This window comes from Elephas maximus, chromosome 16 (genome assembly GCF_024166365.1).
Source record: "Elephas maximus indicus isolate mEleMax1 chromosome 16, mEleMax1 primary haplotype, whole genome shotgun sequence".
Lineage (NCBI taxonomy): Eukaryota > Metazoa > Chordata > Mammalia > Proboscidea > Elephantidae > Elephas > Elephas maximus.
This window is the reverse complement of record NC_064834.1, coordinates 81,566,019-81,687,914: the sequence shown is the minus strand read 5'-3', so window position 1 is coordinate 81,687,914 and position 121,896 is coordinate 81,566,019. Positions and strand designations below refer to the sequence as shown.

The following is a 121,896-nucleotide window of genomic DNA, read 5'->3' as shown; positions in this document are numbered from 1 at the left end:
GGCATTAACTGAACTAGTTGACAGCAAGCCGGCCTCTCTTCTAAAAATGCACTGATGTTCACGAGTCCAAGCTTACTCATCTATCAAGGCGCCAACCCAGTGCCCAGGAAAGCTTCCTGTAACACAGGGCACAGAACACTGCGTAAGAAAAACAGGACAGAATTCACTTTCAGAAGCGGACAAATGCAAATTCTCCAGCTTTGAACAGGAGCAAAGCAGAAAGTTTTAGAACAAGAAAAGTGACAAGTATTTCATAAATGTGCTTACATGCAAAATGGGAAGCCATACAAGCTGAAAACCACAGGCTTTTACTTCTCATTGGGTGGGAAAAAGGCTTACATGGAATCAGAAACAAAAGAGAAAAAGAACAAGATGGCAAGTGTCTACCAAGACCAAACCCAGGGCCGCTTAGTTGATTCCAACTCATAGGACCCTACAGAACAGAGTAGAACTGCCTCATAGAGCTTCCAAGCAGCGCCTGGCGGATTCAAACTGCCGACCCTTTGGTTAGCAGTGGTAGCACTTAACCACTACGCCACCAGAGTTTCCGAAAATGTCTAAATGCCTGTTAAAAGCACATATTCCTTGGAAACGAGTCCTGCAGTCTCGCCAACAACTGGAACACCTCCGAGCCCCTAAGGAAACGTGGGCTCCGAGATGCACACACACAAGCCGTGCGGTGCTGCCTGGAGCCTTCGACCCCCGGGCCTTGCCCCGCAGGGACTCCAGATCAGTTGAGGCCCCAGGGCATGTGTGCACCCTGACCCGCAAAGGAGGGGACCTGGAGCCACCTGTTTTTTTTACTGAGAAATACGTCCTAAAAGAAAGGCAGAAAAAGCTGTCCAAATACACAGTGCACATCCAGTTAAACATTTAAAATTTATTCAACTTTCTGGCCAAAATAGTTGAACAAATATATACAATCCCATTTTACTAGAACTATTTTTTGTTATTTTGTGAAGGACCAGGGCTGATGCTTAAATAATTCCATTCCATACCCCAAAACCTGTAACCTGTGTCACAACTGATACATAATAGAATGCCTTTTAAATGAAAATAAATGTCCTTTTCGAGTCTCAATTTTCTAGCTTCATGTGGGTCTTCTATCAACATTAGTCAGGGCAGTGGGGAGCGTTTTGTCCTGGCCCTGCAATGTGCAAGCCCCTCCCCCTCCCTGGAGGCCCACCAGCGTGACGGGGATGCCATCACTCAGCACCATGACACTGCTGTAATTTTGGGTATCAGAGATTTCACTTTTAAAATCAACCACCAAGGTACTGGTGGCACCCCACAGCTCTAACTGCTGGACTTGGCTGGTAGCTACGCAATACGGAATTCTGCGTGCATGTAATTTTAGCAACACTTAAAAAGTCTAGTTTCCCTCCAAAGTACTTTTTAAAAAGAAAGCATGAGAGCACTCCGTTGCAGTGAACCTGCGCACACTGCAGACCGGGTGTTAACTCAGAGCAGCAGTTCTGTTTTCATCTCTCGCAACTTTCTTGTTCAGAGGCGGCCCCTGTGAAGGCTTTACCTTCCCTGGTGTATCAAATATACTACTTCTGCAGAGATGAAGTCACGGCAGTTTTGGGGCAGAGGCATTTAAAATTTGAAATACTCCACATATTTCACCATTTTGCCAATTAAGAATGAAGTTTTCCAAATTGTCCCAGAGAATAACTCTGCATAATTTCATCATATGCAGTGGAAGCAAACAGAGGCGTTACTTGTGTTTGGATTTAAAAATGCTCTCTGCAGTTGGCTGTTTTTATTAAGTGGCCACTCAGGGTGTGACAGCAGGTACAGCATGTGAGCAGGTGTGTGACCGCCGCTGTCACCCACCCAGGCCTGAACCTCAGGTCAGGGTAAACCCGTGTGAACTCAGAGGCCGGAAGACACAGCCTGTGGACAGACGGCACACCATGTGTGCTCGAAGGCCTGAATGTGATGGCGGAGAGAGGGAGGAGGAGGAGAGAAAAAGAAATATTTGACAACTTTTCTCCTGAACGTTAGCTTTTGGGTCTATAAACTGGAAAGACAGGCACGGACGTAAATAAATACGTTTATTTTGAACGATGGCCTTTATTGAGCACTGTCCCTTAGTTCTGCCTCGAGTGGGTTTCCTCTGGGCAACACTGCGTCACCTCACTGAAGACAGAACTGTGGGCGGAGCCCCGGGCCCTGCTCTCCTCGCCCACAGAGGGAAGAGTAGGTGCATCACTGTCCCGTCCGGAACGGAGGGGAAACAGCGCCTTTTCTCTGGCAGAAAGCAGCGGCTGACTAGGAAGATGGGCCATGGTCCTCCAACGAGGCTCGCTAGTTGATTTTGTCCTGGAATATGTACAAGTTATTGGTGGCGGCTACAGCAATAACGTTCTCCACGGGGTGCCAAGCGGTGTGAAGAATCTTCTTGTTGAAGTCCAGACTGTCAACACTAATCTCATCTTTCTTTCTCTTGCCACCTGTACACACCTTCCGAGGCTTTAGGACAGCTCGAGGTTTGCTGTTCTCTCGTGACGCTTCCAGTGTAATATCCCTCCGTGTGTTCCTATCAAACATCCTAAAGAAGTTGTTGTAGGATCCAGTCATAATAGCACTGTTCAAAACAAGAGAAAAGAGTGACATTTCTCTAAGTGACGAAGAATTCAAGCCACAAGTATTCAAATCCTACACTTCCCATGGTGCTGTACCCAGAGTATCGAACTCCCAGAGCGGGTCGTTTTTCATCCCTCCGCCACTGGTGGCGCAGTGGTTAAGAGCTCAGGCTGCTAACCAAAAGGTCGGCAGTTTGAACCCACCAGATGGTTCCTGGAAACCCTATGGGCAGTTCTACTCTCTCCTATAGTGTCACTATGAGTCGGAATCGACTCGACGGCAATGGGTTTTGTTTTATTCACTGTACAGCAAAAGTATTTTTGGCAATGACGAATGAAAACAAATAACGTGTCAGAAGAAAAACGCTTTGAAAATCTTGTCTTGAATCCACACACACAAAATCATGTCGGTAAAAGGAAGTACCACAGCACAGGAAGGGGAAAGACAAGGCATTCATCCTTTTAACAACATCAGTGCACTTCTGAAAAAAGGAACCTACATGACACTGTCACCTGACTGGCTGCCGCCAGCCGCACCCCACGCCCTCCCAACATTGTCACCATGCTGACAGGTATGGGATAGCATCCTTGTGGCTTTAATTTGCTGATTACTAATAAGGACGAGCACTGTTGAAATCTGTTTGTTTTTCTATTTCTATTCATTCATGTTCATGGTGTTTGCTATTTTTTAGTGGTTTTCTGCCATTTTCTTAGTTGTTTGTAATTCTTTACAGATGCTGGAAACTTACCCCTTTTTAAATTACGTTTACTTATGTGGGTTTGACTTTCATGCTTTATTTCAATATAAATAAGTAAAAAATTCTTAACGTGGTTGAACTCAACATTTCTCTTCATTCTTGGGGATTTTTATGCCCTGTTTAGCCAACCCTTCACTTTCATAAAGATGCTCTCCCATCAGGTCTTCTGGTCTTTAAACACCAGTTTAAGTATGGTGTGAGAGATGGCCAATTTCTGCCCCACGCCCCTCCCCCAGATGACTCAACATGGGTTTGCAGCCGACATCTCCTCAGCTCTAACCACATCTTCACTCACTGTTCTGTCTTGTCTCAGGCCCTTTCTCCAGTTGCTTTCCTTCTCCTGGAAATATATCCCTCAGCGGTTCCTTTCAGGAGCTTCCTGTTCATGGCACATTCTGTTTTTGGCCTTAAAAGACTTTTATCACACCCCCATTCTCAAATTTGAGGCCGAAAGCCACTTTCTCTTAGCAAGATGAAGACACCATTATACTGTGTCTGGCTTCCCTGTTGCTGCCAAGAAGCCTACACTCGGTCTACATGCACGTTCTCCGGAGACCACTTGTCTTCTCTCCTCTGGCTACCTGAAGACCTTCCCATTGCCTGTGGCGCCTGCAGTGTCAGTACGGTGTGCATGGTGGGTCTTGCTTCCTGACCCCATGTCTCAGTCTTCCATCAGATGTGGGCATTCCCAGGCATTGCTGTTGTTAGGTGCCGTCGAGTTGGTTCCGACTCATAGTGACACCATGCACGACAGAATGAAACACTGCCTGGTCCTGCACCACCCTTACAATCATTGTTATGCTTGAGCCCACTGTGTCAGTACATACGTCTCGTTGAGGGTCTTCTTTTCCACTGACCCTGGACTTTACCAAGCATGATGTCCTTTAGGGACTGATCCCTTCTGCCAACATGTCCAAAGTATGTGAGACTTAGTCTCGCATCCTTGCTTCTAAGGAGCATTCTGGTTGTACTTCTTTCAAGACAGATTTGTTTGTTCTTTTGACAGTCTATGATATATTCAATATTCTTCACCAACACCAGAACTCAAAGGCATCAATTCTCCTTCGGTCTTTTTTATTCACTGTCCAGCTTTCACATGCATATGAACTGACTTAAACACCATGGCTTGGGTTAGGCCCACCTTAGTCCTCAAAGTGACATCTTTGCTTTTTAACACTTAGAGGTCTTTCGCAGAAGATTTGCCAAACACGATGCATCGTTTGATTTCTTGGCTGGTGTTTCCATGGTATTGACTGTAGATCCAAGTAAAATGAAATCCTTGACATCTTCAAATTTTTCTCTATTTATCACAATGTTGGTTACTGGCTCAGTTGTGAGGATTTTTATGTTGAGGTGTAATCCATACTGAAGGCTATAGTCTTTGATCTTCATCACTAACTGCTTCAAGTCCTCTTCACTTTCATCAAGCAAGGTTGTGTCATCTGCATAACTCAGGTCATTAAGGAGTCTTCCTCCAGTCCTGATGCCCTGTTCTTCTTCATATAGTCCAGCTTCTCAGATTATTTGTTCAGCATACAGATTGAATAGGCATGGTGAAAGGATACAACTCTGACGCACACCTTTCCTGCCTTTAAACCATGAAGTATCCCCTTGTTCTGTTCAAACGACTGCCTCTTGATCCCAGGCATTACCACTGTTGGAGCTGCTGTCTAGTCAGCCCCCAACTCATGACGACCCCACGTACAATGGGATCGATCATACTGTTGTGATTCGTACGGTTTTCATCAGCTGATTTTCAGAAGTAGGTCTCCAGGCCTTTCTTCCAGGTCTTAGTCTGGAAGTTCCACTAAAAACTGCTCAGCATCACAGCAACAAGCCTCCAGTGAGATGGGTGGTGGGTATGCATGAGGTGCACTGACCTGGAATGGAACCTTGGTCTCTCGCGTGGAAGGTGAGAATTCTACCCCTGTCCCCATACTTTAAATACTACTTTTTTCCCCACAATTCTCTACTTCTGGATTATTTCTCTCCACGGGGATGCACATTATATCCCACCCCATCCTCCATGTTCCTTGACCTTTTCTCTTTCCCATCTCTGGCTTCCTGGGCTGCATTCTGATAATTTCTTCTGCTCTCTCTTCCACCTCAGTATTTCAGGATCTCTTCAGCTACACTAGGCTCCCCTGCTAAAGCCACACTGTAATGTTAAACTGTTGTACTTTCAGTTCTCTCAGTTCTGTGGCTTTTCCACATCTCTGAGGTCATTTTTAATGGTCTGTGGTTCCCTGCTCAGGTTTTTGGTTCCTTCACTTAACCTGTAAAAATTTCACGCATTCCTACTTCATATACCGTAACTTATGATCTTGATATCTAATATTCTTGCTAGTCTGCTCATGGCAGCTTTTTCTACACATGCTTGGTAATGGGCAACTGAGCCCATCTGGAAGTCCTGGTGCCAGGTGTGCTGTGAGAAAAAATCCCCACGGCCAAACGCCAAGTGTGTTCTGGCTGGTGTGGCAGGAACCCAGGCCGGAGGTTGCTCTTTGCCTGTGTTTGCAGTGAGTGACGAGGAGAGAGATGTCTCCCTGTGGACAGAGGGTGGGCGGGTCTGCTCTCACTATGACCAAGTGCCATATGAGTCAGCTGCTACACAAACCCTACTGCCTACAGAGCACCTACCTGGGCCGCTCCATGACACCCCGTGTGGCTTGGGAAGCAGAGGCCAGCGTCTTGCTGTACCATGGTTACAGGAAGTAAAGTCCTCTGTCTCTACCCAGGCCTGGGGACACCTTTGTTCTTCCAGCTGCTCACAGCACTGCCCACCTGGAGGTGCCTCTTGTCCCAGCAAACACAAGCACAGGCTCCTGCTTAGAACCTCAGGGGCTGCATCTCCCCAATCCAAGGCCTCGGACAGACACATTTTCCTCTGTGTGCTTTCTCAGAAGCCAGAGTCCCAGGGACGATGCCTCCTGCCCCATCATGCAAGGCAGCAGGTGCCTGGTGTGTGCCACTGCCCTGGGTGGCCCAGGGCTCCCAGGCTCGTGTACCACTCCGTCCTTGTGGCCTCTCCACTTGTGGCCACTGTGAACTCCCCTCACTTACTGGTGAGCTCAGCTCTGCCCAGAGGAGACGTGCATGTATCTGCCAGCAGCAGGTGTCCTCTGTCCACGTGAACTCTGGACGAGGGCACCGCTGCCACATGGCTCCAAGTTCTAGTTAACCACGGTGCAAGATAATCTCCCTTCCACAGTCTCTAACTCTCAGCAGCACTAGCAGTCTTACCACCTTTAAAAAATGCCCACAAGATAAAGCACCACGGCATCAAGAACTATCATGCCAGAAACTAAGCCTAGCACCCGAGGCCGGCCCCACCCCGTCTCCATGGCTGGCAGCCAGAAAACTGAGGACCTTCTTCTCTTTCCTTCCAAACCAGAGAAACACTGAAATATGGCCACTCCAAATAAACAGTAACTTCCCTGTTTCTCCCTTCTCCCTTATGCTGGGCATAATAAAAAATAATAATAAAATCACTTGGCAAGCATTTTACAAACAGCCAACACATCCCTCATAGCATGCTCCTGTCTAAACGCAGGACGTACAGGTAAGGAGAGACGTTTCTTCAGACACCTCAACGCTGTCATCGCACACACACACATACAAACACGAGGCTTGGAAATGACCATCTATCAGTATCGGTCCCTGCATCTCTGGACCATCCAGCCTCCTCCCTCTTGCCCTGCCCCTCTGACACGACATGGAGGTCTCTGCGGATCCCTGCAGGAGACAGGCAAGCTACTCTGGGTGACAGCTCCTGACTGGGCGCACCTCACCTGTCAGTGCAGAAACAGGCAGACCCTGGGTGACTGGTCCTGACTGTGCGCACCTCACCTGTCAGTGCAGGAAACAGGCAGACCCTGGGTGACTGCACCTGAGTGCGTGCACCTCACCTGTCAGTGCAGGAAAAAGGCAAACTCTGGGTGACTGCTCCTGACTGCGTGCACCTCATCTGTCAGTGCAAGGAACAGGCAGACGCTGGGTGACTGCTCCTGACTGCACGCACCTCACCTGTCAGTGCAGGGAACAGGCAGACGCTGGGTGACTGCTCCTGACTGCGCGCACCTCACCTGTCAGAGCCGTTCCAGCAGCATTCAAACTTGTCAAAGATGCAGTCATTCTCATACAGAGAACAAAGCTTGCTTCGGAGATATTCGTGAACCTTTAAAAAATTACATGCAAGGTTAGAAAAGACTAAACACAAGACGCCACGCAGCCCCCAGCGTCCAGCCTTACCTGGTACGTCTCCACAGGCCTGTTCTCCATGTTGAGGTCCCACACCTTCACGGACAAGTAGTCTCTGGTCATCATGTAGCGGCCGCTGTGACTGAAGTTCACGTCCGAGATGGAGGAGATGATTTCTGAGAAGAAGGACCGACTGCTGGGGTCTTCGGGCTCTTCAAAAACTGAAAAACAAAATGAGACATTTTCAGCTTCTGTAACAGTCATAGAACTCATTTAATATCCAAGGAGGATCTGGACTTTCACAGAGACCCTGGGACACTGGTAAACTACCTGTACCAAAGAGGGAACACTGGTGACTTAAAAAACCGTTTGCTGACAGTCTTCTATTTCCATAGTTTGGAGTTTTAGACAAGACGTTCTAGCTCCGTGGCTATTGACAAAGGGCAGGCAGCAGAAACACAGATCCCCAAAGCTCACTGATTCTGCATCGGTGTCTCCACAGGGGGGCCTGACAGGTTCCCCACGGTGTTCTGAGGAGGCCCCTGGTCAAGATCCTCAGCTCTAACCAGACACGGTCACCACGCTCATGTCTCATGTCCTAAGCGCACCTAGGCCCAGATCAGCGGGGTCCTGCCCCAGCCATGGGTCTAATCAGACACGGCTACCACACATATGCTGCATGTCCTAGGAGCGCCCAGGTCAGCCGTTAAGACGGTAGTGGCAACGTGATGATGCAGGCTGGGCGCTCTTGGGCCCCAGGAAACGGGCAGGGGTTAGTGGGTCAATAGGAAAGACTGCCAGCTCCACCTGGGAAAGCTGTGATCCTGACTCAACACCTGGATGGTCCCACCTGTCAAGCCAGTCAGGAAAAAGGAGTTCTGTCTGTCTTACCAATAGTAATGATCTTCTGTAACACAACCCAAGTGCTGTTAAGAAAAATTCTAGATGCCTCCTGGGCAGAGAAGGCCTCTTCCTCCCTTGCCTTCTCAACAGTAACTGGCCCAGGCTGTGCCTGCACCCATTACGGAGGTGCCCCATGGGCCACTGGGTCCCTGACACCATGACACATCTGCCGCCTAGGGATCTTCAGCTGAGGAGACGTGCACTTCCTTTCAAGCAGCCTTAGCTTTCTTTAAATGCAAGAACCTGTATGTTTGTTTGCCTCTGTGTTTGAAGCTATTTTTGAAGCAAGCCATTACAAGCACTCACTCAAATCAAGTACTTTGCTGACAATGAAGCTACTCTGCTACCTGAAGTTTATTCAAGGGTGTTGAATGACATAGGCCAGAGAAAGACTTATTCTTCACTGCACGGACTATACAAGGAGTACAGAATTTTTAAAAACACACTTCAATCTCAAAAAAAAAAAAAGACAAGGCACAAGCTTGAGCGCTGGCTACACGCTCCTGTCCGTGAGCTCCGGACACACCCTGGGACACTGACCACACCGCGTGGCGTCCACCCCATTGGCACTCATGCGTCTGCTCTCTCAGGCAGGACAGCTGTGCCTGGGGTGCTGCAGGGACATCTCCAGGCTCAGGCTACAGAGGCCACCACAGACAGACTAGAGGCTTCTATGAAGTCGTGCCAGTCTCGTCCGTCTTTGAAAAAAAAAAAAGGAAGCCTTTCCTCACCTGGAAGGGCTGACCGAACCCAGGGCTCCATGGATTGAAAGCCCAATCTCTCACCTCAGGGCACAGCTCACTGCACAGAGCTCACTGCTCTGAAAGCTGGGCACTCACAGGTGGGCCGTGTCCTGGCAGCCTCAGCCCAGGGCCCAATGCACAAAGGCAGAGGTCACCAAGGCTCTTCGTCAGAACCTGATGAAGGTGGAAGGACCCACCCACTACAACCTGAGTCTACAGAGGTGGACACACAGGAGCCAGGACAGCTGCTCTCCTTGTGAGCAAGGGCCATACCTGGTCACAGATCAATGCAGGCCCTCTCACAGGAAGAAGACTGCAGTCTCCGGAGCAGCTCAGGGCCTAGAAAGCCGGGACTCCACGAGCTACAGGGGCACCACCAGCACTTACACTTGGAGTGTCTGTCACACAGGGCTGAGGAGCGCATGTCACACAAGCGGATGGTGCCTTTGCTGCTGCTGTAAACAAAGACGTTGCACTGGTGCGGGTGGAACCCGGCTGCCGTGATCACCTCCGTCAGCTCCTCCATGTTAGCAGGCTTGATGTCCACGATGTCTGGGTGTGTCGTTAAGGCAAAAAGGACTGGCTTTGTAATCAGTGCACATTCAATCAAGAAGCAGACGTGAGATAATCCACGCACGTGAGGTTTAAGAGGCAAGAGGTCAAGCTTTAAATCTCTCCGATGCGGATTACACATACCGTATTCCAGACGAGTATCCAGTACGGGATTTACAATGAAGCATTAATGAGATCGCAGTAACTGGCTGACTGGGGCGCCAGAACCAGAGAGAACACACACCGCTCTGATCTTACTGCTACGACTACGCTCTACGAGAACCTCACTCACTGACTCCAATGCTGCTAATGTGTGAGAAAAGCAAGCACTCGCCGCCAAAAGCCCCTACTCCAATCCATGAATAATTACAAACACAAGAATACCTCAAGTTCCAAACGACTCTGCTTTCTCAGTTCTCTGACATCAAGAGCCTGTCTCAGTGGTCAGGACAGTGTCAGCCCAGCAGGTTGCCTCACAAAACGCTGGGTACTAACCTTAGATCTTTACTTCTAAGACAGGCTATTTTCAACCACTGCTCACACAAACCACCCCCAGCCTCTCCCCCAAAACAAAACAATAAACAATGCCCCTAAAGCCCAAGAGAAAACTACATAAAGAAACTACTCACTAGAGAAACAAGAATGGGCAGAAGCCCACTTTGGCCAAGTTGGAAGTGTAGGGACCAGATGCCTCCCCCCTGAAACAACTAAAAACCAGACACACTCTACAGGACTAGGGCGCAGGCCACTGGACACCAGACGGTGAGTGACCCTGAGGAGACAGGACATATGAGGTGAGCCCTACAACTGCCCCAGCGTGGGCGCTGTGCAGACTCAGGGAGCCCAGAGCCCGGAGGTCTCCCTGAGTTGAGGGATGGGTAGAGCTGGGAGGGAACAGTGAGGCTGCCACCCATGGGGCAGGGACCCCCCCAGGGAGAGCCAGCAGAGCACTCAATGGCGATGGCTCATGAGGAAACGGCAAGGCTGAGACTGGAAATCACAGACATCAGTGCTCTCAGAGGAGACCACCACCAGCACAGCTGGTGTGACTGCCATCTGAGCCGCACACTCACCTGGTAAGACCAGGGGTCTGCACCCGGATGGCTGGTGTGAAGAGGGCTGTGAATGTCTGGTGGAGCGCCCTGGAAGGACATGCTGCCCAGCATGGTATGAGGAAGTCAAGCTGAGTGAGACTGCCAGGGCTTGTACAGCACTGACCCGCACCAAGAGAATAATGGGTCAAGGGGCCTTCATCATCCAGGGCTGACTGCCTCACCCAAAGGGACCCCTTGGACAGCGACATCCATTTTCTCTCCATTCCTTGGCCACTGATGTATATAGTTGAAGAGCTCGTAATCTCTCACTAGACTAACAAACCCGAACCAAACCCGTTGCTGTCCATCACGACTCATAGTGACTCTACGGGACAGAGCAGAACTGCCCCATAAGGTTTCCCAGGAGCGGCTGGTGGATTTGAACTGCCGACCTTTCGGTTAGCAGCTAAGCTCTTAACCACTGCACCACCAGGGCTCCTCACTAGACTACAGTCATCCCACAAGGTTCCTTCCTCTAATCCCAGTGTTGCCTTCCTTTCCACCCTTCCCTGAATATGCACTTCACAGCACCGGGAGGGTAGCACCTATGAAAAGACACTCAACTGCACCAGAAATACGAGAAATGGAAAGGCAGCCCTGAGACCCCACCTCACAACCAGCGGACTGTCCGAATCACGTCTGACAACGTCATGCTGACAAGGCAGATGTCCCACTGTCCTCACAGCAGTCAGCGGATGGGAGAAGGGAAGTGGCGGGGCAGAGGTTATGGTCATGTTTCTTCAACTGGCTGACGAGAAGGGCATCCTACATGTTGCTAAAGATTCTTTTCTATCTACTGTGTTGAAATAATTAAAGACACTACATTATTCAAAAGGGCGGGCCTGCCTTTCTACGTGTGGCCAGTGGTGCCGAGAGGCTGACCCAGAACGCCTCGCCCACGATGGGGATGGAGGACGGACTCAAGCAGCATTATCATCTACAGAGCAGGGAGTGGCCACAGGACAAGAGGCCCTGACAGGAGGGGCTGTGCAGAGGGCAACCAGGTCCCATCTCCACATGTAAATGGACAAAAGGTATTTAAAAGTTTTGATACATCAAAGTGTGTTTCATAATCCAGGTTATAGGAAGGTCACTTGAGGCATGATCACAGGGGCAAAAGATTAAAACAAAAAAGGCAACAAAAGATACAACTGCATGAGAAAACCCTTGATGTATCAGAGTTCTCACCAGTCATTAGGCAAAAAAAGAGCATCCCAGCAGGGAAAAGAAAATGACTATGGACGGTAAAAAGCAACTCACAAAAATGGACATTAATGAAAAGATATTCTAATTCTGCAATAATCAAAAAAATGAAAAATGGTCTCATTTTTAGCCTCATAAATCTGGGAAGTTTTTCTGAGAGACGCAGTGCTCTGCTGAAAACAAGCACTCACAGCCTGCCTGAGAGATCAGTGGCCCACCAGACAGAAGCCACCAACCCCAGAATACGGATCAAAACGTTAACTGTACACCCTTCAATCCAACCCGAGTTCTTGGGGTTTATTCCAACATGTGTGCACAAAGACTTGTATGCATGTCCTTCACTGGAGCTGTGCTTACCCACAGGGATAAACTGGCAACAAAGTAACTCCATATAGTAGTAATTAAAATAACAAAACCTGTGTGAAATAGCTTATGTGGTTACAAAGTGAACAACTGATAGGAGGATGCCACTATACACTAATGAAAACCAGACTGATAATCGGGGCTCCTTCCACCTAGCAGGCCTTGTGCAAAGAGGTCTGCATCCAGCGCCTCACTGAATCTTTACAGTGCCTCCCGGGCCCATTACAATGAATGAGGAAAAAGGCTCAGAGACCTAGGATCCTGCCAAGGTCACGGGGCTCAGGTCCCACGAGTGCCACACACTCTGCTGCCACTGTGCAGACGGTGAGCCTGCTTACATAACCAGGGCAGAAGAGGACGCATCATACTGGTAGTAAGGGTTTCCTTCGGGGTGGAATTAAGGAGGGGAAGTTTTCCTTTCTCTGTATTATCTGAGTTTTGCTTAAAATGGTTACATATTATCAGAAAGGATAACTACAAAACAGAGGCCTAGGAGATTACAGAGAAAACGGGTCATGGGTATAAACCACTTCAATTGGGAAGCTTTTCAAAGTCAAGGGAAAAAGAGAACTGTCACAGCCAGAAGCAGGTCAGCCCAGCAGCACAGATTCTCCCAAAAGCAATCACAGCCTAGAACTCACCAAGACTGGACTTCTTTCAGCTATCAACAGCTACACAGAGGATGGAAATAAATAAATGAAGTGACCAAATCAAGTAAAGGGACTCCAAATAATCAAAATTTAGTGTGAAATGCTAGAATTTGAAGAAGCCATACACACTTCATTTCCTGAGATTTTATGTGACTAATGGAAAGGAAAAGTACCTGCCCAGTCCTCACCAGATCTCACCACATGGTTAATTCATCTAATTCCAAAATATGGGAAAATCTGGCTGAAGCTACTTGATATGCACATATCATAGGGCTCTTTTATTTTCTGGACAAGTCAATTAAAAAAAAAAAATCTGTGATCAGCCAGTCATATTCAGATTCCTATCTTAAAAATGATACCACTATCTTAAAACGTTAAAAATGATGAAATTTTCCTTGACCGTTCCTTAAATGTATCATCTTCTAAAACACGGTTTCCCCAACATCAGTCACTTTCCAGGTTGGGAAATAATGCTCCATTCTAATCTAAGCCAGTATTTTCTGTTAGGTATTAACAAATCAAGAAACAAACACACAAACATGCCCATGCTGAATTTTCAAATATATACTATTTCAATGGCCCAAGCGGCCAATGGAGGCTCTGGACTTCAGAGTGTCCCATTACACAGAGACCTTTTCCAAAGGCATAAAGAAGTTTGTGTTTCTAGTGATCGACACTTTAAATTGCAGAGAACTTATATCACCAGCCGTCATGTAGCAGACAGGAGCCCTGGTGGCACAGTGGTTAAACGCTCGGCTGCTAACCAAAACGACAGCACTTTGAACCTACTAGCTGCTCCACAGGAGAAACATGTGGCAGGCTGCATCCATAAAGATTACAGCCTTGGAAACCCCATGGAGTTGTACTCTGTCCCACAGGGTTGCTGAAGTCGGAATCAACTTGACAGCAGTGGGTTTAGTTTGGTTATCATGTAGTAAAACCACATTTAAAAGAAGAGAATCTGACATGCAGGAGTGTAATGCAAAGGAAAATTAACCATCAGAAAAACAACCCTAAGAAAAACGCCAAGATACCCATCTGACGAAGGATACTAAAACTTCTATCAGTGATTTCTAAATGCCACAGATTAATTCTCAGGTCATCTGCAGAAAGATACGTTTCATGATCACTATTTACTGAAATGGAATTTATATGATATGTGTGAGCATTTGCAAAAATTCGTCGAGGACTTGCTTCTACCATAAGGTCCATGGGCTTCAATATGGGGACCTAGAAATGGAAGGAAATAGGAATTCAAAACAAAGACCAGAACAGCATAAAAAGAGAACACTCACAGTAGATAACAAAAAGGAACACATCTGTTTTCACAGTTCAGTGACAGCTCTCTATAGGCAATACCCATAGTAACCAGGTGGCAGGGTTGTGAAAAGGCTACAAAGGGTGATACTCTCTCTGGGCTGGGTGCCTCCCCCAGCTCCCATGGCTGAAGCTGACACTATCTTGTTGAGGACAGATGAGCTGGCACCCAGACCACCTGCTCCCCGTGGGCCACACTCAGGCCCGAGACAGCAAAGTCTTTCAGGGCTTCGGCCCAGCCTCCTCCCTTTCTCCTCTCAGCCTGACGGCCTCAAAGAGTGAGGGCCAGGCAAGTTCCAGGGACCACCAACATCCTAGCTTCCATCACGGGTGGGCTGCTTCTCAACAGGACACAATGGAACCTTGGGGAGGGCAGTGACAGGAAGAGTGCACAGGAGGGACCCCGTATGCTGACACTGCTCCATGAACTGCTCTGGGTGCTGGCTGTGTGGGTGTGTTCAGTCAGAAAATTCAGAGCTGTTCACTTACCTGGCACACGCACGTTTTTGCCTGTGTATTACACTTCAATAAAAGGGTATGCAAAGTAAAAGGCAAAAGCCCCACATCTTCGTACAAGTGCGTGGTCAGGGACCGCGCCATCTAGCCTGGAATGTACAAGCCAGAGAGGAGCCAGGGGGACAGGGGAGGGCAAGGAAGGCACACTGGCCAGAGAGTACCCCAGGACCAGAGAATACAGCATAAGGTTGAAAAAGAAAACAAATAATTAATGATATGTGCTTTTCAAGTCATTTTTGTAACTGGAAACCAAAGGGGATCCCTAAGGAGGCCAGGAGGAAATCTCTCTCCTTCTCTGGTCAAAATTCTGTAAAAATGAACTTGAAAAATATATATAAAAACACTTGCCTCACTTTAAAGCCAGGTACATGCTGACGGTGGAGGCCTGCCCTCTCTACGGAAGATACGTCAGTGTTATCGTGTATCATGTACAGGGCTGAAAACACAGACACCGTAACCCTCTAACAAGCCCAGTTAACCAGAAAATATGACAAAGGTATTGCTTAGGATAAAAAGATTCTTTTAATGAAATTCCCTTTCTGGCATTAAAGTAATTTCAAAGAAACACAGAACAATTAAAAAAAAAAAAAAAAATTCTGACTCCTACCCAGTTAAATGCAGACAAATCACAGAACGTCAAACTTTCTGAGAGGTAAGAACCCCAAACAGACCTGAACACACACTGAGAAGCCAACAGTGCAGAGCCCCGGTCTGTGACCGCTCGTCCCACTAGTCACAAAAACAGCAGATGATGGTAACTACCCTTCCCCTACATGTCACTGTGGCCACCGACAAGACTGGTCTTGCTGAAGCTCAATCTCTAAAAGTAGCCTTGAGTCAAAGTCAAGGTCAGGCCTAATGGGACCTATCATTTTCCCAGAACAGACGCCTAAGGGCTGTGATGTGTGAAGTGGGTCTGGTGAGGAGAAATTTGGGTTCTGTTTCCACTGAAGCCCAGAGGAGAGCTGGGAGAGAGGGGTACACCCGGATGGGGAGGCGGTGGTGAGAGTGGAGGGGAGGGGGCGGGCTGGAGCAGGACAGGGTGCACCCAGGGTCTTGGCCACTCCAACACTCCTCTGTGGTCAAGTTAGTTCACCTGTGGTAACCAGCAAGCTGATGTCATTGTCACAGCAACTGATCTCAAAACTTTATCACTAATGCAAGGATACTAACACAGCAGCACGTAGCCTGTTAGGATTCACCAGGGATTTGGGTCAAAACTTCTCGATTCAAAAATGATGGTTCTGTAAGCTGATCTGAGCACACGACATGGCCTCTCAGCATTAATCAGCCCACCAGGGGAACAGTGGCGGTGTCTATCTGAGAGGTCTTGTGAGGACCCAGGGCCGTCCTGCAGGTGATGGTGTCTACCTGAGAGGTCTCACGAGGACCCAGTCCATCCTGCACCTCTCCTCTGGAACAAGAACCCTGTGATGACCCACTGTTTATGTAATTCCTGTAAGGCTGCCTTGGCTGCCAGGCGGGTGGCTCCATCTTGTGTACCAATATCCCAGCACCTGGCACACTGCCCAACATGGAAAGTGCCCAAGAAATGCTATTCAAACAGCCCAGTGCTCTCCAAGCCCAGTGAGTTCCTAGTATTCGCTGTTGTAGGGGCATGTGTTAGCAAAGAGTTAAAACACAGCCCCTTCTCTGTAGGACCCCTAACTACTCATTCAGAGTATGTTCACTAACCAGGTCTTCACTTGATAAACAATATTTCAAGAGGGCTTTTTAACCTCATAAAAAAATGAATGAACCTACAATTTTCAAACATACTAGCAACATTCCTTTGGGATAAGGCACTTTGTTGGAGGGACTGCCTCCCAACAGAGACATGGTGCTTTGCGGCTGCAGTGTGTACCTCCTGGGGTCCCTGGTGTCCATGGTGTGACTCCATGTGTACCTCCCGGGGTCCCCAGTGCCCGTGGGTGTGACTCCATGTGCACCTCTTGGGGTCCCTGGTGCCTGTGGTGTGACTCACGTGTCTCTGGCCTCCTCACACTTGATCTAACTCAAGAATCCATCAACTGTGGACACCACTAAGACAGGACACCAAGGTTTTAAGCTGTACCCAATTTTAACATAAAGCTTCAACTTAAAACATTAAAAAGCCTAGGTATTAGAACTGACGGAATGTGTTCACTTCCTACTGCACTCGGGAGAACTAAAACGGGAGTGGAGAATTGAACAATGAAAGAAAGTGGGAAGACAGGCGCAGAGAAGAACACGCCCAAGAACCCTGAGCATCAGAGCTTCTCCTAGCTAACGCAGTGGGAATGAATTCGAAACCATCACGAGTGTACTGTGGTAGTCCGTGGCTATGTCACCCAGGGATATGTTCTGAATTCCTTTTGGACTAAAACTGTGCCCATGTAGTACTCTGAACCTTCAGAGTGGAAGGTAGCCGATACACTGAGAAATATTTCTGTGGTGGAATTAAATCTGAGTTTTTTCCTTATTACCACTATTTTCTGAGGGGGATGTGTGGCTTTCAGCTTCTGTGAAAATATGAGGAGTCCCAGTTTTTAACAAAGGTACATAAAAGCGATCACTATTACTGCAAATGACTTCCATCAGTGAAGAAAGCAGATCTCACAGGGCTGCCACGTAACAATATTCTCTACACAGCTGCTTACGCGTTACTTGTTCTGATTAATCTGTGAAAAGTACTGGACATTTGAAAGAAAAGGCAACGTATACCCGTAGTGCTGTAATTCTAAATGGGTCTCGGAGTCGTCCATCTTCGTCTTTCAAGTTATAACCTTCTGCTCTTTTATCCCGTTCACTTATTTTCCATAATTTAATAGTTTTATCTGAAAATAAAAACCCCATTCTCCATATTAAAAGAAAAACCATAACACGACTACTATTAATTGAGTATTATATTAGAAAGCCTCATGGCTCTATTGATTTATAAGCTAGGGGTCTGTGAGCATTCACGTTTGCAGTCACGGACAAACACTGTATCCTGTGCAACAGAAAGAGGCAGAGCTGAGCGACACGGTGGGGTGCTTTGCTTCCGTGCACTCTCTGAAATTTCAACCCAACTATCACTTGCTACCAAGCTGATAATTTACCCTCCCCCCAAAGTTTAAGGCCAAAATAACTTCTAGAATGAGTTAAAATGAAAAGGAATCCATACACAGAAAATTAAAAACAAAACCCTCGTCAAAGAGACACTTAAAAATGTTCTTACCATTCGTAGAGAGTAGAAAATGAGCAGCATTCTGTTGTGGCAACCACCTAATTTTGTTAATTTTTTCCTCAATTTCTAGACTTTTCAAATAGTCAAACTCTGGTTCATGACTCTGAAAGGTGCTGTAAACATTGTACTCGCCCCTAGAGTGAGGGCGGCTCTTACTCTGCAAGGAAACAGGACAACTGTCTTAGTGAACAACGCAGCGAGAGAATTTTACTACCACCTATCTGAATATCAAATGACCACAGGCATTTTTAAAAGTTAACAAAATTCTGGACCAAAAAACCTTCAAGCACCTGAAACTCAGAATTAATTCACTTGGAAAGAGGAGATGAAGACCGTCCCCCAAGCCTCCCCTTCCTCTTCGAGGCAACCATCTGAGCAGGCTGTGTGTGGGCTGCTCGTGAGTGAAGCCCTGAGAGGCTGGGAAGCAGCACTCATGGCGCAGATGCTCCTTGGCAGAGAAACTGAATGAACTAGAGCTCCACACGTGAGCACGGACATGCCCGACAACGCTGTGGAGGAAGGCAAGCTGTACAAAGATGCCCTAATGTAATACCTCTCACATAAGTTTTCAATACACACAAAACAATTCCATATATTACAAGTAGAACAACATGCCTGGGAAGACATACACCCTCTTCAAAACAATGATCGACTTTGGGAAGACAGATAGGAAGATAAGATGGGGGGCAGTGGAAGGATAGGAGTGGGAGGGCACAAAGGTGCTTCCTCTGGCTCCCCTGGGTCTCATTTCCTTTTGTAACGGAAGGAAACCTGGTGGTGGGTTCGGGGGTATATTTATATTAATCCTGGAATCTTCCGTAGGCCCGAAATTCAATTTTATATGAAATATTCAATATTTCATAGTCAAAAAGGACACGGGTATTTTGCTTAATTCTTCCTCTGTAACCAAGATCTAAAATCTTACATTTTTTACACTTTAGCGTATGTACCAAAGAAATAAATCCTCTTATCTAGATAGGTACTTTTTATATTTCTGAGATGAGATCATATAATATTCCAAAAAACGACATTAGTTTCCCCACTTTATTGAATATTTATGTATTCTATGTTCCTCGAAAGCACGCATTTATCAGCAAGAGCTTGGCAATCTTTCCATTACATGGGTTTTCAGGAGGGTGTGTGGTAGGTGGTTCATGCTATTTACACTGTCCACGAGAAAGCATAACTCATCCATACATACTTCTAACTCAGACGAAGTGAGAAAAAAGTGAATATTTTGAATAGAGTCTGTAGAATCAAGCAGTCACATGTCTAAAGAGGCTCATTGACAGAGAAGGTGACATCGATCCACACAGAAGAGCAGGGCACAGAGACAAACGGCCCAGGCTGAGGTCAGACAGCTGCCTGCACCTCCCAGGAAGGAGGGCGGATGGTGTGACACCACCCATGGAGGAGGCTGGCTACAGCTGTACGGGCTCTGAGAGGAGCTAGGGGCCAACACACAGCGGGCGGTGGGGGAGAGTGGACAGCACCTGGGAGACAGTGGTTTTGCTTCCAGACACGTTGATTTTCGCTGTAACGAGGTGAAATATTCAAATGAAAGTGATTCTGCAAAGGGGCTGGAGCTGCAGATGGCGAGGCCCAGCACACAGATGACTCACAGGGCTCTGTGACCCCAGTTCTGAGGGTGGGACGCACAAGGGCCATCCAGAAACCCCACTTCATCAGCTTTACACATGGAGCTCCCCTGCAGGACTGAATGTGGACAGAGAATTCTGCAGCTAACTTGAGAGTTGCACAGATGGCTAACCACTCTTCCCACCTCATCACCTCGGAGGTTCCCTTGACCTAACGCTGTACATCCTGTGCCGTCAATCTCATGGGGCCTCCCTGCTCCACCGAATCCAAGACGCACTTGTTCCCCACTCCGGACATGGCCCAGATCTTGGCACAGCTTCACATCCAACACTGCTGTACCGTAGCTGGCAGCGGTTTTCCCCTCTTGCTGGCACTGCCATAGCACCAAGGGCATCTTCAAGCTGATGACACAGTTGTCACCCAGCTCTGTCTTCTCTGCCGCCACCGCCATCTTTGCTCAAGCTACTTCAACAGCTGACAGTCACTGCTCACCTTACTAGTAATTTAGTGGCTATAAGCTGTATGCCCTGATCCACCCTAAAATAAAACTGACCAAACTCTAAGCTAAATGAACTCAAAGCATAAGATACTGCTTCAAAACCCCAAAACCAAACCCAGTGTCATCGAGTCGATTTCGACTCACAGCGACCCTACAGGACAGAGTAGAACTGCCCCATAGAGTGTCCAAGGAGCGCCTGGTGGATTCAAACTGCCGAACTCTTGGTTAGCAGCCGTAGCTCTTAACCACCATGCCACCAGGGTTTCCAGATACTGCTCAGAAGCTAGATATTCTGCATGAGAAGCAGGTGGAACATTAAAGTCCCTCTGTGTTACCCAAAATGTGGAGAAAAAGATGAAAAAAAAAATAAGTTGCTGGGAGTTTATGAAGTTGCAGTTACCCAGGCTCATCAAACATGAACACCTTCAAGGACTTCTCCTATACAATTCTGTCACTTGATATTCAGCAAGGTGAACGTTCAGTGTGACGGGCCCTACAGCTCTAAAATACCTAATCATTTCCTAACAGGATGCTTGACTTTTATCATAGGCAATTTCACAATTGAAGCTAGTATTTTTTACAACCCACTAAAATGAAGAAAAATTGCATTTTCTTCCCTAACAACCATGAGGAAGTATGACAGGTATCTTCCACAAGGGTATCTTTAAGACAGCTGTGACTCTACTCGGTTAAACCATCTTCCTGCTAAAGTAACATTTAAACGCTTCTGTTGAAAAGGTAAAGTCACACAGTTCTCAAATGGCACTGTGTGATAGTCTACATCTGTGATAGTCTACATCTGAAATAAGAATGCAAAATTATAAACTTGTCATATTACTGGTGAGGATTTTAAATGATTAATGATAATATACAATATTCACAAAAGAATTTCCATCTCAAATCAGAGAAATCACAATTTTAAAAAATCTTTAATTTACATGGACACAATTAAAATGAGGGCCGCACAGGTACACTCTGATAATGGGATCTGTTAGCGCCCATAAATCTCCTCCCGTTTGGCCAAGCAACCTGCCCCTGGCACAGGCGACCCAAGAATCGCCTCCCACAGACTCTCCCAGGGGGCAGCAGTGACTATAGCACAGAAGAGCTTGAATCCTGGATGGACGGGAACAAAGGCCCTGGAGCCTCCACAGCCAAGTTCTACCACACAAATCTGCACAAGAATTTGGGGATAAAAGTAACTGTCCACTCCTCTGCTGGGGAGCAGAGAGACAGGAAGGACCAGTGGCCTTCCTTATGAATGTGCAAGGGAAAAGGCAAGACAAGTGCTTTCCAGAAAGCCCAGGCCTGGGCACAGTGTGTTCTGGCAGGAATACTGCATAACAGAAAATTACCTCACTTCCTTCCTCACCCTCATTCAGAATGCTGGTGAGGGCCGCCAGGCACAAAAAGGCAGTTGGCAAAGCCTGGTTCTTTTCCCACTCTCCTCTCCCCCTCAAAACCCAGAAATGACCCCAAAGCCAGTGCTTATGAGCAAAGCCCATCTGTGAGCACCAGCAAGGCCTCTGGTCTGCAGACCCCTACCCATCACTGCCCTCAGAAGAGAGCGGAGCTAGTGTGCTCACCCCTTAGGAGAAAGGGAGAGGACTTCCCCCTGACCTTGCCCTTTCCTGCTTCAGTCTTTAAGCTGCAGACCTTCTCCCCTGCTGAGGGACCAGGCGCAGAAAGCTACCACCAGACAACCCACCCGCAGAGGCAGCAAGGCCCCCAGAGGCCAGCCAGGAGACACCCTGGTAGGCCCTTGGCCATCTCCGAAGCACCTGGGATAAAACTGTCCTGACAGGCTGACCAGGACAAGTTTTTTTTTTTTTTTTAATAATTTTTATTGAGCTTTAAGTGAACGTTTACAAACCAAGTCAGTCTGTCACGTATAAGCTTATATACGCCTTACTCCATACTCCCACTTACTCCCCCTCAATGAGTCAGCCCTTCTGGTCTCTCCTTTCATAACAATTTTGCCAGTTTCTAACCCTCTCTACCCTCCCATCTCCCCTCCAGACAGGAGATGCCAAAACAGTCTCAAGTGTCCACCTGATACAGGTAGCTCACTCTTCATCAACATCTCTCTCCAACCCGTTGTCCAGTCCCTTCCATGTCTGATGAGTTGTCTTCGGGAATGGTTCCTGTCCTGGGCCAACAGAAAGTTTGGGGACCATGACCGCCAGGATTCCTCTAGTCTCAGTTAGACCATTAAGTCTGGTCTTTTTATGAGAATTTGGGGTCTACATCCCACTGATGTCCTGCTCCCTCAGGGGTTCTCTGTTGTGCTCCCTGTCAGGGCAGTCATCAGTTGTGGCCGGACACCATCTAGTTCTTCTGGCCTCAGGATGATGTAAGTCTCTGGTTGATGTGGCTCTTTCTGTCTCTTGGGCTCATAGTTGTTGTGTGACCTTGGTGTTCTTCATTCTCCTTTGATCCAGGTGGGTTGAGACCAATTGATGCATCTTAGATGGCCACTTGTTAGCATTTAAGACCCCAGATGCCACATTTCAAAGTAGGATGCAGAATGTTTTCATAATAGTATTATTTTGCCAATTGACTTAGAAGTCCCCTTAAGCCATAGTCCCCAAACCCCCGCCCTTGCTTCGCTGACCTTTGAAGCATTCAATTTATCCCAGAAACTTCTTTGCTTTTGGTCCAGTCCATTTGAGCTGACCTTCTGTGTATTGGTATTGTCCTTCCCTTCACCTAAAGTAGTTCTTATCTACTAACTAATCAGTAAAAAACCCTCATCCACCCTCCCTTCCTCCCCTCTCATAACCACAAAAGTATGTGTTCTTCTCAGTTTATACTATTTCTCAAGATCTTATAATAGTGGTCTTATACAATATTTGTCCTTTTGCCTCTAATTTCGCTCAGCATAATGCCTTCCAGGTTCCTCCATGTTATGAAATGTTTCACACATTCGTCACTGTTCTTTATCGATGCGTAGTATTCCATTGTGTGAATATACCACAATTTACTTAACCATTCATCTGTTGATGGACACCTTGGTTGCTTCCAGCTTTTTGCTATTGTAAACAGAGCTGCAGTAAACATGGGTGTGCATATACGTTTGTGTGAAGGCTCTTATTTCTCTAGGGTATATTCCGAGGAGTGGGATTTCTGTGTTGTATGGTAGTTCTATTTCTAACTGTTTACGATAACGCCAGATAGATTTCCAAAGTGGTTGTACCATTTTACATTCCCACCAGCAGCATATAAGAGTTCCAATCTCTCCACAGCCTCTCCAACATTTATTATTTTGTGTTTTTTGGATTAATGCCAGCCTTGCCGGAGTGAGATGGAATCTCATCGTGGTTTTAATTTGCATTTCTCTAATGGCTAATGATCGAGAGCATTTTCTCATGTATCTGTTAGCTGCCTGAATATCTTCTTTAGTGAAGTGTGTGTTCATATCCTTTGCTCACTTCTTGATTGGGTTGTTTGTCTTTTTGTGGTTGAGTTTTGACAGAATCATATAGATTTTAGAGATCAGGCGCTGGTCGGGGATGCCGTAGCTGAAATTCTTTCCCAGCCAGGACAAGCTTTTGTTGGAACAGTTATTAGAAGAGAAATGCAAACATTTCCCCACGTATTCCCTGCCTAACAGACCCAATCAAATTCAGTTTAACAAGGGAGAGATGGGGCCCATCACAGACTGCTACAACCTAAAAAAGCTAAATGTGGTGAATTATTCTAAAATTTGCTTTGGGACACTAACTTGATAAGAGAAATATCTCTTAAATACTAATGTTTTAGATAGGTTTTCACATTTTTCATTAATATTATGGCTGTGTCACACATGTACAGAGGAAAGGCCCAGACGGCCAAGGGCCTTCTGAAGCACGTCTGTTCTCCAGCTGAGGACCCAAGATGCCTGTCATTCTAAGATCAGGAAAAAGTATCACAGGATAGGTTTCCTCTGTCCGATTTTACACTTATACAATCATACCCCCAGTGGCTAAGTCACGGAATGAACACAGGTGGTGATCAATGGTTTAGTGACAACAATTTATGGAAATTTAGGTCCAAGTATTTTTCTTTCAACATTTATTTAAAACTTCAATAATATTCACTAGTCCTTGAAGTTATGAAGTAAAAAATTCTTATTAAAAAGATCTGGGCTTGTAACGTGATTTCCACAATCACTTTAAATAATCTCAGGATGAAAGCAAATAAATTCTTAACACCACCGCCTGGTATTCACTCGGCCCTGCGGAGATTCTCAGCCCTGCTCTGAAGATGAAGGCACTACAAGTGACAGACGGGGGGGCTCAAGAGCAAGACCGCCAGTGAGCGGGAGACACAGATCTTTCTGCTCACTCCTAGAAGGATTTCTGGAAGAAGATTCTATATGGTTAATGTCATATAACTAAATCTAAATGAAATTCAACACTGAGAAAGTGATCTTGCTTCCCTTCTTCTAAGTCACACGAGAAGGGTTAAACTGCCACCTGGTCTGGGGACTGTGAATTACTGACCTCTTGTTCTCGCTGAAAAATAACAACTCGGCCGCCCTTGTCTCCTGTTGCAAGAAGATCTCCAGAGTAGTTAAATTCGACAGTTGAAATGATGTCAGCTGTCAATAAAACAGAAGCAATTTAGAAGATGAAGATTTTGGGAGGAGTCATGATTATCAAAAATCAGTAAAAAAGTATCCAAAGAAAGACAAACACACACAAAACAGTCTCCGTAAGTAAAGCAACGTTTTCATGGCAAACTTGTAATTACCAAGCAGCCACTTCTTGGCTGTGGCGCCCAGAGCCCGCCAGCACATGTGGATTTGGAAGTTTTGCTTATATTGACCCAATGTCTGGTCCCCTGCTGCACCATGATTTATCTAGGCTGGGCTGTAATGATATAAGAATATTGGATAGAAATACAGAAAATTAATTTTCAAAAGGACACAAACAAAAACAAAAACTCTGGGCCCAGGAGAGTGATGCCTAACTTTAAAATGCATGCCTAATGCTAATTTTTAAAAATATATCTGATTGTTCCACCAACAGACCACCACTTGACCGTAGTTTGTTGTACTGTGGTGGTTTGTGTGTTGCCACGATGCTGGTGCTACCAGTATTTTAAGGACCAGGAGGGTCACCCATGGTGGACAGGTTTTAGCAGAGACTGGAGACTAAGACTGAGAAGAAGTACCTGGCAATCTATTTCTGAAAAAACTGGCCAGGGAAAACTTTACGAATAGCAGCAGTTATAAACAGCAGAACCCTGCCTGATACAGTGTTGAAGATGAGCCCCCCAGGTTGGAAGGCACTTAACACACAACTGGGGAAGAGCTGCCTCCTCAAGGTAGTATTGATCTTAATGACATGGATGGATTCAAGCTTTTGCTACTTTTATTTGCTGATGTGGCACCATTCAAAACGAGAAGAAACAGCTGCGAACATCTGTTAATAATTGGAACGTGGAATGTACGATGTATGAGTCAAAGAAGCTTGGAAGTTGTCAAAAATGAAACAGAACGCTTGAATATTGATACCCTATTTTTTTTAGGTGCTAGTGAGCTGAAATGGACTGGTATTGGCCATTTTGAATCAGACAATCACATGGTCTACTGTGCCGGGAATGACAAATCGAAGAGGAATTGGTGTCGCATTCATAATCAAAAAGAGCATGTTGAGATCATTCCTGAAGAACGACGCTATCAGTGATAGGATAATATCTATACATCCACAAGGAAGACCAGCTAATATGACTATTATTCAAATTTATGCACCAAACATTAACGTCAAAGATGAAGAAATTGAAGATTTTTACCAACTTCTGCAGTCTGAAATTGATCTAACACGCAATCAGGATGCACTGATAACTACTGGTGATTGGAACGTGCAAGTTGGAAACAGACAAGAAGGATCAGTAGTTTGGAAAATACGCCTTAGTGATAGAAATGACCCTGGTGGGCAAATGGTAGAATTTTCCAAGACCAAGGACTTCTTCCTTGCAGGTACCTTTTTTCAACAACATAAAAGGCGACCTCACCAGATGGAATACACTGTATCTGTGGAAAGTTATGACAGAGAAGCACAATCAGAACAAGGCCAGGGGAGGGTGGCAGAACAGACCATCAACTGCTCATATGCAAGTTCAAGTTGAAGCTGAAGAAAATTAAAAGAAGTCCATGAGAGCCAAAGTACAACCGTGAGTACACATCCTACCTGAATTTAGAGACCATCTCAAGAATAGATTTACCACACTGAGCACTAATGACTGAAGACCAGATGAGTTGGGGGATGACCTCAAGGACATTATACCTGAAGAATGCAAAAGGTCATTAAAAAGACAGGAAAGAAAAAAAAGCAAAATGGATGTCAGACACTCCGAAACTTGCTCTTGAACACAGAGTAGCTAAAGTGGAAGGAAGAAATGATGAAGTAAAAGAGCTGAATAGAAGATTTCAAAGTGAAGCTCGAGAAAACAAAGCATTACAACGAAATGTTCAAAAACCTGGAGACAGAAAACCAAAAGGGAAGAACACGTTTGACATTTCTCAAGCTGAAAGAACTGAAGAAAAAAATTCAAGCTTCAAGTGGCAACACCAAAGGATTCTATGGGCAAAAAATTGAACGAGGCAGGGAGCATCAAAAGAAGATAGAATGAGTACAGTCACTATACCAAAAAGAGTTGGTCAACATACAAGCATTTCAGGAGGTAGCAGACGATCAAGAACTGATGGTATTGAAGGAGAAGTCCAAGCTGTACTGAAGGCAGTGGCGAAAAACAAGGATCCAGGGAATGATGGAATACCAATTGAGATGTTTCCATAAATGGATGCAGTGCTGAAGTACTCACTCGTCTATACCAAGCAACTTGGAAGACAGCTACCTGGCCAACCAAGTTGAAGAGATTCATATACATGCCTATTTCAAAGAAAGGTGATCCAACAGAAGGGGGAAATTATCTAACAATATCATTAATTACAAGTAATTAATTATGCTAAGTACTTAACATAAGTAAAATTATGCTAAAGACAATTAAAAAATGGTTCCAGCAGTACATCGACAAGTATCTGACAGAAATTTAAGCCAGATTCAGAAGAGGACGTGGAACAAGGGATATCACTGCTGATATCAATGGATCTTGGCTAAAAGCAGAGAGTAACAGAAAGATATTTACTTGTGTTTACTGACTATGCAAATGCTTTCAACTGTGTGGATCAAAACAAATTATGACTACCACTGCAAAGAATGGGAATTCCAGGACACTGAACTGTGCTCATGAGGAACCTGTACATAGACCAAGAGGCAGTGGTGCAAAGAGAACAAGGGGATACTGCATGGTTTAAAATAGGAAAAGTGTGCATCAGGGTTGTATCCTTTCACCATACTCATTCAAACTGTATGCTGAGCAAATAATCTGAAAAGCTGGACTATATGAAGAAGAATGTGGCATCAGGATTGGAAGACGACTCACTGACAATCTGTGATATGCAGATGACACAATCTTGCTTGCTGAATGTGAAGAAGACTTGAAGCACTTACTGACGAAGGTCAAATACTACAGCCTTCAGTGTGGATTACACCTCGAAACAAAGAGAACAAAAATTCTCACAACTGGCCAATAAGCAACATCATGATGAATGGAGAAAATATTGAAGATGTCAAGGATTTCATTCTACTTGGATCTACAATCCAATCAATGCCCACGGAAGCAGCAGTCAAGAAATTAAACAACATATTGCACTGGACAAACCTGTTGCAATAAGACATCTTTAAAGTGTTAAAAAGCAAAGATATCACTTTGAGGACTAAGGTGTGCCTGACCCAAGCCATGGTATTTTCAATCACCTCAAATGCATGGGAAAGCTGGACAACGAATAAGGAAGACCGAAGAACTGATGCCTGTGAATTATGGTGCTGGCAAATACAGAATATACCATGGACTGCCAGAAGAACAAACAAATCTGTCTTACAAGTACAGTGACAATGCTCCTTAGAAACGAGGATAGCAAGACAGATCAGTCCCCGGAGAATAACATCATACTGAATGAAGTATAGAGTCAGCGAAAGAGAGGAAGACCTTCAATGAGATCAACTGTCACAGTGGCTACAACAATGGGCTCAAACACAGCAATGACTGTGAGGATGGCACAGGACCAGCAGTGTTTCATTCTATTGTACAAAGGGTCGCTATGAGTCAGAACTCACTGGACTGTACCTAACATCAACGTACCAACAGAAAATTTCAATATTCTATGTAATAATCTTTGCTGGCGTCTGTATAAAATAACATCTGGACAGTACAAGTTCTGTGTCACTGTCAGGATGAAGTTACTTCCACAGAGAATGATGACGGCTCATGAGATTTCTGACACTATTGACACAACAATCTTGGACATCCGCTAACTAGAGGAAAAGGGATAAAAAGAACAACAAAACTAAGTGCTGGAGGTGTCCTACGTGCTGTGAGGTAAGCCCTCTGTTTTGGAGCAAATGGATCTGGACTTATGACACAGACTGTTTGAATCTGTAACATGAAAAGGTACAGTGATGAATTCCAGAGGAGAACGGCCAACTTTGTATCTTAGAGCACTGACGAATGAGAGCAAGTGTCAGCCGTAGCTGGCTCTGTGACCACAGACTGGCCTCAACGTTGGCCTGCTGTCCCAGCTGGCTGTGTGTGGCGTGAGTAGATCACGACTGCTGCTATGAGTGGCCCCACTGCTTGGGCCATTCAACGGGTGCCTTCTACTGACAGATGATAGCTTTGTACAGGCAGCGCCCACGGTGTCATTAAAAGGCAAAGTCTTAAAGACCAAAAGTGCTCAACTGCTACTGTAAACTTACCTACCACTACGAAATGGACCCAAAAATGGGTACAATTTGAAGAGCTCCCAAAAATGTGGCCATAATACAATGCAATTCTTAAAGGTCTGCACAAAACATTTTAATCAAATAACTGTTATATATGATTTCATGCTAACATCTATAAAACAAGTTCTACATGCAATGCATTGGCACCATCTGCTGACTTTCAGCACACTGGATTCTACTGCCTGAGATTTTTTTTTTTAATTTTCAGGAAAACTTGGGAAAGAGATTAGGCTTCCTCGTTAGAAGAGTCACTTTTACGTAAAATTACTCAAAAACAAAACAAAACAAAACAAGAAAAACCCTAATATTCCTATAGGAAACTGAAGTTATCTTTATTGGATGAGAAAGGACTACATCTATGTCATTTATACACAGAAGGCATACAATATTATACAATTAATGATATTCTAGCTATGTCAGTGACTTTCAAACTTAATTAAAATGTACTGGATCTTTTAAGAGAGCAACTCACACTGACTGCCAGTGCTGAGAAATTATTTTCATTATGCTGCATAAATATGCACAAACCTTAAAATCAGACAGAGCCTCTGTAGTGTTTATAAGAGCTTTAAATCCAAAATAAAGGCACAGATACCAACAAAATTATAAAACCAATAAAATTTAAGTTACCAACATCAATTTATCAGATGGGTACTGTTTTACAAAACTAGACTGATGGTAAAAGCGTCAGTATGGTAGTGGCTTGGGGCTCGGTTTGAGCTGGGTTTTAAAGCTCCCATCCCACTACTGGGTGATGACTCAATGCTCCTGTTTCCCTCTGAGCAGACAGGTGACCAGAGCACCACGTAGTCTGGTATTGTGGGGCCTGGGCCTCTCCTCAGGGCCACAGCAAGGCTGGACCACAAAGGCAGACATCACCAGTGCGTCTTGTTGTAGGGTGGTCCCCGAGCTGATGCAGAACACACTCAGTAGAATGTCACATCATCATCAAATAAGAGTCGTGAAGCATCTTCCACAGTCCCTAAGAATCCATCTGTAGACTTTAGTTAAAAGATAATGGGTCATCTGCATGTGTTGTTCTCCTTCCCCTCCCCAGCTCCCATTAAAATGTCAGAAGGAAATACAAAGGAATCTGTCTACAATGCAAAAGAAGTGACAACAATTTTAAGAAGCTTCTGCAAACGTTTTGGATGATGGCAAGTGGGCAAGGAGTGGTACCTGACCAGTTATAGTCTAAGTGCGTGCAGGGAGAGACTCCCACAGCCCCTTCCCAGGTGCTACATCCCCAAGCCCTGCCCAGCCCCAGGACCCATCCTATTTGGAAGGAGCGTACAATAACTGACTCCAATGTCTTGTTCCTCAAATGCTGGCAGCCAAGGGTGTATCTTCCCACCATCCCCAGCATTCTTCTGTGAAATGCCGTATTCAAACATTCGGGAGTCCTCAGAAGTGGCCAGTCACAGCGAAGCCCTCCAGCTAAAAAGCCCAGCCTACTTACAGAGCTGCCGATCAGCTTCCAAGTGCCTCATCTCTTAAATATGAACAAACAGCTGAGGATCATTAGACAAGAGGGAGAAGACTCCTAAGCAAAGGAGGAGAGACATGGAAGAAAGAGAGACAATACATCAAACAAACTGACAAGGAAACCACATTTGATGTCCCCAAGGAGCTAATACCAAATAGCAAGAACTGCAGGGCCGATGTTTGCTCAGTGCTTCCCAGGGGCCGGGTGCAATTTCGAGCTCTGCTCCTGTCTCAGTGGAGGCTCACAGCAGGCCTTCGATGCAGGGACTACTGTTATCCTGTCTCCTAGACATGATGGACGTAGCGTCAGCTGCTAGGTGGCTGGCAGGGTGTGAGCTCAGGCAGCCTGCCCCCATGCCTGTCTGTTCACCATGGCACCCAGTAGGCCCCCAGAGAGGAGGAGATGCTATGAAAAAAAGGATGAGGAGGCGCACCTTGAAATTTAAATAGTAATAACAACAGTAGTAATGAAAAACTCAAGGCCTCTTTCAAAAGGTAAGGCAAAAAAGAAAACAACTTAGGAAAGAAAAGACAGAGGATGATTTAAGTGACCCATCATCCAGTTAACAAATTCCAGAAAGACAACAGAAAAAACAAAGGCAAAACAACATCAAAGGGGGTAAGACTCCTTAGAGCTGAAGGACAAGACAGTCCAGGCTGAAAGGGCCCAATGAGCACCCAGCATAATTAATGAACAGACCAAGCCTAAAGTGCATTATTTGAAATTTAAAACACCAAGGATGAAAAGAAAATTCTAAAACCTTCCAGAAAAATCAAGCAGGTCACATTCAAAAGGAACGGAATGGCATCAGACAGGGTGCAAGAAAATGGCGGAATACCAACCACCCTAAAAATTCTGAGAAAAAATAATGTTCAACCTAGAATTCCACACCCAGCCAAACTTTCAACCAAGTTTGAGGGAGAAGTAAAGATGTTTTCAAACATGCGAAGAGGAGGAAAAAAAAATAAAACTTGTCTCCCGTACACTCTTTCTCAGAAACTACTTGGGTTAGTCATCTACTGCTGCTGTAACAGAAATACCACAATTGGATGGCTTTAACAAAGAGAAATTTATTTTCTCACAGTCTAGTAGGCTAGAAGTCCAAATTTAGGGCATTAGCCCCAGGGCAAGGCTCTGCTGGCTCTGGAGGAAGGTCCTTGTCATCCGTCTTCCCCTGGACTAGGAGCTTCTCCATGCAGGAACCCTGGTCCAAAGGATGCACTCTGCTCCCGGCACTGCTTTCTTGGTGGTATGAGGTCCCCCCTCCCTGCTTGCTTCCCTTTCCTTTTCTCTCTTTTATGATAAAAGGCAGTGCGGGCCACACCCCAAGAAAACTCAGTTTACATTGGATCAGGGATGTGTCCTTAGTAAGGGTATTACAATTCCACCATAATCCTCTTGAACATAATATTATAATCACAAAATGGAGGACAACCACACAACACTGGGAATCATGGCCTAACCAAGTTGTCATATATTGTGGAGGACACAATTCAATCCATGACACTACAGAAAGATGTAATTTTGAGACAGATAGGGTTAACTGTGCTGGTGGAACAAAAAGAGCTGTTAAAAGATTATCATCTAGAAGTTGGGTAAACAGGAACTCACCCTGTCAACCTAAGACTGAAAAGCCCATGAATTCTATCTCCTTCTTAGTGTTTTTCTAATCCCCTCCTCCTTTACAGGCTCTGCATGCGCAGAAGAACAAAGCGTTGTTTAACTTTCTTTAGCCCTTCGAAGATGGTGATGTAGTGTCGAAGATCAACTGCGCTTGTGCTATATCCCACAGTAAGTGATGCCAAGGGCTGCCAAGAGGACTCCATCTTGAATATCAGCGGGTTCCATCTTAGATTCCAGATGCATGCGCAACGTAATTAACATACACCACCATTCTGAGAAGTACCCGCCCCTTGAAAGAACAAAAAAAAAACCAAACCCAGTGCCGCTGAGTCGATTCCGACTCATACCGACCCTATAGGACAGAGTAAAACTGCCCCATAGAGTTTCCGAGGAGCGCCTGGTAGATTCGAACTGCCGACCCTTTGGTTAGCAGCCATAGCACTTTACCACTACGCCACCAGGGTTTCCCCTTGAAAGAAGCCCACTAAATATTCATTACTCTATTGTCTCCACGGAACCCATCTAAGGCCTAGCCTTGCTTCCCTTTTCGAGTCAGTCTTTTGGCGTGGCTTAGATCCTCGCTGACTCCTTTTTGCTTGACTCAAGCAAAATAAAGTTTGTTGAAGTTTGTCTTTTGTGTGTTTTCTTACTCAGGAAAAGACCAGGACCCTTTGTGTCAGGTTGGCAATTGGTAACACTTTGGCAACATGAAAGAATAAACCAAGAGAAAGGAAGATCAGGGATCTGACATCCAAAAAATGGAGACAGGCCAGGAGAGAAGCCACACAGCCACAGGCCTCGGGGACAGCCGCCAGCTCAGACGGAGGCTGCTGCTATGAGTGGCGTCTCCAGGGAAAGACAAGCTGAGGATACCTGATGTGCTTGGGAAAAATACTCTTAGGTACCCGACAGATCAGTGGAAGTGTTTAAAAAAAAAAAAAGGCATTAAAGACACAGAGAGTTGGGTATATGAAAAAATCAGGAAATCATTACCTCTAGTAAAAATTAAAATGCGTATGAAAAAGAAAACGTACAATATTTACATGGTCAACATAATACCAATGCAACCAAAACTCAGAATTCTCTCAACTTTTTTTATGGGGGAGTATGTGCATCTTCACTGCTCATGGAGTCAATTCTGACTCATAGCGACCCTACAGGACAGAGCAGAACTGCCCGATAGAGTTTCCAAGGAGCGCCTGGTGGATTCAAACTGCCGACCTCTTGGTTAGCAGCTGTAGCACTTAACCACTGACCTTGGTGGTGTAGTGGTTAAGTGCTACGGCTGCTAACCAAAAGGCTGGCAGTTCAAATCCGCCAGGCGCTCCTTGGAAACTCTACGGGGTAGTTCTACTCTGTCCTATAGGGTCGCTATGAGTCGGAATCGACTTGATGGCAATGGGTTTGGTTTTTTTTTTGGTTATGTATGCCTTGGGGTCGATGTTAGCAATAAAAAAAAAAAAAAAAAAGCTAAATCATCATTATTATAGCAGGAAGTCAACACTTACTGTCCAAAATGAAGAAATAAAAAATCAGTGTATTATTTAAAAATAAGGAGGTAAATTCCAAAACAGTTAACCAAGTGCAAAGGGGCCAAGAAGCAGAGCCAAGGATGTGAAAAGCTGAGGCGGCAAGGCCGTTTGATGTAAAATTTCATTAGTATCTGATTTTTAAGCTACACGCATGCATTACTGATTAAAAAAAAAAAAAGGCATGCACCTGGCAAGCTGCACAGGACCAGTCTTATTCATCTGGCCCTTGGAAAGAAAACACCACACAGGCGAACGGGAGCAACTGCCACGCTGACGGCAGAGGATTCCCGAGCCATTGCTGTGTGGAACCACCAATACCAACTGCTCTGCTTCGGGTCAGGCTGTCTCAAACGGCATTTCAGAACACTGCCACAGCATTCTTTCTAATTCAACCAAAGTGACTTAAATTGCCCTCAATGCACTGAGTCTCAGGAGTTAACATGCATCGGACTGCGGCCATCCGAGCCGTCTATGGGCTTGTATCGGAGATCTGAGGATGACAAGTGTCATGGACTGAACTGTGTTCCCCAAAAATATGTGGCAACCTAGCTGGGCAATGATACCCAGTATTGTATGACTGTCCACCATTTTGTCATCTAATGTGATTTTCTTATGTGTTATAAATCCTAACTTCACGTGTTAATGGAGTGCTGGTGGTGTAGTGGCTAAGAGTTGGGCTGCTAACCAAATGGTCTGCGGTTCGAATCCACCAGCTGCTCCGTAGAAGCCCCATGGGGCAGTTCTACTTTGTCCTTTAGGGTTGCTATGAATCACAATCAACTTGACAGCAACAGGTGTGGTTTGGTATGATGTTAATAAGGTGGGATTAGTGGCAGTCATGTTAATGAGGCAAGGCTCGATCTATGAGATTAGGTTGTGTCTTAAGCCAATTTCTTTTGAGATATGAGAGAGAAGCGAGCAGAGAGACATGGAGACATCATACCACCAAGAAACAAGAGCCAGGAGAGTAGTGTGTCCTTTCCACCCGGGGTCACTGCGCTGAGAAGTTCCTCAACCAGGGAAGACTGATGACAAGGACCTTTCCCCAGAGCCAACAGAGATAGAAAGCCTTCCCCTGAAGCTGGCACCCTGAATTCTAGCCTCCCAGACTGTGAGAGAATAAACTTCTGCTTGTTAAAGCCATCCACTTGTGGTATTTCCGTTACAGCAGCACTAGATGACCAAGACAACAGGTACATGCAGCAGCTTTTGGTGGCGAGAAACCCCAAAGGGGCACTTGTGTTCTTTCTGAATAACATGAAGTACTAATATACCACATTTTCACAGGAACTAGGCACACTTTATTAGAAAACATAGCCAGTTATAGCTATGAATTATAAAACCATTGAGAACGCACCAGTTCTCAAAGTAACATGCCCTTTAACGCTGCATGGTCCTGAGAGTTTGTCTGAGATCTGTTGTGGTTCTTTCTCCCATACACCAAGAACTGAGGAACATTTTATGAAGCAATGTCTTAGAACAAGAAACCGGTCTGCTATCATGCATGTTCGTGCAGGGTGCGCTGTAAACGAGAAACTGGTCCTCCTGACATGCCTGTTTGTGGAAGGTGCACTGTAAACAAGAAACAGGTCCCCTGATGTGACCGTTCATGGAAGGTGCGCTGCAAAGAAGTCCCGTGACCTGCCTGTTCATGGAAGGTGCACTGTAAATGGATTTGGCAGTGGCAGACCTCGGTGCAGCTGTCCACATTCACTCTGTACTTTCAGTTTACGGAGCTCTTCCCAGATGAGGTGCCAGCCTCTAAGGATGACGTGGGTGTGAAAGGTAAGCAAGCCAAGGCACAGGAGCTCCACATCACACAGGTGCCACCAGTGAGACTGGCTCTGACCCAGGGCCAGGTCGAAGACTGAGTATCTTTGTAAGCACAGTAGCCTGGACAGAATGTGGACAGCCATTTCTGTTTAGAACGGGTAATCTAATTTCTCCTTCTCCTCTTCCACCCGCAGATCTTACCTGATAATCTGACAAGGCCCCACTGAAGCAAAGCTTCCCCAGTGCCCTCCTTACGCGAACGCACACCTTGCTGAGACAGCGTGACCACAGCTACGTCTGTGCCTTCCGCCAGTGAGAGACACTCCTGGTCTGTGTCCCAGTGTTCACGCCTCAGCGTCTACTTCTCACCATAGCTCCCACGCTCTCTGGTGTCAGCCACCCAGCTTTCTTCCTGAACTCTGCCATGCCTCTCTGCCCCTAACTGCCACCCCTCCTTGGCCTCACTCGTTAAGATCTTAGCTCAAATGTCACTTTGTCAAGGTGCCTTCCCCAGCCCCAAGGCACCTGTTAAATGAGTACTGCCAACACCTTGTATTTCTTCATAGCACGTATGCCATCTAAATGTAAAAAAATGTGTATTTTCTTAAGCCCCATCTCCTTCAGAAATGTGCCTCCACCCTGTCTTGTCCAGAGTACCATGAAGCTACCATCAAACAGAAGAAAGGTGGCAATTATACAATAACTGCAGCTACTGTTATCATAAAATCAGCAACCAAATTGAGACTTTTTTAAAACGAGGAATGTAATTCATCTTTATTATAAAGACAGGTCCTCAGGTTTTACTTCCAAACCACACAGGATATTCTGTATTATTTCCCTCGACCCATGTTGAAATGAGAATGTTTTTATCCAAAAGACTGTCTAAAGATTATACACACATACATATACATACACACACACAGAGACATACACATATGCACATATATAATGTTATTAGGTTTTCACTAATTCTTTTCATAATAAGAGCCTTGTGAGCCATGGCAGAAATCTGACTTATCAGCAAGTCAAAGCACCTTATAACTATTAACAACAGGTCACTGTCGTAACATAACCATCAACACCTTACAGGCTCACTATAAAATTAAAAATACATCCCTCAAACTGAGTACTCTGCCCCACAGCAATTCCAACCCATTCTCCACGCTGCAGCCAAAGTGGTCTCATCTTCTAAACACAGCTTGAAAGGTGTTATTTTCCTCCTTACATGCGACAGGTGACTTCCCGCCACCCTCAGGATAAAGATCCGAACCCTGACCCTCGTGTCCCTTTGCTGTCCGGCCTTTTTCCTGGGCTGCTGGTTGGTATGCCCTCCTTTTCCTGGTCTGCTCACGTTCTCTGCCCTCTGCTGGGCAGCCTCTCTCCAGGCCCCTCAGTGCCTCCTGTTTAAGCTCAACCATCCCTGGACCAGGGAAGCTCCCGACCCCACCCAGAGCTCAACACAATGGCAGTAATTCATTAGCGAATTATTTAAGTCTTAGGACCATGCCAACTACATTCTCAAACCCTTGCAGAATGAGTGAGCTAATGAAGAAGGGAGGACTGAGGAGTGAAGGCTCGCTCACTGCCGGTCACTCACTACTGTCAGCGACATCTCCATCGCTCCTCTCCAGCTGCACGACCAGACGCTCAACAACATACACAACTTACTCTTCCAGTATCTGAAACTCAGTCAAACTAGCAAGGAGACAGTAACAGTGGCAAATATTACATAACTACATAAAAAGACTTACTTTGAGAGGTGGGAACCCTGGTGGCCCAGTACTTAAGTGCTGTGGCTGCTCACCTAGGTCAGCAGTTCGAATCCACCAGCCGCTCCTTGGAAACCCTAAGGGGCAGCTCTACTCTGTCCTACAGAGTCGTTATGAGTCCAAATCCACTCGACGGCAAAGGGTTTGTTTGAGAGACAGGTACTAAAAAGGGAAGGATGTATTTGAAACTTTGGGAAATGGTCTTTTAATATGCTATCCGTCAGTCCGTCGTACTGTGGGGGCTTGTGTGTTGCTGTGATGCTGGAAGCTATGCCACTGGTATTCAGACACCAGCAGGGTCACCCATGGAGGACAGGTTTCAGCTGAGCTTCCAGAATAAGAGACTAGGAAGAAGGACCCCACCGTCTACTTCTGAAAAGCATTAGTCAGTGAAAACCTTACGAACAGCAGCAGATCATTGTCTGACATAGCGCTGGAAGATGAGCTCCCCAGGTTGGAAGGCACTCAAAACACGACTGGGGAAGGGCTGCCTCCTCAAAGTAGAGTTGACCTTAATGACATAGATGGAGTAAAGCTTTCTGGACCTCCATTTGCTGATGTGGCACAACTCAAAATGAGAAGAAACAGCTGCAAACATCCATTAATAATCGGAACCTGGAATGTATGAGGTATGAATCTAGGAAAATTAGAAATCGTCAAAAATGACATAGACTGCGTAAACATCAATACTCTAGGCATTAGTGAACTGAAATGGACTGGTATTGGCCATTTTGAATTGGACAATCATATAGTCTACTATGCTGGGAATGACAACTTGAAGAGGAATGGTGTTGCATTCATCGTCAAAAAGAACATTTCAAGGTATATCCTGAAGTACAGTGCTGTCAGTGATAGGATAATATCCATACGCCCACAAGGAAAACCAGTCAATACGGCTATTATTCAAATTTACGCACCAACCACTGGGGCCAAAAATGAAGAAATAGAAGATTTTTATCAGCTGCTGCTGCCTGAAATTGATTGAACACGCAATCAAGATGCATTGATAGTTACTGGTGATTGGAAACAAAGAAGAAGGATCAGTAGTTGGAAACTTGGTGATACAAACAGTGCTGGAGATCAAATGACAGAATTTTGCAAGACCAACAACTTCTTCATTGCAAATACCTTCTTTCGCGAACATAAACGGCGACTATATACATGGACCTCGCCAGATGGAACACGAAGAAATCAAATTGACTACATCTGTGGAAAGAAACGATGGAAGAGCTCAGTATCATCAGTCAGAACAAGGCCAGGGGCGGACTGTGGAACAGGCCATCAATTGCTCATATGCAAGTTCAAGCTGAAACTGAAGAAAATCAGAGCAAGTTCACAAGAGCCAAAATATGACCTTGAATATATCCCACCTGAATTTAGAGACCATCTGAAGAAAAGATTTGATGCATTAACACTGGCGACCGAAGACTGGACGAGTTGGGAAGTCAAACTGACTACATCTGTGGAAAGGGACGATGGAAAAGCTCAATATCATCAGTCAGAACAAGGCCAGGGGCGGACTGTGGAACAGGCCATCAATTGCTCATATGCAAGTTCAAGCTGAAACTGAAGAAAATCAGAGCAAGTTCACAAGAGCCAAAATATGACCTTGAATATATTCCACCTGAATTTAGAGACCATCTGAAGAAAAGATTTGATGCATTAACACTGGCGACCAAAGACTGGACGAGTTGTGGAATGACATCAAGGACATCATCCATGAAGAAAGCAAGAGGACACCGAAAAGAGGAAAGAAAAGACAAAGATGGATGTCGGAAGAGACTCTGGAACTTGCTCTCGAATGTCTAGCAGCTAAAGCAAAAGGAAGAATTGATGAAGAAAAAGAACTGAACAGAAGATTTCAAAGGGCGGCTGGAGAAGACAAAGTATTATAATGACATGTGCGGAGAGCTGGAAATGGAAAACCAAAAGGGAAGAACACACTCAGTGTTTCTGAAGCTGAAAGAACTGAAGAAAAAATTCAAGCCTCGAGTTGCAATAGTGAAAGATTCTATGGGGAAAATATTAAATGACACAGGAAGCACCAAAAGAAGATGGAAGGAATACACAGAGTCATTATACCAAAAAGAATTAGTCGATGTTCAACCATTTCAAGAGGCAGCATATGATCAGGGACCGATGGTACTAAAGGAAGAAGTCCCAGCTGCTCTGAAGGCACTGGCGAAAAACAAGGCTCCAGGAATTGATGGAATATCAATTGAGACGTTTCAACAAATGGATGTAGCACTGGAGGTGCTCACTCGTCTATGCCAAGAAATATGGAAGACAGCTTCCCGGCCAACTGACTGGAAGAGATCCATATTTATGCCTATTCCCAAGAAAGGTGATCCAACCAAATGTGGAAATTATAGAACAACATCATTAATACTACACCCAAGCAAAATTTTGCTGAAGATCATTCAAAAACGGCTGCGGCAATATATCGACAGGCAACTGCCAGAATTCAGACCGGTTTCAGAAGAGGACGTGGAACCAGGGATATCATTGCTAATGTCTGGCGGATCCTGGCTGAAAGCAGAGAATAACAGAAGGGTGTTTACCTGTGTTTTATTGACTACGCAAAGGCATTCGACTGTGTGGATCATAACAAATTATGGATAACATTGTGAAGAATGGGAATTCCAGAACACTTAATTGTGCTCATGAGGAACCTTTACATAGATCGAGAGGCAGCTGTTCAGACAGAACAAGGGGATACTGATTGGTTTAAAGTCAGGAAGGGTGTACAGCAGGCTTGTATTCTTTCACCGTATCTATTCAATCTATATGCTGACCAAATAATCTGAGAAGCTGGACTATATGAAGAACAGGGCATCAAGATTGGAGGAAGACTCATTAACAACCTGTGTTATGCAAATGACATAATCTTGCTTGCTAATAGTGAAGACGACTTGAAGCACTTACTAATAAAGATCAAAGACCACAGCCTTCAGTATGGATTGCACCTCAACATAAAGAAAACAAAAATCCTCACAACTGGACCAATGAGTAACGTCATAATAAACTGAGAAAAGACTGAAGTTGTCAAGAATTTCATTTTACTTGGATCCACAATCAAGAGCCAGGGAAGCAGCAGTCAAGAAATCAAAAGACTCAGTGCACTCGGTAAATTTGCTGCAAAGGACCTCTAAGATGTCACCGTGAAGACTAAGGTGCACCTGACCCAAGCCATGGTATTTTCAATTGCATCATATGCATGTGAAAGCTGGACAATGAATAAGGAAGGCCGAAGAAAAACTGATGCTTTTTTTGAACTGTGGTTTTGGCAAAGAATATTAAATATGCCACGGACTGCTAGAAGAACAAACAAATCTGTTTTGGAAGAAGTACAACCAGAATGCTCCTTAGAGGCAAGGATGGCAAGACTACGTCTTACATACTTTGGACATGTTGTCAGCAGGAATCAGCCTCTAGAGAAGGACATCACGCTTGGGAAAGAACAGGGTCAGCAGAAAAGAGGAAGACCCTCAAGGAGGTGGATTGACACAGTGGCTGCAACAATGGGCTCAAGCATAAAAATGATGGTAAGGATGGCTCAGGACCAGGCAGTGTTTCGTTCTGTTGTGCACAGGGTCGCAATGAGTCGGAACCGACTAGACGGCATCTAACAACAACAGTGTCTATCAAATTAGCAAAACTTATACTGAATAAACACCGTAAGTACTCACATAAGAACTCACGGGTTTTCCTAAGTTACAGAAAGCTTAAAATAGGTAAGATCATCAAGTAAATGATGAAACAAGTTATCAAACTTTCAGCAAACAATAATTATCCCCCAACTTGTGATTATGGACTTAAAAAAAAAATTTTAATAGCTGCTTCTGACTATCAATTTCACTCACTGCATGAAAATAATTCAATTTCCAAGTAGCCTTTTAGGAATACATTTATTGAGAGTAAAAATTTTAAAAGTACATGCAATGACTAAAAGCAATATAAACAAGAAAAGGAGATCAGAACGTGTGGTATCCGACCTGAGGAGCTCCTCATCTGCGTCTGCCTGGGTACTGTGTTCTTCTCTGCAGGCCAGCTGAGACCCAGCAAAGGCAAGAACAGTTACTGAAACAAGAGGCTGCCAATGTCAGGACTCCAGTGCTCCAGGCAGCGAGCTGGCCGGGAGAGACAGGCAGTGGGCTTCTTCATAGGCCCAACAGGGACTTTAGGGCGAGGACTACATGATTGTACGACTGTTTTACCTAGTGACACATTTCATTCTGAACAGTACTCGATAGAGTACGCAGACAGTCTTAAACGGATAATTTCATAATTCAAATCCACTACTCCACTACTTGAATTTTACTGTTCTTTAATGAAAACTAAAGTAAGCTGAGAGTGGTTAAAACAAACTTTTCTCATTGTCTAAGTTTCAAAGTAAGACCATGTTACACAACTAAACTGAAACCAGAGTTGACGGCAGAGGATATAAACAACTGATAAAAGACATCCTCTCTGGTATCAGGAACAAATGAGAAGACGAAGTCAAAACCTAAGAAAGAAAGGTGACCTCTGATATTCAGCAGTGGTAAAGCAGATACCACGTTAATATTTGTTTGATGAAAAAAATTTAAAAGGCTACCTGTACATCTTTTTTGACAAAAAATTAAAAAATGGGGACAGGCTATATTACAAATTCATAGTAGAAGTTGCTGCTGGTGAGGAAAGGAAATGCAAGGAATGGAATTGGAGTTTAAGAGGCTTCCCTTTTAAACGTAACCCTTAACTTCTCAAAATGAATAAATAAAAAAGCAAGTAAGACGAAATGTCAAGAGCTATTGGGTGGTTATCATTATTCTTTGCGATTTCCTATGATATCTGCATCACCAGTAGCTGTCAAGTTGATTCTGACTCAAGGTAAACCCAAGCAAAGCAGAACTGTGCTGCACAGGGTTTGCAATAGAAATTTTTTGAGAGGAAATTTCCAAGCCTTTCTTCCAAGACACCTCTGGGTGGACTCGAACCATCAATCTTTTGGTTAGCCGCCGAGTGAGTTAACTGCACCACCGAGGGACTCTTACGATGAAAAAAATGTAAATATGCATACAATAAAGGAAAAGGCAAAGAACAATGTTACTGTTGGTAATAATACGTATATATTTTTCAATATGTATGTATACTGAAGGAAAGCAGGAAGCATCAAAAGAAGATGGAAGCAATACACAGAGTCACTGTACCAAAAAGAACTGGACAATATTCAACCATTTCAGAAGGCGCCTATGATCAAGAACCAACGGTACTGAAGGAGTAAGTCCAAGCTACACTGAAGACACTGGTGAAAAACAAGGCTCTGGGAATTGATGGAATACCAAGTGAGATGTTTCGACAAATGGATACAATGCCGGAAGCACTCACTCGCCTATGTCAAGAAATCTGGAAGACAGCTACCTGGCTAGCCATACGAAAGAGATCCGTATTTGTGCCCATTCCAAAGAAAAGTGATCCAAGAGAATGCATATATTATACAATGATATCATTAATATCACATGCAAGTAAAATTCTACTGAAGATAATTAAAAAACAGTTGCAGCAGGACATCGACATGGAACTGCCAAAAAAAAGTCAAGCTGGATTAAGAGGGCATGGAAGGAAGGATATCATTGGTGATATCAGACGGATCTTGGCTGAAAGCAAAGAATAACAGGAAGATGTCTACCTGTATTTCATTGACTATGCAAAGGCATTCAACTGCATGGATCATAAGAAATTGTGGGTAACACTGTGAAGAGTAGGAATTCCAGAACACTTAATTGTGCTCACAAGAACCTGTACACAAAGAGGCAGTCATTCAAACAGAACAAGGGGGTACTGCATGGTTTAACATCTGGAAAGGTGTGCATCAAGGTTGTATCCTTTCACCATACCTATTCAATTTGTATGCTGAGCAAATAATCTGAGGGGGGCTGTATGAAGAAGAATGTGGCATAAGGACTGGAAGAAGGCTCATTAACAACCTGCATTATGCAGATGTCACAACCTTGCTTGCTGAAAATGAAGAGGACTTAAAGCACTTATTAATGAAGATCAAAGACCGCAGCCTTCAGTATGGATTTGCACCTCAACAGAAAGAGAACAAAAATCTTCACAACTAGACCAATAAGCAACACCATGACAAACGGGCAAAGACTGAATTTGCCAAGGATTTCCTTTTACTTGGATCCACAATCAATACCCATAGAAGCAGATGTCAAGAAATCAAATACACTGCATTGGGAAAATCTGCTACAAAAGAATTCTTTGAAGTGTTAAAAAGCAAAGAGGTCACTTTGAGAACTAAGGTGCACCTGACCCCAAGCCATTGCGTTTTCAATCATCTCAAATGCATGTGAAAGCTGGACCACGAATAAGGAAGACGACAAAGAACTGATGCCTTTGAATCATGGTGTTGGCAAAGAATACTGAATATACCATGGACTGCCAGGAGAAAGAACAAATCTGTCTTGGAGGAAGTACAACCAGAGTGCTCCTTAGAAGTGAGGATGGCGAGACTTCATCTCAGGTCCTTTGGACATGTTATTAGGAGGAACCAGTCCCTGGAGAAGGACATCATGCTTGGCAAAGTAAAGGGTCAGAGAAAAAGAGGAGGACCCTCAACGAAATGGACTGACGCAGCAGCTGCAACAATGGGCTCAAACACAGCAACAATTGTGAGGATGGCACAGGACTGGGCAGTGTTTCGTTCTGTTGTATTTAGGGTCGCTATGAGTTGGAATCGACTCAATGGCACCAAACAAAAACAACATATATTTTTTCTTTATTTAAAAAGCAACCAATCAAATGTGATGTGGCAAATGGTTGAGACTTAAAATGTAAAATATTTACCTTACAGGTAAAGCTATATCCAGATAATGAAATGACGACATTTCCTTAGAAGGTGTCGGTACATGCAGGTTACTGCAAAGGGTAGAAAACAGAGCCGAGGGTAGCCCCCGACGTTTTACGAAGTTAGGTACATAATATAAATGCACTGAGGCACCTAAGACATTGAGTCCCCCCTTTTCAGTAACAATTACAATCAGCTGGGTTTTTGTTTGCTTTGCTTTCAATCTAGTCATCGTCCTAGAGCTTTTGCAATGGCTGAACTTTTAGGAATACCTATTTAGTCATTCCAGGTACCTGGAGCAGAACAACTGAAAGTTTAAACAATGAATCCTTGGTGTGGAACTTTTAAACAACATGGAGGTGTGTAGAACGACAGTGAAATGTCCCTCGTCAGTGCAAACTGGGTTCCCTCACCTTCCAAGGTATCTTTGGTATGTAACTTCCAGACCCTTTTCTAGGCTTCTATGATCACACTCAGTTTTACACGGGATTGTCATTCTGCAAATTGCGTTCTTCCATCTAATATATCACAGAACTCTTTCCAATAGGCACCAAAAACCAAACCAAACCCACTGCTGTGGAGTCAACTCTGACTCAAGCGACCCCATAGGACAGAGTAAACCACCCCATAGGGTTTCCAAGGCTGTAAATGTTTACAGAAGCAGACTGCCACGTCTTTCTCCCAGAGAGGCTGGAAGGTTTGAACTGGTGACCTTTTGGTTACCAGATGAGCGCTTTAACCCACTAGGGCTCCTTCCAATAGGCACAGAGCCCCTTTATTCCTTTGAATGGCTGCTGAGTAATGCACAATGTGTTTAATGAAGTGCTCCGCTACTTTTGAGCATTTCCTCTTTCCCAGATGTTCAGCATTACAAAATGCCAGCATATTTCTGTAGGATTCCTGGAAAGAGTGAATTATGGGGTCTCAACCATTTCCAACTCACCAGGTACTCTGAGGGAAAAACACCTGGTGATCTGCTCCTGTAAAAATTACAGCCTTGGAAACCCTACAGGGAAGTTCTACTCTGGGGCCACTCCAAGTCAGGATCGGCTCAACAGCACACCACCACCCCCCCTCCCCGACCGCAACCCTTACTTAGAGTTGGATAGTAACTGTCAAATTGCCCTCTAAAAAGAGTGTATTTATTCTGATGAGACCGGTGGTGACATTAACAAACATAATTTTCTTTTATCTTGAACAGCTGAAGAGGAAATGCTTCCAAATATCAACATCTAGAAGATCTGCAGAACTCAATCCACCCGTGTTTCTAAATGATCAGCGCGTGATATGACCAAACGAACCAAAGACCCACTCAAAGTGCAGGAGAGAACTATGGGCTTCAATGGAACAGAGTATAAACAATTCACTGATGCAGCTTCAGATCTCCAAGTGCAATTAAACTCAAAGAAACTACCAATTGTCAAGTTTTGGTGTAGTATCAAAAAACATTTACAATTACATGAAAAGTTATTACATTACACCTCCTTTTCTAACTATATATCTGCATGAGGCAAAGTTTTCTTCATGTATTTCAACAAAACAATGTATTGCAACAGAATGAATGCAGAAACAGATACAAGAACACAGCTGTCTTCTATTAAGCCAGATAAAGAGTTTGCAAAAGTGTAAAACAATGCCACATCTCATTGAATTTTTTGCTGTTGTTGTTTTGGAAGTGTTTAATTATTAAAAACATTATGATAACATGCAAGATTTATAATGAAATAATAAACACTTCAAGTTGTTCTGTTTTCATTCCAAATATAGTAAGTATCAACACATATTACACTAACAAAAGCACTCGGGTTTCTCAATAATCACGAAGAGCATAAAGGGCCCTGGAACCAAAAGGCTCTCAGAACCAATAGTTTAGAGCCGACCCCCCAAAAACCCACTGCCGTCGAGTCGATTCCAACTCATAGTGACCCTATAGGACAGAGAACTGTTTGAGCAGAGGTTAGAAAACTGCAACCCTAAGGTAAAAGCTGGCCCACGGTCTGTTCTTGTAAATAAAGTTTTATTGGAATGCAGTCACATCCACTTGTTTCTGCACTGTTTATGTTTTCCTATTACAAAAGCAAAGTTCACCTCAGTAGTTGCAACAAAGACCACTTCGCCTACAAAGTCTAAGGTATTTACCACCTGCCCCTCTATAAAAAAATTTTGCCGACCTCTGACTTAGTGTAAATTTTCATTTCTAGCCTTTATTATTGGAGTAACTTCCTAATTGACATTTCTGCCTCCATTCTTACCCCGCTATCATCCACTCTCCAAAGGATAGAATGACTTTTCTAAACAGGTAAAGCTGCTGTCACTCCTTTTAACACTCTGCTTACAGTGTTAAAAGCTCATAATCACCTTCAAAATACAATTCGGAAGGTAAGAGGGAACAGGAAAGCTGGTAATAGGGAACCCAGGGTTGAAAAGAGATAGTGCTGACATGTCGTGGGGTTGTTAACCAATGTCATACAACAACGTGTGTACTGTTTGATGAGAAACTAATTTGTTCTGTAATCTTCATCTAAAGTTCAAAAAAAAAAATTCAAATTCCTTAGCACAGCAGTTAAGGCTTTTAATCACCATCTGGCTCCTGCCAGTTTCAGGCTATTACCCTCTTTGCTATACAACCACGCCAAGTTCTCTGATTTCCCAAATGAACCAGGCATCTCCATTTCAACCTGCCTCTTTTCTACCGGGAATGTCCCTGTCCCTTCTTCCCTCTCCCTACACCCTTTGGGAAGACTTCCCTGTCTTCCTCCTCTCCACTTTCCCCAAGGCCTGTGTACCCGGCCTCCTCCTATTGTGTTCCCGTGACACTCTGGTATCAGCCATGGTGTCACAGTCATTTGTCTGTCGGTCTCTGTCTAAAAAGAGAGGTTCCTGAGGGCAGGAACTGTGCTTCTCCATCTCCAACACCTGGCACTAGCAGCCCTCTGCTTTCTGCGAATTACCTGGAATCCTCACAACAACCTTTTAATGGTCCTAGGTAACAATACTCCCGTTCTACAGATGAGGAAACGGAAGGTATCTAACTTGTCTAGTTAACATAAAGCTCGTAAGAGGGTAGAAATGCGATTTGTACCAAAATCCATGTGACTTCAAACTCCATATTCTTTATGGCTTTCCTTAGGAGTCCCTGGATGGTGCAAACTGTTAAGCACTTGACTACTAGTCAAAAGGCTGGTGGTTCAAACCCACCCAGAGTCGCCTTGGAAGACGGGCCTGGCGGTCTGTTTCTGAAAGGTTACAGCCTCGGACACCCTACGGAACAGTTCTACTCTACACACGTGGGGTCTCTCTGAGTTGAAACGGACTCGACGGCAACCAAAAACAACATGACTTTCCCTACTAGGATTAACATTAAGTTGAAAAGACAAGTCTAAAACACGTAGTAAAATTAGGAGGCAACAAAGGGGCTACAGCTAATTGTTAAACAGCATGCGATGCCAAGTAAAAGGACAATGAATGTTAAAGAGTGGCTGGAGTGCTGATTCATGACAAAGTGGAAGCTGGGATCAATTTAGAGGGATCAGGAGGGTGTGAAGAGCAGACAGGAAGCAACAAGAAGTCTGAGCAAAGACTAGGGGATGGGGAACAATCATGGGATGATAATGGAAAAATCAAGAGGCTGGGCCCAGCGGGGTGCGTGGTGGTGGTTCAGTGGTAGAATCCTCACCTTCCATGCAGGAGACCTGTGTTTGATTTCAGACCCTGCACCTCACACACAGCCACCACCCATCTGGCAGTGGAGGCCTGCATGTTGCTATGATGTTGAATAGGCTTCAGCGGAGCTTCTAGACTAACAAGGATTACAAAGAAGCGCCTAGCTATCTATTTGTGAAAATCAGCCAGCGGAAAAAAACCTTCACAGATCACAACAGTCCAGTTTGCAACCGAGCACGAGGACGGTGCAAGACTGGGCAGTGTTTTGTTTCGTATGGATCACAACAGTCCAGTTTGCAACCGAGCACGAGGACGGTGCACGGCCGGGCAGTGTTTTGTTCCGTGTGCATGGGATCCCCATGAGTTGGGGCTGATCTGACAGCAGCTGACGGTAAACAGGCCCAGTGGAAGGGAACTGCAGGTGGGAAGAGAGATGAGGACAGAGATCACAAAAAATAAAAGAATAAACTGCTATTTTTTGCATTTAAATATAGTTAAAACCAAACCCAAATACCTTAAAATACATGAGAATTAATTAGCCATCGTACCTAACACTTGACAGTGCTTCACAGGCTACAAAAGCACTACACACTGTCTAACCTCAATAAAAATCTTACAGTCTAACAAGTGTTCCTGATTTTATGATCAGCAAGGTGTGGGGCAGAAGGGTCTTTAAAGCTGATAAATGGCAGACACAAACTGAACCCAGAACTTTTCATCAAACAAAAGACATTTTAAGATCAAGGAGAAAAAAAGTCCCGAGAAAGAAAAAACAGAAAAGAAAGCAGTTGCTACGCAGTCACGTCCGACTCGTGGTGAGTCCCCGCGGGGCAACACCATCGACGTGAACACCACACGCGTCTTACAAATTTGTACCTAATTTTATAACTGCAGCCCAGGTTCTTGGACATGCATCCTGATTTCAAAGACATGGAGATGTAGCTGGTGCTCAATAAACCAAAACCCACTGCCCTCGGGTCCATTACGACTCACAGCCACACTACAGGGCAAACAGGACAGAACCGCCCCACAGGGTCCCAAGGAGTGGCTGGTGGATTCGGACCGCCGACCTTTGGTGAGCAGCTGAGCTCTCAGCCACCACGCCACCAGCGCTCACTGGCCACATTCAAAGAATGACTCTTAAGAAATGTGCATGTCTGATTTCCTAAAGGTGGCCTCCCCGGGAAGCTCTCTCTCTAAGTTACACTGCACAAGACCACCAGAGACCACCAGAGAGCGTGACTGCTCCAGAGGATGCCTTCTCCGGGGGACACCTTTCCGGGTCCATTTCAATGGCACAGGTATAACAGGAGGTAAGTGCAAATTCTACAGCAGGATTGTAGAAATCAGACTGGGAATATTTCAAAAAACCTGACATCTCACCTGAGACTTAAAAACAGAAAAAAAAAAAAAGGTCAATGATAAAAACTACTGCACAATTTTCTATACTGGGAAGAAATCAATACGGTAGTCTGAAATAATGACTATGACTGAAGAGTTCTGCTTTCATTGATTTGAAGAAGCACATTTCCCACATTTTAACATCACTGACATCAGAATGTACCTCTTAAGCAATGGAGCACAATAATTTCCTGATATTTATACCTAAAACAAACAAAAAAGCCAAACCCATTGCCATTAAGTCGATGCCAACTCACAGGGACCCCACAGAGCAGAGCAGAGCTGCCCCACAGGGATGCCAAAGCTGTGAATCTTTATGGACAGATTGCCACATCTTTCTCCCTCAGAGTGGTTGGTGGGTTCTAACTGCCAACCTTTTGGTTAGCACCTGAGTACTCAATCACTGTGCCACCAGGGATCATTACTGATACCGAAGGTCCATTAATTTTTGTTGCTGTTCCCCAACTAAAATATTTCTTTCATAGCTTCTACGTAAACTCTCACATTCTCCGCAATGTTATCTGTAACTTGTTATAATCCACACAGTTGGATACCTCTGCATAGTGAATAAAACACAGATAAACATCTTTCTGGTAGTCTCTGCCTTCAGCCAAGATCCATCTGTCATCAGCAATGATATCCCTCGTTCCACATCCTCTTCTGAATCCGGCTTGAATTCTGGCAGTTTCCCGTCTATGCACTCTTTACCCAAGAGTGTTAAAAAGCAAAGATGTCACTTTGAAGATTAAGGTGCATCTGACTTAAGCCATGATATTTTCAATTGCCTCATACGCATACAAAAGCTGAACAATGAATAAGGAAGACCAAAGAAGAGCTGACGCCTTTGAATTAAGGTGCTGGTGAAGAATACTGAATCTACCATGGACTGCCAGGACAATGAACAAATTTGTCTTGGAAGAAGTACAGCCAGGATGCTCCTTAGAAGAAAGGATGGCAAGACTTCATCTCACATACTTTGAACATATTAGGAAGGACCAGTCCCTACAGAAGGACATCATGCTTGGTAAGGTAGTGGGTTGGCGAAAAAGAGGAAAACCTTCTATGAGATGGACTGACACAGTGGCTGCAACAACTGGCTCACACACAGCAACAATCGCGAGGATGGTGCATGTAAAAATGGCACGAGGGCAGCATCTGACCTTCTCTAACTTCAAAAGGGGGAAGGAGAATCAAGATCAACAGCCTAAGGCTGACTTCTAGGAGGCAGAGGCCAGACATGCCTTCTCTCTTGCCATCTTTACCAATTCTGACACCAACCATCCCTCCCACAGCACTCTCCACTTTTGTGCCAGGTTCAATTAATTCACTGCAATGGCCACACAGAACTCACAAACAATACTCACGATTACGGGGTTTTATAGGGAAGTAAAGGCTCAGGTACGCTCAGGATATCGTTCTTCCATTTAGGACAGCCACTTTCTTCCCAGCCATGCTTCCAGGCAGGCTTCTCTCTGGCCCTTCGGCCTCTGCCCTGCTCAGGCAAGTGTTACAAAGCTCCCCTTTAGCTCGGTCAGTAAGTACCCAGAGGCACCCCACTCTGCCAGTAAGCCTCAGCCAGAAGGCACTCAGCTTTCTCGTTCCGTGGGCCAGGAAGCCCAATGCGCTTGTCTCTCGCTGGCCTCTCCTGTTGGTCTTTATGGTGGGATCCTCCCCTTTCCACGTCTAGGATGGCTTGTTTCAAGCCCAGTGGGATGGCAAAACTAGCCAGTTCCCTTGGAGGGCCACCATTACCCTATGTGCACAGTCCCATCCACCTGATTTACAAGTGAATTGCAAGACCATGGTGAGAAAAGCCACACAAAAGTGATCCATTACACCACAGTGCAGGACCAGGCAGTGTTTTGTTCTGTTGTACACAGAGTTGCTATGAGTTGGAATTGGCCTGACGACACACATAAACTCTAGACAGAACTAGGGTTTACCTACCAGATTAGCCAGATGTCCATATTATTTATACAACTCCCCAGACACATGTCTGAGTTAAGCAGACAAACCTTTAGCTTTGGTTAGTATTTTTTTTTTTTTTTTTTAGAAAAAGGTTAATGTCTAATTCAAAGCAACAGGCTGGATCACAGATTAAAAAGATGATTAAAACAAGATAATCAAGTAAAAAGCCAAAATACTTAAAACAACAAATAATAAGATGAAAGGAAGCAGCTGCCATCAAGTGACACAAAGTTCTATAAAACCAGATAACAGTTGAACACAGACCCCTTCTTCAACCTCTCCCCATTATTTCTTGGCAGTAAAACCCAAAGCTTCCCTGCTGGCAAGCAAACAGCAATGATGTCAGAGTATCTTTATGGGCAAACACACTGCAGTGTGTGTGTGACAAGCAGGAGAGTCCATCACTTACTGCCTCTGATACCTACCCTTCAAATACTCTGCAAAGTGTTCTGAAAAGATGCCAGCTTGAACCCTTGTTGCTAATCTATCATTCTGATGGGCACTTCAACAGCTTCTCATTTTCGCTTGTTTTCAAGGGCACTTTTCCTACACTTACTGCGGGCGAGAGCTCCACCGAGCACCAAGAGGCCAGGCAGCCAATACCCCACAGCAGGGCTGGATCTGTCTTGGCTGCGGACACTCATAGAGGCAGCACAGCTGCCAGTTGGCCCAGCTTCAAACCCTGGCTGTCATATAGTGGCTGTGTGACCGTGGGCAAGTTGATGACCTTCTGTGCCTTGGTTTCTGGACCTAAAACTGGGAAGAGCAACGGTCCCTCCTTTCTGGGGTTGTGTGGAGATTAACTGACACGTAAAGCTTTCGAGCAATTTCTGGGACACAGTAAGACTCATCTTTTAGCTATCATTACTTCCACGCTGGGTCTTCTGCAAGGTGCTAATGGAGGTGCGGGGCGGGGGGATGGGTTGGGGAGAGTGGGGAGGCAAAAATCCAGCCTTGGAGTCTACTGAAGCAGGCAGAAACAGGACGTAACACAGCGTGCAATCTGCAGGCTCACCCAGGAAGGTTCACCCAGGGAAAGCAGGGCTGGGTGAAGGTGAAGTGGTATCTGCAGGCTCACCCAGGGAAAGCTCACCCAGGGAAAGCATGTCCAGGGCACGGGGCAGGGCTGGGTGAAGGTGAAGTGGTATCTGCAGATTCACCCAGGGAAGGCAGGTCCAGGGCAGGGGGCAGGGCTGGGTGAAGGTGATCAAACATCCCATGCGAAAACTCTGCACACGAACAAGCAGTCACTGCTTAGAGCACACGCTAACAACTTCTCTCCTTGCTTACTCTGGAAGCCTCCCTGGTTTTACTATTTCAAATTTTGCTTATCTAGGCATAAAAGCTCACCTATTCCACCTTCCAGGTGCTGAAGACTTCAGCCACAGTCAGCTTGCCAAAGGGGTAGGAGGGGCACGTCCCCACTGCCTGCCACTCCCCATCTAGTCCCCAGCAGGACAACACTCATTTCCTGGTCTACACCTACCAGCAGAGATGCGAAAGTGCTGCCCCACAGCAAGACTCAGCCCTTAAACAACATCCCAGCTTACACAGTCAACACTCTCACTGGGAGCTATGATTAAAGCCACCCCAAACCATTAGCTATAAAAACAAAACACTGTCTTTCATTCACTTTACAATCTTCAAAGTTCAGAGTGCCTACTTTTAACCCTCCTTCCCCCAACCCCTCTACCTCTGCAGATACCACCCTCACTGAAGTGAGGTGAGGTCTCTAGCTTCAATTTCTAATGCCCTTTCTTATCACCCATCCCAAAGGAATGCAGAAACATGGTCTAAAGCGTAGGGTTAAGGCTGACTCACGGTAAAGCTCAGGCCAAAATAAAGCCTTCGCAGGCACGCCTCAGAGCCATGCATTCGTTCAGATTTCAGCGCACCCCAAGTCCTCCGGTCAAAGCTTAGTCCCTCTCACGAACTACCTACCCATTCCCTAGTAACTCTCTGAGCATCAAAATGTCTTCATTAAGGTTGAGTTTGGGCCAGAAATTCTTCTGCAAAGCATTCTGCCAGCTTCTTTTTACATGTTGCTTAAAAATTACCAGTTGCTAAAGATTGCATTTTCCTTAGTTACTGTCAAACTCTACGTTAATGATGCAATTCAAATTCATATCACAACTATGTGACAAAGTAAAGAACACCTAAAAATGTGTTAACCCTGCCAAGTGACTAACCCCTTGAGTGGGTTAAAAGAGAAAGTTGCGATACACACACTATCAGCGCAAAGCAGTCACCAAAATGATGGCAACTCCAAAACGTGAAACTTCTAGATGAGCTCAAATTTCTGCTCAAAACCGGGGTTTAAGGCTGCAAAAACTTCTAATCAGTTTAATTCTGAGAACAAAACCTTTCTGTCCCCATTCTTGTAAGAGAAAGAATGCCATCTTCAAAGTATCAAGTCACACTTAAAATATACCATTTCAGTTATATTTAAATTTCTATTCATTTAACTTGGCAATAAAAACTTCTAGAAAAAAGAAAGAAACCAGAAACTAAGACAGGCCTTAAGCTCTGCCACCAAACAAACATTTTCTGCTTTCCTCTCGATAGAAATCACCACTTCACCTGGGTAAAGGTGAACTGTTCCCTACTTGGGACATAAATCAAACAACAAAAGTAACATATTTTAGATTGATCCAAAGGAAACAGAATCAACGTGCTTGTTTATGCTTATTTACACTATATAAAATCATCAAGCTACAACCAAAAACCATACACGACTTCACAAATTTCTTAGAGTACAACTGCACTTCCCTAATCTGGGCACTGTCTGTCCCATGGGCCAAGGCTCGCAGATGTCCCCAAGGGTCATGCATCAAAGGAGACACTGCCAGGAAGAAGCACAGGGAGCAGGCAGAGGGAGTAAAGGGCACAGGAAGAGCCAAGGTTACTTGGGGCAGGGAAGATGAACTTGGTGCAAAGCATCAGCCAATGACAATTCACTCTTGAAAAGTGAAAGGCTCACAATGTTCAGTAAGATGGCTGAACAACAAAAAAAGTTTATTATTCTAAACCTAAAATGTTAAACTTCTCAGTCTCTAAAAATCATTTTTACACTCAATTTTTCCCTTTAAGATGACATGTGGCTTCATGGGAAGCTGAGAGAGGCAGGGTACACCCTACGGAGTTTCCCACCCAGTCCTGAAACTCTAAGCCTTAGCCCACTTGAGACTATTGTGAAAAAACCACCAGCCAATTTAATGCAATGCCATAAGGTTCGAGATTAAAACCTAAAAGGGAAAAAGAAACAGACATCAAGATTGGTGGTAGAATTCAATAATTTTAGAACCCTAGAAGGCAGTCTTAAGAATCCAGTAGACCAACTCTCTTCTTAGAGAGGAAGAAACTGAGCCAAAAAAAAGAGAGAGATTAAAGACTGCGCTGGGGTCTAGAGAACCGTGGGCCCCGTCCCTAATCCTCAAGTACAGTCACCCCGATTTTAAGTATCCTGAGTCCCCAACTTCTGCAGTTATTTTCTTAGTTCCACCAAATACAGGAGGCGGGGGCCACTTCCATTGGGAAGAACCCAGAACTGGGCTCAAAATACCCCCGTTCTCATCCAGTCTCCGCCACTCCCCCGGTCTGTGACCTTAGGCTACTTACATAACCCCTCTCAGCCAATATCCCATTAAAAATGACACATCCGTGAGCGCACCAAGAAACCATCACGTACAGAACAGCGCCCCACTGCAGCCGTCCCCACGGGGCGACTCCTCAGGCCACCATGGCCACCAGGCAGAGGGGAGCGTGGTCCCGGGGAGCGGGGCGAGTGCCGGCTTGTCCCTCTCAGACCTGAACCCGGGCCCGTCCCCCCGCGTCTGCGCCCCCCAGCCCGTGCCCCAGGCCTGTACCCGCACGTCTGCGCCCCTCGACCTGTGCCCCGGGCCCGTCCCCCGCGGCTCTGTCGCCCCTCGACCTGTGCCCCGGGCCCGTCCCCCGCGGCTCTGTCGCCCCTCGACCTGTGCCCCGGGCCCGTCCCCCGCGGCTCTATCGCCCCCCCCGGTCTGGCCCCTCCAGGCTTGCCGTCCCCCTCTCCGGCCTGAGCCCCAGCCTGTACCTGGGCCGCCCTCCGAGGCCCGCGAGCGCCGGGGGCCCGGGAAGTGCTCGGGCCGGTCCCTCTCGGGGCCCGAGGTGCGGCCGCGGCCGGAGGCGCGCACAGTGACCCGGACCCGGGTTGCAGGGCCCGGCGCGATTCCGCTCGGGCGGCACTGCACCAGCGGGACCGCGCGGAGGCCGAGGCGGGGCCGCGCGCCGGGACGTGCCCGTCACGCCAGGAGCTGCGCTCGGGCCGGCCGAGCCTTACCTTCCGCCACATCCTCGTCGATGGCCCCCTTCACCTGCGAGAAGCACCACTGGAAGTCGCCGCCGCCCGCGGGGCAGCCGCCGCCCCCGGCTCCTGCAAACACACGAGGGGCATCAGGCCCGGCCCCCGCCCCCGCCCGTCCCGCCCCCGGCGCGCGGCCCCTCACCTGCCATCGCCGAGGCGGCCGGCGCTGAGGCGGCGGCGGGCGGACGATGCCGCGCCGACTGCGCGCACGGAACGAGCAGCCGCCGCGCTACCGCCTCCCGAGAACCTCAGCCCGGCAGTCGCCTCCGCCAGTGATTTTTTTTTTTCCCTTTTCAAAATGGCGCCCAATGCCCGTCGCCCCGCTCGATGACGTCATCCCTCCACCTCCAGTGAGAGGGGCCGGGGCCGGGGGCGGGGCCTGTCCCGGGAGGGCGGGGCGAGGCTGGCGTGCGGCCCGGGGGCTGTCGGCGACGCGCCCCGCGTGGACTGCGCCTGCGCGAGACGCCGTCGCGCGCCCGGAGCCGCTCCCCGCCCCATGACCCGCGGTCGGGAGGAGACGGTTTAGGGACGCAGGAGGAGCGCCGGGCCGGCGGGTGTCCGGAGCTCCTTGGAAGAACACTTGCGGGGCCGCTCTCAGGGAGGGTGTAGAGGGCTCGAAGCGGCGACCCCGAAGCACCCAGTGGACAGGCTTCGAAAGCAGGGTGGACACTCGACTTCCAGTGCTGACTCAGCCTCGCTCTCAGGCGTGCCCCACCGCCAGTCTGAGCCCCGCCCCTCGGACCTCGACCAATTGGAGCACCGCCCTTTTGCGAGCCCTGCCGCGGAGCAGCCAATGGGGGCGCGCTCGGCGCAGGGCTGTCTGGGGGTGGGTGGGCGTGGCCTCCGGGCAGGGGTGGGCGAGGCCTGAGTGCTGCTCTGGCCCGCCCCTTGGAGCCTCGGCCAATGGAAGGAGCCAACAGGGGCGCACTAGGCACGGCGATGTCCGGACGGGTGGGGCTTCCCGGCCCGCGCGGCGAGTCCGCAGGTTCGCGGCCAGAACCCCGTGCCGAGTTCGCCTGTGTCTGTGAAGTCGGCGGCTCAGGGATTCTTGGAGCTACCTAGGGAGACACTTTGATGAAAACCTTTGGTTTGAAATACAACGTGGCTGGCCTCTTCTTCGTTTGTGGGTTTGTTTTCTCTGGTATCCGAGAGATTACCCATTCATTTATGGGTTTCACCGGTATCTGAGTCCTAACTCGTATCAGTGATGTTGCAGAGTTGGCGGTGGTCGCATTGCACAGTTAGAAGACAATGCTCCAAATCAGGAGAAACAAGGACCTAGAGTCTCCGTTCACTGAAGGAACGGTTATTGATGGCCACGCCCTGCTCCAGCTGCCAGGGTGCGGCGGGGGCAGAGAGTCTGACCTCCCCAGCTTATATTTCAGACAGGGATTCCGGCGACAACAAGAGCAAGTTATGTAATAAGTCACATGGTGCTAGATAGAAAAATAAGGTAGAGATCGGGCAAAGGGCGTATATTTGGGGTGTGTGTGGGGAGAACTTGCAATTTTAAACTGAATGATGAGGAGGACCATGAGGGGTTGAGGGAGCCAGCCGTGCAATATCTGGGAAAGGTTGTGCCAGGAGGTGGAAACAGCGGGTGCAATGGCCCTGGGGCAGCGTGCATCTGGCAACAAGCAAGGAGCAGCAAGGCAGGAGGCCGGGGGTGGGGGAGCAAAGTGGGTGAAGGGAGACGAGGTAGACGTGAAGACAGGGAGGTAAGGCGAGGAGAATGGAGGGTGTGCCCATGTGGGCCCATTCAAGGATTCTGATGGGTGGGGGACCCTATGGGGGTGATGAGGAGGGGAGGGTGGTGACCGATGGGGCTGTAACAGGCCACTGTGGCTGCCGTGCTGAGAACAGAAGGAGGGACTCCAGGGCCAAGGCAAGGAGACCCGTGAGGGACCACTGCCGGGTCCAGGCAAGGTGATGAGGGGTGTGGACGTGGGTGTGAAGTGAGAACGGTGAGAACGGTTGGATTTCAGAGCCGCAGTGTTGCCAAGGCAGGGCTTTGGGTGGGCGTGCAGGTGGGATGGATGTAGAGGAAGAAGGGACCGAGGGACCACTGCACTCCTGGGGTCTGCAGCCCTAGCTCGAGGAGGGAAGGACCACAGAAGGAGCAGTGTGGCAGTACAGGCCCAGGGGTGGCCATCAGCTGAGGGAGTGGTGGCAAAGGCAGCTAGACATCCGAGCCGGGATCACAGGGAGGTTGGGGCTGGAGTGTGAACTCAGGGTCAGCAGCATCTTGAGGCTGGAATGGTGAGATCACCAGGAACGGGGGTGGATGGGGAAGAGAACCGAGGTCAGAGTCCGGAAGGGTGTGGGAACAGAGAATGGAGGACAGAGGAGCAGCCTTCCTGGAGCTGGGCGGGGAGCCAGGGACGGGATGGGAGCTGTGGCTCTCCAGTGCTGCAGGCGGGTGGCATCAGACAGGCTGCAGGGTGGACCTTAGCTTCCCCGGTAGGAGCCCAGAAGCCCAGAGCAGCTGCCGGGGGGGGGGGGGCGGTGGTGGGGGCAGTGAGCACCACAGCCCTTCGGGAACCTTGTCAGGAGAAGCAGAGACAAGGCGCCATAATCTCCCCTTTTTATGTGCAGATTTGTCCAGCCTGACGGTGACCGCAACTGAAACGTTGGCCAGCTATCAGACTGTCTTCTGTGTAATTGCTTTGTGTATGGAAGGAGTCCCTGGGTGGTGCAAAGGGCCAACGCATTCACTTGTAATCAAACGGTTGGAGGTTCCAGTCCACCCAGAGGTGCCTCGGGAGAAAGATCAGGGGATCTACTTGCAAAAAATCGGCCACTGAAAACCCTGTGGAGCACAGTTCTACTCTGACACGCGTGGGTCACCGTGGGCCGGAGTGGACGCCACGGTAACTGGTTTACTATTTTTTGTTCCGTTTTACCATTATGTGTGGAAAGATAAGTCTTTTCAAATGATGGCAAGATAACTTGGTTCAGATGTGTTCTTTCACGTATTGGCTACCATTAAATTACATTAAAAGACAAGGTGTGGTCCACAGAAGTAGCATATTCCTGACAATAGTGAGCTGTCTTCCTTGGGACCCACCCTGCGTCAGCTGGCCTGCAAGAAGTTTTAACTCTTCTTTTCTGTGATAATAAAGAGCTTTAAATATCTCTGTGAATTTCACTGTTTGCATTCTAATTGGTGTTGACAAGTCTTGGGTATTGCAAGACAGTTTTCTTTTTCCTTATCATAATTTTTAGAGCTCATCGCGAGTTGTGAAGTGTCTGGTGTGTATTAGAGTCTAGTGTACTGTACTCACACAACGGAATACTATTTAGTAACGAAAAAGAACAAATTACTCCTAAGAGCGACAGGGGCGAATCTCAGAAATACAATGCTGAACAAAAGGAACTAGACACAAAAGAGTACGTGCTGTAAATGGTGATTCCGACCACGGCCACCCCGTGCGTGCAGGGTAGAACTGCTCCATAGAGTTTTCTAGGATGTGACCTTTTGGAAACAGATCACCAGGCCTGTCTTCTGAGGTGCCTCTGGGTGGGTGCAAACTGCCAATATCTCAGTTAGTCATCGAGCGTTTGACCGTTTGTGTCACCCATCCGGCGACTCCTTCCTCTCCATGATGTCACCAGGAGTCAGAATCTACTAGATGAAAAAAAATTATTTTTTAAACAGTCTGACTGCTGAGCCTCCGTTTAGATCGCTTATAATATGGAGACAGGAAAAAACATGGTTGTGGGAGGAGGCTGATTGTGAAAGAGCAAGAGATACCCTTCTGGAGCCAGGGGGATGTTGTATGTCTTCACTGGAGCCAGGGGGATGTTGTATGTCTTCACTGGAGCCAGGGGGATGTTGTATGTCTTCACTGGAGCCAGGGGGATGTTGTATGTCTTCACTGGAGCCAGGGGAATGTTGTATGTCTTCACTGGAGCCAGGGGAATGTTGTATGTCTTCACTGGAGCCAGGGGAATGTTGTATGTCTTCACTGGAGCCAGGGGAATGTTGTATGTCTTCACTGGAGCCAGGGGGATGTTGTATGTCTTCACTGGAGCCAGGGGGATGTTGTATGTCTTCACTGGAGCCAGGGGGATGTTGTATGTCTTCACTGGAGCCAGGGGAATGTTGTATGTCTTCACTGGAGCCAGGGGGATGTTGTATGTCTTCACTGGAGCCAGGGGAATGTTGTATGTCTTCACTGGAGCCAGGGGGATGTTGTATGTCTTCACTGGAGCCAGGGGAATGTTGTATGTCTTCACTGGAGCCAGGGGAATGTTGTATGTCTTCACTGGAGCCAGGGGGATGTTGTATGTCTTCACTGGAGCCAGGGGGATGTTGTATGTCTTCACTGGAGCCAGGGGAATGTTGTATGTCTTCACTGGAGCCAGGGGAATGTTGTATGTCTTCACTGGAGCCAGGGGGATGTTGTATGTCTTCACTGGAGCCAGGGGAATGTTGTATGTCTTCACTGGAGCAGTGGTCACAGGTGTACGCCATTGTCAAAACTCATGAAGCCACACACTTAAATTGGGTCCATTATATTGTACGCATGTGGATCACACATTGATAAAAGTTGATTTTTAAAAAGTCTAACTTACTGTTTATCTAATTTTTCATCAAGCCAGAAAAGAACCTTGTATCTGAAAAGTATGAAAAAAATCACAGAGGGAGCAGATCCTATTAATTGCTCTTCCCTACATAACTTAAAAAAAATCTTTCTTTGCTTTATTTAGACTTCAGTTACTGAATGTCATCTAAAATGTCAAATGTGGGTCATTCTCACGTTCAGATTTAGTAGCAAACTCGGGGTTGTCTCCAATTATCCTATCAGTGATGCATGTCATCATCCCATCTAACATTAACCGGATCGAGAAACTCGTTCTGGCAAGGGCATCCTGGACTGCATGTCCTGTGGGCTGGTGAGGTCAGAGCCACTGGGTCCACAGACATTCACCCTCAGCCTGTGATCCCCAGAGCACACCCAGCTGGATCCTCGCTGCCTGAGTGAGCACTACAAGTCCTTCATTCCCCTTTTTCCCTTACTCCTCCCCAAAAGGATCAGATCCAGTGTTTTTCTCCAGAAGATGAAGAAAGAAAGGCAGGGAGAAAAGGAAGAGGAGGGGAGGGGTAGGGAGGAAGGAAGGAAAGAAAGGCGGAAAAGAAGGAGAGGAGGAAAGGAAGGAAGGGGAGAGGAGGGTAGGGAAGGAAGAGAAGGGAGGAAGGAAGGGAAAGAGGGAGGACATCAAAAGGATAACAAAAGGAATACCATGAACAGCTTAGGAGTCCTGGGCGGTGCAAGTGGTGAAGCCCTGTACTAACAGAAAGTTGGTGGTTTGAACCCAGCCGGAGGTGCTTCAGAAGAAAGGCCTAGTGGTCTGCTTCCGAAAGGTCACAGTCCTGAAAACTATGGAGCAGTTTCACTGTGACACACGTGGGGCTGCCATGAATCGGAGTCGACTCGACAGCAACAGGTTTGGTTTCTTTGCCTTTGAATGACACTTTCAAACAACACAAATCCTCACAGCTCAACCTATAAACAAAAAAAACATCATCATAAATGGAGAAAAGATGGAAGCTGTCAAGGATTTCATTTTATTTGGATCCACAATCAACACCCGTGGAAGCACCAGTAAAGAAATCAAAAGACACGTTGCACTGGGCAAATCTGCTGCAAAAGATCACTTTACAGTGTTAAAAGGCAAAGATATTGCTTTAAAGACTAAGGTGCACTTGACTCAAGCCATGTTGTTTTCAATCGCCTCATATGCATGTGAAAGCTGGATGATGAATAAGGAAGATCAAAGAAGAATCGATGCCTTCGAGTTATGGTGCTGGCGAAGAATATTGAATATATCATGGACTGGCAAAAGAACCAACAGATCTGTTTTGGAAGAAGTACAACCAGAATGCTCATTAGATACAAGGATGGCAAGACTTCATCTCCCATACTTTGAACGTGTTACCTGGAGAAGGACATCATACTTGGTAGAGAGTCAGTGAAAAAGAGAAAGACCCTCAACGAGATGGTTGGTAGAGTGGCTGCAGCAATGGGCTCAGTCATGACGACGATTGTGAGGATGGCACAGGACCAGCAGTGTTTTGTTCTGTTGTACATGAGGTCGTTATGAGTCGGAACCAACTCTAGGGCACCTAACAACAACAGCAACAACCAGTTATCTAATTTCTCTCCTGGTGTTGTGCGTTGTTAGTTATGGCTTGTATTGTATTTATGCCATGTAGTAGGGCTCCTAGCGTTGTCCCTGTTTTTTTCTTCCGTGATCTTTATCATTTCAGGCTTTATGTTTAGGTCTTTGATCCATTTTGCATTAGTTTTTGTGTATGGTATGAGGTATGGGTTCTGTTTCTTTTCTTTTTTTTTTTTTTAAAGATGGACATCCAGTTTTGCCAGCACCATTTGTTAAAGACTGTCTTTTCCCCAGTTAATGGATGTTGGTCCCCTGTCAAAGATCAGCTGGCTGTAGGTGGATGGATTTATGTCTAGGCTCCCAATTCTGTTCCACTGGTCTATGTTTGTCCTTCACTTTTGAAAGATAATTACACTGGATACAAAATTCTAGTTGAAGGTTTGTTTCTTTCAACACTTAAAATATTTTATTGTACTCTTTGTGCTTGCATGATTTCTGAAGAGAAGTCCGATGTAATTCTTATCCTTGTCCAAATTGCCTATTCACCTGCCAAGTTTCCATTCAGCTTCTGTTTCTGCAGTTTGCATCATCGAAGCGATAGGTGTTTCCATCTCCACCATTCTGATATCCCTTCCATGGGCATTACCTGGCAGATGAGGAAGGAGCTGTGGGAAACAAGACTAGGGGGTAGTTGGGCTCAGCCCACGTAAGTGCCCCAGGTAATCCTGTGGCCATCAGAACAGGAAGTGTTTAATGTGCTCTCTCCATCCCCATTTTATAGATAAGGAAGTCGAGTGTTGTCTGTGTGCTGGAGCCAGGCTGCAAATCTTACACCTTTTCCCTGGACGGAGTCCCTGGGTGGTGCAAATGATAATATGATCAGCTGCTAACCAAAAGTTAGTGTCCATCCGGAGGCACCTTGGAAGAAAGACCTGACAACTGACTTTCAAAAAGTCTGCATTGAAAACCCTATGGAGCACAGTGCTACCCTGACACACATGGAGTCACCAGGAGTTGGAGTTGTTGATTCAACGGCAGCTGGTTTTCTCCATCACTCCACACTGCATTTTTACCACCTCCCCAGCTCTTACTTGGTATAGTGCTCACCCCCTCCCATCCTGGGTACTTTTAGTAATCATTCCTCCATTGCAGAATTTATTTCCCTGGACGATGAGCTCTGAGCTGAGCAGGGAGCTAGTGTGTCTTGGTCAACGTAGCCTAGCTCTGACCCAACCCAGGTGGCTCTTGGCCCGAGATAGCCCCTGCCCACAGTGGGGCTATCCCCCCACCGCACAGCCTGTCAATGGCTACTTTGTCTTCTCTGAACGCTGTGGACTCAATAAGTTCCTTCAGGGAGGAGCCCCTTTCTGGGTGTCCCGCCAGCCTGCAGGGTAGACTGAATGTTAGAACCCCATTCAGGGCAGGGTTACCCAAGAAGCCCGGGCCCAATTGTGCCTTCCCACCAATCTGCAGTGCACAATTTCCCCTGTCCCCAACCACATCAAAGACCCGGTGAAACCCAGGTGAAATTGCTCACCACAGATTAGCAAGCCAATGCAATTAAGCTCTTGCATACGTAACTTGTTCAGTGCAAACCTGGTGCATATGTGCTTCCTGGTAATCCGTCCCTGACCACATCACATGCTTTATCCAATGAGAAGTGTCAGAACATAGACGGAGGGCCCAGAATACCATTCCGGAAAAACAGAACTTTGAGTTCATTGTATTTACCCTGCCTGCTGATGGTGATGTTTTGCTGATGTCAAATGCTCTGTAAGCCAGAAGCCTTCTTTCCATGTTTTTGTACAAACGCAGCTCTGAGTGAAGATGCTTGCAGAGAGGGGTTGCTGGAGGAACCCCAGTGCTCATCAGCATTGTCAGGACAGGCACCTGTCAGCCCTGGGCCAGGCCTGTGTCGCGGGCCGTGGCTGGTACTTACCATGACCTGTGTACCTGTAGAGGTAGTGGAAACCCAGCATCTGCACACATGGTGTGGCCAGGGCGATTCTCACAGATTTTAAGGACAGAGTGTCATTTTTGTTTTTATTTTTATAACATCATTTTAAAAGAAAAATTATAGTGGTGATACACAACGTGGTGAACTTAACTAATGTCACAGAATTGTCCACTCGAAGATGGCTGAAAGGCACATGTTTTGTTGTACGCGTTCTACCACAATAAAATAATAAAAGGAAAGTGAATACGTTTCAGTGTTGGACTACAGGCCTCTCTGTGACGCCAGTGCTTTGCGGTGTTCCTTCTTCCTCTCAGCAGCAACGCCTTCGCTGACCTGACAGACCACCTGCAGAAGTCTCCTGTGACTGTCGATGAGGTGCTGGGTGTTTCCCCACCCCCCTGCCCCCCCGCCCTCCCCCTCCCCCACCCTATCTCCTCTCTCCCGCATCTCGCCCTCCCCTCCCCCTCCCCTCTCCCCAACTCTTCTCTCCCCCACCCTCCCCTTCCCCTCCCCCTCCCCCCTCTTTCCCCTTCCCCCACCCTGTCTCTTTTCTCCCCTTCCCGGCCCCCTCCCCCTCTCCCCCTCCTCACCTTCTCTCCCCCTCCCCCTACCCTAACTCCTTCCTCCTGCTCCCCCACCTCCCCCTCCCCTTCTCTCTCCTCTCTCCCCTTCTCTCTCCTCTCTCCCCTTCTCCCCACCCTATCTCCTCCACCCCCATGCCGCTCCCACCACCCTCTCTCCTCAGTGTCTGTTGTGGTTGCTTTTGGCACCAACTTCAAGGTTGTCTACCCTCTGTTTTCTTCTCAGTCCACTTATCCCCCTTCTCCTTCCTTACAGCCTTCCCACCCCTCCTGAGTCCTGTGGGTGCCCTCCTCCCTCCTCCAGTCCAGAGGAACCTCGATTCAGTGTTCTGTCGCAGTGTGCCTGGGCCTCAGGTGTGTTTAATTTTAGCTCCAGGCTCAGCTCTGAGCAGGACTCAAGTCCTTTGTGGATCAGGGGCCTGGAGCCCAGGGAGTCCAGCATGGCAGCGAGTGTCTTGGGTGGTGGCACGGTCCCCTCCAGACCCGTTGTGGGAGGCTCTGGGTCCCCCTGAGACTTAGAGAATCTTCGGAGTACATCAGACGCAGTCCTGTTTGAATGAAGCTTCGGTTGCAGCTGTTGGAGACGTCCCACGTCCCACGTCCCACTGGGGATTTTTATTTGATGAACTATGAATGAGAAAACAAGAAAACGGAGGGAAGCCAGTGCGGCTGTCAGGAAGTGGACCGTGCTTTTTGGTAACGGCCACCCCGGGGGCCTCCCAGGAGGCAATTGTGCTTCTCGGGAAAAGTCCCAGGTGCCAGGGGAGAAGGTGAGAGTCCAGGAGCTGGGTGTGGATCGAGATATCCAGCATGATCAAGGGAGGGACTGGTGAGCATCTGGAGGGGAAGGATCCAGGGAGTGAGATAAGGCAGTGAGAAAGTGGAACCCCCACCCACGACCCCTCCCAGATGCAGGAAATGAATGAATTTCCTGTACAAACCTGTGGAGGGCCCAGAACGGGTGAGGATGTGGGGGGAACAAGTCTCTCAGGTGAAGCAGGGTCTTGGTGGCGAGAACTTGAAGAGGAAGCTGTGAGACTTGAAAGGAGGCGTGGGGCCATGTCAGTGTCCCATCTGTGGAACTGAGGTCTAAGCCAGTCTGACCGGAGCTCTGAGGGGCCTGGGGATGCCAGCCAACATAGGGCTGCTCAGCGTTCCCTTCTCCAATGACAGCTGCACATTTTGAACATTTAGGGAAAAAAAAAAAAAGATAGCTGTAATTAAAATAATCCCTTCTGCCATGTGGTATGTGTCTCTGTGTGAGTGTGTGTGGTGTGTGTGGTACATGTATATGTGTGCGTCTGTGTGCACAAGTGTGTGAATGAGTAGGTGTGTGTTCTGCGTGTGTGGTGTGTGTATGCACGTGTGTTTGTGAGTGTATATGTGTGTATGTGTGTGTGCATGTGTGTCCTATGTGTGTGAGTGTAGGTAGGGTGTGTGTACATGTGTGTGTCTTGTGTGAGTATGTGTGCATATGTGTGATGTGTGTGTGGATACACACAGTATTCTATATTTTTACATGAAGACAACACAAATCGAATGATATGGATTTTGTAAATAAGAGTGGTGTGCTGGGAACTGACTCTCTAGAAGAAAGAACTGAGCCCTGATGTGTTGTTTGCCACTTTCCGTGGTGTAAATACTCAGCACGGCCAATTACAAGCCACCAATGTGATGTAGCTGAGCACAGAGTTGGGAAGAGATGGGGGCAATCCGCATTCAACTCTCACAAGCTGGGCCCTGCTGGCCTCAGAGCACTGGAGTCTAAGCACCCTTAACGCACGGTACCTGGACACAGGGTCCTGAATGCAGGGTCCTGAATGCGGGGTCCCGAGTGCAGGGTCCCAAGTGCAGGGTCCCGAATGCAGGGTCCCTACCGCAGGGTCCTGGACGCAGGGTGCTGAACACAGGGTCCTGAACACATGGTCCTGAACTAAGGGTCCTGAACGCAGGGTCCTGAGTGCAGGGCCTTGTTGTCATGTGTCTCACTACCACGTGGAGAGATGTCTGAGACACAGCGCCTGGACTATGAACACAGACGGTGAGCCGGGCAGACCTCAGCTCTACTCCTCACCAACTCTGTGACCTGCCCCTCTCGGGGTCTCACTTTTCCCATCTGGAAAATGGGCCACCTGGTGCAGCTCAGATGGTTGTGGAGAGCCCTCGATAATCACCTGCTGTTGTCACTGGTGGTGTGGGTGATTGCCGAACTTTGGGATAGAGTCAAATCCTCGCTGGCTAAGATGGTCTCCAGCAGGGCAGAGACAGGGTGGAGGGCTGCGGCCCTTAAAATAAAACTGAGCACAGAGGGGCTTCCAGTATCCCAAGGTGACTCGGTGGCCCCTGTCACAGGGAGGTGTGGCCTTTCACGTGACTCACGCCGCCTTGTCTTCCCAGTAACAGTGCAGACCTTTCAAGGAAGGGGAGCAGAGTCAGGCTCTGTAAAAACTGGGCTCCGAGTGGTGTGGGGCTCATAAGACAACTGACTTCTAGTCACTGCTGTGTTGTGACACAAACTGTCCCACGTATCTTCTGAAACCTGTGGCAAAGGGCCCCTTCCTGGGAATTACCCCTCAACCCTACTCCCCGCTCCACCCCCCCAGGTGCAGCAGGTAGGTGGGCTCCAGGGAGGGGTCAGTGCATGGCTGAAAGACTGGGGCATCTTTCCCACTGAGGGGTGGGCAGGAGGCTTGGATTTAGGGATGAATCAGGATCTCTGCAGGGAGTGGCCTGGGGCTGCAGGGTGGCCTCAGTGGCAGCACCTAACCTGGGTGGGCACCATCCTGGCTCTTCCCCTGCTGGGCCATGTCCTTTGCTCAGCCTCCCTGGTGAAGGACCTTTACAGGGTTGGGGAAGACAGCCTGGGCCTGCAGGGAGGGGCAGTAAAAATGGGACCCTTTTCATGGCAATGTTCATGTATTTTCAGGGAAGCCGAGAGCCTCTAAGCAAGTGATGCCCCTTTGGCGTGTGACCCTGAAGGGGACAGAAGGAGGCAGTGTCACCCCGGAGCTGCCCAAGGGCAGGTTTGCTTCACTCACGGTGGCGTCAGGGACGGCTTCTCTGTCGGGCCCTATGCTTTGTATATGGATCCTTTTCATCACGTAGTCCTCTTGGGAAGGTGGGTCATGTCGTGTGTCGACACACGCCAAGCCCTGGGGAGGCCAAGGGGGCCCAGCAAGCCATTCAAGGGGCAACCAGGCAGGCTGTGCACCGCACCCAGGCAGGGCCAGCAGCTGCACCAGGAGCTGTGGGCAGAGGGGATTGGAGCTGGGTCAGCAAGGCTGAGCAGAGGTTCCAATCTGAGGTCGGGGGAGGAGGCAGTGAGGGCGCTAACCAAAAGGTTGGAAGTTCAAATCCACCATCTGCTCCTTCGAAACCCTACAAAGCAGTTCTACTCTGTCCCATAGGGTCCTACAGAATCGACTCAAGGGCAACGGTTTTTTTTTTTTTTTGGTTTTGGATAATCCAGAATGATCTCATCTTGAGATCCGTAACTTAATCACGTCTGCAAAGACTCTTTTTCCAAACAAGGCAACACTCACAGGTTCTGGGGACTAGGGGGCTAGGATGTGAACATATCCTCCGGGGGGCCATCATTTACCCCACTATAGGCAGTATTGAAGATGGAGACAAATTCCAGACTCTTCTCCCGGACCAGGGATAGCTGGGCATCACAGACAACAGAGAAGTCTCAGAGGCCCTCCCCGTTAGCGTGGCCGGGCTAAGCATGGAGGTACCCCATGCTTACAGGGCACCCCGGATTTCCCTCCACCACCCCAACCATGCACAGACAGAACTGCTTGCTTCTCTCTCCCCTTTGGAGCAACTGAGGGGCAGAGTGAGGCCACGGGAGTCCAGATGACCAAGCTCCACGTGTGTCATGGGCAGCGGGTCTGTGAGGAATCTGAAAACACCGACAGGGACAACCTTTCCTCTCGAAACTCCACCTTCCCCTGCACCTGGGCGTTGCCGGTATTTTGGAACTTTGTCAGCCACCTGATGTTTCTCATTCTAAATTGATATTTAAAAGTGTGAAAAATACTTGCTCATTTTCATACATAGGGATAATTTTATTTAATTTCAAAATAAAAAAAACAGATTCATGATATTCCACACTGTATTTTTTCCCCTCTAAATGACAGAAATGAAGGCAGATCGAAAGCCACTCAGAACCCTGTGTCAGCGATGGAACAGAATTGGAATCACAGGCAAAGTTCAGAGTGTCTCGTAATTCTCCTTCGCTATGAGCCTACTTGAATTTAAATTATGCACAATAAATGTCGAATCTCCCCCCATTTATCTCAGTAACTGAGAAATCCCGTACATTGAAAAAAGGTTTTCGTGCATCAAAGTCTCCTTGACAGTATGAGCCACTTATTTTCTCCTGAGAGAAAGTGTCAGTTTGACTGATAAGATGAATCCTAGATGCTGCAGCAGCTGCCAGTTCCAGGAAGAAAGGGCTCCCCCAGCCCCCAGGGAGGCGCTGTAACGTGCACCTTCATCTTTTCTTACTTGGGGAACCGCTACACGGCAGCCCCTCGATTATAATTAACGCTTAACTTTTTGCCCTGGAGAGAGGATCTGCCTCAGAGACACGGAATTGTAATGCTCAAAGCACCCAAGAACGTGGGGTGATGGATCCCCGGGGACATCCACTGTATCTCAGGTTGATCAACCCAAACAAACGGTATAACAAAATGGATGGAAAACAAAACATGTGAGGATGCAACCCTTGCAACTTGAGCGGAGGGTGGACAGTGACGGTTCCCGAGAGTGTCCTGGTCCTCTGAGCTCTAAGCTGCAGTCTGAGTGTGCAGTTATGGGGAATCTGTGCCCCAGTCGATCCACGTCCCATGAGCTTGAAGAAGAAGCTGGGCCACCAAGTGGAGCTGCAGAAGCTCATCTTCCCTGGGGACAAGGGGAGGTCTGGGCGGAGCCTCAGACATGGTTCCAGTTCCTGCTTCTCTGGGTTGGAAGATCCTGAGTCAACTTCCATGCTCTCTGAGTTTGTTTATTCATCCTTGATAAACAAGAATAACTGTCCCAGCCCTGGAGTCCCTGGGAAGTGCAAACGGTTAACACACTTGGCTGCTCATGGAAAGGCTGGAGGTTCAAGTCCATCCAGAGGTGCCGCGGAAGAAAGGCCTGGTGCTCTACCTCTGAAAAACCAGCCATTGGAGACCCTTTGGAGCACAGCTCTGCTCTGACACGAGTGGGGCCCCCAGGCATCAGAATTGACTTCATGGCAACTGATTTTTATCCCAGCTCTGGTCACCATAAAGAGTTTAAAAGGAAACATAAAAGGTTAAAAGGTAAAAAGGAAAAATAAATGTGAAATCTCTCTGAAAATGTTAGATGCTGCCCAAGTGTGAGATATTTTGTCATTGTGGTGGGCCCAGTCATCACTGTCAAAGTAAAAATACCAGTAAAAGTATTGGTGCAGATGCCCCAATCAGGTGCGCCTCAGGTGCTGTTTATGACCCTCAGGCCTAGGAAACCCTTTAGGGCGGCGTTCTCTTATATAGGGCAGCTGTGAGTCTGAATGGACTTCTGGGCCCACAACAGGCCTGGTCAGCCATTTCATCTTTCTTGGGGCGCTGCTGCTGTCTGCTGGCCAGGTGAGGAGCAGCAGATCGGGGGTGGCCTCCAAGGCCAGGAGGCACCACAGGGCCTGGGGTGGGGTGTGGTTAGGGCGAGGTTGTGTCACTGGCGCCCCCAAGCCTCTTGGAGGTGCACAGCCCCTTCGGGCCAACGCCCGCACCCCAGCTCTGTGCCGAATTGATCTGTTCATGTGACAGCGCCTCCCACACCCCTGCTCCGGGCAGGAGCTGCATGAGGGGTGACAGCTGTCCCCCTGCCCCATGAGGCTCTGGCTCAGCCAGGTCATAACCTCTGGCTGCTTCCTGTTGACCAGTCCTGTGGTGGGGGAGCCACAGCTTCAGAAACTGTCCACCGCTGGCTTTGAAATTAGGGAAGAGACCCATTAGGACACATGTTAGCCAAACAACGGTCCAGCACCCAGCTCCCACCCTTGGCCTTTGGCCGTGACCCTCGTGAGGACAGGCTGTGTGGGAGTGACAGCCATCACTGTGGAGTCTCTGTGGACGGTGCTTTGTGAGGCATCACTGGTCCTGCTACTCCTCTAGAAGCAGCGGCAGAATCCTGGGCAGGGACCCTGTGCCCCTAGGGGGGCCCCAGGCACAGACTCAGGCTAGGATGCAGCAGGCAGCTGCCCAGCTCTGCAAGAGGGCAGCTGGAGGCAGGAGAATGTCATCAGAGACAAGGGACAAGCCCTGGGCACTTTTAGGGGAGCTGATTGGTCAGGAGGCCTGGTGATCTCAGCCCCCCGGCCCTCCTGCCATCCTAGCTGGGCCAGCCCTGGACCAACTCCTAGCCTCCAATTTCAGCTCTTCTAAGGTGTCTGGTGGGGAGGATTTTCTGGACAGAAAGCCCAGAGCTGCCTGTCACCCGTTCCCAGCTCCGGGAGAAATTAGAAGAGGGGAGGAACAGAGGAGGTTGTGGGGGGGTGTGCCCAGGACGAGGGGGAGGGTGAGCTGGGGGCCCCCACAGGCCCGGAGTGGGGCTCAGACATCAGGATCTCTGAGCTGTCTAGACCTGTCATCCCCAGATCAGCCACCCTATTGTAAGGAGGGGGCTCCCCTGTCTGCCTTTCAGCCCAGGGCACATGGGCCCTGCTTGCGTCCTGACCACGCCCCCATGCCCCTCTCTGGTGCCAGATGAGGGGTGTGAAATCTCACTGGGTGGCCATGCAGGGCTCCAGCATCCTAGAGCCCAGACCAGAGGCCCAGCTGTCCCTGTCTTCCGGGCTGTGGCCTCCCGAACCAACAAGCTGGTGGGGAGGCTTCTCCCCTGCCACAGAGGGTCCTGCTGGCATCCCTCTTGCAGCTGGCACTCCTGGAGACCATGTCCTTCTCGTTTTTCTGACTCTCCAAACGAGCATTCCCACATGCATGCTCCTGCCTCCAGACGCCTCTGAGCCCATCTGGCGTGTAGGAGACGGGGGCTTGGGTAGAATCCGACAACCGAAGGAATAAAAGCCAGCTCGCGGTCCTCACTGTAGCCTCGCAGACGGCATCCAGGACGGTGTTTGATGTTCCCATCTCCCTACCAAGCACCCCTTCTTTCACCTTCACCCACACTCTTCAGCTCAGGCCCCCTGTGCTCACTGCAGCCCCCCAGCTTCTTCGGGGCTTCCAGACCTGTCCTTTCTCCTCAGCTCTCATCCTCTGCAATGCTTCAGGGATAATGGTCCCCGTGACATGTCCACATTCTTGTTCCAGGGAAAAGGGTCTCTGCAGATGGAAATAAATTAAGGGTCTCGAGATGGGGAGATCAGCTGCCGTTGAGTTGATTCCGACTGAGACTCTATCCAACCCAAAAAGCCAAACCCGTTGCTGTTGAGTCAATTACGACTCATAGCGACCCTATTATGCCATCACGTGTCCCTATAAGAAGGAGGGTGAGGGACACTTTACACACACAGAGGAGGAGGAGGAGGCAGAGTTGGAGTGATATGGCCACAAACCAAGGACACCTGGGGCCACCAGAAGCTGGAAGAGGCAAGGAGAATTTTCCCAAGAGCATCTGGAGTGAGTATGGCCCCATGGATCACCTTGAGTTTGGACCAGTGATGTTGATTTTGAACTTGTGACCTCCAGAACTGTTGGAAGCCTCCAGCTTTGTGGCGGTTAGTTACAGCAGCTGCAGGGCACTCATCCCTGGGCCTATCTGCTCTCTTGGGCTCCTCAAGCTGCCCTTCCTCCCATCCTTCCTGGCTCCCCAGCCAAAGGCAGCTTCACGGCTCTCTCCTTAAAAGCTGGAAACTGGTCACCAACAGCATCTGTCTCAGTGCCTCCAATACCAGGTCTGGGTGTGCTTGTCCCTGCTTCCTTGGACCTCTTCCTGGGGCTTCCCTTCAGTCTGGAAGAGCCAGCCGGTGCAGCAGCCCTGTGGGATTTAGTCAGCCTGCTTTGCTGCAGGAAAGCCACCTTTCTAAGGCCACACTCTGTACACAGGGCACCATAAAGCCACGTCAAGGTACAGCTGGGCCCTGTGTTTAGCCAGGGCTCAGGACCCCCGGCAGAGGGAGACTCCTGCCCACCGGTGGAGGAAGTAGCTCTCCAGGGCCACATGGCTCATATGGGTCGGCCCCAGGTGCTGAACCCAAATCCTGCATCAGGGCAGGCAGTAGCCCCCTTATCTCCCCCCCAAGGCATGATCCCTCTCTCCGGGTGAGGGAGAGAGTGGGGGACTGGGTCTGCAGGGACCACTTGCAGGGAATGGGCAGCCACCTCCCTGTCCCACCATAAGGGAGAAGGAGGAGGCCTGGGAAGGGAGGCGAGAGGTGGGAAGACAGGCAGTGGGCTTATTCCAGAGAGGCAGGGGGAGCTGGGTGGCTGCCAAGCTCGAGATGGGTGCCCAGGGCTCCACTCCTTGGAGGGGGTGAAAGATACCTCATCTCCTGGACACACCCCTGGGAGTGCTGTGTACCTTTGGGGCTTGGAGAGGTGGCTGTGGGTCTGGGTGGGGGTCTCCCTGCTGTGGGGACGTCCCTGGCGCCACCACATTGGTCTGGTCCCCAGACATGTGGGACTTTGATGTGTCCACTGGGGCCCTCTGGGGATAGTGTGCCCCCACTTGCCCTGGGCCCTGGGTGGAAGCCCCAGTGTGGGCAGGGATGCCATCTTCTCCACCCAGATAGGCCTGGGGGACCGGGGCTCTCTTGGCCTGGGTAGGGCCTCCTGCATCGGCCTGAGGTCACAAGCCTGCGCATGTGCCACTGGGCCTGGGCCGCAAACCAACCAAACCCACGCCACAGACGCAGCCTCTCCCCCAGGGCCGTGGCAGCCAAATGTTTGCGGGGGGGGGGGGGCAGTGGTCTCCTGGTCGGTTTTCCTTAAGATCCGGTGGAAGGTGAGGGTCTGAGCTCCTCCAACTCCTAGATGGAGAAGGAGAACCATGATCAACAGCCCAAGGCTGATTCCTGCAAGGTGGAGGTCAGACACGCCTCCTCTGTCCACAGTCTCTACCAGTTCTGACTCTGTTCCTCCCACTGCGCTCTCTACTTCTCTGCTGGGTGCCATAATTCACTGCAGTGGCCACACAGAACTCATAGACCATACTCACTATTATGGGGTTTATTAGGGAAGTAACAGATACAGTTCAGGCTGAAGATCACTCAGGATACAGTTCTTTCATCAGGGATCAGGGCAGCCTCTCCCCAGCTGTGCTTGCAGGCATGCCTCTCCTTGGCCCTCAGTCTCTGCCCAAAGGCTCTCAGCTTTCTCTCTCCATGGGCCAGGTAGCCCCATGAGCCGCCTGCTGCTGGGTCTCTGTTTCTGGGTCTCTCCTTCCTTGATGGGGGGGTGGGCTCTCCCTCTCTAACCTGAAATTGGCTCTCTTTTAAGGCAAAATTGACCAATCCTCTTGGCGGGTCACAATTACCCCATCACACAACCACCTGGGTGAAAGTTACAAGACCATGGCTAGAAGGGCCACACACATAAGTAATTAATAGCACTACAGCTGGGGTGGTGGGGTCGGAGCTCCAAACAGTCAAGCCCCCTGAAAGCAGAGGCCCAGCTGCCTCCGGAGGTGGAGGTGCGCTTGCAGGTGGGTGTGTGATCTGACGTCCCAGGTGGTCAGGTAAACAGAGAGGGAAGAGACAGAACTCTACAAAGTGCAAACAACGCTCGTGAAAGAGACCTGCCACCAGGTGGCCCTCCTGCATCTCAGTTAGAGGCATTGGGAGGCGGACCTGCTCTTGTTAACTTCGATTTTTGTCAGACTGACTTGTCTGCAAAATAAAGAAAAAATAAATAAATAAAATAAAGCTTGCCTAAAATGAGACATAACACTGCTGAGATTTATAAGGACTTTCAGGTTATGTTTTCCAAGATTATTCTCCTCCTCTTTCTCCATCTTCTTTTAACGTTCTCTGTTTTAGGGATGAGGAAGATGAGACCTTCCAAAACCAAACCAAACTCATTGCTAGTCTAGTGGATTCCGACTCACAGCGACCCTATAGGACAGAGTAGAACTGCCTCATATGGTTTCCAAGGAGCGCCTGGTGGATTCAAACTGTGGACCTTTTGGTTAGTAGCCCATCCAAGGACCACCTCATAATCTTAGCATCCAGCTCGTTGGGTGCTTGGTACCCAAGTGCTTCCGTTTCCCAGATTGCAAATTAGGGATGCCAACAACCAGATGGGGTGACACCAACAGGTGATGTGTGTGTGACCTCCCTCCTGGGCAGGAGAGAGACTCCCTTGTCTTCTCCCCCACTTCCCTCTAGGCTGGAGGGAGCCCAAGCCTGAAACACTCAGGCCTTTTGATCTAAACCAACATCTGTTTACTTGAGACGTGACCACCTGTGTGTCTTGAAGTGTCTTCCTGAGAATTGATTGGAATTCAGTCTTAGGGCTCATTTTTACTTCTCAGAAACGATGGAGCACCATCACTGAGAATGAGCGGAGTCATGGAAAGTGTCCAGTAGGGTGAGCCCTAGAGACCCAAGGGGTTCCTGCAGATACGCACCTACTAAGGGGGGCCAGTGTGCTCTCAGCACGGGGTGAGGGAGTTCACCTGTGTGCAAAAATCAAACCTGATATAAAGGATGGACACGTGGGATTGTGGACGCCCAGAGCCCAGCCTGTCAGAGCCATGTGTGCTGCCTGTCCTCCTCCCAGCTTAACACAGAACTTCACACATAACAGGATGCACTGTCTATCACTGCAAATTACATCTGGGTATTTTGGGCAGCGTTAAAATGTTCACCAGCTCTGACTTTTAAAATATTTGTTAAGTAGCTGCAGTCCCATTTTTCTCTTTCAATGGACTAAGAGGTGGTGTCAACTTTATTTAGCCTCCTCAATGTAATTGCGAGGTAAGTTCTTAAATGCAGCTTATTAACACTTTTAATAGGACACAAAAGAGAACATTTCAACTGAGAGAAAATTCTGGCAAAATAATTAGCACACTTTAAGTGGCTTTAAGAGGTGGAAAGTCAACTCCCTGCCTTAAACGAATCGGTGGTGCTGGAGGTGTCATTAGTTGGCATGGATTCCTGTAACCAGATCACCCACATGCACACAAGAACAATGTCCTTCTCCTGAGCCGGTGTTCTCTGAGCTTTCAGCTCCCTCTGTTTTCCTGGAAACCAGCACGGTGGCTGCCTGTGGGGAACACGCGGGAAATGCCCACTGACCTGGGCTGGCGGCGGAGGGGAAGGCTCTCTTCTTCTGTCTATGGCTCAACGCTTCGTGAAACAATTGAGCTGGGAGACAGCTCTCCACCCAAGATCAAGGTCCTGGGCACCTGTCCAATATGGCAGCCCAGGCCACACGGAACAGAACGTTTAATCTTATTTCATTTCACTTACTTTGGATTAGATGTGGTACCGTGTGTGCTGGTGGCTCAACTTGGGTGGAGTATGAGGGCTGGAGTCTGTTATGACTCAAGGCTGCTCGGGGGCTTTTTGTTGGTGTTGTCTCCTCTGTGTAATGAAGTCCTGGTGAAGAGTCCAGAGAGAGGCTGGTGTAGAACTCCTCACAGCCTCACTCACATTTAGACCTTTTTAGAAGGGGACCACCAGCCCCCTTGGGTGGCAGAGGGCATGGCTTGTCCTCTGGGTCTGGTTCGTGGTGGTGGGTCACAGAATCTACTGAGTTACCCAGCAAAAGCGCTTACAGAGATCCCCCAGGCTGAGGGACCTTTACTCAGAATCCAGAGAGTGTGGCTAATACCTAGAGCCTGGAGGGCAGGGCCATTGCCCAAATGGTCTCAGAGAACAGAGGATTATTTTCAAACCTTGAGGTCTAATGTAACGTGTTCTGCTGAATTGCTTGGTGTCATTCCTTCTTTCCCTCCAATTTCTCCCATTTGTAAGGGAAATGTCGAGCTTGTGCCTATTCCACCACGGTACTGTGGAAGCAGATAACTTGTAGCTTTCACAGATGAAGAAGAATTTTTGGATTTTGGATTTGGAGTTGAATTAAGACTTTTGCTATGATATGATGGGATGAATATGTTTCACATGTGGCAAGGACATGAATTTTGGGGAGCCAAAGAGTGAATGATATGGATTGAACTCAGTCACCCCAAAATGTGTGTCAACTTGGCTAGTCCATGATTCCCAGTATTGTGTAACTGTCCATTTTGTCATCTGATGTGATTTTCCTATGTGTTGTAAATTCTGTCTCTATGACGTTAAACAGGTAGGTTGAGTGGTAGTTATGTTAAGGAGGCAGGACTCAATCTACAAGATTAGAGTGTGTATTAAGCCAATCTCTTTTGAAATACAAAAGAGAGAAGTGAGCAGAGAGTTGGGGGACCCCATATGACTGAGAAAGTAGATCCAAGAGTACATCCTTTGGACCTGGGGCTCCTGTGCTGAGAAGTTCTTAGACCAGGGAAGATTGATGACAAGGACCTTTCCCTAGGGACAACAGAGCGAGAAAGCCTTCCCCTGGAGCTGACATCCTGAATTCAGACTTCTAGCCTCCTAAACTGTGAGAGAATAAATTTCTCTTTGTCAAAGCCATCCACTTGTAATATTTCTGTTATAGCAGCACTAGGTAATTAAGACAGAAAAAAATTAACTCAAAATGAGTGGTTTCAGTAAAATCAAGTGAAAATTTTAGTTTATTATTGTTAAATAATAATATTGTTAAAATAACAAAACAATAATAACGTTACAATATTAAATATTATTTAATTAAGCATTATTCAGTAACATGAAATAAAATGATATCTGTTCTTCCCTGTAGTCAGACTGGACAGCAGGCACAGGCCTCCTTACTCCCACCTTTGACATTCTTCCCTGAGTGCTCCACGGGACTCATAGCACACTGACGGTGGCGTCCACCCTTCAGCTCTAGCTGCCATGGGCTTCATCTGTTTCTTTTCTGTGTTTCCACCCAGGTGAGTTCTGGGAGCCTACCCTGGCTTCCCAGTGTCAGCTGATGGCTTCCCATGGTCTTCCTTTTTTGTGGGGCTCTATGTGGCAGTTCTACTCTGTCCTATAGGGTCACTATGAGTCAGAATCAACTCGACGGCACTGGGTTTGTTTTTTTCTGTATTAGTTTGCTACCACAAACTGGGTGCCTTAAAACAATGGGAATGTGTTCCCTCTCAGGCTGAAATCAGAGTGTTGGCAGGGCTACACTCCCTCTGAAGGCTTAGCTAGGGGAAGACCCTCATCTCCTCCAGCATCTGTTGGCCCCAGGCGTTCCTTGGCTTGTGGCTGAGTCACTCCCATCTCTCCGCCGTCAGGTGGCCGTTGTTCCTCTGTCTCTCTCCTCTTATTTATAAGGACACTAATCATACTGGATTAGAGCCACTGCACTCCAGGATGACCTCGTGTTGGTCACAGGCCAGCCCTGCAGGGTTTGCCTAAAGTTGCCTTCAAATGAGTCTGAATCTAGGTGCTGAAGCTCTGAGGTGTGTGGGGGCTGATGATGGTGACCCAGGGCCCCAGGCAGTGGGGGCTGGGGCAGGGCCAGGCTTGGTCTCAGGGCATTCAGGGGCCCACAGTGAACTTCAAAGCCAGTGCTTGTACCTGTAGAAACCAGGGCTGGAATTCCTCAGGTGAGGCAGCACATGGCCTGAGGGCCGCATGAGGACAGCCATTCTGGGATGGGACCCTCAAGCTCAGGGACTGAGGTGGCCTGGTCAGTTCAAAGGGAGAGCCGCACTATCACGGGGAGTGGCTCCAGACAGCCCCCGGCTTCATGACTAGGGTTTGGCTGATGGGGGGCCTTTGCTGTCCTGGAGGGAAGGTGTATCCCAGCCTAATTATTTGTGAAAGTGAACTTCTCCCCAGAAAATGGCAAGCTTTTAATCTGGGCATGAGAGGAGCACTTCCTGCCCCCAAATGGGGTGAGTTCGGATGCCCGTGTAATCAGCTGCTGAGGCAAACACAGAACCCGGTGCTGGGCTGCCTCGGGCTGGTGGTATCATGAGAGGGGTCCCCTGGGTGGGTGGTGGTCCTGGTCATTATTTAATCAGGAGAGGCTGGGAGCTGATAACAGCTCCAGGAGCAGGATTTAATGAGGAGAGAAAAGTAAAGAATTAATGCAAAGTTCAGCAAAACCGAGGGAGTGGCATGGAATTTTTAATGAGCATTGCTGTCCCGATCCGCCTTGCTCAGAGCACTTTGCAATTATGGAATATGGGTGGTTAATTTGATAAGAGGTGATAATAATAGCATGGCATTTATTTAGTTCTTGGCAATTGCAAAGCCCTCTCATATCCACCATGGGCGAACCTCTCCGAGGCCCCGTAGTGGGTGCAATGGGCTGGACTGGCTCCAGGAGGCCTGCTCAGGCCTGGGCCTTGGGCCCAGGTGGTCAGGCTTCTCCTTCTTGTCACTCACCGCCCCATGTGTGGCCATGGCCAGCCCCTCAGCCTCATCTCACGTGACCTCACTTGGACATGGAGGTGATGAAGTCAGGCCTTAGGCCTGAGGCCCCATGGAGTGCGTGGGGGTGCTGAGGCCTCTTCTAGGCTGCCATGTCTCTGGCCCCCTAGGTGACAGTGAGTGACCGTTGGATATAAGGGGCGTTGTTTCTGTGTCCCTGTCATTAGTGGGATATAGAACATGAAAAGGGCTCAGAGAGGGTCTGGGCTGGCTGTAGACCTTCCCAGCAGTGCTTGTCCAGTCCTCTCAGACGTCTGTTCCAGTAGACCGCTGGCCTCCGAGGACTGTCCTGAGCTCAGCTATAGTTCCAGCCTGAGGCCTCTCCAGCTCACCCAGACCAGGAACGTCTGCTACAGACCCTTGTGAACATCCACGCTCCCCCCCTGTGGGCTGAGGGCTTCCTGCCTTAGAAACCCTTGGAAACATCCACACTCCCTGCCTTACAGACCCTCATGAACATCCACACTCCTTGCCTTACAGACCCTGGTGAACATCCATGCTTTCTGCCTTACAGACCCTTGTGAACATCCATGCTTCCCACCTTACAGACCCTCGTGAACATTCACGTTTCCCGCCTTACAGACCCTTCTGAACATTCACGTTTCCTGCCTTACAGACTCTCGTGAACATCCATGCTTTCTGCCTTACAGGCCCTTGTGAACATCCACTCTCCCCGCCTGTGGGCTGAGGGCTTCTTGCACTGCAGACATCAGCCATGGGGCCAGGAGCGGCAGGCTTGGCACTGAGCAGCTCAGGCCAATGGAGGCGACTCCTCCAAATGGGACTGTATGTGGGGGTCACCTGGGCCAGGGGTCTTGATGCTGGGCCAGCTGGAGACCCTCTGTTTTTTGGGGGTCTGTGTCCACATTGCAGAACATAAAACAACCTCTGGCCCAGGAAGGGCTTTGCACTTCCCTCAGGGACACGGGCTCCCTGCATCTGGAAGGGCGAGGGGCCCATCTGGGTGGCAGAGCCACCTGGCCAGCGTCCAACACCCTGAAGTAGTGGACGAGGCTCCGGTGCACAGCTCAGCCTCACCCAGAAAATGCTCCACTGATCCCTCATTTTTTTATTTCAACTAAACCGAATGTAATTTTTTTCTTTACACTTTTGGAGAATATTAAACACCTATTCATGAGCTTGGTCTCTGGTTCAGGATTTTGGCTGCATCCTCAGCTCCTAGGAGCCTGCCTGACCTGGGGGAGACCCTCAGCAAACATCAATTAACAGAGGATCTGGCCCACTCCATGTAACTGGGGAGAGACGGCACCTGCCACAAGCCTGGAGTCTGCATCAGACAGGATGAATCTGGAAAAGCTGTTTTATTTTCAATACAAAGTTCAATTACTTTTGCAGAAGGACATGCACATCCAGGTATTAGCCCCACACCCAAATGTAGCCCTTGTGTCAATGGGCGTACAATGGGTAAGCAGCAGTCTTGAGTTCCTGAAGCTGGCATGGTGCTGGAGGCTAGGGCACCCTAGAGCTGCCCAGGCTCCAATCTGATAATGACTGGCCCCTGCTGAGGGGTGGGGTCCTGAGGCCCCTCCTCCCCCAGAGCAGAGGCAGAGGGACCACCCGGGACAGAACACAAGACCAGGGCAGAGTCTCAGGGATACTGAGGGCTATAGCCCCCCATCCAGTGGGGAGAAATCGAGGCAGGTGCAGCTGCAAGCCAAGGAGCACCAGAATTGCGGGCTGTTGCCAGGAGCTAGGAGAGAGGAATGGAAGGGTTCCTATCTCAGAACCTCCAGAAAGGTCAGCATGACTGACGCTCTGCTTTGGACTCGTGACCTCCAGACCTGCGAGAGAATGCGCTGTGTTCTTTAAAGACGTCACCGTGTGGCATTTTGTTATGGCAGCCTGTGCACAGGGTGGGGGCAGCCTGTGTGTGGCGGGGGAGGCAGCCTGTGGGCAGGGTGGGGGTAGCAGGGTAGCTAACAGCTGAGAGCACAGCCTCTGTTGGAGTTCAAGTCCCGGCTTTGGCTTTCTGTAGCTGTGTGACTCTGGGCACATCACCTAGTCGTGCTTTGCCAGTTTCCCCATCTGACCAATGAGAATGCCCATGACTTTCCAAGGGTGGCTGCTGAGAAGGTCAAGTGCATCCCTCCTGGGACTTACCCAGCACAGTGCCTGGCACCTGTGGGTGCTCATTTATCATGGTGCTAATATGTCACTACTACGACCATGACGCCAAGAAGCCTTAATCATCTTCTCCCCAAACCCACCCTTTTCCTGAAACTGGGCTAAAGTCCTCTGTTTCACCTGTTGAGCTCTGGCACATGGGGAAGTACACAGCACTAGGTTTCTCAGAGTGTATTTTAAAGCCATTTCCAGTCCTCCAGCCGTGCTTCTACCCACGTGGGGTGAATGCTGAGGGTCTACCCGCATGGGGTGAATGCTGAACACATGGGTGAACACTAAGGGTCTACCCACGTGGGTGAACACTGAGGGTCTACCCAGGTGGGGTGAATGCTGAGGGTCTACCTGAGACAGATAGGGTTAACTGTGCTAGCAGAACAAAAGAGCTGTTAAAAGATTACTATCTAGAAGTTGGGTAAACAGGAACCACACCCTGTCAACATGAGATAAGGTTGAAACAACCTGTGAATTACTATCTCCTTCTTAGTGTTTTTTCTAGTCCCTTCTCCCTTTACAGTCTTCCACATGAACAAAGCGAGACTGCTGTTTAACCTTCTTTAGCCCTCCAAAGATGGCAAAGTAGTGTCAAAGATCAGTGCGCTTGCGCTTTATCCCATAATAAGTGATGCCAAGGGCTGCAGAGAGGACTCCATCTTGAATATCGGCAGGTTCCATCTTGGATTCCAGGTGTGCACAGAACTTAATTAACATGCATCGCCATTCTGAGAAGTACCCGCCCCTTGAAAGAAGCCCACTAAATGTTCATTACTCTATTGTCTCCACCGAACCCATATAAGCCCTAGCCTTGCTCCCCTTTTCAAGTCAGTCTTTTAGAGAGGCTTAGTCCCACACTGACTCCTTTTGCTTGACTCAAGCAAAATAAAGCTTGTTGAAGATAAGTTTGTCTTTCATGTGCATTCTTACAGGGGAAAAGACAAGGATACTTTGTGTCAGACTGGTTATTGGTAACATACCCACATGGGGTGAACACTGAGGGCCTAATCACATGGGGTGAACGCTGAGGGCCGGAACTGCAGAGACCATGCTGCCCAGTGACTCCACTTCAGAGCTGGAGAAACTGAGACATAGAGTGGCTGAGGGTCTCTCTGCTGGATAGTGGCAGAGAACAAGGGTCCCTGATGGCCAGGGAGAGAGGTATCCAATACTGTGGTCTGTGTCTCCTGGACAATCACGTCCAAATCACCTGCTGTTCTTTTGAGAAAATGCAAGGGGTGGATATTCCCTGGAATGGAGTCTCAGTTCACACTGGACTAATGTTGGCAAAGTTTAAAGAGCCAGTTTGTTAATACAAGGTTATATGATCTCACCAGCAGAGCCACCTGGAGCATTTCTATTATGCATTCCTGACTTTTCCACCCTTGGGTAATGAGTGACATCCGAGATTGAGACCAAAGGATGGACAACGGTAAGTGTGGATAAAGAATCTCTTTATCATCATGCTTTACGACCTACAACGTGAGGATAAACAAATAGATTCTTGTTTGCAAATGTGTTGTTTGAACATTAAAAAAAAATAGAACCATTTTCAAGTTGGAACCAGAAAAGAAAATGGGACGTCTGTATGTGGGAGCTAGTTGCTGACATTCCAGCCTGATCAGAGCTGGGATTCCCAAAAGCTTCACCCGTGGAGAAGCTGTTTTCTTTTTCCCAGAACTTCACCAATGATGGCTGGGGAAGGAGGAGGGCAGGCCCCCTGGAGGCAGACTTTGAACTAGGGATTTTCCCTTGTTGGCTGGAACCCTGGCATGAATGGTTGGCACTTCCTGCAGGAATCACTCTGTTTGAGCATTCTATTTGTTCTCCTATCTTCAGCTCTGTTAGATTTTATTCTCCAGGGCAGCCGTGAGTGTATTATTAAATAAAATATCACTTATCAAGATGGTGAAAACAATATCTATTTGATAATCAACAGAGAATTTATTGTTCACAGTTTCTTTCTTGGAGTATTAGAAATGAAATGAAGTCGGCTAGCAGGAAAGAGTAATATGTTAGGGATCACCTAGGAGAAAGCTCTTGGGGCCACATGTGTAGAAATTGGATCCACCATCCGGCTTGGCCACAAACCCCCTCTGGCTGGGAGTGCGCCAGGCTCTTGGGAGGGAGTCTTCCTGTTGGAATTGCTTCTGACTCCGGTGGCTGATAGGACCATCTGGAGAGAGGTTCAGGGTGGCCTCACTGACACTGGTGCTGGTGGAGAAGCCGGATTTGTAGCCATGAATCACTGCAAACAAGCCCAGTCTAGGACGCAACTTAAGCTCCTTGTCAAATGAAACTGGCATGTTATCAAGTTCATGTAAAGTGTTTCAATGACATTTCTATTTTTGTTTACTAGTCTGACTGTCTTGGAAACAGGTTCTAGGAACAACCCCCTCACTAGTCTGACTGTCTTGGAAACAGGTTCTAGGAACAACCCCCTCCCTGGGCCTGGGACTCTCCCAAAGAACCCTGGTGGACTGAGGCATTCTTCCTATGGGCACCACACTGTCCCCCAAAGTGGCCAAAGCCTGAGGGCCTTGACACAAAGCTGCCTGCGCCAGAGTTATATGGCAACCACTGGTGTCTGCGAAGCTGGAGCGATTGGCTTGCAACTGCATCGATTGGACTGGTGAATTGTTTTGTCTGGGGGGGGGTCTCCAGCCCAGAATGCTGGTCACCTTTAATGGGCTTGGTCCCGTCCCTGCACCTGGCCACTCCCTGACCACTGGGTGGTTGAGCATCTTTCCCCCTTTCTCCAGCCATTTGCATCCCTGTGATGGTGCAGTGACTGAGTGCTCAGCTGCTAACTGAAAGTTTGGAGGTTTGAACCCACCAGCTGCTCTTCAGGAGAAAAATGTGGCAGTCTGCTTTTGTAGACGACAGCCTTGGAAACCCTCTGCGGCAGTTCTACTCTCTTATAGGGTTGCTATGTGTTGAAATGGACTCGATGGTAACGGGTTTAGTTTTCTGCAGAATGTCTGCTCGTCTCCTGCTTATTTCTGTCATCAATTTATGTGAACTCTTTAGTATAAAATATTATGGATTAAGTTTTATCCCCCCTGGTGGCACAGTGGTTAAGAGCTCAGCTGCTAACCAAAAGGTCAGCAGTTCAAATCCACCAGCTGTTCCTTAGAAACTATGGGGCTCTTCTACTCTGTCCTACGGGGTCGCTATGAGTCAGAATAAATTCAAGGGCAACAGGCAAAAAACCTGTGGGTGTGATCCCGTCTAGGAATTGGGCTTTCTTTGTTATGTTACGGAGGCCATGTTGTGCAGGGTGTGTCCTGAACTTGACCACTTCTGAGCTATAAAAAGCAGCACAGACTTAGAGACAAACACAAACGGGGAAGGTAGATCACCAAGGAACCAAGGAATGCCAGGGCTGCAGAAGCTGAAAGAGAAAAGGACCTTCCTTCAGAGAGACAGGGAGAGCCTTCCCCTAGAGCCGGTGCCCTGAACTCAGATTTCTATCCTCCTGAACTGTGAGAAAATACATTTTTATCCTCTAAGTGGGTGTTAAAGTCACCCATTTCTGGTATTTCTGTTCTGGCAGCACTGGCTAACTAAAGCATGGTTAGCCTTTGCTTCAAATACTTATTAATGTGGGAAAACACACAACAAACAAATAATAAGGAGGAAAAAACTTGCAGCTCAAGGGACACATTAAGTCCAATTTCCTTTGTGGCTTCCAGATTCCTTGTCTTCCCAAAGAAAGTCCTTCCATCCCCCTGGGGATAGAGAATGCTGTCTTCAGTTTTCTTTTAACAGTTTTACACTTCACATTTCAAACTTGATTGCTTGTGGAGTTGATTTTTATGCACGGTGTAGTGCAGGATTCCAGCTTTCTTTCCCTTGTAGTCAGTTACGCCAGCACCCTGGGTTAAATAAGCCACCATCCCCAGCGACCGGCCTCGAGCCCCCATAATGACTTCCCTCAGCTTTGGGCATTCTGTCAGTGCTGTTGTGCCAGCTGCTGTCCTTGGCCGAGACCACGAGGTCGTGGTTCCATTGGCTACATTGATCAGGTGTGACCCCATTGTTGCACTATTGTTTAAAAGACTGTCTAGACCTTTTTGAGGTATCATTCCTCTATGTGAACTTAAAAACCACTTTGCTTATTTCAAAAGGGAAAAGGGAACGACCTCTTTAGGATTCCGGCTTAAGCAGCATCACTCTCCATATTAATATGGAAAGGGTTGGTGTTTTCATAATAACTCACTCCACCCAGGATCCTGGTTGTTGTTAGTTGCCATTGGCAAGCATTAGGGTTTTCAAGGCTTTTGAAAGCAGATGGCTGAATCTGTCTTCCTAGGCACCTCTGGGCGGGTTTGAACCGTCAGCCTTTCATTTAGTAGTGTAGCACTTGATCGTTTGCACCAATGGTATCTCCCTCCATTTATTTAGGTCTTGTTTGAAGTATACACATCATCTGTGTATGGTTTTCTTTTACCTAGAAGGTGAGTAGCCCACTATCTTGGGAGGTGGAAATACTCAGATGTCTCGCTCACGTTTTGGGCCCAAGAGTTGGCTCTCCTCATGCACACCTGTGGCCCTTCTGGATGGGGTATTGTCACTGAAGCCTCCATGGTCCATGCTGGATGCTCGCTAGGGTTTTTATACCCAGTGCTCTGCTCTCCAGCACGGCTGCTGTCCTGGCCTGGAGTCAGCTAACACTTGGTGCCTTCTGTTTGCAGTCTGGGTTTTTCTTTCAAGCCTAGCCTCATCTAGGCTGCCCAGAACCAGCACTTTGCTGGCACTGCTCTGATGCTGCCTGTTCTCTGCATGTTTTTAAAGTCTGTTACACCCGATCACTCTGTGAGTGGTGCACAAGGCTGACACATTTCAGGAACATTCTTTTTAGAAATTCACCCTGTGTAAGCGATGGGTCGTTATTACTCGGAATTGAATGGCCATAATGAAACCCTCTGAGTTTAGTAGCTCTTTTCATTTATTTATTTTTCTAGCCATGTATTTGATTCTTTAAAGCCAATTCAGCTCCCTGGGGAGGAGGACCAGGCCCGGTATTTTCTTATATCTTGTAATTGACTTACAACATCATGATGGCATTTATAGTGGAGAAATGTCTGCGTAAAGACAACTTTCCCTCCCTCTGCTTGTTCCACTGATGTAAACACTAGCAACCTTTGTCTGGGTGTTATCGGAATCGGGCAAATTTGTCCTTGCTGTTTGCAAGTGGTGTGGTGCAGGCTGGGGCAGGCGGCCAGTTGTGGGCATGTTATGACATGGCAGTTATGCTGCCTCTGTTGCCTGGGAACCAGACAGGGATCCGACTCCATGCTCACCTAGATGCTGACACCTTACTCCCTGGGCCCTCAGTGGCTACTGCCTGTCACAGGCGTGTTCTGAGCCATTCTCAATACCTGTACTGAACTCCACTAACAGGCCTGTTTGGGTTCTGGATGCTGACCCTGGGAGGAGTCTCTGTTTGTACACTTGACTAACCTCTCAGAAAATATTCCCAATGCTGCTTCCTTGGTGACACTTCCCCCCTCTGCGAGGTCCATACCACCATTTTGATTTTGCTGCTTCCTACTGGCCTGGGCCCCTACCTCTGCCAGGGGCTTGATTCCACGAATGTGCCCAGGTGGGGGCTTCTCCTCCATTCCGTCTCTCCCAAACTCGACTGGAGAGAGGTAGTGTACTTGGCAGAACGAGTGCCCCCCTGCCCTGCCAACAAAGGCCCAAACCAAACCAAACCAAACCCATTGCCGTTGAGTTGATTCTGACTTATAGTGACCCTGTAGGACAGAGTAGAGCTGCCCCATAGTGTTTCCAAGGAGTAGCTGGTGGATATGAACTATCTACCTTTTGGCTGGCAGCCAAACTCTTAACCCCTGTACCACCAGGGCTCCTCCAACAAAGACATCCGCATCTTAATCCCAGAACCGGTGAACATGTTAGGTTATGTGGCAAAGGGGGATTAAGGCTGCAGATGGAATTAAGGTTGATAATCAGCTGACCTTAAGTCCTGGATTAGGATCCTCAGTGGCTCAGTGGATAAGTGCTCGGCTGCTAACCAAAAGGTCAGAGGTCTGAACCTATCAGCCGCTCTTTGGGAGAAAATGTGGCAGTCTGCTTCTATAAACATTACAGCTTTGGAAACCTTACGGGACAGTTCTACTCTGTCCTATAGGGTTGCTATAGTCAGAATTGACTTAATGGTACCCTGGATTATCTGGGTGGGCCCAATGTAATCACATGGTCCTTAAAAGTGGAAGAGGAAGGCAGAAAAGGGCTCAGAGGGGAAGTGGTCGGAGAGCCATATTGGTGTTAACTTGAGGAGCAAGGAAGGGTGATGAGCCAAGGAATGCAGTGGCCTTCGGGGGCTGGAAAAGGCAGGGAAGCAGACTCTCCCCTGAGCCTCCAAAAGAGCCAGCCCTGCTGGCACCTTGATTTTAACCCAGTGAGACCTGCGTTGGGCTTCTGACCTCCAGAATTGTGAGATAATAAATCTACGTGGTTCACCACCCACAGGGGAGACTGCGGCATCACACCTGCCTCCTTCAGAGAGCCTCTGGAGCTCAGGTAGCCAAGTAAACTGCTGAAGGTGACTGTCTCTCTCTTGTTTTCCAGAACCAGCTTTGTAGGTCTGTGGCATGATCCCAGCTGCCACAACTGAGCCACGTCCTCCCTCACCTCTGACACCACTTACCAAGTAGCCCAGCGCAGGGGAGACCAGCACAGGCATGCCACCCCAGCCCCCAGTGTGCCTGCGCAGAGCCTCTCGGATTATGCTTCACCTGGATTAAAAGAGGCACCTTTTCCTCACCAAAATAAAAGAAAAGGGGGCACTCTTGGCAGCTGTGTTCATGCTTAGCTGACCACAGTTCACCAGACTTCCTGCTGCAGCTTCCCAGAAAGGGGAAATCCTAAGAACTCAGATGCTGTCAACACCTTTCCTATAGAATGCCTTCAGTCGGGAGGTTCATTTTTTAAAAGACTAAATCTTATCAGGGACTTTGGTTAACTCTTGAGCGAGGCTGGAAGCCCATAAGTATTTTTTCCAATGGATTCAGGGAGAAACCAATTAGGATAGTGATTCTTCCCTCTGCCTTTATCTTTCTTATTTGTGGGCTAGAGTTGCTGATGAGGTGGATGGCGGGGGCAATAGCAGCTCCTTGTGCAGATTGGAGGAGGACTGACCCCTTTCCTCCTCCAGCCTCACACCTGGCAGGTAAGGGGGGCAGTGAAGAGGCTGGAGGGAAATCATCCCTGCCTGTCTTTGTGATAATGACTGTGGTCAGATACAGGGGTGCCAATCCAGGAGGGTGGTCAGATGCAGGGGTGCCCCTCCAGGTGGGTGGTCAGATACAGGGTCACACATCCAGGTGGGCAGTCAGATACAGGTGTGCTCCTCCAGGTGGGTGGTCAGATACAGGGGCGCCCCTCCAAGTGGGTGGTCAGCTCACCAGGGGTGCCCCTCCAGGTAGATGGTTAGATGAAGGGGTACCCATTCAGATGCAAGGGTGCCCCTCCTCCAGAAGATGGTGAGATGCAGGGGTGCCCCTCCAGGTGGTGGTCAGACATAGGGGTGCCTCCCCAGGTTGTTGGTCAGATACAGGGGCACCCCTCCAGGTGGGTGGTGAGATGCAGGGGTACCCATCCAGCAATGTGACCTCCCTGCACATGTGGGTGTCCCGTATCTTGTGGCCCAGTTGTCCGAGGACAATGACTGGATGGCACTGGCCACTGGATAAGCCCTGGGCAGGAGGCTTTGGAATGTGACCTGTTGTGAAGTCTGAGCACCGTCAGGCAGCAGCCCTGAGCTCCCAGAAGACACAGAGCATGGCGAAGGGGGCCATCCCACATGAGGCAGCCACAGGGGTTGCAGACGCATGGGGGCAGAATGGTGGGCCTTCCCTCGCCTGCCCAGGTGAACGGTGCCTTGTTGGCTCCCTGACTCCAGCCTAAAGGGCAGCCTTCCACTGTGGCGAGTGACAGCAGGGAGCGTTTTGGGCCCGCTCTGCCTTGAGAAACCCCCAGGGGTTGCTGACCCACAATGGCAGCTGAGAAGAGGCCTCGTTCTGAGGGGGGGCAGCAGAAACACGCACAGATCGCCAGGGAGGGCCACGGCCAGCTGGGGACATGGGGGCCCATCCTGGTCCCCATGGCCGGAGTTCCACACACCACTCAGGAATGATTCTGGAAGGGCAAGAACCGGGCCAACGATGCTGTTACCAGATCTGAAGTCTCTTTTGGGTTTGGTGAGGGGGGCAGATCTGGCAAGAAAAAAAAAAAAAAAAAAAAAAAAAAAGGGGCCTGGACAAACAAGAAAGGGGTATTGAGGCAGAGAGGTCTTGGCTTGGTGTCGGTGTGGCCAGGTGAGACCCGTCACTGCGGCAGGTGAACTTCATTTGGATTGGGGCTGGGGAGGCACAGGAGGGACCCCTCTTACCCTCCCTCCCTCTTTCTGTATCCACCTCACATTACAGGAACCCATACATCAGCTACTGCTTTAGGGGAGGCCAGGAGGTGAAAAGATGGGAAGCCGTCCCTGTGGGCAGCTGGCGGGGGTCGTGGGAGTGTGCCTTGGGTGGGCAGGCTCACTCCTGGTGGCTCCCGTGTGGTGGCCTCTAGCAGAGGAGGGACAGCCACCCCGGCCTTGAGAGTGGCCTCTGTTGTCCTGAGTCTAAGTTGGGCGTGGGGGCCGTGGGGCCTGTTGTGTACACTGGTGAGGGGGGCTCATCTGGGGTCATCAAGGGGACGTGAGCTGGGACAGTCCTTCCTGGCTTGCCCACCGTGGGCAGAAGAGGGCAGTATGCAGACGCGGTGGGCAGTGATGCTGAGTCAGGGAGCTCACAGAGAGCGGGTTCACTCAAGCGGGTTGCCAAGGATTTGCAGAGGATGTGAAAAGCCACCGCTCCTCAGGAAAGGCCCTCACTGAGGGGGCTGCAGGCACAGGGGTCTCCAGGGAGAGCCGCTCCGGTCCTCTTATTTACGGAGGACAGCATCTGTCAGTCCCTTCCATGAGATCTTTGTGGGGGCTTTGCCTGGGAATTGGGCACAGGCCAGGAGAGTCTGTGGGAGTGTCCACGGGTCCTGGGGCTCTGTGGTGTCAGCACCGTTTCCCGTTATGCTCTGGACCACTTTGGAGAAGGCTGAGGTGACACGTGTGAGTGACGTTTCTTACTTGCCTCGGATGGAGAAGGTGAGTGAGCCCTGAGCCGTCATTTCTCCATTTGCCTGAGGACCAGACTGTATTCTCTAGCACCTAACTTCGTATGGGGTCTCCCTGGAGGACCGGAGGGGTGATGGGGGGCCTGAAACCAAGTCCCGTTAGGGTGGCGGCTTCTCGGATATGTTAACCGAACATGTTTTTGGAAACAGCTTTTTACTGTAAAAGTCGTAATTCTAATTCTCACCTAGTCTGTCTTAGTCTGGAAGCTCTGCCGAAACCCGTCCACCGTGGGTGACCCTGCTGGTTTGTGACATGCTGGTGGCATAGCCTCTAGTATCACAGCAATATGCGAGCCCCACAGTGCGACAGACTGACAGACGGGTGGTGGTATCCCACTCAGGGATTGCTAAAATAAAAATAACATGAATTGTAAAATGTAAAAAGCCATTTATTTTGTCTTACGATTAAAAATTCAAACTAAATTACCACTACTGGCACTTTTCTGTCTTGGGGGAATCAGTTGCTTGGACAGAATAAATATTTCACAGAGGTTCCACCTTCGTGTTGTTGACTTCGACTTGGAATTACTTTGTTTTCATGATGCTGCCAAACACCTCACAGAACGCACGCGGGCTCGAACAGGAACACATCTTCTGATGTGATTCTGTAACGTTTCACACTCATGGGTGCCAAATCCTTCAAAACCAAACAGTGGGTTCTTTAATTGCAAATGAGAACAAATTGGTTTTGGGGGTCTCTGTGTGGGGGATGGAGCCCTGCGTGACTTGGGAACCCCAAGACAGTGACCTTGGGGAAGGAGGGGCAGGCAGTATGACCCCCATTGCACCCCAGGAAGGTGCCTTGTGGGTGTTGATGGTGGGAGGTGGCTCCTCTTGCCCTCTTTTGACAGACGGGGAAACAGAGACCCAAACACTGCTGGCTGTGTCGGGATCAGCTCTGCTGAGCTCAGGCTTTCTCCCGTTCCTGCTGGCCCCCTGTCCGCTTGACTGAAAAAGTCAGGAGGGCCCGGGGGAGGGGTGGTCAGGAGGAGCCTGGAGGGGTCAGAAGGGGTCCAGAGGAGCCAAGAGGGGCCAGAAGAGGCAAGAGGGGCCAGGAGGGGTCAAGAGAGGTCAAGAGATGCCAGGAAGAGCCTGCAGGGGTCAGGAGGAGCCAGGAGGGGCCAGGAGAGGCCAGGAGGGTCTAGGAGCGGCTGGGAGGGGCCAGGAGGAGCCTGAAGGGGTTAGAAGGCGTCAGGAGGGGTCTGCAAGGTCACCAGTGGCCAGGAGGGTCCAGAAAGAAGTGCTGTTCATGCTGAGACTTGAAGAAGTTGTGCCCTTAGGCCACTTCATTCCCCCAGCTCTGACCTGCCCTCCTCATGGGGGCCTCGCAATCCAGGTGAGCTAATGTTGCCATCTCAGTCCAGGTGGCCTTTGTCCCAGATGGTTCCCTGGGCACAAGGTTGAGCTGGCTATGGCTGATTCCCATTCCCCTTGCAGAGGCAGACTGCACTGCACCTCTGGGTCTTGCCGATCCTGCTGGGTGCCAAGGACCTCACCAAGTGTACTTTGACCCAGATCTGCAGGGGTAGGCTGGGGCAGTGCGAGGTAGAGCCGCAAAGCAGGAGGAGATGGGGTGGATTTCCAGAACACACTCCAGGAGCTGGCACCCACTCTGCATCCACTGCCCACAGCCATCCACCCACATGCGCAGGGCAGACCCTCCCTGAGTAAGCACTGCGTCCAGTTCCTGGGACCATGTCCAGGGGCAATGGGAAGCCCTGCCCAGGGGAGAGCCAGGCTGGCAGATGCACTGGAGGCAGGCCCAGGGACGGGAGAAATCACCCTTTGTGCTGGAGTATTTCCAACAACAAACAACACTTTGTTCCCAGACTCCCGGCCTGAGTCAAACGTGCTGAAGCCCTCAAGAAGCTTGATGGCAAAACGCAAGCGTGTCAGTGTGGTGTGTGACCGCTAGAGCTGAGCCTGGCTCTCAGGCTGCTCTGGAGGAGGATTGTGGGTTGGTGGCTTCACTGGGGGCTGCAGGGGTACCAACAATACTGGGTGATACTCTCAGAGGGGATGACACCAAAATGACTGTCTATAAAAGGAAGCATTCCACTTGGCAGCGTCCGGGTTTCCTGCCTTCACTGGCCCAGCTTGGGTGAACCCCTAGCCCGCTGCTTGGCCCTGCTTGGCCTTGTCCATCCCTCCATCATCTGCCCACCTCCCCCTTTCCCATCCCTGCCTGTCCTTCCTTGGCACCCACATAGGGTTGGAGGGTCACCAACTGTCATGGTGCCCCCAGCCCATGTTGCTCCTGGGCTGACATTGTGGAATCCACTTCCCTGGGTCATAGTGCCAGTCATCCATGCTTTGTACCTCTGGCCACCACTGCAGACACCATTCTTGCAGCTGTAACTTTAAGCCATGGTGTTGGGGGAGGGGGTGACACCATGAGTTACTGCATTGGATGACACCAACTCTAGTGACTCCACTGTCACGGTACTTGGTCTGGGTTGTCCCACACCTTGGGGTTCTTCACATGTATGGTAGGATTGCGCCCCCACCCCAGATGTTGTTGTTGTTAGGTGCCATCCAGTTGGTTCTGGCCCTTAGCAATCCCACGCACAATAGAACAAAACAATGTCCAGTCCTGTGCCATCCTTACAATCACTGCTATGTTTGACCCCATTGTTATAGCCACTTTGTCGAGCTGTCTCGTTGAGGGTCTTCCTCTTTTTCACTGACCCTTTACTTTACCAAGCATAATGTTCTTCTCCAGGGACTGATCCCTTCTGATAACATGTCCAAAGTACATGAGACAAAGTCTCGCCATCCTTGATTCTACGGAGGATTCTGGTTGCACCTCTTCCAAGACAGATTTGTTTATTCTTCTGGCAGTCCGTGGTGTATTCAATATTCTTCACAAACACCACAATTCAAAGGGATCAACTCACATAGGCATGGCTATGTGACCTGCCTGGCCAATAAGCTGTGAGTGGGAATATTGCCAGACATTTCCTTAAGGGCCGAGCCCCTATACCCCAGCTGTGGTGTCCTGGAAGCCAGCGATGACCAGGTGGTGCTCCCTGCCAACCTGAGATGGAATTGGGCATGAGTGAGATGAATCCTGGTGGGTGGAAGCCATGAGGATGTTGGGCTGTTTGTGACACTGCGTTCTTTCACGGTTATATGCATCCGCCCTTTCCTTGAGCTCCTGTGCCTGCTTCCTGTGCTGGGACCAATGGGAAGCCAGGAGGAGGTCATACTGGGGCTGAGAGTGAGGTCGGGGAACCTGTTCCCTGGCTTTCTGAGGTTTCTCAGTCAGGAAGATCACTGCCCTCCCCAGGGGCCTTCTGCATGGGAGTCTCCTATTCCTGACACCAGGATCTGATCCTTTACCTCACTCCTTCTAGCCTGGGTTGGCGTGGCTGGTCGAATGGTGGCTCCAACGCCTGGAACCTCAGAATGTGACCTTATTTGGAAGAAGGGTCTTTGCAGATATGATTAAGATGAGATGAGACGTCCCAGGTCAGGATGGGTCCTAAATCCAGTGACAGAATGTGTGCAGCCTCCACTGACTGTCTGTGGAGGGCTGTGTGTTGTTAGGATGCTGAGCAGATTTCAGCAGAGCTTCCAGGCTAAGACAGAGTTGGAAGAAAGGCCTGGTGATCAACTTCTGAAAGTCAGCCAGTGAGAACACCACGGATCACTGTCATCCAATTCTCTTGTGGATGGGGTTGCCATGGGTGCTAACCATGGCAGCTAACAACAGCAAGTTGGTGATAATTTGTTATGACGGTCACAGGAAACAAATGGAGTTGGTGACCACGCTCCAGGTTCCTGCAGGTTGAAGGCTGGGCCCCTTGGAACAGCGCCTGGTATGGGAGCTCTGGTGTCCGTGCTTACGGAAGCAGGGCTTAGAGGAGAAGCGGCGTAAAGGTGGGGACCTTGCTAAGAAAGGAGACTTTCAGCTGAAGCCTAGCTACAGAGGGCCAGCAGAGAGCCCTGGGGGCCCCCTGCCTGATCCCGTGGGGAGCTGTAGGGGCCTCCATCTGATCCTTCGTGGGGGGCTCTGGAGGTCCCCTGCCTGATCCTGCGGGGAGCTCTGGGTGTGTCCCCTGGAGCCCAGTTTCTACCTGGTTTCAGTCACTGGCCATAGGGCAGACTCATTTTGGGGGTGGTCAGTGCAGGTTGGTGCGAAAGTGGTTCCCACCAGGCCAAAGACAGTTCTCTGGAGAAGGGGCAGCCATGCACTATTAGCAACCTACACCCTCAGCAGCCGAGGGGTGGGTGGCTGGCCAGTGAAGGTATCCCAGGTGGTGGGCACCCTCTGCTCCTGTGTACGCACCGCCCTGAAGGGGAAGGCTCCTGGTCCTCTGGGGACACTTGGGGAGGGGTACAGACTGGGCTGCACCATTATGCATATCTATCTGCCACCCCCAGGACTGGGGGTGGCGGGGTGTGGCCTGGCATGTCTGAGTTCAAGGCGCCCCATGCCCTGGCTCTGGGGACCCATTGGAGAAGCCAAAGTGGGGCGTGTGACTCCACAAGAAGAGGTTCCCTCCAGAGGCCTGGACTTGGCTGCCACCCTCCGGCCTCGCCTCTGCATTTCTCTTCCTCTGTCCTTGGGTTGTCTCGGTTGTTTACCTCAAAACAGATGAGGGAGAGGTTGCAGGGCCTCAGTCAAGGCTAGGGGCAGGCTGGCAGCCTGGTCTTCTCCTGCCCAGGCCTTCAAATGCTATCAAAACAGGTCGGTACTTAGTAAATAACCACAAACATCTCTTCAAAATAAAGCCATAAATAATTGTTGCGAAGGAGTCAGACCTGGGTAGTCCTGGCAACCCTTGTCCTCTGCTGTGACCTTCTTCCTCAGCAACTTGTGCTGTCTCCTTGCTCACTGCCATTTAGAGCCTCAGTGGGGTAACCTGATCTAAAAATAAATGGAAATTTTTTAGGCCATAAAACAAAAGCAGGCTAGATGGGCACACCAGCCTAGGGGCAAGATAAGAAGGCAGGAGGCGACAGGAAACCTGATAATGGGGAACCCAAGGCTGAGAAGGGGAGAGTGTTGACATGTCATGGGGTTGGAAACCAATGTCGCAAAACAATATGTGCATTGTTTAATGAGAAATTAATTTGCTCTGTAAACTATCTAAAGCACAACTTTAAAAAATGGGAAAAAAATTAACTGCAAATTTTAAAACGCTGCGTATAAAGTTTTGGTTGGTGTGTGCGGCTGGCTGGGGAGGCTTGCTCTTCGTCACTGGCCTGGGGTGCCAGGGTGTGCCAGGAGAACCACTCTGCCCTTCCCACGTGGGGCTCTCAGAGACAGGAAACTGTCCAAGCTTTGGCTGCTCATCCTACTGGTTGGCTGGGGGTGCTTGGCCCTCAGACCCCTGTGAGGTGAGCTGAGCCTTCGATGTGGGCCCCCACCCTCACCCTGCATACCTGGCCTCTCCCACTTGTTGACCCAGCCACCCTGGGTGTCTCCTTTGCAGAACTTCCCATGCGCCAGGATCTTCCCCACTTGAAAGACTTTGTCAGAAATGGCTTCTCCCTTTCCTCTTCGCCTTCCTCAGGGAGGCCTTCCCACCCCTGCCTGGGCTCCCTGCCCCCTTCCTCCTCATATGCTTCATCCTAGTCACTGGTCCTTCCTCTTCCCAGTTGTCAACACTGACCTATCTCCTGTCTATGCCCCTCCTCGCCCAGCACCTGGTACCCCACAAGCAGATGGTGGAGTGGGGTGGTGTCCAGCTCTGCAGTCTCACAGTCTCTGGGCACTACACTTCCTGTGGAGACAGCAGGCGGCCATCTTGGGCAGGGCCCAGTGCCTTTGGCACAGCTGGAGTCTGGCCAGCAGGGGGCACTCTGGCCAGCAAGGCTTGGGGAGCTGGTCTGACAGTAGATGCTCTGGGGGACCTCGACGAGGTCAATGTCCTGCAGTGTAAGGCTGTGAAGCCAATGATGGATTGCAAGAGGCAGAAGTAGAGCTGCCTGGGAGCTTAGCTGATGTGCCCAATCTATTCAGACTCTGAAACAGTGGATGGAATATAGCAGTCCAGCATTTCCATTGAACTTGAAACTTCTGTTCTCGCTCCTCCCATGGAGAGAGTCTCACGCCATTGAAATGTGTGGCTGTGCCGGGTGTGGCCAAGAGAGGCCACCATGCCCATCCCCCTGCCCCTGTCTGTGACGCTATGTTGATGGCGTAGCACATTGGCTTCTTTGTCAGAACTGCTTCATGATATTGCTTTATCTTGCAACAACTATTCACGTAAAAATACATGTTCTCCTTTGACCCAACAATTTCTCTGGGAGTTGACCTTCCGCAACTAAACCTACGAGTACAGAAGTGCCTCTGCTCATGGATGCTGACTGCAGCACTGTACACCGAAGCAAAGCCGGAGTGCCTGTGTGCCTGTGGCCAAGAACAGGCATAGATGGAGTAGGAATCAACTCCCACTGAGAGTGGACTGAAGCTAAATAAGGTGGCTTTGAGCTTGTCAGGAGGGAAAAACAAGACTCGGAAACATCTATATACGATGTTCCTATTTTTTTGTACAAAAACCAATGGTTAAAACCCCTCTAAATATATGTTTATCTAAGTAGCCGCGCACTTATGACTATATGTTTGAAGAGAAAAATACTGGCAGATTCCCGTGACACTGTTAACATGGGTTACCTGGGGGCAGGTGGGGAGAGTGGGGAGGGGGGAGCAGTCAGGATGGAGGGAGAAGACAGCAGAAAGGAGAAAGGCTATGCTGCAAAACAAAGTTTGCAGTGATCCCTGATGCAAACTGTGGACTTTGGTGAGTAATAATTGATTAATATTGGTTCATCAGTTTACAACAAATGTACCATAGGAAGGCAAGGAATTAACAGTAGGGATTAATAATAATTAAGAGTAGGTGTTAATGCAAGGGAGAGAAGGGCTATGTGGAAACCCCCGTATGTTCCGTGTTATTATGCTGTAAACTTAAAGCTGCTCTAAAAAATAAAGTCTGTTTAAAGCGCACACACAAAGTTTGTATGACACACCCACACTTACGCGGTTTAGTTAAATTATACATCTGTGGATATGTGCAGAAAAAATTTACACCTGATGTCCCCGTGGAGGGCAGGCAAAGCCAAGTGGGTAGAGCTGAGGCCGGCTGTCTTACCCAGGAAAGGCTGGCTTTGCCACCCTCTCCTGCCCAGTGGTTGTCTGATCTCCAGTGGGCTGCTGGGCTGCCCTCGGGGACGTGTCTCCAGGCTGTTGGACACGTATCACCATCGCTGCCTCTACTGCTTAAGGAGCCAGCTGCTGACCCGAGGGCGCATAAGGAGAAGGCAAGCAGTGCCATGAGCACGGATGCTCTCCATGGCTGCAGGGGAGTGATGGAAGCATTGTGAGTCTTACACAGGACGTTGGTGGCAGAGGATAGAATTCCGCTTTGGACCCAGTCCAGGTTTCCCCAGGGTGTGCAATGAGCTGCTTACAAGAAAAAGCCTGGATGAAGGAGTGAGACTGAAAGAGAGAAAGCTGGCTTCTGTCTCTGATGCTTAAATGAACACTTATGAAATAATAAGCTACACAACATAAAACAAAACTTCTCCCATTTACTAGTAACTAAATGCTTAAACATTTAAGTTATCCATATCTTATGCTTATCAAATTGCCAGTAGCCTCAAGGCTATAAAAATATGCCTTTCTCAAGTTTCCCAGATGTTTTATAGCTTTGCTGCGGTAAACTTCGAGTTGCCAATTAAACCTCCCTCACAATGGAACGATGGCATAAAGGCAAACATTAGCTCCCAAATGCAACAAAACTGACGACATCAAGATTTCCCTTATTAAGAACGTAAATCTTCTTCTAGAAGAGAGACGTAAATGCCATGTTTTTGCTGGAAAAATGATGTGGGAAGATGGCCTCCAGAGATTGTCCAACATCCTTGAAGAAAAATATCTTGGTGTGCTTTTTGCAACAAACGTGCTCCAAATGGAACGCCAGCTGAAGCTCTGCTGAGCTGAATGCTGCACACGGTAGCCTCCTTTCCAGTGCTGAATTAAGGAGTAGCTTTCAGGAGCAGACCTGGCTTGTCGATATAAAACTGCCCAAGGCTTCCACAGGAGGCTAAAAAGGAGCAGAAATGCTAAACAATCCACTGAAGGGGCTTTCTTGTCACCCAGTAGCCTGTGAACTACCAGAATTCAGAGCAACCTTCAGCCGAAATGGTTAAGCATGGCCACTCAAGCTACCTGCCTTCACCAGGTTGGGCAAAGGGATGGTTCTACCCATGCCTAGTAAATGTCATAAACTCTCCTCTTCTGGGATAGGAAAGAAAGGAACCAGGGAACAGTTGGCTTATATTTGGGAAGAATTTCCTATTAGTACAAGAAAACGAATCATGTTTTTGTGGGTTTCTTCTCTGGTCTGCTCTCTCTCCCCCAGAGCGTTGAATATGTTATGTTCAACAGAAAATAAAAACTGTTTCTGTCACAGGCAGTGTTCCTGTTACTACTGCTTTGTAACAAATTATCCCACAATTAAGCAGCCATTTTATTATGCTTACTGGCTCTGAAGGTTAGGAATTCAGACTGAGAACAGTGGGGATGGCTGTCTCTGCTCCAAAATGTCTGGGGCCTCAGCTGGAAAGACTTGAAGGTAGGGGTGATTTGAAATCTGTGAGCAGGAATTACCTGAAGGCTCATTCATGCACATGTCGGGAGGACTGGGAGGATTTGAAAGCTAGGACTGCTGGTTAGTGTTTACACCTGACCTCTCTGTAGGGATTGGCTCCCTCACATCACAGTTTCCTCCCAACGCAGCTTTCTCACTGCGTGGCTTCCTGACAAAATGGCTTCCTTACAGTAGTATTGCAGTGTGGCTTTCTCACTGCATGGCTTCCTCACAGTGTGGTTTTGTCACAAGATGGCTTCCTCACAAAAGGGCTTCCTTACTGCACAGCTCCCTCACAGAATAGTGTCCTTGAAGCATGATGGCCTTAGGATGGCCAGGCTGCTTATCTGTAGCTCGACCCTGCAAGCGTGTATATTTCAATGAGCAAGGTGGAAGCTGCATTGTCTTTTATGAGCCAGCCTCAGAAGTCATACGCTGTGACTTCTGGCTTCCATAACCTGCATGCATTTCTCCTGTGACCAACCCCAGTTTGGAACTACACAGGGAAGGGGATTCTGGAAAGTGTGGTTCCAGCTCGTCTATATGAAGCTATGACAGACAGTGAAGTCCACCTGATGGGGTCCGGTTCTCACGTTCTTTCTTGCTAATGTAGACCTTTTCTTCTCTGAAGCATGCAGTCTAATGAGTGGGTGCAGAGTGTTTATAAAGGATTTGGACTCAGAGTCGAGTCGGAGATCCTGGATTGGCCACCTCAGGAGAGTCTCGTGACCTCTCCGGGCTTTAGTGAGCTCATTCATGAATTGGAGAAAAATAACTTTTCCAGAGGTTTTAATGAGAAGACAGGGTGTATGCAAATCCCTCGCAGGTATGCTCTATAAATGGTGGTTATTTAATGCAGTACAGGCTACACTGCAAAGCTGTGTTTTAAAATTGTATTTTATTTATATTTGTTGTTTTGCTTTTTATTAATAGATTATATATTTTTAGAGCCGAGTCAATGCCCCTGAGCTGTGGGGCATGGGCAGTGAGATCCCTAGGGGAAAGGTCTACTTCTCTGGGCCCAGCCACCCTCGCTGTGAAGGTCAAGCCACTTGTCCACCTGGGACAGCCCCACATGCCTGAGGGCATCTGGATTGTGTGTGTGTGTGAGTATGTATTTGGTGTGTGCGTATGTGTGTGGATGTATATGTGTGTATGTGTATAAGTGTGTATGCGTATGTATGAGTTTATGGGTGCACACATATGTACATGCATGCATGTGTGATATGTATATGTGTGTGAGTGCATGCATTCTTGAGTGTGCATACATGCGTGTGCTCATGGGCTGCAGGTGAGCTGAGCGTCCTGCTGACACGCAGTGGTCTGGGGTCTGGGCGCCCCACCACCCTGCTGGCTTCACAGGGATCACGGAGTGAGTCAAAGCAAACCGATGTAAGGCATGTGGGTGGTGAGACCTCCCAGGGGAAGGGGCTTCCTCTTTGGGCTCAGCCACCCTCACTGTGAAGGTCAAGCCGCTTGCCTGTCTGGGACAGCCCGCATGCTTGCTTTGAACTGTCCTGTGCCATCATGATGCAGTGGGCTTGGGACTTGGGGAACCAAGCAATTGCGGTTGCGTCTGAGCTGCAGTGGTGGGGTGTGTGGAGTCTACATAGCTGTTACCCAGGGTGCATTTCACCTTTCCAGTGTGGACTCAGGGAAGGAAGTGCCTTCGAGTTCAGGAGAGTTACGAGTTCAGAAAGCCGGTGTTCCCCAGCAAAGGAGTTCTGTTTTACCAACCTGGTCTTCTTGCTGATGCAGTTTACCAAAGCTCATAAATCCAGCTCATCAGAGGAAAGGCCAAGGAAGAAAATGCCATTTTGGTCATTTAAGTGGGTCTTCTTAAGTCTCTCTGCTTAGCTCGTGGGTCACACATTGGACTTGCTGTAAATTTCCCCCGTTATGACTGCTGGCAGAAGCTTTGTGAGCAGCACAGACACACAGGCACAGAACTGGGGGCTGGGGGGCCAAGAAGCTGCATCTGGGAATGCATCAGCAGACCATGTGGCTGCCTTGTGGCCTCAGGAGGGCAGTTTCCATCAAAGGAGCGAGAAAAACTGTCCTTGTCCATGTGTTTACTTGCCGTTCCTGTATGTTCTTCGGCAAAATATCTGTTCAAATCTTTGGCCATTTTACAAAACTGGGTTGTTTAATTTCTTATTATTGAGTTAGAGAGTTATTTATAAAACCTAGACACAAGTCCCTTATTAGATGTGTGATTTGAAGGCATTTTCTCCCAGTCTGTGATGTGTCTTTTATTCTTTTTACAGTGTCTTTCAAAGAGCAGAAGTTCTTAATTTCGATGAAGTTTAATTTAACAATTTTTTAATTTTATGGACCACACTTCGGAGTTCTATTCCAGCGCTCTCTGTCCAGCCCAGTGCGGTAGATTTTCTCTGCATTTTCTTGTAAGAGTCTTACAGCTTTTCCCTTTATATTTAAGTCTATGCTTTATTTTGAATTAATTTTTGTATAAGGTGTCATGTATAGGTTGCAGCTTTTTTTTTGCAGATGGACATCCAATTACCCCAGAACCATTTGTTAAAGGATAATCCTTCCTCCACTGAATTGCCTCTGTGCTTTTGTCAAAGGTCAATGGGCCGTATCTTTATGGGCTTATTTCTGGACTCTCTTCTGTAAGGAGGCCTGGTGGCGCAATGGCTAAACGCTCGGCTGCTAGCTGAAAGGACAGTGGCTCAAACCTATCAGTGGCTCTGTGGGAGAAAAGACCTGGCAATCTGTTCCTGTAAAGGTTTCGGCCTAGGAAACCCTATGGGTTTCGCAGGAAGCTCCCTGCCTTGCTGGTTCCCTTTGAGCTTAGATTTCCCACACAGATCACTCGGCAGTCATTTACTTCCCAGGGTTCCCAGAGAGCTGTTTATGTATTCCACCCGTGGTTTCAGTTGTGACCAGTGGGAGAGACTCGTTCAGTGTGCCTGCTCCATCCTACTGGAGACCAGAAGCTCCTCATTTCTCCTCATTTTATAAAATTGACACACTCATCAGCTTCGCTTTGACCCCAAGCCATGGATCGATTACTCTTACAAGGTCTTCCTCAATTTACAGCCAGACATACCGGTTTTTCCTGGAGCCCCCCTACCCAGCCCCTCAGGATGAGTGGGGCACGGCCCCAGGCTGAGCCCTCCACTGGGGTGACACCAGCTGGAGTCTGAGGCTCTGCAGCCCAGCATGACTCCCCCTCACAGGTTCCCCATGGATTCCAGTTTGTAGCATCTGATTCCTGTCTGCCTTCATGGTTTCATCTTCCCCCTTTGAACACCTTCCCTTTTTCCCCGTCCTTCTTGTAACAATGTTGAGTAAATGGCTAGGAGTGTTGTGCCCCCTGTGGCTTTTCTGCACTGGGTGGGTGCCTGGAGGGAGGTGGAGGCCTGGAGGGAGGTGGGGTCCTGGGGGGAGGTGGGGTCTTGGGGGGAGGTGGGGTCCTGGGGGGAGGTGGGGGTCTGGAGGGAGGTGGGGGCCTGGGGGGAGGTGGGGGCCTGGGGGGAGGTGGGAGCCTGGAGGGAGGTGGGGGCCTGGCCTTGTTAATGACAGTGGCAGCTTCTTAAACTTCTAACAGGAACAGAATCCATCCATTCTCGGAGAGAAAGACGCTGAGCAAAGGCCCCTAGAGATTCAATTATCATGTGTCTTTTTAGATCCACTCTCAGCAGCTCTGTCTGCGGAGTGAGCCCCTCCTGACACTGCAGGTCCAAAGTAATGGGGACTGCCCCTCCCATCCCTTCCCTCTGTTCCCCTCCTCTCCTCCTTTCTCCTCATCTCCTCCCTGAGCTCCCAGATGCCCCCAAGGCTGACGTTCCACCCCACCTGTGTCCTTTTCGAGGGAGACAGACATACACACCAGCGGACCTCAGGTCAGTCCCACATTCATGGTGAGGGCCCCCTTAGAGGGCCTGGATGCCGCTCATTCAGATCTGTCTTTCCTTGGTGACTGAGAGGCAGGACATCTATAGGGACAGGCCCCTGACTCTCCCATCCTCAAGCCCAAGGCTCCCTAGAGACCCACCTCTCTGCCTGGAGGAGCCTGGTGTCTACACAGTGGGGGCCTGGGCCCCCCTGCAGGAATGTCTACTTAGCAAGGATGCAGCGGCACCCCGTCCTGAGAGCACAGCCCAGGGAGGACAGGGCCACCTGCAGAGACAACACCTTCCGGGTCACATGTCATCACTGCATCTGCCTCTTCCTTCAGAATGCCACCTCTTTCCGGATCAGGAAGTGTCTCTCGCAAAGGCAGAGCCCTGGTGTTGCAGAGGTTAAGGGTTACGGTGAGCTACAGCTGCCGACCGGTAAAGGTGCGCAGCTGAAAGCCGCCAGCAGCTCCTTGGGAACCCTATGAGGCAGTTCTACTGTCCTGTAGAGTCGCTATGAGTCTGAATCGACTCTACGACAATGGGTTTTTCTCCCAAGGGCAGTGCCCCAGCCTCAGGGTGTTGGCTAGCCACAATGATTAACGCCCTGCTCCCCCTACCCCCGTCTACTTCTGCAGCCGCCTCCTGCACTCCAGCACGGGCCTTTGCCTGCTCTGTTGACCGAAGGGTCCCGAGTGCCAACAACAGTGCCTGGTTCAGTCCCAGACCCAGGAAGTTTGCACAATAGAGGTTGCTGAATGATGGTTTCCTGTCAAGTGAGTCCAATGGCACTTTAAGGACCTGTAATGGAAGATCTACTGTTACAGTTTCCCTACATTTAGGGCAAGTCATTCTGGGTTTCTATTTAGAGAAGAAATATGAGCCCCATTCTGAAGACAGAACAAAGTTATTAAACTCTCCCTAAATCCTATTCTCTCCCAAATCTGGAAGCCTGTGTCTGTTCCTCTTTGTTGGAAGAGGTTGTTGTTGTAAGTCACTGTTGAGCTGATTCCGATTCCTGGTGACCCCACGTGTGCAGAGTAGAACTGTCCCACAGGTTTCTCAAGGCTGTGTCCTTTTGGAAGCAGATCTCCAGGCCTGTCTTCTGAGGTACCTCTGGGTGAGTTCAAATTGCTAACCTTTCACCTAGAAGTCAAGAATTTAACCTTTTGTGCCACAAGTCACCTGAAAGAGATTAATGAGAGTTAAAAAAACAAAACAAAACAAAAAACAACCAAATGTGTTGCTGTTCACTTATGGCTACCCCATGCGTGTCAGAGTAGAGCTGTGTTCCACAGGAGTTTCAATGGGCTGTTTTAGGGAAGCAGATTGCCAGGCCTTTCTTCTAAGGTGCCTCTAGGTGGATTCAAACTGCCATTCTTCTGGTTAGTAGCTGAGAACTTATCCATTTGTGCCACCCGGGGACTCTGAGTGAGATGACACGGGCAAATGGAGACCCACTTCTTGAGTGGGCAGAGGAGCGAAGAGTTGAGAATGGAGCTGGCAGCTTTCTCAGGGGGCAATCAGGGTTACTTAAAGCCACATCTATGTCCCGCCAGCCATGTCCACGTCCCAGACATGGGGAAGTACAGCCGAGGCGGATGGGGACAGTAACACATGTACGGCCAGCTATGGCCTCAGCAGGGCCTGTGAGGCAGCACCCACCATGCCTTGGGCTCTTGGCCACCATCTGAGCTCCAGGGCCTTGCTAGCTCTGACTGGTGGTGGCCCACGTGCTGGTCCCGCCCCGCTGATGCTGGGCACAGCCTACGGTTCCAGAGAACCTGGCTCTGCCCCAGGCTTTTCTTCCTTAGTTATAAGCATTTTCCCCTAGGGCTTGGTGACTATATCTGGTGGTGGGTGTGGAGGGCAGACCACAGGCCACAGAGGTGCTCAGGCTCAGCTCTGTCCTACTTCTGAGGCCTCAGTCTCATGGCTTGCTCAGTGTCCCTGAAACTGGCTGAGAAGGACTTGAGCCTGGGTCTTGGATGTCAGGTTCATGTTCTTCCTTGTCCACCAGGACACCTGGAACCTCCAGCAGCAAGATTCCACTTCGGTTTCACTTGGAAGTACCTTTGCATTGAGATTCCCGAAGCAGCACAGCGCCAAGTGGCACTTTGGCGGGCCAAGTGATTTCTGTCCCGCGTGCCTGTGCTTATCCAGTGTCTGGAAGAGCCATCTGCACAGCTCTGCTTTCAGGCTCGGCTTCTCAGCTGCCTTATTTACTGTCTTAGCTATAGACCTTTTTGTCTTTCTTATTTCTGTGCTGGAGAAGAAGAAATAATTTACAAGGAAAGGACTGCTGGCCTCCCTTGTTTGTCTGCCGTGGCTGCGAAGAAACATCCTCTGTTTTGGACAGAGAGAGCGCTCCCACCATCCACAATAAGCATGAGCATGTTTAGAATACGCCCAGACTTCTCTTGAGATGAAAGTGTCAGATACCAGCTCCCTCTGTCTGTGGAAGCAGATTGAATGCTCTTGTCTCAGAGAGAATGTAGGTGTGGACTCAGGAGTGAACACTGCTCTCCTAGGCTTTCAGTGACCCGGGAGGACAAGGACTCAAGTCTGCTGGTCCTTGGGCCAATGCTATTTCTGGAATAGCATCCATTTATTCAAGACACATGTAAATAGTACTCACTATGCACCAGGCACTGCTAAAGGCACCTCATAAATGTTCCTCATTGAACCCTCCTAATGAACCCCCTGAAGAAGCAGGTGGCATCAGGATTGGAGGAAGACTCACTGACAACCTGCGTTAGCATGTGACACAACCTTGCTTGCTGAAAGTGAAGAGGACCTGAAGCACTTAGTGATGAAGAGCAGACCACAGCCTTCAGTATGGATTGCACCTCAAAATAAAGAAAACAAAAATCCTCACAGCTGGACCAATGAGCAACATCATGATAAACGGAGAAATGACTGAAGTCGCCAAGGATTTCATTTCACTGGGGTCTGCAACCAATGTCTGTGGAAGCAGCAGTCAAGGTATTAAGAAACATATTGCATCGGGCAAATCTGCTGCAAAAGGCCTCTTAAAAGTGTTGAAAAGCAAAGATGGCACCTTGAAGACTAAGGTGCGCCTAACCTACACTGTTATTTTTCATTGTCTCATATGATTGTGAAAGCCGGACAATGAATAAGGAAGACAGAAGAAGAATTGATGCCTTTGAATTATGGTGTTGATGAAGAATATTGCATGCACCGTGGACTGCCAGAAGAATGTCTTGGAAGAAGTATAGCCAGAGTGCTCCTTGGAAGCAAGGATGATGAGACTTTGTCTCACGTACTTTGGACATGTTGTCAGGAGGAATCAGTCCCTAGAGAAGGACATCACGCTTGGTAAGGTAGAGGGTCAGCAAAAAAGATGAGGCCTGCAATGAGATGGATTGACACACTGGCTGCAACAATGGGCTCAGACGTAGCAATGATTGTGAGGATGGCATGGGACCAGACAGTGTTTCTGTTGTATGTAGGGCCACTATGAGTTGGAACTGATTTGAGGGCCCCTAACAACAACAACAAACCGTATGATCTCCATTTTTCAGAAGAGGAAACGGAAGCACAGAGAAGTCACATGAATTGACTGATGTGTTGCAACCAGTGAGCGGTAGAGTCTGGATTGCAGCCAGGCTGGCTGCAGACAGATGCTCTTACCCACGACACTAGCTGCTTGGTGGCTTTTTCCTCTTTACAGAAAATATAGAAAAGCAGAGAGCTTTGGAGGTGGTCCAGGTAATACAATTTCTCAGACAAAACTCCTTTGTGACAATGTTGATCTGTGTTGACAACAACAATGATGAGGATAATCATACTTCTTGAGTTGAAGCAAATGGTTGATGCACACAGTTGCTAAGTGAAAGGTTGGTGATTCGAGTCCATCCAGAGGCTCCTCAGAAGAAAAGCCTGTGAGTACTTCCAAAAAACTAGCCTTTGAAAACCCTATGGGGCACAATGCTACTCTGCCACACATGGGGTCACAGTGAGTTTGAATCAACTAAACAGCAACTGGTTTTTGAATTGACCAAGGGAGTGCTGCTGGCTGCTGAGTTTGTGTGTGCACAGCTTTCCAGGACAAAGCTACCTGGAGCAAGGTTCCATCTGCTTGCAGGATGCAAAGGTGAGGCCGCTGTGCTCCTCTGGCCAGACCCTCCCCACTCTGTCGTCCCTGCTGGTGGTGAGATCCTTTTGAGGCTGGGACAGTGAAGGAGAATTGGCAGATGGAGGAGACCTACGCAGGGTCCACCTGTTGGGGCTATCAGTGCCCTGGGCCAGCGATGGCCCCATCCCTGGTCCCCAACCACCATCCCTGCCCAGGTCCCCAGCCCTGGTCCCTAGTCCCTATCCTCACTTCTGGTTCCCAGCTGACATCCCCATCCCTGGTCCCCATCCCTGTCCCCCATCCTTGGCCCCCATTCCTGATCCCTATCCCTGGCCCCCATCCCTGGTTCCCATCCCTGGCCCCCATCCCTGGTCACCAGTCCCGGTCCCCAGCAGCCGTCCCCAGCCCTGTTTCCCAGACCTGGTCCTCAGCTGCTATCCTTAGCCACGAGGCTCCAGCTGCACTCACACACTTGGCACTCAGGAACCTGGGCCTGATGGCTTCATTTTTAGCTGCTGTGGCTACACTCACCTAAATGGAGACGAATGGCTCCTTTCAGCAAGAGTGGGAGTGCTTCCTTCCACGAGGGGTCCAGGACAGGTGGCTAGTAAGGAATCTGGGGACAGCAGTTACTGGTTGAAGCCTGCTCATAAAATCGGCCTTTGCTGATGTTCTGCCGCAGTCCTGGACGGGGTGTGTGCATTAGCCTGAAGGGACTTTGGACGCTAAGCCCTGCCCAGGGCTTCTGTGTGCAGATATGATGTCGGCTGAGGCACAGACAAGGACAGACTCACCTTGAGACGCCGATTAGAATCATTTAGAAGAAAGTGGAGCTCATGGGTTTAACATTTCCCCCCATTTTTGATCTGAGCACAGCGTTAAGCTGTTTTTTAATAAGTAGACTTTCCTTTAATGAGACTTTGAAGGGGGATGTGTGTAGAAGGAGAGACCAGACTATGGGAGACTGGCTCCAATGGGCTCACTTCTGGGGTGGGGCAAAGACAGCCACAGGGGTGAGGAGCTGGATGAGCAAATGTTCTCCCCAAGGGGTGAAGTCCCGATATTCTAAAATTCCTCACCTGGCAGAGAGAAAGGACTTGCCATGGATTGTGCCTCTGGGATCCTTTAGGTGCCAAAGTGCTCCTTGGTGGGACATTTGATACGTTTGGTAGCATCAGGTAGCATTGTGTGCAGGTTACAAGCTGGTTACAAACGCCCCCTCCCCAGTCTCCCTTGGCCAGCTCTGGGTCAGGGTCCAGAGAGAGGGTGTCTACAACCAGCACATCTGGATGTATGGTCTGCAGACCCCTGGGGGTTCCCAAGACCCACTCAGAGTCTGGGAGAGAAAACTGTATTCATAATGACACTAAGACGTCATTGTCCCTTTCCACTTTGCTGACATTTGCACAGCTGTGCAGAAGTATGGGAGATAGAACTGCCAGCTCCTCGGCACGAATCCAGGAGGCGCCCGCATGGTGCCAGTAAGGGCTGTGTCTTCTCCCTCACACTCCCACAGTTCACAAACAGCTGGTTTCACTTAAGAATGCCCTTGATGAGGCCATAAAAATATTAATTAAAAAAAATTTCAACCCTTGACAACATATCTTGTTAACATTCTGCATTTTGCAAAGTGGAAATACACACAAAGTACTTCTGTTACGTACAGAGTGTGATGGATGCCTTGAGGGAAAGCGCTGTGTGGGTTTGAGTCGTGAGCTGCTTTCTTGAGCACCATTTTGACTTGAGAGAGTGACTGACAAACGGTAGTTATTCAGGCTTGGCATCAGGTAGCTATTTTCTCAGAAATGAAGTAAGTGACCTTGCCATTTCTAGGAAAACAACTGACAGTACTTGCAGCTGATGAGATTTGGGCTTTCGGGCAAACATTAGAATTTTGGGTAACTGGTGTCTGTCACCATGGGTTTGACCTCTTCCCAATACTTAAAGGCGTTCCGATAAGACCAGTGGTGGTATCAACAAATGTGATTTTTGGGTATCGTGTTATGAAATGTGTCAGCATTTGGAAGATCTTCATAATTCAGCTAACCAGCATTTTCAAACGTGTGATATTACGAAGTCATTGTTATTAGGTGCTCTGGAGTTGGTTCTGACTCATAGCGGCCCTATGTGCAACGGAACAAAACACTGCCTGGTCCTGTGCCATGCTCACATTTGAGCTCATTGTTGTAGCCACTGTGTCAATCCATCTCCTGGAGGTTCTTCTTGTTTTTCGCTGACCCTTTACCTTACCAAGCATGTTACCTTTCTCCAGGGACTGGTCCCTTCTTAGACCATGTCCAAAGTACACAAGACCAAGTCTTGCCATCCTTGATTCCAAGGAGTACTCCGGTTGTACTTCTTCCAAGACAGACTTGTTCGTTCTTCTGGCAGTCCATGGTACATTCAATATTCTTCCACAACACCATAATTCAAAGGCAAAGAATTCTTCCTTGGTCTTCCTCATTCATTGTCCAGCTTTCACACACAAATGAGGTGATTGAAAATACCATGGCTTAGGTAAGGTACACCTTAGTCCTCCAAGTGACGTCTTTGCCTTTTAATATTTTAAAAAGGTCTTTTGCAGCAGATTTGCCCAATGCAATATGTTTCTTGATTTCTTGTCTGCTACTTCATGGGTGTGGATTTCAGATCCAAGTAAAATTGAATCCTTGGCAACTCCAATCTTTTTGCCATTTATCATGATGTTGCTTATTAGTCTAGTGAGGATTTTTGTTTTATTTATGTTGAGGCCATAGTCTTTGATCTTCATCAGTAAGTGCTTCAAGTCCTCTTCACTTTCAGCAAGCAAGGTTCTGTCATCTGCATAACGTAGGTTATTAATGAGTTTTCCTCCAATCCTGATGCTGTGTTCTTCTTGATATAGTCCACTTTCTGGGATTATTTGCTCACCATACTATTCAATCTGTATACTGAGCAAATAAGTTTGTTTTGTTTTTAATCTCTTTCGTGTCTGGCTTAATAAAGGATGATTAGGTTCTCATATCTCTGGATTCAGTGGCAGGTTATTTTGTTTGAAAATTCAGCCCCACATGATAGATAGTTAGAAAAGGGGGCACTGTTTTGATAGCCTTTTCATATAATTATGGTTATTCTTTGATGCTACACCAAATCTCAACAAGTGGTTAGTCATGGTTAGTCACACTACAGAATCTGAAACTGCATCAGTGAGTCTTTCATACTTTTTAAATTAAAGTCCACAGGTCTATCTTGCATGCACATAGGCAAAATATCCATTCAAAGTGCAAGGTTGACGCCATATAAACAAAAGCTCTCTGAAGCCTCTATGATTTTTAAGAGTGTGAGGTTTGAGAGTTTCTGTGTAGATGGATGTGTAATGGTCAAGGTTGTGTGCCAACTTGCCTGGGCCATGATTTTCAGTGATTTGATAGTTGTACGACTGCGTGATTACTTCCATGATGAGATTTGATATTATGTGAACACCTCCATGAGTGGATCTGCTGTGAGTAGCCAGTTAGTTGAAAGGAAGTTTCCCCGGGCGTGTGGCCTGCATTGAATATATGTGGATATTCTAGCAAGGCTTGTGGCTTTTGCTCATTCTGGATCCTGCAGCTAGCTCCTGTTCATCTGATCTCCAGTTTTTGGGACTTGAGCTAGCAGGTTACCTGCGGTATTGCCTGCCGATCTTTGGGGTCTGTCGGTCTTCACAGCTTGTGAACAAGAGCCCTGCTTTCTGACCTGCCGATCTTGGGTTTGCACCCCTCCCCCCACCACCACCCTGTGGCTACGTGCATCAGGAGAAGCCTGACCCATGGACTTGGGACATTCCAGCCTCTATGCCTCCTGAGCCCAAATCCTTGAAATAAATCGCTCTCTCTCTATATGTATTTATATGCTCCACTGGTATTGTTTCTCTAGAGTACCCAGCCTAAGACAAGATGGAACGCTGACTATAGGACTGTTGTTTGGTGGTTATAGTTCCCCTGGCAGGAGCAGAGGCAAATAGGTGAAAGTGTGGGGAGACTGTGTGTTCTCTGTGCACAATAGGTGTTAAGAACATATGCAGCAACCACTTGAGCAAACTTCTGTTCTTCTGTAAAGAAGGTCCAGAAACAAAGACACCGCAGGACAGGACAGCAGATTGGTTTTTATTTCTGTTGCCAACTGTGATGGAGGAGTGGTGTGCTTTATCTCTTGAGGTTTTTTGTATTTTCTGTATTTTGTTATGATGTTTCTAGGTGTGAACTTTTGCAAAATTTTGTCTTACTTGCAACTGGTTGTGCTTCCTGAATCGGTGGATCAGAGTTTTTATCAATTCTGGAAAATTCTCATCCCTTACTATTCAAATATCACCTCTGTCCCATTCTCTTTCTCCTTTCCTTCGGAATTTCAATTAGATATTATATTAGACCATAACACTTCATTCTCCATGTATCTTAGCTTCTGTTTTGTATTTTCCATCATTTTGCTCTTTGGTCCTTCATTTGGGATAATTTCTCCAGGCCTGTCTTCCAGTTTACTAATTCTCTCTTCAACAGTGTAAAATTTGTTGGTAAACCTATTCACTGAGTTTTAAATTTCAGTTATACTTTCAATTCCACAATTTCTATTGAGTTCTTTTTTTTAACTAGATGGTGGTTGTTTTACTAACATTGCTCTTTATTCATATTTTGAATTGTTTTATTTCTCCAAATATGTTTAGCATAATTATCTTCTATCTGGTGTTTCATAATTTTAATATTTGATATGTTTGCATGACTGAGTCTCCTGTTGGTTCTGCTGGTTCTTTCTCGCTGTAACTTCTGTGCTTGTGGTATTGTAAATTTGACTGTAAGCTCATATTTTTTGAAGTTCATATGCCCAATTTTTTGAGGCCTGGGTTGAAGGTGAGTTTTTCCAGAAAGAATTTGACTTTGTTTCTGCCGGGTACCAGTAGTACTACTGATCTAGGACCACTTTAGCTAAATTTCTAGCTTAGGTTTCTTTATACCACTGGGGTATTTTAATTTTAGGCTCTAAGCCCACATAAGAGCCAGCTTTCAGTTATGAATTTTTAAGGAAGATATTTCCCCCTTTCTTTCATTCAGCTTCACGGTTTGAAACTGACCAGTTTCCTTATGGTCCCCTGGAGTGTGCCTCTATTTCTAGTTCACCCTTATAATGAGGGTATAGTTATTGGGATTTCTGATTTAGGTGTGGAAGGGGTGTTTCCTATTTGACACACACCTGGGTATCTTTTTTTCCCCACCTTTCTGTGATGTTACAAAAGTCAAAGGTCCCTAAGTTCCTGACTCCATGTGGTTTTTGTCCTTGAGAAGTTCTTAGTGTCTTTCCAACTCATCAATGCACTTAAAAAGTGGTTTCCATTATATTCTAGCATTTTAATTGTTTTCGGAGGAGGGCGAATATGGGTACCTTGTTTATCATGTTTCTGGAAATGTATGTCCATACATTTTCTCTTTTTTAAATGGAGAAATAAATTATTTATTGATGTAAAAATCAGCTTTATTGAGGTGTAATTTACTTACAGTAAATTCACCTATTGAAAATTTACAGTTTGATGAATTTTGACCAGTGTATAGATTCATATAACCACCACCATAATTGACATATAGAACATTTCTATCACCTCAGAAAGTTCCATCATGTCCTTGACACTATAGTTTTGCCTTTTCTAGAATTTTTTATAACTGGAATCATGTAGTATCTATTTTTTTCACGCTAAGCTTCTTTAACTTAGAATAAGTGAAAGAGATTCATCTATACGGTTGCTTTATCAGTAGTTCAGTTTTTTTAAATTGTTAGAGTCTTCCACTGTACAACTACACCACAATTTATTAATCCACTGACTAGTTAACGGACATTTTAATTGTTTCTAATTATTAGCTACTACTAATAAGGCTCCTATCAACATCTATATCAAGTCTTTGTGTGGAATATATTTTTATTTCTATTGGGTTAATATCTAGGTGTGAACTGTTAGGTCATATATTACTGTATGTTTAACTTTATAAGAAATTGCTTACTCTATTCCAAAGTGACTGTGCCTTTTTAATTCCTACCGGAAATATATGAAGGTTCTATTTGCTTTACATTCTTGTCAACACTTGGTATTGTCAGTCTTTTTAATTTTAACCATTTTAGTGTGTGAGTGTTGTAGCTTATTGTGGATTGGTTTGCTTTGCCTGAATGACTAATATTTTGCAAATATTTTCTCTCTGTCTTATCTTTTTTTTTCTTTCTTTCCTTTTTTTTTTTTTTTTCTTTTTACTAAAGGTCAAGGCCATGCTTTGGCTCTCATGGACTTGTTCTAATTTTCTTTTTTTAATAGTATTTTATTCTTTTTTTGGTGAAAGCATACACAATAAAATATGTTACTATTCAATAATTTCTACACATATTGTACAGTGACATTGGTTACATTTTCCACACTGTGTCAACATTCTCATTATTTCATTCTAGTTGTTCTGTTCCCATTAACTAGTCTCACTGTTCCCCCACCTTCTCATCTATTCTTTCTAGTAATTGTTGACCATTTAGTCTCATATAGGTGATATTTTAGATGTTTTATCCATTTTCTGGATAACTTTTTTCATATTTTCAATTTTTTATTGTACTTTAGATGAAGGTTTACAGAGCAAATTAGTTTCTCATTAAACAATTAATACACATTGTGTTTTGTGACATTGCCAACCCCACGACACATCACGATGTGTCAACACTCTCCCCTGCTAGACTTTGGTTTCCCTGTTATCAGCTTTCCTGACACCTCCTGCCTTCTCGTCTTTGCCCCTGAGCTAGTGTGCCAATTTAATCTTGTTTTGTTTTATGGTCTTTTTTGTTTTCTTAACAGTATCTTTCAAAGAGCAAAGATTTTGATGAAGTCCAACTTACCAAGTTTTAGGGTGTGCTTTTTAAGTCCTATCTAAGAAACTGTTGCCTAACCCAAGATCACAAAGATTCCTTTACCTACATTTTCTTCTAGAAGTTTTATGGTTTTAAATCTTACATGTGGATCTATAAACTACTTTGAGTTAATTTTTTTAATAAGGTTATGTGGTAAGTGTCAAAGTTTTTTTCTTTTAATATGGATGTCCAATTGTTGTAGCATCATTTGTTTTTGTTGAAAACATTATCTTTTCCTCATTAAATTACCTTGGCACCTTTGTTGAAAATCAATTGCCTGTGTATGAGTGGGTCTATTTCTGGACTCTATCCTGTTCCATCGATCTATGTATCTATCTTTCACCAATACTACACTGTCTAGACTGTTTATGATATATCCTGAAATCAGATAGTGGAAATCCTCCAGCTTTGCTCTTCACCTTCAAAATTGTTTTGGCTGTTTTAGATTCTTTGCTTTTTCATATAGAGTTTAGAATCAGCCTCCAGAAGGTCTGCCTGCCTCCAGCCTGACCCTTCCAGGGCATCCTCCCACCTCATCGGCTGGACTCACCTTTCTAAAGCACAGAGTTTGCGCCACAAGCTTTTCTTATGTTTTAGCTTATTTTACCTTATGATATGGAATGTTCTTTTTCCATAGGTGCTCTAGAACTACTCAGTCATTAAGATGTTCTTGTTATTAAAATGAACAACTTGTTTTCATGCTTAGGTAATAATATTATAGACGTGTTTTGTCCTGAATCCAATTTTGATTTTTTCTTTTTTTTTTTTATTGTGCTGTAAGTGAAAGTTTACAGTTCAACTTTGTTTCCCATACAAAAATGTACACCCACATTGTTATGTGACCCTAGTTGCTCTCCCTACAATGTGACAATATACTCCTCCTTTCCACCCTGTATTTTGCATGTCCATTCAACAAGTTCCTGTCCCCTTCTGCCTTCTCATCTCACTTCTGGGCAGGAGCTGCTTATTTGGTCTCGTGTATCTACTTCAACTAAGAAGCACACTCTTTCTGAGTATCATTTTATGTCTTACAGTCCAGCCTAATCTTTGTCTGAAGAGTTGACTTCGGAAATGGTTTTAATTTTGGGCTAACAGAGAGTCCGGGGGTCCATGTCTTCTGGGTTCCCTCCAGTCTCAGTCAGACCATTAAGTCTAGTCTTTTTACTAGAATTTGAGTTCTGCACCCCACTTTTTTCCCTGCTCTGTCAGGGGCTCTCTGTTGTGTTCCCTGTCAGGGAGGTCACTGGTGGTAGTTCTTCCGGTCTTAGGCCGATGAAGTCTCTGGTTTATATGGCTCTTTCTGTTTCTTGGGCTCATATTTTCCTTGTGTCTTTGGTGTTCTTCAGTCTCCTTTGCTCTAGGAGGGTTGAGACCAACTGATGCATTTTAGATGGCCGCTCCCTAGCTTTTAAGACCCCAGACACCACTCACCAAAGTGGGATGCAGAATATTTTCTTAATAAACTTCGTTATGTCAATTGACCTAGATGTCCTCTGAAACCATGGTCCCTAGACCCCCTCCCCTGCTACTCTGTCCCTTGAAGTGTTTGGTTGCATTTAGGAAACTTCTTAGCCTTTCACTTAGTCCAGTTGTGCTGACTTCCCCCTGTATTGTGTGTTGTCCTTCTCTTCACCTAAGATAATTCTTATCTACTATTTTTTTTTATCTAGTTAGTGAATACCCGTCTCCCTCCTTCCCCACCCTCATAACCATCAAAGAATATTTTCTTCTGTGTTTAAACCTTTTCTTGAGTTCTTGTAATAGTGATCTCATACAATATTTGTCCTTCTGTGACTGACAAATCTCACACCACATAATGCCTTCCAGATTCATCCATGTTATGAGATGTTTCACGGATTTATTGTTGTTCTTTATCATTGTATAGTGTTCTATTGTGTGAACATATTGTAATTTGTTTATCCATTCACCTGTTGATGGGCACCTAGGTTGTTTCCACCTTTTTGCTATTGTGAACAGTGCTGCAGTCAATGTGGGTGTGGATATATCTACTCATGTGAGGGTTCTTATTTCTCTAGGATATATTCCAAGGAGTGGGACTGCTGGATTGTATGGTGTGTCTATTTCTAGCTTTTAAAGGAAGTGCCACATCAATTTCTAAAGTGGATGTACCATTTTACATTCCCAACAGCAGTGTGTAACTGTTCCAGCCTCTCCACAACCTCTTCAGCATTTATTATTTTGTATTTTTTGGGTTAATGGTAGCCTTTTTGGGGTGAGATGGTGTCTCGTTGTAGTTTTGATTTGCATTTCTTTAATGGCTAATGATTGTGAGCATTTCCTCATGTTAGCCACCCAAATATCTTCTTTGATGAAGTGCCTGTTCATATTCTTTGCCTATTTTTTAATTGGGTTATTTGACTTTTTGTTGTTCAGGTTTTGCAGTATCTTATAGATCTTAGAGATTAGACACTGACTGGATTTGTTGTAGCCAAATTTTTTTTCCCAGTCTGTAGGTTGTCTTTTTTTTAACTCTTTTGGTAAAGTCTTTGGATGAGCATAAGTGTTTGATTTTTAGGAGCTCCCAGTTATCTAGTTTCTCTTCTGGTGTTTGTGTGTTGTTAGTTATAGTTTGTATTCTGTTTACGTCATGTATTCAATTTTGATTTCTTGCAAGGGCTAATTAGAGTTACCATACCCATTTCCCTAAAATTGGTGTTTCTGCTAAAAATGTAAATAATTAAATATAAACTACTAGGGTTGATTTAGGCCACCAAACTGCTTAAAAACAATGAAAATAGCCAAAGGGCATGAGGCCCCTCCATGGTCCTGGCAGTTCCTGTGTATTGTAAAGCTGAAACTTTCAAGTGCTGTTTTGACAGCTTTGAGCCTCACAGGGCCCCAAAAGTCTAACCATGAGCTCTTCTGCTCTCTCCAGATGTGACTTACACCTTGTGAGAAAGGCTTCCTAGCCAGCAAGTTCCCTTATCGGTCAGACCAGCTGCACCTCACCTGGTCCTCAACCTCTCAACCTAATGGTTTCACCTTGTTGCCTGTGGAGTTTGTCAAAAAAGCCAATCACATCCTCCTGTGGGAACCAGGGGTACCTCACTCTTTTGTTTCTACAAAGTCTGCCTCCCACAGCCCTGTTGGTTCACTCTGTTCCCAAGCGCAGCCCCTGTGTGGCCCTGTGTGGGGTGTGGTGTCCTCCTCCCCCAGGCCATTAGTTAAACCAAAATGAAATCCATTGCTGTTGAGTCAATTCTGACTCATAGAGACCCCACAGGACAGAGTAGAATTGCTCCATAAGGTTTCCAAGGCTGTAATCTTTACAGAAGTAGACTACCACATCTTCCTCCCACAGAGCCACTGGTAGGTTCAACCCACTGACATTTTGGCAGGTCATGAGTACATGCGACTAATAAACTACAATTATTCTCATCTTTCCAGGGCCAGGTGTCGCGTGTTTGGCCATCCCAAGGACCACAGGGCAGGACTTCCAACACCCAGGAGGATAATAACCTGGGGAATCTGAAGAGTCCAGGGTGGCAGGAGTGAGGCTGGCCATACCATGTCCCTTGCCTCCATGACCTCATTAATCCTCTCCAGCACCCCTGCGTGTAAAAGTATGTATTATAGTATCTCCTCTAATTTACCCAAGTGGAGGGACAGAGGGGTCAAAGTCCCCTTTGAGCAAGTGGCAGAGCCTCTGTTTGAACCCAGGAGCTCTGGCATTTGGATCAACAGCTGTGCCTGTCTATGGAAGAGGTCCTTGTAGAGCTGGTCAGAGACCACCTGGGGCTGTGGGGACTCATGGGCATGTATGAAGACCAGACAGGTGCTAATTTCTGAGTGTAGGCTTACCTTATCATCTCCCAAGGGGTGTATATAGAACCCTGTGAGGTGCCCCTTAAAGATGACTTGATGGATGAGTTTGGAAATGTGGCAAATTCCCAGGTGTGATTTCCACCGTTCCTGCATTTAAATATTCCTGAAGTTGGGCTGCACCTAAGGTGGCCAACCATTCCTGTTTGCCTGAGCATTTCCTGATTTTATCATTGAAAGTCCCATGTCCTGGCAAACCCCTCAGTCCTGAGCAGGTGGGAATGGTTGGTCACCCTCTTCACAGCTTACAGCCCATGTTAGTGTAGCTTTCTGTTTTTCTTCCAATAAGTTGTTAAGAAATTAATGGCGTATTTCACAACGGATGGAGTTGGAGAACCAAAGAACTAGGCCAAATTCCCCTTTGGGAGAGAGATCCGCAATGTTTATAAAAGTGCTGAGAAAGTCTGTCATAAATTTTGCTTAACCCATTATTTCTTAACCTTGTTTGAGCATAGAACATGTCTTTCAATATTAATACCAGCACAGCCATGTTCCACGGGCCCCCAACCTGAGAAAGACTGCTCCAGTGGTAGGGTAATCGGCAAAGAGCCAGGAGAAGTGCAAAAATATATCTCCTGCTATATCACAGGGAGTACAACAATGTAACTCCCTCCTGTTATACCACAGGATGCAACAATGTATCCCCTGTTATACCACAGGGAATACAACAATGTATCCCCTGCTATATCATGGGGGGGAGAGGGTGAAACAATGCTGTATTGCCTGTCAGTCTTGGGTTTGTCAGCCCCTGCAGCTATGTGAGCCAAGAGAAGCCTCCATCCTGACTCCTGATCCACAGACTTGGGATTTGCCAGCCTCTACAACTTTGTGAGCCATTTCCTTGAGATAAGTCTCTCCCTCTCTCTCTCTCTATACACACTTCATTGGTTTTGCTTCTCTGGAGAACCCAGTCTAAGACAACATTCATTCATTCGTTCAATGCATATTTATTGAGTGTTGACTATATGAAGATTGTGGTGTCTGGGGCTACCTGCCGCCTGGAGCTTACACTCTACAAGTAAACAAAGATACATAATTCTGAGATATGAAGAGTCCTGGGAGGAAACCCAGGAGGTGCTGAAAAGGGGCATGTCTTAGTCTATGTAGTAAGGAGATGGGGAGAATTTTTTGAGAAGGAGATAGTTGAGCTAAGACCTGAAAAAGGAGAGACCATGACCAGGGGATGGTCTTAATGGTGGTAGGAAGATATCCTTCAGACAGAGGCTTGTGCAAAGGTCCTGAGTCAGTAGAGAGGCCGTGATCTCAAGGAACTGAGAAAATCCTTGCTTTGGAGTGCAGGGAGGGAGATCGAGGGGGTGGATGTTGCAAGAGATGTTTATGTAAGACACAATCTGAATTGTGTCTTTGGATGTTACTTGGGCTGCCATGGGGAGACAGGGCTGTGAGGTGAGAATGGCTGTTAGAGAAGAAACGGGACCCCAGAGCCCCAGGGGACCCCAGAGCCCCAGGGGAACTTGCAAATGCAAATGTGGTGGGGTCACATAGGGGGCAACAGACGTTGCAAATCTCTGAGAGTCCTGAGCTGCTCAGGGGAGTCCACGGTAGAAGGTCTTGGGTTTAGCTGCCATCTTAATAAATTTTTGGACTTGCCAAGTAGGGAAGGAGCTGAGTGAGCATGGCTGGATTACTCTACAGTCACATGAGGGGAATTGAATTTCTAGAGTTAGCCCTGGAGGTTTAGGCTGGGGCAAGGTCCTGGGAAATGGACAGAAGGGGTATATGAGGGCTGGTGGTGGGTGGGGGACAGAAGAGGCTAGGAAGAATTCAGCCCATGAGAGGTCACGCACCACCAGGGGAGCACAGACCAAGGAACCCCCACTCTCTGCACCCTCCCAGCCTGGGCCCTGAGCAGCCCAGGAGAGATTTGGCCTTTGGCATACAATCCTTTGAGTTAATTCCTCCTCCCTACCAAGGAAACAAGATTAAGCACATGTTGGTAGATTTGCTCTAACTCATGATGGCTTTGTTGGTCTTTAGCGATTATAGATGCCAAAGATATAAGGCTTGATAAACATATTTTCAAAGGATAACATCAAATAAACCAACACTGTTGTCAAATTATGTTTAAATATGTTCTGTTTACAAAATCAATTGTGCTATACACAAAGCAAATAGTGTTGAATGGGCCAAGCTAAAAGTAATCACCCACTCAATTATTAATAAAAATCCTCCAAGTAAAGAAAGTCTAACTACGGCTGCCTGGGCAAGAACAGTGAGGCCTCAGGCTTGTAAAGTTGTACCTGTGGGTACAGATAAAGCTGTGTGTAAAACTGTGTGTGACCAGAACCGCTTGCCCTCAGGTTGGTTCTGCTCGGGTGACCCCAAGGGTGTCGGAACAGAACTGTGCTAGAGAAGAATATCATGCTTGATGAAGTAGAGGGTCAGTGAAAAAAGACAGGACTTTCAGCGGCTGAGTTTTGATTTTTCAGGAGCTTTTATTTTTTTTATCACCAGGACTTTCCTCTGAGGCACCTTTGGGTGGACTTGAACCACAGCCTTTGGCTAGTAGTAAACATGTGAATCACTTGCACCATCCAGGGATTCAAAAAACTATACATAAAGATATATATATATATATGGTGGGCATGGTGGCATAGTGGCTAAGTGCTACAGCTGCTAACCAAAGGGTCGGCAGTTCGAATCCGCCAGGCTTTCCTTGGAAACTCTATGGGGCAGTTCTGCTCTGTCCTATAGGGTCGCTATGAGTCGGAATCGACTCGATGGCCCTGGGTTTGGTTTTGTTTTGGTATATATATATGTATATATATATATGTTGTTAGGTGCCATCCACTTGGTTCCGATTCATAGCGACATTATGTTCAACAGAATGAAACACTACCTGGTCCTGCGCCATCTGCACAATTGTTTGTATGTTTGAATCTATTGTTGCAGCCATGGTGTCAACCCATCTCACTGAGGGTCTTCCTCTTTTTTTACTGACCCTCTACTTCATCAAGCATGATATTCTTCTCCGGGGACTGGTATCTCCTGATACCATGTTTGAAGTACATGAGACCAAGTCTCGCTCTTCTCACTACCAAAGAGCATTCTGGCTGTACTTGTTTGTTATTTGGCAGTCCATGATATATTCAATATTCTTAGCCAATACAGTAATTCAAAGACATCAATTCTTCTTCAGTCTTCCTTATTCATTGTCCAGCTTTCATATGCATATGTTGTTGTTGTTAGGTCCTGTTGAGTTGTTTCCATCTCATAGCAACCCTATGTACCACAGAATGAAACACTGCATGTGTGCCACCCTCACAATCACTGTTATGTTTGAGCCCATTGTTGCAGCCACTGTGTCAATCCATCTTGTTGAGGCTCTTCCTCTTTTTCACTGACCCTGAACTTTACCAAGCATATTAACCATTGAAAATGCCATGCCTTGGGTCAGGAAAAACATAGTCCTCAAAGAAACATCTTTGGTTTTTAACATTTTAAAGAGGTATCTTGCAGCAGATTTGCCCAAGCAGTAATGCCTTGATTTCTTTTCTTTTTTTTACCTTGTGCTTTAAGTGAAAGTTTACAGCTCAAGCTAGTTTCTCATACAAAAATTTACACATACATTGTTATGCGACCCTAGTTGCTCTCTCTATAAAGTAACAGCACACACCTCCTTTCCACCCCTGATTTCCCGTGTCTATTCAACCAGCTTCTGTCCCTTTCTGTTTCTCATCTCGCCTCCGGACTGGAGCTGCCCATTTAGTCTCATATATCTACTTGAACAAAGAAGCACACTCTTGACGAGTATCATTTTATGTCTTATAGTCCAGTCTTATCTTTGTGTGAAGAGTTGGCTTCCCGAATGGTTCTAGTTCTGGGTTAACGGAGAGCCCAGGAGCCATGTATTCCAGGGTTCCTCCAGTCTCAGTCAGACCATTAAGTCTGCTCTTTTTACTAGAATTAGAGTTCTGCATCCCGCTTTTGTCCTACTCCATCAGGGACTCTGTTGTGTTCCCTGTCAGGGCAGTCATTGGTGGTAGCCAGGCACCGTCTAGTTCTTCTGGTCTCAGGCTGATGGAGTTTATGTGGCCTTTTCTGTTTCTTGGGCTAATATTTTCCTTGACTCTTTGGTATTATTTATTCTCCTTTGCTCCAGGTGGGTTGGGACCAATTGATGCATCTTAGATGGCCTCTCACTAGCTCTTAAGACCCCAGATGCCACTCACCACAGGCGGATGCAGAACATTTTCTTAATAAATTTCGTTAAGCCAATTGACCTAGATGTCCTCTGAAACCATGGTCCCCAGACCCCCGTCCCTGCTACTCTGTCCCTTGAAGTGTCGGGTTGTATTCAGGAAACTTCTTAGCCTTTGGCTTAGTCCAGTTGTGCTGACTTCCACCTGTATTGTGTGTTGTCCTTCCCTTCACGTAAGATAATTCTTGTCCACTATCTAGCCAGCACTGGGTCTGGGTTATCTACTTAGTGAAAACCCATCTCCCTCCCTCCCCACCCTTATAACCATCAAAGAATGTTTTCTTCTGTGTTTAAACCTTTTCTTGAGTTCTTGTAATAGTGATCTCATACAATATTTGTCCTTCTGTGACTGACAAATCTCACACCACATAATGCCTTCCAGATTCATCCATGTTATGAGATGTTTCACGGATTTATTGTTGTTCTTTATCATTGTATAGTGTTCTATTGTGTGAACATACTGTAATTTGTTTATCCATTCACCTGTTGATGGGCACCTAGGTTGTTTCCACCTTTTT

At 47.6% G+C, this 121,896-nt stretch overlaps 1 protein-coding gene and 1 long non-coding RNA gene across 4 annotated transcripts; one reads left to right on the top strand and one right to left on the bottom strand.

Annotated features, from left to right (window-relative positions):
* Positions 1-865: 865 nt before the first annotated feature.
* Positions 866-55,731, bottom strand: PPP2R2D (protein phosphatase 2 regulatory subunit Bdelta). Of its 3 annotated transcripts, none has more exons than XM_049854731.1 (10): positions 55,565-55,730; positions 55,399-55,491; positions 24,681-24,778; positions 18,090-18,255; positions 17,594-17,706; positions 14,110-14,287; positions 9,583-9,747; positions 7,601-7,770; positions 7,435-7,526; positions 866-2,593 (listed from the first exon to the last, which is right to left on the bottom strand). In XM_049854731.1, exons 1-10 carry the CDS (start codon positions 55,569-55,571, stop codon positions 2,314-2,316), a joined length of 1,362 nt encoding a protein of 453 aa, XP_049710688.1. In that variant the 5' UTR covers positions 55,572-55,730; the 3' UTR covers positions 866-2,313. The 3 variants fall into 3 exon arrangements, with proteins under 3 accessions (XP_049710688.1, XP_049710689.1, XP_049710690.1); XM_049854732.1 differs by lacking the exon at positions 55,565-55,730 and adding an exon at positions 24,931-25,049 and having other exon boundaries at positions 55,399-55,475; XM_049854733.1 differs by lacking the exon at positions 17,594-17,706 and having other exon boundaries at positions 14,110-14,160; positions 55,565-55,731.
* Positions 55,732-55,888: 157 nt separating this feature from the next.
* On the top strand, positions 55,889-63,677 carry LOC126059191 (uncharacterized). Its single transcript, XR_007513390.1, has 3 exons — positions 55,889-56,875; positions 58,018-58,292; positions 62,330-63,677. It is a non-coding gene; the product is annotated as an uncharacterized LOC126059191 (long non-coding RNA).
* Positions 63,678-121,896: the final 58,219 nt, after the last annotated feature.

What these genes read in the sequence shown, in the direction of transcription:
- PPP2R2D (XM_049854731.1), bottom strand. An exon ending in TTTTCTACTCTCTACGAATG is followed by an intron (nt 17,707 to 18,089) that starts GTAAGAACATTT and finishes TTTTATTTTCAG; the next exon opens with ATAAAACTATTAAATTATGG. An exon ending in GGCCTGTGGAGACGTACCAG is followed by an intron (nt 7,527 to 7,600) that starts GTAAGGCTGGAC and finishes AATTTTTTAAAG; the next exon opens with GTTCACGAATATCTCCGAAG.